The 144179-nt window shown below is 39.4% G+C and overlaps 1 protein-coding gene across 2 annotated transcripts; it reads left to right on the top strand.

The window, feature by feature from the left end:
- Positions 1-23177: 23177 nt before the first annotated feature.
- On the top strand, positions 23178-141577 carry PRDM6 (PR/SET domain 6). Of its 2 annotated transcripts, XM_070736316.1 has the most exons (9): positions 23341-23371; positions 24118-24695; positions 43732-44039; positions 94624-94751; positions 102792-102916; positions 105184-105526; positions 115033-115071; positions 130762-130938; positions 139552-141577. In XM_070736316.1, exons 2-9 carry the CDS (start codon positions 24128-24130, stop codon positions 139664-139666), a joined length of 1803 nt encoding a protein of 600 aa, XP_070592417.1. In that variant the 5' UTR covers positions 23341-23371; positions 24118-24127; the 3' UTR covers positions 139667-141577. The 2 variants fall into 2 exon arrangements, with proteins under 2 accessions (XP_070592418.1, XP_070592417.1); XM_070736317.1 differs by lacking the exon at positions 115033-115071 and having other exon boundaries at positions 23178-23371.
- The last annotated feature ends 2602 nt before the right edge of the window (positions 141578-144179 follow it).

Below are 144179 nucleotides of genomic sequence, written 5' to 3'. Positions count from 1 at the left end.
CCCAAGACCCTGTGCACATGGGGATTCAAGATAGGGTTATTCATGACATTTTCCCCTTCTGAGTCCGAGGACCCTCTAGCTGGGGTCTAGTTGGTGGGCTGACTGCACCCATTCCCCTGTCTGTCTCTTCCTCCTCACTGCTTTCCTCTGTCTGTGATTCAGTTTCACTGTCTGAGGCAGTTGGCAACCAAACTGGTCTTCTATAAACAGAGGACTCCCAGATCCACATCAAAATCCCCAACTACAGGAGCTGGCCTAGAGCCAACCACAACATGTTTGGATCCATATATTCTTTGATGACTGTGAGTTTGACTTGTGTGAGTTCAACCTCTTAGACTATTGGACTATTTCTTCATTTCTCGTGCTTTCTCTGGGTCTATTTGATAGAATAGTCAGTCAGTTATAATTTTTTTTGGCTTAGCATCAGCAAGACATATATTTCTCAATGCATTTTTCACTGGACTAACACTGCTTGTTTTGTCCCTTAGCAATTGGTGTATGGGTTTTCAAGGTTTATTCTTGTCTACCATGCTATTATGTATCTATATTTTATTCCTGTTCATATAGAACCACTTACCCATTGTGGGAGAGATAAACAAAGTGGGGAGAAAAAAGAATGTTTCAAATTATTCAGGTCATAATTAGAAAGAATCCACAGAGATTTCCATGTTTGTCAAGCAAATATTTTATGGTGGCTTTTTGTGTATTCTCTGCCTTCTTTTGTAAAGACATGCTATAAGTCTTCTTCTTAAACTGATATTAGCATTTTAAAAGAGAGATGGTCTCCATTGTCTGTCATGCCCCATTTTTAAGTTAACATTAGATTTTAGTCAACCATATCCTGATGTGGTTCAGCTCCATTTTACCCAGAACCCAAAGACCAAAACCGCAAAACTTCATGCATAAATTAACTAGCAAGAGAAACCCACCAATTTAACCATTTTACATGTTGATAAATTTATATGACATTCTAGACACAATAGAGCCAACTGAGAGAATGAAATGTTCTAGCAGTTTCAGAAGAATAGAGCAGAGTTCAGAAACTAGGCTTATTTTCACACACATATTTTTATTAATGGTATACATTTTCATACATGTTACAAAAATGTTGCACACATCAAATTGTGATTGTTGTGAAAGGAGACATATCTATATGTCTATACTACTACAACTCTTGTGTTTTTTATTTTATTTATTTATTTATCATATAAATATAGTATTGTAGTATGTTTAACATAATATAAGTATAAAATAGAGATACTTTGTGTTTTGTCTGGGTCACTCCGGAAGCTATGACCAACCCAAAAAGATAAGCCAGGCACACCAGTTGAATCCAAACACAGTTTTATAATGGCAAAAAGCAAAGAAACCAACAGAAAATGTCCTTACAAGTCAGGAAAACAGTGGAACTCCAAATAGATACACGAAGGCAATTGTTCATACAGAAACACAGGATCCTTAATGCCAAACGAGGATGTTGATAACAGACACCAACCTCCCACGGGTCTTCAAGACTGCTGGGCCATGAGCCAGGAACAAAAACGCTGAGAGAAAATGCAGATAACCCCAACTTCACTTTGATAACACTCCACACTGTCGGAATGGTTCTCATGCCTTATAAACCCTTCCCTGCTAATGAGGACCACACCCAACCCCCTGGTGTTCCTCATTCAATGCTGATAATATCTACGCAGCTGATTTCTCCTTTGAGCTAGGCGTCTCTGTCGCATACTAATGATAGCTTGTGCATCATCATCCAGGGACTCCAATGAATCACAGCTACTTGCTGGAGATAGCCCTTCCCCAGGGCTCCCAGGCCTTGCATCACCTTCACTTTCGTGACTTCTGTCTGCACTGTCTGACTGCAAAGAACTCTCCTCTCCGCTCTCAGCTTCCCCTGGGCATGGAGCCAGCAGAGACGCAGCTGGTCTTTGATCTGACTCAGGCTGAACCACAACACTTTGTGGCTTTCCGTTGGTCCAGCAATGCATCATATGCAGTGATGGGTTTCTCTTACCTTCCCTACTGGTTTGAAAATGCACACGTTTTGTTGGAAGTGTGCTTTGCGAGCATACGTTACCTCCAGGTCCTGAACCCCTGTGCATGAGCAGAAGCCTTTGTGCATGCGTAGATGGTTTGTTGCCAGCCGCTTTCAAGCAGCAGTGACTGGGGAATTGGTTTTTGGGTGTGGTAAGCCAGCCATTACTACCAGTTCAGCAAAGGGGACCAAATTTCCACCACTGGCTTCATGAACCGGTCCAAACTGGTAGCAAACCACCACTGATCATATGACAACAAAGGTGCCTCAAATGTGCTAACTTACAGAATTCTAAGATCCTTTACTTCCAAGGAAATGAAATTTGCCAGGCTGCTACTGCTTCAGCACAACTGTTATGCAGCCATGATCAGCTATGGTCATATGATCTTCATTTTTGATATTCCCTCCTAGTCCATAGGAGCACCAGTCCGTCTGTACTTACAATGATGCTGGGCACTCACACACTCCCTCACTTCTCCAGTGGCATCACTTCATTTACCTGCCTGTTGGGAAGTGAGAGGAGGAGTGGGAACAACAGGAAGGAAGGAAGGAAGGAAGGAAGGAAGGAAGGAAGGAAGGAAGGTTTTCATCAGTCACTGCCAGCTTTCCACAAAGAAATTGATGGAGATGCAGACAGGAAGTCTGAAGTTGCTCCCACTCCCATTAATTGTTTGCCTACTCATGGTGTTCTACTTCTCTTTTCAGGTTAAAAAAAATCTCTGAAATGATGACGCAATGAATCATAAAGTATCTGGTAGGAGACAAAAGTAAGAAGAGGATAAAATGAACAATTTCTAGAATGGCTGGACTTAGAATGGGGGAAGAAGAATTCAGAAAAAGTTTTGTACATTTATAATAGGTTCAGAGAAGAGAAAAGAAGATGTAAAAAAGGATTAAAACATAAGCTAATTTGTGTATCTGAATGGCTCTTCTTGCTTCTTCCCAGCTTCAATTCTTGCAAAAATAAGGGTTTTTACCTCAGAAGAATTTGCTCCTTCAGAAATCAATATTCTAGGTATAGACCATTTTTGTTAAATGAGGGAGGGGCTGGAGGTGGGAACATACCATTTTTTTTACCTACTAACAAGATTCAACAGATTTTTTTCTTTAAAGATGCAGTTGTTTAGAAAAATATCATCCTTTTATTTGTTGTATATTCTGCACCATAAGTAGCAAAATAACCAATTTAGAGAAAGTTTGCCGAAGCCTTGCTATGACACTGGAGAGTGTTCATAAAATATGATGAGAAAAAAAAAAGATCAATGGTGCTACTGAAGCTCCACTTTTAAAATGCAGGATGCACATAAAGAACAGGTGGCACTTTAGTCATACATTTGTGCCTGCCATTCTCACCTTTTGGCAATAACACGAGGACACCCATATTGAAGTAACTTAGTCAACAAAAATTATGATAACTATGCCAACATCGTCCACACAATAATGCACATAATAGTTCATAGCCAATTGGCAATAACAAATGTATAAACTAGAGCATTACTGATAGAACTGTATTGTTTGTGAAGATTAGGTCTTAACAGTTCTGTCTGATGTATATAAATGTTAAAGCTTGCTATCCAACTCAGAGATGGGTTTCATAACATCTTCCATTAAAACAATGATTCTTCACTGAATACTGATTAACATATTGCATTTAAAAGGTAGGAAAAGGCCAACTGTAAAGAGCAGGACTGAACATTTGAAAGTTAATAATACTTTAAGTGAGCAGTCTTTCAATGTATAAAACATAAGACAATTTGAAAAGCAACTGTCAACATCTTACCTTAATCTTGTTGTAGCTACCAGGTTACATGTTTCAATTCTTGTAATGCATAAATGTTTTTTGTCTCTTAATTTTCAAGGGGTTTTTTTTCTTATTGGGATCCATATTATTAAATTTATTGTAATGAGAAAAACCAATATCTGAATCTGATAAGGGATAGCCAAGGGAATTGGTAATAAGTTACGTGACCTTTCACCTCTAAGGTCACTGGAACATATCCGTATTAGGTCAATAGTGGCAGAAAGTCATTATTTGTCTGGCATCTGTTTGGTTGCCTTTGTAAAATCAGGTGACACATTTAGACTGGCACCAAGGGGAGGTGCTCTTCGCATAACATTTCCATTTTCGCTTTAGAAATTCCCTGAAAACTAAGGAACATTAACATTTCTTGTTAATAAAGGATTACCCTTTTTCAGTAACTTAGTAAATATTCTCCCTGTTAATTCTCTATGGCAGTGATGGTGAGGGTTTGTGTGTGTGTGTGTGTGTGTGTGTGTGGGCTAGCATGTGCACACATGCCCCACCCATTATCTCCCCACCCATGCATGTGCGCCACCATGCGCTGCCATGTTCATGCGCACAATCCCCCCCATCCAGGGGTGGGCAGCAGGCAGAACAGAAATTTATGTATTTATTTGATTTGTATGCCACCCTTCTCCGAGGACTCGGGGTGGCTCACAACATAAATGAAGCTGTGTGCCCACCTCCAGCTGACTATCCTCCCCATCCTCCTCTTCCTCGGAAAGCGGCAGGGAGACCAGCACTGGCAGGAGTTGTGGGGGGGCCATTTCCTCCCCCTCTCTTTTTAACAGCTGATTGGCAGCCATCCGCCTAGCTACCCAGCCTGAGGCAGGGGGTGACCCAGGACGGAGAATGTGGGAAATGCAAAGCAAATTGTCACCCCAGAGAGCGACACTGGTAAGGTTTTGTAAGTCAAGGACTTAACAGTTCACTTGAACAATGATCTTTCAAGCCACTCCCACCAGGTCACATGGACAGCAAGCCACTCCTACTCAGTTATGTGACCATCAAGCCATACCCACAAAATAAGCCACACCCACAGTGTGGCAGTAAAAGTTTTGGCTGCCCATTACTTTCCCCATCCCTGCGCATGTGCACAGACATCACTGAAACCTGGGAAGGTGAAAAATCGACTAAATGGGCAAACCAGAAGCTCAGGAAAACAGACTTCTGGTTTGCCGTTGTGCTGTTTTTCATACTCCACAACCTTCAGGGAAGCTTCCTGAAACCCTAGAGTGTGAAAAACAGCCCAAACTTTGCAGCATATGATCTTGCCTGTTGTGCTGTTTTTCGCACTCCACAGCCTTCAGGGAAGCCATACTCAAATCGTGTTTTAGGCGCCGTAGTTCTAGGCTTTCTAGGCCCAGGATTTTTAGTCTATTTTCGTAGGAGATTCTGTTTCAAGTGGAGGAGTGAAGGGCCCTTCTGGTGAAATATCTTTGGACATTTTCAAGGGTGTTGATGTCTGAGATGTGATATGGGTTCCAGACAGAATACTCAAATATTCTTCCATCTATTACAATAAAATGAATGCAATTTCACACAAAAATGTGCATCATCAGTAAGAGTCCCAACTGCATTTTTCTTCCTGGTAGCCAATTTGATAATTGCAAGGTCTCCTTTGCGTAACTTTGATAAGTCTTCTTTTGTAAGATCCCCTACTGGTATCTTAATGTGGTACAGCAGAGACACTGATTTACTTTTTAATCTGCTATTTGAGGCAGCTCGTTTTAAACATGAGATAGCACTCTTTGTCCCATTGAAGAAATTTTCTTTTACCATGCTGGTGATCAGGGCCGCCGATAGACCGGTACCACTGGGAGTGGTGTCACGGGCCCGGTGAAATTGAACAATTAGGGGGGCCCGCAGTCGCATGACCCCCCTCGTCTCAGTGGGAAGGGGCTGGCTGGGTGGAAAAGCAGTGAGCCATTCCCTCCCGACATTTCCTTCCCTCACTCACTCGCCTTTATTTTGCCGACTTGGCTGCCTTTTCATTCTACTATTCCCACGAGCAACTCCGCGGGCGCCCGCCCCCTTCACCCACACTTCCCTCCCGGTGCCTCTTGGGAGTTGTAGTCTTTTCAAGGAGGCGGGCTCAGCCGCTCTGCCTAGTAAAAATCACAATTTCTTTTGTTGCTTTTTCTTTCTTTCTCTATTTCTCTCTTGCTCTTTCATTCTTTTTTCTTTATCTTGCTTTCTTTCTTTCTCTTGCTTTCTCTCCTTCCTTCCCTCTTTCCATTTCTTTCATTCCCCCTCTCTTTTTATTTCTCTTTCATTCTCTTTCTTTCCTCTTTCTTTCTTTTGTTTCTTTTTCTTTCTTTCTCTCTTTCTCTCTTGCTCTTTCATTCTTTTTGCTTTCTCTTGCTTTCTTTCTTCCTCTTTCTTTCTCTCCTTCCTTCCCTCCTTCCATTTCTTTCATTCCCCCTCTCTCTTTTTATTTCTCTTTCATTCTCTTTCTTTCTTTCTTTCTTTCTCTTTCTTGCTCTTTTTTTCTCTCTTTTACCTTCCCTTCCTCTATTTCTTCTTTTCTTTCTCCTTCCTACCTTCTTCCCTCCCTCCCTCCCTTCAGTCCTTCCTCTCTTACTCTCCCCTTTCATAAGTTTCCTTCCTTCCTTCCTCTGTTCCTGTCCCTTCCCCCTTTCTTTCTTTCTTTCTTTCTTTCTTTCTTTCTTTCCTTCCTTCCCTCCCTCCATTTCTTGCTTTCCTTCTCCTTCCTCCCTTCTTTCCTCCCTCACTCCCTTATTTCACTCCTTCCTCTCTTACTCTCCCCTTTCACACCTTTCCTTCCTTCCTTCCCACCCTTCCTCTGTTCCTGTCCCTTCCCTCTTTCCTTCCTTCCCACCCTCCGTCCATTCATTCACCCATTCCTCTCTTGATCGCCCCTTTTACCATTCCTTCCTTCCTTCCTTCCTTCCTTCCACCCTCCCTCCTTCCTTCATAGCTCGCCCTCACCTTTCTTCCCTTCCTTCCAGATGGGAGTGCCCCCTCAAGACACCCGCCCGACTGCTGGTACCCTGCTTTTTCTCTCCCCTCGTCCTTTCCAGCTCCTCGCCGGTGGCTGCCGGGTGTGGGATCCCCCTCCCCCCTCCCCTCACTAGAAAGCACATGGTTTTGTCAACAAGAAGGGAGAAGTGCCAAGGAGCCGTAAATAAGCCTCGCTCTGCCTGACCGATGCCATGAGGATCTTTCTTTCCCTTGTCACTCCCGCTTCTTTCTTTCTCCTGGACGAGTCCACACAATCGGCTTAACCCAGTTCCTGAAATAGCCTATGGCAGTGCTTCCCAACCTTGACAACTTGAAGATATCTGGACTTCAACTCCCAGAATTCCCCAGCCAGCATTCGCTGGCTGGGGAATTCTGGGAGTTAAAGTCCAGATATCTTCAAGTTGCCAAGGTTGGGAAACACTGGCCTATGGGACCGCCTCGCTTGGCGTGAAGCAGGAAATGATCCCCAGGGGATGGAGTGGCTTGGCGACTTAAAATAGTTTTAAAATGGCGGGGGGGGGCAGACACTTAGGCTGTATGGGGCCCCAAAATTCCTGATGGTGGCCCTGCTGGTGATACTGAGACTTTCCATTCAATCCTTCATGTCCAATGCTCGACAATTGGATAGACAAACTCTCTCCACATTTTCCAATCTTGTATGGCTTCTTTCAGTTGTTGTATGCTTTGATGGTCTCTAGTCACCCCTTCTTTTGTTTTTATGGCCTCCTATTGAAGTCCTGCTTACCAAGTATAATTGCCTTTCCAATGAATTTGATCACAAGATATGGATGAAATAAGTAAGGCAGAGTTTTGTGATTTTGCCTTCCACATATCTCTGATTTTTTTTTTAGTGCCTCCTACTTTGTCACCTTTGCTGTCACCTGCTCAGCTTAATTTTGCATCCAAACCTGAATTCTGTCAATTATAATGGCAATGGGAGTTTTAATAAAAGCTGCATTATCTCAAATCCTTAATTTCAAAGGCAAGGAGACCTACATTAGATTCTAAAATGCTCAGGCTGAAGTAGTACAGTGATCCCCCGAGTTTCGCGATCTCGATCTTTGCAAAACGCTATATCGCGACTTTTCCACCCGATGACGTCACTCCCTTCCTTTCTCATCTTTCTTTCTCTCTCTCTTTCTCTATCTTGCTTCTTCCTCTCTCACACTCTCTTCCTCCCTCTCTCATCTCTTTCTTTCCTTCTCTCTCTTTCTCTATCTCTCCACCTCTTGCTCTCGAGCGGCGGGCGGCACCCAGGGAAGGTTCCTTTGGCCGCCCACCAGCTGATCTGCTCGGCAGCGCAGTAGCAGCAAGGAGCCGAAGATGAGGTTTCCCCTTTGCGTGGGCAACAGGGAAACCCCATCTTCGGCTCCTCGCTGCTACTGCGCTGCCGAGCAGATCAGCTGGTGGGCGGCCGAAGGAACCTTCCCATGGTCTTCAACTCCCAGAGCGGCGGACAAGCGGCGGCCGGACAAGCGGCGGACAAGCGGCGGCCAGACAAGAAAAGCGGCGGCCGGACAAGCGGAAAAGCGGCGGACAAGCGGCGGGCGGACAAGCGGCGGGTGGAAAAGCGGCGGGCGGAAAAGCGGCGGCCGGACAAGCGGACAAGCAGCGGACAAGCGGAAAAGCGGCGGACAAGCGGCGGACAAGCGGCGGCCGGAAAAGCGGACAAGCGGCGGACAAGCTGAAAAGCGGCGGACAAGCGGGCAGGCAGGCAGCTCCTCAACTGCTGGGTCTTCCCAGGTGCGGAAGTAAAAACACCATCTGCGCATGCGTGGCCATGGAAAAAGGGGCGCGCATGCGCAGATGGTGTTTTTACTTCCGCACCACTACATCCCGAAAAATCGATTATCGCGAGGGGTCTTGGAACAGAACCCTCGTGATAATCGGGGGATCACTGTAATCCCTAAAGGAGCAGTCAGTCGAAGTACAAATCAAGTACAATGTTCAAATCATGCACAAATAGCAAAAACAGACAAACAATATGGAAACATTCTTCTAGATCAGAAGCCTTTCAGAAGAGCAATTCTAGAAGATTAATTCCATTCCTTTTGTTCTTTCACCTCCTCTCTTTCTACTATCTAAATATGTAAGGCATAATCTATTCCAAGTATATTTCCCTTTTTCAAGTCAAATATTACTATATGCCTGACCTAGAAATACAGTATTGAATCCATAATGTGTCTGGAAATGCATTTTCCAGATCATTTAACATACTTCTCAGCTAGCAAACTAACCAGATATTCATTAGCACAATGAGCACAGTGGAATTTTTAAAAGAAAAACAAATCTCCCTATCCTTATAATATATGTGCAAAGGGGTAACTCTGATCTGTATTGGCAGCCCTGAACATCAAGCCAAAAAGCCCTACTGATATTTTCCAAACTGTATTTTATAAGCATTCACCAAGACAAATTCCTTGTGTGTCCAATCACACTCGGTCAATAAAATTCTGTTCTGTTCTGTTCTGTTCTATTCTATTCTATTCTATTCTATTCTATTCTATTCAAGCTTGGAAGCATACTTTAAAGAAATTCAAAGAAAACCCCTTTCCTAAAACCATGAAGTCTTATTTCTACTCACAACTAAATCCCGGTAATTTCAAGTAAGTACTTAGTTTGAGATTTGTTCCTGATGTTTCTGCCCATGTCATTTCTACTATATTCTAGGCATTAGCTCATTGATGGAGAACCTTTTGGACACTGAGTGCATGCATGCCCAAACTGAAAGATGCACGTGCATGCATGGACATGCCCAAATGTGCATGTGTGCAGACATACATATGCACATGTCCTGACATGTGTGTGCATGCACGAACTTGCATGTATGCACAGCAGAGATGTGAAGACCAGCTGACTGGTGGGAGACAGGGCATCAAATGGTAGATCTTTTTCTTTCATGAGCTTCTGTTTCGTCGTTTGCAGGAAAACAGAAGGTCACAAAATAAAGATCTGACCTGGGTCAACAGTGCATGTGCCAGCTGACAGGGTTTTGCATGCCACCTCTGGCACCTGTGGTTCACCATCCCAGCATTAGCTTTTCCAAAGCATAAATGGAAGAAGAATTTGTATCCAAGAAGAAAAGGGAGACTTTTCCCAAGACAATTGTAGCTCAATTTGGCCAGTGAACATGCTGATGTCTGTCTGGTAGACCAGACTGGACCAGAAACTGGCCATATTTGCTAAAAAAAAAATGCATGTGTTGTGCAGAAAACCATTGAATCTAGGTAACAAAATGCTCATGGAAGATATTAAGGGACCAATAAGACTAAGAGCTTTTCCAAGAACTGAGCTTGACTGTCTTCTTCAAAAATATGTGATGAGGAGAGAAAAGAATTCAGTTTTCCTCTGCCTGAATGGGCATGAGCGCTTCAGATGTACTCCTCTTTAGAAACGCCACCTGGTTTCAAGACACAGAACCGATTTGCCACTCTGGATTGCAAAACTCTGCATGGCCACTAGGTGGAAGCAAAGGGTGGGGTTTGCGATATCGCTTTGACACTAACTCCCAATTGCTTGTAATTATTTGAATTTCTGTTCATGCAATCTGGTAACCCTCGTATAACAATGCTGTCAGCATCTGAGAAAAAATCAGATTCCAATCTAATTCTTTCATCCAAGGTTCGATTTACTAGCAGAGCCATGTTGGTCACGCCATTGCTATCCCAATACTAACTTCCTTCCAGTTCCCCAAGTTTCATTCCACATCCCCACACCCACAAGTTCATCAAGAGCACCAGTCCGAGTGCAGTGATTTCACCGACCTCCTCTTTACTTCAGTTGATGCAGAACAAAAGATGACCTTGGACTCTAAGAAAGGAATTTGTTGTGGCTAGTAACTTTCCATCTCATGCAACTACCTCTCCCAGTTCCCCTAATGCTATTCTATTGTGGCAGGCCAAAGTTTCTAATTCCACATGATGGCTTTGACCTGACAAATGTATTAAATGCCAGTTTGTGGTGCAAGTTCTGATGTATGTGAGTGATGTTTATGCCAGGTCACTTTTACGTAACACTCTTAAAAGCCGTGGTGGCACACTGGCTAGAATATAGTATTTCAGGCTAATTCTGCTGACTGCCAGCGGTTCAATTCTCAATGTCTCAAGTCAAGGTTGACTTAGCCTTCCATCCTTCAGAGGTTGGTAAATGAGGATCCAGATTGTTGGGAGCAATATGCTGACTGTGTAAACCACTCAGAGGGGCTATAAAGCACTTTGAAGCAATATATAAGTCTAAGTCAGGGGTCCCCAAACTTGGCAACTTTAAGACTTGTGGACTTCAACTCCCAGAATTCTCCAGCCAGAGCTCTAGCTGGAGAATTCTGGGAGTTGAAGTCCACAAGTCATAAAGTTGCCAAGTTTGAACACCTCTGGTCTGAGTGCTATTGCTATTAAACTGTTATGTAAGAGCTTCAGTCAAAAGGCATTGAACACAGCTAACCCCTTTTTTCCAAATGGGATTTCTAGTGTTTCTGACAAGAGCCTTCTTCTTTCTCATAGCTTTTATCATGTTTCATTGCTAACAGAATTACCACCAACCACCACATGGTTCCTTCCTGCCATATGCTGGGTTTGTAATGCCTGTGATATCCAATCCATACAAGCCATGGTTAGTATTCAGATACATAGTGGTTTTACCTCTTCCTTCTCAGTTTTCCCTCTTTGTAGCCTCAAACACAGCAATTGCTGTAAACTTTAGTGCAAATATGTCTGCACAACAAATCAAGGTAAGCAAAACAATTTTTAAAAAAACTATCTAGGAATCTTTTTAAAAACCCCAAAACTTGGCTAAGAAGAAGAGAATGGCAAAATATCTCTGTATCGTGACCATCAGTTTTAGGACCAGATTACTTACGGGACCATCTCTTGCCTCATGTATCCCAGCGGCCAGTCAGGTTCCACAGAGTTGGCCTTCTCCAAGTCCTATCAGCTAAGAAATGCCATCACCTAAAACACAATTTGAGTATTGCCCACAAGATCATATGCTGCAACGTCCTAATAGTCAATGACTACTTCAGCTTCAACCGCAACAACAGAAGAGCACGCAACAGATTCAAACTTAATACGAACCGCTCCAAACTTGACTGTAAAAAATATGATTTTAACAATCGAGTTATCGAAGCGTGGAACTCATTGCCGGACTCAATTGTGTCAACCCCTAACCCCCAACATTTCTCCCTTAGACTCTCCACGATTGACCTCTCCAGGTTCCTAAGAGGCCAGTAAGGGGTGTACATAAATGCACTGGTGTGCCTTTCGTCCCCTGTCCAATTGTCTTTCCTTTCTCTCACTTATCATATATATTTTCTTTCTTTCATATATCCTCTCCTCTAAGTTCACTTTACCCTTATATATATATTACCACATGTCTATTTTTCTTCCTATGTATTTGTGTATTGGACAAATGAATAAATAAATAAATAAATAAAATAAAATAAATCTGGGAGGAGCGTAGGCAAAGAACCTTCTCTGTATCAGCCTTGGTTGTTTGTAATCAACTCCCTCGATTTTGTACCACATGTCTATTTTTCTTCCTATGTATTTGTGTATTGGACAAATGAATAAATAAATAAATAAATAAATAAATAAATAAATAAAATAAATCTGGGAGGAGCGTAGGCAAAGAACCTTCTCTGTATCAGCCTTGGTTGTTTGTAATCAACTCCCTCGATTTTGTACCACCGCCGCCCTCCCAGCCTTTCGTAAGGTTTTAAAAACTCACCTTTGACGGTAAACCTGGAGCCGTTGAGCACTGGCATCTCACTCTGGCCAAAGGTATGATTGTATGATTGTGATAAATGAATGTGGGTGAACTATTGGGGTTTTAGATTAGATTATAAGTTTGGGTTTCTAACGTTTTCTATTTGTATTTATTTCTATTTGTAAACCTCCCTGAGTCTATGGAGAAGGGTGGCCTAGAAATCCAAATAATAAAATAATAAAATAAAATAAAAATAAATCAAACGTACAATGGTCGACTTACGATCACAATGGAGCCCAAAATTTATGTTGTTAAGTGAGACATTTGTTAAGTGAGCTTTGGCCCATTTTATGATCTTTCTTGTCACCGTTGTTAAGTGAATCACTGCAGTTGCTGAGTCAGTTGAAGGGTTGTTAAGCGAATTGAATTTGCTTGTCAGAAGGTTACAAGATCAAGATCACATGATTCTCGGACACTGCAACCATTATAAATATGACCCACTTGCCAAGCATCCAAATGTTTATCATTGATGCTGCAATGGTCATAAGTGTAAAAAACAGTCACATTTCCCTTTTTTTTTCAGTGCAGTGGTAACTTTGCACAGTCACTAAAACTAACTGCTGTAAGTCAAGGGCTACCGATACAAATGAATAACTCCCTTGGAATTATAGTGCTTCTCTTCTGTGGAATTCTTCTTAATTCTTAGCATTTTATAAAGACATGTTTTGTAAGGCGTATGGGATGCATTAATTGCAATTAATTTTTGACGGGATTAAGAAATTTTAGAAAAACTGTGAAAAAAAGAATTAATATGTTCTGTTGGGCTCTCTGGTAGACTCCTCCCAAAAATTCACAGGTACAAATTTCAGACACACACACATTTGAAAATTCCAAACAATGTTCTTTATAATGAAAATTCACTTAAACTAAGCCCTCTTTTGATATAGCAAAGAGCACTCATCTCCAAACAAACTGGTAATTTGTACAAGTCCCTTATCAGTTCTGTGATACTTAGCTTGCCGCTGTGAGGCAATTCACAGTCCTTCTTCTTTCACAAAATGAAACACACTTTGCTCTGGTTTAGTTTCAAGGCGGGGAAAAATCAGCACACAAAAAGTCAAAGTCAGTAAAGCAGTCACGAAACACAAGGATCAGATAATCCTCCACAATGGCCAAACCCACAGGCTGCTATTTATAGCAGCCTCACTAATTACCACAGCCCCACCCAACCACAGGTGGCCTCATTTTCTTTGATAATAATCTCTCAGTTGTTGTTGCCTATGCATCGTTCTCCGCATGCGTGGCTGTATCATTAACTCTTGTTCTGAATCCAAGGAAGAGCTAGATAATTGATCTCCTTCTGAGCGGTCTGCCACACTCTCCTCCTCCCTGTCACTCATGTCTTCTTGGTCAGAGGAGCCTTCATCAGCAGATTCCACCGGGGGCAAAACAGGCCTGCAGCATGTGGATGTCTCCCCCACATCCACAGTCCTTGGGGCAGGAGCCGGGGCAGAGCTAACCACAACATAATATTAGAAAAAATATTTTGGATTATAAGCAGAGGGCCAAAAATGTGTGGCTGGGGAGAATCCCACGAAGCCCACCTACATCCCCTTTGGAGCCCCTCAGAGAAGATCAGTAAAATTTAGGGTTTGAAAGAGCAAAATGGGTGGCTTCATGCACTCGTTAAACTCCTTGACATGTTCCAGCTGCCCTAAAAGGATAGTTGCACCTTCAGCAGGATGTGCAAAACCAGAAAGAGCTCTCAGAGATTGTGCTGGAGGGGTATCAGTTGTTTTGGGCCCATCTCTCCCTTCTTCAAGTCTGAGTTGTTATAGACAACTGCCTACCTTCCAAATGTTTGGGTTGAAACCAGTAAGGGGCTGCTTCCCCCATGGGGGTGAGGGTGGGGAACGCAGTGGGGATAGTAAGTTTATGCACTATTTATTGAATACTTAATAGTTTTTTTATTGTCCTTCCTTCTCTAGTACCTTAGTATGATCCTTAATTACTTTAAAAATAGGAAATAATTAAATAGTATGTTTTTACCCATATATGCTTTAATCATTTTAATCATTATCTAGAACTGAACTTTTATAGCAATTAAAGAAAGTTGAACTACTTGCCTAATCTGTTATCATACTGAACCTTGTGAGTTCAGCACAAAACCTTAAAATGTTACTGTGCTCCTCAACAAATAATGCTGTCTATCATTTGTCCTTTTTGTGGCTATTCAAATAATGTGACTCAATCCACTGAAAAGGAGTCCAAGCACCTATTTGAAAACTTATTTTGGTCAGCAAGCCACTCCTACATGACCTTTAAGCCATCCCGGGTCACATGATTGTCAAGCCACTCTCACCTGGTCACATGGCCAGCAAGCCACTCCTACTTGGTCACATGATATCAAGCCATACCCACAAAATAAGCCACACCCACAGCGTGGCAGTAAAACTTTTGACAGCCCATCACTGGCTGAAACCCTCAGAATCACGTTCACCAACTCTGCTTCCTTGTTCTATGCGAGTTGAATTGCAAAAGAGCTAAACAGCACTGAGTTGTTCACAAGCCTAGAGAAATTATTTTTTTCCAAAAGACAGGCTGCGTGAGGGTTACCTACTCATTGTACATGCATTTACAATGACAAAGGTAGAGGCAGAGGTCAGATTCTATTTCGCATTATCTGAGCTTGTGGTCTTTAGGCAAATCCAGAATTGTGACTTAAAAAGTGAAGAGGAAGACAACGGTAATGCACAATGTGTTCAAATTGCTACAGAGCTGTTCACAGCAACCTGTATATTTGTTGTGGGAAAAGGAGAAAAGAAGAAAGGACCAGTGTAAGTAACCTCAACCACCCAGGATTAAAGCCCAAGATAGCTGGTTTCAAGACGTGAACTTCTGTAATGACTGTAACTAACTCAATAGATTACCCTCCCAAAAAACAAACATGAATGTACTTTATAGCCCCCTTAAGTGGTTTACAGAGTAAATAATAATAATAATGATAATGATAATGATAATAATAATAATAATAATAATAATAATAATAATAATAATAATAATAATTGTTATTATCATTATCATTATCATTATCATCATCATCATTATTGTTATTATTATATTTGTATGCCGCCCCTCTCCGAAGACTCGGAGCAGCTCGGATTGTTGCCCCCAACAATCTGGGTCCTCATGTATATACTGCTCAAAAACTAAAGGGAACAGTCATCCTAGATCTGCATGAATGAAATATTTTCATTGAATACTTTGTTCTGTACAAAGTTGAATGTGCGCAACAGCATGTGAAATTGATTGTCAATCAGTGTTGCTTCCCAAGTGGACAGTTCGATTTCACAGAAGTTTGATTTACTTGGAGTTATATTGTGTTGTTTAAGTGTTCCCTTTATTTTTTTTGAGCAGTATGTGTATATGTATACAAAAATATAAACCATGTGCCGAAGCTTAAATGATTGTCTCCTGCATAGTTCCATGCAATAAACATTGGTCAATCATGCCGAATGGTGTACCTGAGCAGCCTCTGGTTTAAGAAAAAGGATTGGTGGGGAAAATTCATATAAAGGAAGGAAGAGGTCTGCTCGCTAAAGACCTCATCTGAAGATACTGCTCATGTCTCCTCTTGTGTTTAATTTAAAAAAGGGGTGTGATTAGCTTGGGATAGAGGGAAAGGTTGATACAAACAAAGAACTGTTGACAGTGGTCAGACAGTAGTTCCCAGTAGAATTCCTCTCTTGTCCATAGCTCTGAAAGGAATTATGAGCAGAGAGGAGCAACCAGGATGATTAGGGCAGTGTTTTTCAACCAGTGTGCCGGGGCACACTAGTGTGCCGCGAGACATGGTCAGGTGTGCCGCGAAGCTCAGAGAGAAAGAAAGCAAGAGAGAGAGAAAGCAAGAGAGAGAAAGAGAAAGCGAGAGAGAAAGAGAACAAGAGAGAGAAAGAGAGAGAGCAAGAGAGAGAAAGAAAGCAAGAGAGAGAGAGAGAAAGAGAGGGAAGGAAAGAGAGAGAAAGACATAGAGGGAGGGAGAGAGAAAGAGAGCAAAAAAGAGAGGAAGGAAGGAAGAGAAAGAAAGAGGGATGGAGAGAGAGAGAGAGAAAGAGGAAGGAAGGGAGAGAAAGAGGGAGGGAGAAAGAAATAGAGCAAAAGGGAAGAAGAGAGAGAGAGATTATTTTTTTGTCCAAACTTTTTTTAGCCCCCCCCCCCAATGTGCCCCAGGGTTTTGTAAATGTAAAAAATGTGCCGCAGCTCAAAAAACGTTGAAAATCAGTGGATTAGGGCAGTGGTCCCCAACGTTTTTTCCACCAGGGACCAGTTTCAGCAAGACAATTTTTCTATGGCCCAGTGGGGGCGGAAAGGGGTGTGGTTGGGGGCGGGATTAAGCATGGGGGTGCTGGTCCTCCCCGCCCCTCTTTCCCGCCATCGCCCTGTGGCCGGCAGAACCTGCCTCCCAAGCCCTCTTGCCCAGCGGGGGCTAAGCGCTGGAGACAGGGGGTCAGGCTGGCCCTACTGCCTCCCCCCAGCCAAAAACGCAAAAGCGCCCCGCGGCAGAAGCCAAAAGAGGCTTGAGCCTCTCGGTCCTTCCCGCCCCTCTGTCCATCGTCCTGTGGCCGGCAGAACCTGCCTCCTGAGGCCTCTTGCCCGGCGGGAGGCGAAGCGCTGGAGGGAGGGGGTGGCGGCATGAGGGCCGGCAGCTGCTGACTCCACGGACCGGTGCAACATGCCCCGCGGCCCGGTACTGGTCCGCGGCCCAGTGGTTGGGGACCCCTGGATTAGGGGACTGGAGACTAAAACATATGAAGAACAGTTGCAGGAATTGGGCATGGCTAGTCTAGTGAAGAGAAGGACCAGGGAAGACATGATAGCAGTGTTCCAATATTTGAAGGACTGCCACAGCGAGGAAGGGGTCAAGCTATTTTCCAAAGCACCCGAAGGCCAGACAAGGAATAATGGATGGAAACTGATCAAGGAGAGATTCAGCCTAGAAATAAGGAGGAACTTTCTGACCGTGAGAACAATCAACCAATGAAACAGCTTGCCTTAGGAAATTGTGGAAGCTTCACCACTGGAGGCTTTGAAGAAGAGATTGGAGTGCATTTGTCAGAAGTTGTGTAGGGTCCTCTGCTTGGGCAGGTGGGGGTTACACTAGAGAAGCTACAAATTCCCTTCCAACTCTGTTAATCTATTAAAGAGTAAAACAATGACTAGTTTTTGACTTTAGTTAGGCCCTTTGAAAATTCCCTCTCCTTGACTGAGTTTCAATGACTCCTCCCTGGTGAACCGATCCAAAACTTGGTTAAGAAGACAATTTTCCAGATTAGCTAGAAGAATTCTAGTTAAGGCTCTTTCCCTACCAGTTGGTTGGATGCTGAAACCAATTTACCCGCCATTTTAACTGCCAGACCTACCTTCTAACCTCAAGCATGGCCAGATCTCCAACCCATTCCATCATAATACACCAAGGTTACAACAAAAGGATGAACCCAAGAGAAGGAGGGAGGCATTTCAAGCAAACCTCTTATGAGATGTTTAAGAGCTCCTGACTACGGTGCCATTCCTGATTATTTTGTTCCAGGGCGTTTGTTTTTGTCTTTGGTTCAAAACTTTTCCCTCCATACACACACACACAAAGACCAGGTTACCAGGCTTTATTCACCCTCTTTGTCTAGTCCTTCCAAAATCCCTCGATCTCCAAAAGGCCCTGCAGGAGTGAGGCGGGAATGGCTTCTGGAAAAATGTCTCTATTAATGAATTATTGAGTTCGCTTTCTTGACCTTAAAACTAGGATGAAGAGGCGCCCAGGGCTGGATAGGAAACTGCTGAAGCCTTTATCCTTCTCCTGTCAGAAGCGCTCGACCATTTGTCTTCCCCATCAGATTGGGAGAATTAATTAATATGAGAAGAAACTTTTTTTTTAATTGCGTGTCAAACGAAATCAGATAGGGCCTCCCGCATTCGGCGTCTATTTTTATTTTTTTTACGATCTTCGTTTCGCCCGGCTTACGTTTCCTTGTTTTTCCCAAGAAGAAAACATTAAAAAAGTGGTGGGTGGGGGGAAGGGGGCAGAAGATATACAATATTCCCAAGGAAAAAAAATGATGGATTTGGGCAGTTAATTTATCGATCCTGGCTCCTCTTCCCGCTTGTTTTATTTTAGAGGTCATTAATCAATGAAGAAAAACACCACCGCGTTTCACCTCTTTTTGCATGTAATACACTTCGCCTTTCCTTATTTATTTCTCTGGGAATGGATTCCTAAACAAATATTCGCCAATCGATTTTGGTGGTGGGCGGTGGATTTTTTTTAGTATTGTCTTTTTTTTTAATCGAAAGCGCGGGAGAAGGGTCGATGTGATTTGCTTCTCTCTTCGCCCTATAAATAATAACGAAGAAGAAGAAGGAAGAAGAAGAAGGAAGAAGGAAGGAGGAGGAGGAGGAGGAGAAGAAGGAGAAGAAGGAGAAGAAGAAGAAGAAGGAGAAGAAGAAGAAGAAGAAGAAGAAGAAGAAGAAGAAGAAGAAGAAGAAGAAGAAGAAGAAGAAGAAGAAGAAGAAGAAGAGAACGCGAGGGGAAGGGAGAGGAGGGCAAGGTGCCTGGGGCGGAATACTAAATCTACGGCCCCGGGTAGGGATGGGGTGGGGTGGGGAAGGAAGAGGGACGTAGAGGGGTCTTGCTAACGACTTCTGTAAGCCCAGAATCTGCTTTCTGAAAAACCAGGAAAAACAGAGAGAGAGGCAAACCCCCCAAAGCTTAGAGTGATGCTTATGAAAAGCAAAAAGCAAAGAAAAGAAAAGCGCGACTTAACTGAGAGTGGCCTTGACGTGGAGCAAAGAAAGGCCCACTCATCGCGCTGGTTTTATTCCGGAGGTACAAGCGACCTACCCACGCTGTCGCCCTCTACCAGAGCAGTTGCTCCATTTACTTCTAGCGAGACACCTTGAGGCGCCTTTAACCCCCCTTTCTCGGTTCTTAGCGAACGCTGCTTTGTTGGAAGGCGAGACCCAAGGCGGCTTTGAAGGGGAAAGTATAGAAGGGGGGGGGAGGAAGGACAATCCTGGCCATTCCCTCTGTCCGAAGTCGCTCGCCCGAGACATAGAGGGCTGCAGTTCTTCCCTTCATCCCCCGCCAGCATGCCTAAGGCTCAAAGTTATGGAGGTGTGGAAAAACTTGCTAGGTCAGAGGCGGCCGTGTGTGTGTGTGTACAGTATATGTGGATAAATAGATGGATGGATGGACGGAGGGACCGACGCACCGACAGATAGACGAACATAGATAAAGATCTCCATATAGACCTCTCTCTCTAAAAAAAAAATTAAGGGAATACTTAAAGAACACAATATAATTCCAAGTAAATCAAACTGTTGTGAAATCAAACTGTCCACTTAGGAAGCAACACTGATTGACAGTCAATTTCACATGCTGTTGTGAACATTCAACTTTGTACAGAACAAAGTATTCAATGAGAATATTTCATTCATTCAGATCTAGGATGTGTTATTTGAGTGTTCCCTTTATTTTTTTGAGCAGTGTATGTATGCATGTATGCATGTGCGTGTGTGTATATAAGGCTAGCTGATGATGAGCTGATGGGAGCGAAATAGCTTGAAATAGATCTATAGTAGTCTCCCTTCCTTTTCATTATCAACAAAATATGTTATACATACACACACTCGGAGTGTGTATGTCACATGTTATATGTATGTATGTATGTATGTATGTATGTATGTATGTATGTATGTATCACTTTTTTTGCTGAATATTATATATATATATGAGAGGGAGTATGTGTATACACACACGCACACACATTCTCTCTTTCCCTCCCCACCCTCCTCTCTCTGCAGGCCGGCGCTTGGTGATATTGAGTGTAGTTGGGACTTGGGAGTAGGGTTGGGGGGGGGGGGGACACCGACAAATCTATCATTTATCCTTCAACATTCAGGTTGGATCGCGGATTTTCTTTCAGCGCCTCCCCCAAACGGTTCGGTGAGGCTTCGCTTGTGCGAAGAGCCTCGTTCCGATTCCGCCGGCTTCGCTTCTCTTCGAGTTCTCCAGTTTAACCGGGAAGCCAAATGGAAGAGCTATTGCCCTTCCCTTCCCTTCCTTCGCCTGACCCTCTTCCCAACCCCAAGTTCGGTGGGTTTCCTCGGGCGTTTTTTTAAAAATTGTGGTTCTATCGGAAGGGATAGACATAAATCTAACAAGAGGTTTGTAATGGGGGCGGTAGAGGCGGCCTGTCCTGAGCTCTTGCTTTCGAGTGGATTGGAGTTCAAGCCTCAATTTACTCGGGAGTAATTTTTAATCCCCATGACCGTGCGCTCTGAGACGTCGAGAAAAAGAACCCAATGCGGTTCTTTGCTCGGTGTTTCATTGGAGCCCCCGTTCTGCTTCGCTCTCTCGCTTGTCCCCTTTCACATTGGTCTACAAACTTCTTAGAAGGTCTACTCTCCAGCAATACTCTACGTTGGCATCTTTAAAGGGCGACGGGCCGGAGAAGCAATAGGAAGAAATCGTTGATCAGAACACTTCGAATGAATCCAAGGCAATGAGAAGGCTATAGCGATCCATTCGATCCCTCCGAATTGAGTTGGCATCGGGGAACGGACCTGGTGGGTCCTTTCCCTTCGCTCGCCTCCTTGGTTGACGTTTGCCTTTCACTTGGGTGGTTATCAATCTGGCTTGGGGGGGAAAAAAGAAAGGAAGAAAGATGGATGACCTTGTCACAAGGTCTCCAGTCAAAACATTTCTTTTCGCTTTTAGCCCTAGCTGCTCGGTTCAGATTGGTGTGAACATGCCCTTCCTTTAGACACAGACAAAAACTAAACAACGTCAGAATTCCCAGGCTCCCTCTCAAAGAGCCAAGTCGACAAATGGGCAGAGAATCAGCTGTGCAATACATGGATACACACACACACACACACACACCTCAAAAAAAAAATAAAGGGAACACTTAAACAACACAATATAACTCCAAGTAAATCAAACTGCTGTGAAATCAAACTGTCCACTTAGGAAGCAACACTGATTGACGATCAATGTCACATGCTGTTGTGCACATTCAACTTTGTACAGAACAAAGTATTCAATAAGAATATTTCATTCATTCAGATCTAGGATGTGTTATTTGAGTGGTCCCTTTATTATTATTATTTTTATTTTGATCAGTATTATGAAGAGGATTCTAGCGTGAGAAGGGCTCTGGGAATGGCATTTTGTGCAGAGGAGAAAGATTAATTTACTTTCTGGTTGATCACTACGTATAGTTAACCCGATTAATTGTCTGCAAGTAGTTTGTGGATGCCTCCCGACCATTTCTAGAACAGGAATTCAGTTCCCGTAACGTAGGGCTGAAATAATAAGTCTGAATAATTAATTGACTCCAAATGATCAGCTGTTGCCTCCTACCTTCCCTTTAACCAACCTGACTGAAACGGTAAGGCGTGAAGCTATTTATAATCCAATTGCCCCTCTTCTTCCACGCGCAATTAGACACGAACGTTGGGTTCCCAATTTTATTCGTGGGCAATATAGCGAAAGGCTTCTCCAGAAGAGCTTTCCAACCATCGCTTTCTTATTAGAGTATTGCAGGAAAATATTGCAGGGGGCGACGGCCATAGAGACGGCACTGTGAGGCAGGCAATGGTTACTTCTGGTTAATTAATTTACTACCCGTAGTTAACCCGATTAACCCACCTACCCCCGTCTGGGTAAAGGAAACTCAGGCTTGTTTGGAGCCCAACATAGGCGCCCGTGCGCAAAGCTTTAGTCTGGCGTCGGCAACCATTCCACTTGAAGGATCGGCCCTGGTGCGGGCTCTCGTTGGCAAGCCTAGAAGAAAAGAAGTCGCTAATTGTTTGGAAAACAAAAAACTTGACTTTAGCTTTAAGGTCTGAAATTAGGGGGGGGGGGGTTGTCGAGGGGGGGGGGGGGCTCAAAGTGGAGGGTGGGGGGAGAGGAGGGAAGTCAAAGGCCAAGGGCGCAACAGCATCTCCTCCAGAGCGGAGAAACGGCGCGTTCGCACACCGCCCAACGGATCCACTTTGGATCTAGGGGCAATTCTCATTCTACCTTAGTTCCACTTTGGGGCGGATCGTGGCTCTCGCAAAGACGGTCAACCCCCCGGGACATTCTTACTCTTGCAAGGACGGATCTCCCCCCCCTCCACCCGGGATATTTTTGCTCTCTCTCTCTTCCCTGGAACCAAGAAAGTCCCTGGCGGCGAGCTCTCTCCAGAATCCCGCGTGCCGTCCGCGTGTCCGTGTCCCCCGGCTTCCAACCTCGGGAACCTGAGAAGGAAAACGGCCCCGGCAGCCTCCACGCCCCCCTTCGGCTTCTCACGCTCTCAACTTCAGCCTCTCCATCCCCCCATAACCCGTAGCGGGATGGGTGGGCGCGCGCGCGCGTCTTTGGGGTGGGTGGGTGAGTAGGTGGCGGTGGGAGAGAGGGAAGGGGGAGCTTCTGGGTCGCAGATCCGGCACTTTCTCCCGCTTTCTCCCCCCTCTCCCCCGCCTCCCATCCACCCACCCCTCCTCCTCCTCCTCCCCCAGCACTCGTGTTTGGTGCTGTCGTCAAACCCACGTGTCTCGCCCAAAGGCGGCCGGCGCGCTTGAACGGCGCGGAAGCCCGACCGCCTCCTCCTCCTCCTCCTCTTCCCGAGCAGCCACCAGCAAAAGAGCCAGTCCAAGAGGCCGGCCGGGACTCTTCCCTTGCCGGGTTAAACGAGCCACCCCCTCTTGGCTTCCGTGGCACCTCGCCTTCCCCTCCTGGCCCAGGTTGGGGGGGATCGACCCTCTACCCTCCTGTTGGGAGAGTTTTCTTCCTCCTCCGCGCAGCTCAGGTACGTAAGGAGAAGGCCCGGCAGCCGGCATCCCCCCCCCCGCGTCCGTGGAAGGGCGTGGGGAGTTTGTCCCCCACGACCGCTGGGCTCCCGACCGCGATCGGGTGAAGTTGGCTATCCCGCGAGCCAAACTTTCTCGCCGGGATGAGGGGCTCGCTCGCTTGTTTAGACATTCCTTCCTTCCTTCCTTCCTTCCTTCCTTCCTTCCTTCCTTCCTTCCTTCCTTCCTTCCTTCCTTCCTTCCCCCCCCCTTCCCCTTTCCGATGGGAGGCGGGTAAGGAACTCAGAGGGCTTTTCCATGGAGGGAGCGAGAGTTGCTCCCTCCCCAGAAAGTGGAAAGAGGTCGGGTCGGGGTGTGTGCGTGCGGTAGGATGCGCAGAAGGGCGGTGGGGGAAAGGCGGCGGGAATAAACGCGGAGCACTGCAACCCAGAGGAATGGGAAGTCTTGGGTAGGGAGGGTGGGGGGAGAGGAGAGAGGTCAAAGCTCTACGGGCTCCTCCCCCTTTTCCCCCACCCCCGCGACAGATTTTTTTTTGGGGGGTTGTTGGTTGTCTATCCTGTCAAGCTCTGCACCTGAACTTGGACGGACTTTCCAGTTCTCAAAAAAAAAAAATCGCGCGTGGGGCGCTCAGTAAAGAGACCCAGGCTTCTTCTCTGTCCGGTGGACGGAGACCCACCTGGGTGACCTAAATCCTGGCAGAACTTCTCAGCTCTTCCCCCTTCTTCTTCTTCTTCTTCTTCCTCAGGCTCGCAGAGATGCTGAAGCCCGGCGACCCCGGCGGCTCGGCTTTCCTCAAGGTGGACCCGGCTTACCTCCAACACTGGCAGCAGCTTTTCCCCCCGGGCAGTCAACTGAAAGCCGGCGTGGGCTTGCTGGGCCATCACCCCCTGCAGGCGCCCGAAAGAGTCGCGGACCCGACTTGTGACAACCTCCGGCAGCTCCCGGCCTCTCTCGCTTCGTCTGCCTCCTCGTCGTCCTCCTCTTCGTCGTCCTCCTCTTCGTCGTCCTCCTCTTCCACCCCTTCGTCCGCTCCGTCTTCGTGCGCCGTCGCCTCCCTGGCCGGCTTGACTTCGCTGCCGATGGCGCAGATCCCTGTCTTTGGGCCGATCCAAAGCTCCGAACCCTCGACAGGAGCTCCGGTCTCGCTCTTGCAGACCAAGGACTTGGGAGGGGGCTGCGGAGGGGGCGGCAGCCTGGCCAAGTGCAGCGAGAGAGGGGCGTCCAGGTTTCGCTGCACCGCCGAAGAACTGGACTATTACCTCTACGGGCAACAGCGCATGGAGATCATTCCCCTCAACCAGCACACCGGGGACCCCAACAATCGTACGTACCCAACGAGTTTTCTATGGGGGAGTGGGTGGGTTGTGTTCATTTGTTTTTCTCAAGGGCTTTTGAGGCCCTCCCGTCGGAACTGGTTCCTCCGCGCAACCGAGTTTTTGTGGCCAACTTTTTGCAGAAAGTTTTATTCCGGAATAAATTGGCCGATTTTATGGAAATCGGCTGGTAGGGAATTGCAGGCAAGCAAGGTCGCAATCAAAATCAGTAGCATTGTAGGGCCACCCCAAATCCAGTCTTAAATGAGAGGCGTGGGACTAAATCTCCTAGGTAGCTTTCAAATATAGTTTACTTTAAATTAAGGGGGTCCAGCAGAAGCTTCAAAGGCCTTTCCAACCTTGGCATTTTACAAGGCTTCCTTTTCAACTCGGCTGCGGGGTTCCCTTCTCCAAAGTTTCATGAATTCAAGAAGGAAGCTTAGATTAAATTTTGGTCGGTTTTTTTTGCCACGAGCAATTCTCCACCAGTAGGTTGTTTATCAAAGCTTTACCTTACTGTAACTTTCTTGAAAATGAGTGGTTTTTGTAATAGCTTCATTTGAATATACAACACTTTTATTTCATTTTATTTACTTTCAGGGTTTTCTTCTTAATGGTGTGGCAAGAGAGTTGGAAAGCCTGAAATAGAGTGAAGGAAGGAAGAAATGTAACTTTTTTCCATCCTCTTGTTTGGCAGTATAGTATTACCGTATACCTTGCACTCTGCTTCACTTCATTTAACATCTAGGGTTTCCTGGGTTTTCTTCACTAGTGTCCAAGCCGTTTTTGTAGAAAGTTAGTTTTCAAAAGTATGAATGCCAAAAGTATAATTGAAACCAAAAACTTAAAGGGAATTCCAGAATGAAATTTTAAATTAAAAGAGTAATCTTTATTTTAACAGAAAAACAAAGATGAATTCTTTTTGGATAGTTTTTCTGCCCCTCCCAAAATACAGATTTTCCCCCAGAACTGCAATTTGCACTCCCCCTGCCTCCAGAATTGTAGTTTGTGCTACATTTGCTTGCACTATGGATGATGTCTGAAATTGTTTAACAATTTTAGTGACCTTAAATGACAACATAATGAAAGCCTATGCATATAGCGTGTGTATGTGTGTGTACAGTATATATAGATGAATGAAAGTACAATATAGTTATAGGTTTCCTTTCTTCTTATTTGTAGCATTTTGAGTTAATTGTTCTTCAGCCCAGGGAAACGTACTACTTCAAACTGTATGGCTTATACCTTCTCTTATATTTCCATGGAAACAAATGCAATCAAGTTAGGAAAGTCATTAATTTTATTTGGGGTTTGAATGGGTATAGATCGGCAGAAGAATCCATGTGAAGTCTGAATAAGAATACGTTACAATTCTAAACATTAACATCATCAGTTTAATTCTAAAAAATACGGTGTAAATGGGCAGGGACGGAAAAGTAGCATTCGCTCAAACAGATATTTTTACTTGAAACTAAAACTTCTTTTCCAGAGTTACAGAAATTTCCCATACATCTTATTGTAATAACAAGGTTGCACTACTAGCATTGGATGGACATAAAAGTACAGTACTGTAAATGTCTTTAGAGGTCAGAGAATTGAAACAGCCTACTTGGAAGTGAGCCCCGGGGTTGCATAGGGCTCCGCGGTACGGAACGAGCCAAATCCGAGTCATGGTTTACTCTAAATTTAGGACGAGAAGAAAAGAACGGTACTAGATCTTTTCCTTCGCCCGCAATCAATGGCAATATTGTAATCTCAGCCGTTCTCTTTTTTAACCGTCCTCTGAACGCGAGGCGTCAGTTCGGACCCATTTCCAGCGTTTTCCAGAAACTCCTCTCCAGATCCTGCCTTGTTGCGCATCACCTGATCGGGCAGCGGGCGGTTCAGGGAGAGAAGCGGTCCCATAAATTATTGGCGTCATAAATTAAGAGACTCCGAGAGGCGGCTTTTATAACTGCCGGCATAGATCCCGTAAACTCTACATCTCGCAGACCGAAGTCGGTAACTCGAGAGATCTAAAAAAGAAGCTGATGAACTGAAAAGGAAGGAAGGAAATAAGGAAGGAAAGAAAGAAAGAAGGAAAGAAAGAAAGAAAGAAAGAAGGAAAGAAAGAAAGAAAGGAAGGAAGAGGAAGGAAGGAAGGAAGAAAGGAAGGGAAGAAGGAGGAAGGAAGGAAGGAAAAAAATAAAGAAAGAAAGAGGAAGGAAGGGCAGAAGGCGGAGGAGGAAGGAAGGAAGAAAATAAGAAAGAAAGAAAGAAAGAAAGAAAGAGGAAGGAAGGAAAGAAAGAAGAGGAAGGAAGGAAAGAGGAAAGACAGAAAAGAAAAGAAAGAAACGCGGCTTCCAGGGGTCAAACTGGCTCCCTTCTCTCTCTCCTCTTTTTCTCCGAAATTAAGTCCCCCCCCCCCCTTCTTCCTCCTTCCCAGAAAGGCTTGCAAGAGCCACCAGGTGGCCTTCGGAGGCTCCAAAGGGTGGCTCGATCCTATTCTAGGCAGCGGAGCACGCAGCTCCCACGCGTGGGGCGGCTTTAAGGCTCCACCGAGGCAGCGGAGCTCGCGCCAAACCCACTCCGGCCTTTCCCCCATCCCGAACCTCGGCTTCGACCCGGTCCGCTTCCCTTCTCCTCTTTCCCCTCCTTGGAAAAAAAAAAAAAGCCCGGTCGTCGCTGCGAAAGGACTTTACTTCCGATTATTGGGCGGCAGGCCAAAGTCTAAGGCTGCCGGTGGATCGGACCGTCTATCCTCGGACCTCGAGTTCACCACGCCTTTTGGATTCCCCCGCGGCCGAGTGGGTCCGTTCTGGGTCGTCGGAGAGGGTCCCGAATCCTTTCTCGGGTGACGGCTAGGAACCGTCCCAAAAAAACCTGGGTGTGTGTCCCATCAAAAGATCGGGGCGAACAGGGACCGTCAAAAAAAACCTGGAGCAAGACTGGGCGGGGTGATCTGTCTACTGGGGAGGAAAATGCGATCTACTTTCAAAGGAGTTGGCGCTTGGTCTTGGCAGGGATTTAACTGGGGTCCCAACCTTGCGAGCTAGCCGGAAACCAGAGTCCTCCCCTCGCCTTCTTCTGCTTCCTCCACCCACCGGCCCTTCTGGGGCCCAGATGAATGAAGCTCCTTTTTTTCCGTTTCGCTTGTTAGTTTCCCTCCCATTTCTTGTGCTGTCTGGTCCGTCGAATGGGCCCGTTGCTCGGAACAAGAACGCTTCCAGACACTCGGTCCATTTAGTAGCAAACGTAACACGCCAGTTCTATTGCAATTGGAGGGGATGGTACTACTCAAATCAACCAGGTTTTTAGCTGGGACTGGAGACGGTATCTAAATATAATAATAATAATAATAATAATAATAATAATAATAATAATAATAATAATAATAATAATAATAATAATAATGACAACGACAACGACGACAACAACGACAACCACCACCACCACCACCAACAATAATAATAGTAACAGCAGCAGCAGCAGCAGTAGTTTGGTATTTAGAAGTCCTGGGTCAGAAAGTCAGAAGTTTTGGGAAATGCGAGGCTAGTCTAGTCTTAGTGCTTAGTTAATAATGCCTTCACTTGCTTGCCTTATTCCCCACCATTAATCTTCCTCTGACTGGTGCAAAGCGCATATTTTTGTCACCCTTAGCCCATTTAAAGCAAATTATTGGATTGTCGTTTAGCACTCTTACCCAAAACACATTTACTAATTTTAGTGGCTCTTTATTTCGTGGATGGAGTCTAAGCCCTAATGGGTTGAGTTGAGTTCCGATATTTGGCTTAATTAGGATACAAATCCAGCTGTCAGTAACCCTATTCATCCTAAATGCTTTCCAGGCAAAATACAAAAGTGGAATGCTAAAATTTAATTAAGCCAGTAGTTGGAAGCCGAAGAAAAAGTTGCAGTGCTTCATCGTAGGTTAATATTAATTAACATACCCATTATATCACCAATATCCTTACTATCCATTATAGTATCATGCTATTTATTATTATAGACATTAATACACGAAATTGACAGTGGCATGATGCCGTGTAATTTCATAGAGGTTTCCGTTGAGGCATCTATTTTGCTGCGTGGTAATGATTCCATAACATGAATGGTAGCTAATTTACAAATTTCATACTTTAAAAAAAAACATAAACCGTCATTACTTCACTTACACATCGACTTCTAGATAAACAGACATTGACTGCTGGTCTTCGGCACTGAGGAATTTCCAGTTCTTGACATAAATTAATTTGAGGTTAACAGTGGAGAAGATATTGCCCGGACAGATTGATTGATTTTTTTGGAGAGGGACAAACATCGAAAGTTTGAAATATTCTAGGAAGGAGATCACAGCACGCGGAGAGAATTGGGAGTGGAATGGATTCGGTGAAATGAGCAATCTGGTTCTGACGTTGTAAAAGATTTAACGCACCCCAAAGTTTCTAAGTAAGAGCGTTTTTTACTGGGAATGAACAGAATTCCGGTTCTGTCCACGCCAGAAACCAAGTTCGAGGCTTTTAGGAAGTGGACGGTTTCCTATCTAAAGATTTTGCAAAATAAGCAATAACCGAGACAAAACACTTTTTTTTTTTGCTCAGCACAATTATTTCTACCCCACCTTTAAGTTTGCTGACTGATTACTATAAGTCCAAGAGAGCCGCCACTTTACGTTTCCGTTCTTAAAGTTTAAGAGCGCTTTATGGAGTTGAAAAGTCCTTCATTAAGGCGCAGCCAAAAAGAGGAGGACGCCCCGCGCCTTTACAACAGCCTCGCAATTCCTGCTTGGATGCTCTGGAAGTCACAGTTTGCAAACGCACCTCCGCTCCCTCGCTGCCCTTTCTACCCCACCCACCGCCGAAGGTTGAAAAAAAAACCCAAAGAAGGGACGTTTCTGCCCCCTCGCCGCGCTCTGCAGCGTGTGGAAACGAACCCGGCAGGTTCAACAGTCCGCCCCGTTGCCCCATTTAGCCGTCTGTCAGGCGAGCATCTTTTGCCACACTGCTACCTAGCCTGGCTGGCAAGCGAGGTGGCGAAGAGGATCCTCTTGGGGTTAAACCTTGACGTATATATATCTGCAAGACACATGTATATATTTCCCTCAATTGCCCACCGTATCTTCAACGCGCTGTAGCTATTCCCCCACCACCAACCACCCTTCTAGTTTTCTGGAGCGGCATCTTTGGCGAGGCGGGCTCGCGGCCCATATATTAGATTGAGGTTAGAAGAGGTGGTGACTGTTTATTTAAGGTGATAAAATGGTCCATCAGCAGTAATCTCCATCGATATGTGCCACCAGGAGATGAAGGATGAGGGGACAAGGCACAATTAATTGCCCTATAGTTTTGTAGGAGAGAGTTGAGGCAAGACGGCCCTCGCTTCGATCCCCTCTCCCAACGCCCATTCATCATCTCCACATTGTGTATGGGGCTCCCCCAGGGGCAAGGGGTGGCAAGGTTTATCTACACACAATATTCTCCTAACCTTCTGATACTTGACACTGAAATTTAATTCCTTCGTACACGCGATCGAAGGAATATATATATATATATTCCGCTTACACTCATCGAGGGGGCATTACATGCAAAAGCCGGTAGCAGTTTAAACTTCTCCCAGGTTGAGTAATCTTGTCTTTTCACTTATCTCACTCCCAAATCTCGGCATGAGGAATCCCTGGGTTTTTTAAAAATCCCTTTGCTTTGCAAAACAAAAGAAGGGGTGAGGTGAGAAAGGGAGGGGGAGAGAGAATGGGGGAAGACAGAGAGAGAGGGGAGAAGAGAGATGAGAGAGAGAAAAAGAGAGGGAGAGAAAGAAAGAGAAAATCAGAGAGAGAGAGAGAGAGAGAGAGAATCAAAATAAGAGAGAGAGAATCAGAGAGAGAATGAAAGAAAAATATAGGGGGAGAGTGATGAGATAGAGGGGGGAGAGAGAGCTGACAGAGAGAAAGAGAGGGGGAGAAAGAAAGAGAGAGAATCAGAATGAGAGACAGAGAAAAAGAGAAAGAGAAGGGAGAGATATATGAAATGGGGGGAGAGACAGAGAGACAGACAGAGAGAATTTTCGTTCTACTCTTAATCTGACCAAATCCAGACATTCAGTTACATCTAAGGTGCAACCAACCCCAAGCTAATGCAGCCTCTCTCTTTTTTTTGCAGAAGTCCTACTGAGTTTATTGGGGTGGAGGGGTGGGGGGTGAGGGGTCTTTTGCAGTGGAAGAAATCTGGGATTTTGGGGGCAAAATGTTCACCAAACGGCTTCCAGATCCTATTGGACAGTCGATCGCTTACGCCTGATTCTCTGAGCTTTGCGCCTTCTAATATCTGAGTGTTTCCTTACTCAGAGAGGCAGATTCGCATGGCTGCTCTCCTCCCTCCCCTCAGTTGGGTGGCAATCAATGAGGCTGGCTGGCGACTGGGCTCAGGAGGTGACCTTTAATGTGTCTATCCATAGCTCATCCATCAGGCGCTGGGAGATGGGCTAAGGATGGGGGGGCACAGTCACCTGCCACCAGGTGGGAAAGCCAAGCGTGGAGGGAGGCAAGGCAAGCAAAGAGAAGAGAGGAACAGGATGGCTCCTTCCTGCTTGCTCCTCCTCTCTGGGATGAAGGCTGCTGGGGTAGGAGAAGCAGGTGAACCAATGGCTTGCTTTCCCCTTGGTCTTACAGTTTGAAGACTTGGCCTTCACTTGGAGAAAAAGTGGCAGGTTCAAGGGCATCAGGGGTTGCCATTAGGTGGGCTGCAAGGAGGCCTTTCTGGGAGTGAGGTTGGGTTCACCTTTTATTCCTGTTTTGGGTTGGGTAGCAGAGATGTCTTTTGCTGTTTTTTGCCTCTAGAAAAAAGAAGCCATAACTTCCTTTGAAACAGTAATACTGCAGGCATTGGCATCCTTCAGTCTCGAAATATGTGGTATCATGTTCTGGATTCTGCAGAGCATGAAGCCTGGGTAGATAATAGTGATGATGAAAACATGCCATCAATATATTGTTGACTCTTACCTATAGATTTTCTCCATGATTAACGTGGGCTTTCAGTATTCCAATGGTGTGCCCATCCCTACTGTAACTTGTGTCCATCTTGTTGCTGCTTGTCCTCTTCTCTTTCCTTCCACCATTCCCAACTTCAAAGCCTTCTCCAGAGAACTAGGTCTTCCCATAATATATCTGAAGTAGGATCTAATAAATAATAATAATAATAATAATAATAATAATAATAATAATAATAATAAACTTAATATTAACCGCTCCAAACTTGACTGTAAAAAATATGACTTCAGTAACCGAGTTGCCGAAGCGTGAAACTCATTACCGGACTCCATAGTGTCATCCCCAAACCCCCAACACTTTATCCTTAGATTATCTATGGTTGACCTATCCAGATTCCTAAGAGGTCAGTAAGGGGTGAGTACAAGTGCACTAGAGTGCCTTCCGTCCCCTGTCCTATTGCTCTCCTATACTGTATCTCCTATACTTTTATTCTATTCCTATATCTCTTCTTCTATTCTTTCATTGATATGTTCTATTACTATACCTTCTTTTCTATTATTTCTTAGATATATTTTACTATGAGTATTTGCTCTATAACCTTCATCATGTATTTTACTATGTGTATATAGATATATACCCACTAAAACCCTCATTATGTATTGGACAAAATAAATAAATAAAATAAATAAATAAATATCTTCAGCCTGATTACTTGTGCTTCAAGTGAAAACTCAAGGTTGATTTGGGACTTAGAATTACTGCTTTTTTGTTGATAACTACCATTTCTGTTATTATTTCAATGTGTTGATTATATTTTCAAACTGCCCTAAAGCTGTTTTGTCACCAATATTATGCTGTGATACATTTTTATATGGCCACAACAAAGGCTGGTTTTTGTTATAAAATTTTGTAAATCGTTGAAAGAAAGGCCTATAGAACCCCCAAACACAAAGTCAGTTTGAATTATGTAATAATTTATATAACTTATGTAGCTTACATAAAAATATAGGTTTTAGGCCTAAAATTTAATAATTAAGATTTATTTATAACATGATTAGTAGCAACTATAGTATTAATATTTAGGAAAAGGATTCAAATAACTAACTCATGTGCAGGAAAACCTAATTGCATCTTACAAGATATTTGTAAAACTTTCTCTGAGTAATTTCCTCCAAGGACCAAAATCTCTTTGCTAGCATACAAGTATATTTTGGGGGCATGTCTAACTTCGCATTCAAACCAAGATACTGTACAAATATTCAAGGTACAAATATATGCTGGTACAAATTAGATTAATGCAATTGTGTAAGTATAATGCAACCATTTCTGAGGAGCTAGTTTGTAAAGAAAAGTGTGAAAATGCTAAAACTGATGGAGCTTTGAGTGTAGCATCTGACATGACATTCTTTAGTGTCCCCTTCAATTAACTTTATTAAAATGGAACAGGAGGCAACTTTATTCACCTTATCAAAATGACTTTGAAAAACTGTCTGGAATATGTATTTTGTATTACCAGTATAAGGAACTGGCAAAAGAGAAAGCTAACAGGTGTATACTGTATAATGACTATGGGCTGGCTTATTTTTTCTTATTTCTTTGGACAAATCATGGCAAATGTTAGCATTCCTTTATATCTATATCGTTCTTAGGATCATAATATTAAAAAAAATAGTTTGGAAACTCCCCCCACCCTCTAATTTCATAAATAAATGACCATGTGCAACAGCTGAAACTATGAATAAACAGATAGGTTCAGCGGAAAGAAATGAAAATATCTGCTTGGCCAAACTGAAAATGTGTGACTGCCTTTTACGATCTTCTTTACATCTTTCAAAAATATTTTATGATATTTTAGAATGGATAAAAGGGTGAGATCAGCCTTGAGACTGGAACAACACTACTGATGGGGATTAACATTGCCTGGAAGATGAGATGCTACACTACAGCTAAGTACTTTTGGCCAAGGTGTAGTTTTAGCAATTAAATTGCTGCATCTATGCAATCTGTCCTGTCCTTCCTTCCTTCATTCTCCTTCTTCTCTTTTTTCTTCTTTCCTTTCCTTCCCATTCTTAAACCCAGTTAAACTTCCCTAATACCATCCATTATATGTGGAGTAAGACATGGTTAAGAACTTCTCAAGCAACTCAAACAACTGAAGAGTTCCAGGGTGCGTGAGCTGATCTCGAGAACAGATCCACAACAAATTGATTTTCTGGGCTGGTCCACATATTGCTTTGTATAATGCAATATGTGAGCCATACATTAGTCATAAAAACTATGTTTTTGGTTGTAATGTTGCTCTACCTAAAATAGTGGGAATTTCAAAAGGGATTCTAAATGGCAGCTCCTCAGTTTTAATAGCATTTCCCCCCACTGATTAAAAAAAATATCTAAGTGAATATTTGAAAGACACATTATAATTTATATGAAGTGCTTTGAACAATGTGAGATTGTTTCATTAGTATCTTTTTGTGTAAGTAAGATATATCTAACCTCGAGCTACATATATTTCCTACTATTAAATACATATCTTTTGTAAACATCCTGTTAGATACTTTAAAGTTGCCTATTATGTGTCATTTTGAAAGATTGGGTGAGATAGAAATTAATCTAAGTAACTAAAAATGTTGCTTCATTCCTGGGTAACTTTTATTTATGACGATGTTAAATCTCTCTACCTCATTAAATGTATTCAAAATGAAATAAATATGTTGGATGTTAAATTTTGGATCAGGACTATATTAGTTTAATGTGATGGACGTAACATTTACGCTAACTACAATATATGTTAGATTTTAAAATGTAATAATTTAAAACTTATTAGCTTGTGATTTCTATTTAGTGTTAGCAAGATTTTAACAGCAATTACGGTATAACATGGGAGAATGTCTGACTTGGTTTTTAGTGTCACATGTGAAATCAGTGTATGGTTGACACTGGAGTTCAGCTATAAGATAGAAGGTTGTATGTCAAACTATTTCAGTTTTACTGAGCTGTGGGCACCTGGCACAGCAACAACATAGATCTTTCTTTTAGAAGGTTGTTGGGGTGTAATATATCTACTGTTAAAGACTGAGAGATTAAGACTTCTAGAGAGTTTTTCCACTTTTAATCTTTTTGGCACCAATATAGTTAGATTTATAGGAGGGTAAGGTTGAATGTTCAAACAACACCAATTACCATATTTGAGACAAATATTAAAATAACAAATAAAAAATAACACCAATTACCATATTTGAGACCTCTATTAAAATCAAATCTAAGTAAGTGAGAATTTAGAGTGTCGTGTGTAGGTTTTCCATTATTGAGGGAACATTCTTATCTCAAAACTGTTGTTGTGAGCTCTGTTATAGGAAAGAATAATGTTTTGTTATAGGAAAGAATAACGCATGTGTAAAGCTATGGGGAAAGTTACTAGAAACAGTTTTAACTAAGTTCAATAAAAAGTCCAGCTATGTATTCTTAGGACTGCAGAAATAAAAATCTAAATATTTGTATATACACTTTTTGTTGCATTCCTTATTACTTTTGAAGTAATAGCGGTATAACGATATGTAGTTTTAAAAATGGTTGTCCTTCACCAACAGCAACTCAATTGAGAAAGCCAATGGCTTGGTATACCCAGGAATTTAATTGATTAATGGGGAGAGGTGGAGAACCAACCATAACATTTGACCCACAAAATCTTCTACTTCACTAATATCTCCAATCCACTGCATTGTGCTTTTTATTTTTTCCTTTATAAGTAGATCGCTATAAAATGTTATTAATAATTTTTCTATAGTCAGAAAGATAAAATTTCATCTGACGGAAAAGAGTTGAAGTAAAGTAATATGAATAATTTTAAAATATTTTCAGATATTCCTTTCCAATAACAAAATCTCAAATGGTTAGAAAGTTTACATTAGAGTTAGCCAATTCACATATAAGAATTTTTACATGCACTATCATTGCTTGAGGTTTGTAATTTGTGGGAAGAAACTTTTGTATGTTTTACACACCTTTATTAAGCAATTTGAATTGTGTTTTATTTTTGCTTTACTTGCATAAATATTTTTGTTAGTTTATGAATATCTGCTTCCTGTGATGATTTTTTTCAGACCGATGGTGTTGATTAAATTGTTTTTTAGCAACTGATGCATAGAGGTCTGAATGAATGCTCCCTTGAAATTAGATGGACTTGAAATAAAAGTAGTTTCACAATAAATTCTGAGAGGAAGATGATATTTCTTCCATATGCACCAGAATAAAGCTCAATATAAATATTTTCAGGATTTTGGGGTTGGTCTCTTATTTTTCCTCTTGAAAAATATGACTACTTAAATTGCAAACTATATTTCTTTTTCCTCCTGATGTTTCTTATATTCAGTAAGATGTAAATAGCTTCGCTGTTTGTGTCTTTAAAATATTTTTTCTTTATTTCTTAAAAAAATTACGATTATTTTCCTTTGCTGTGGAAAAAATAATTTTTGTATTGGCAGAACATGTGTTAATTAATATGTGAACACTTTAATTCTGGTAAATGGATCTGAAAGCTGATAATGCTTTATATGTTTGCAATGTTAACAAAAAGGTGTGGAGGGGGGAACTACAGCCATGCACATTATTTATCTTGCAATGGAATAAATATCCACATTAGAAAAACAAGTTGTTGAATTCGTGGTTTTATCAGGTACACTGACTTTACACTTACTTCAATGTAATAGTCTTGTGCCTAAGGTAATCATATTCCTGTGGAATATGTTGGAAAGCTTATTGCTTCTAAGCATACAATTTATAGACTTTTCATCTACTTATCCTGTGGTTCAAGTTCTGTTGACGCCAAAGGAATCCAGTGCCTCTGATTTGAATGTAAATTGATTTGAGTGTATCTTAAATCTTGACTCCTAATCTTTTCAGTAGAAATATAATCCATTTATCTGAATGAGGTTTAGCTGTAAACAATGATTAAATGTAAACTGTGTTACTTAGAGTATTGTTAAAATAAATGGGACAAGTTGCTAACATGCAGCTTATTGATTTTATCAGATCTATTATAAGTATGAATTTAATCCAATAATGTTAGAATTGCGCCTAAACTTTAAAAGGTGAAAAAGTAATTTGTGCATTATGTTCATTTACGTGTCCCGAAAAAAGATGTAAAACATGAAACAGTTCTGAAGTGTGAACAGATCTATTCTTAAATCAAGTTAGAAATATACCCAGATAATAATTGAGTTAGTTGATTTCAGAAACTTTTTGGAATATAATACATATAGCAAGCAATCAAGCTGCACTTGTATAAATTTTATGCAAGAGCAGTAGCAGTAGATAGAATTCAATGTATATGATCAAATCATTTGTAATAATTTATAATAGAATATTAAATATGGCCACAATAATAATGTCTTTCTGTTTATGATACCTTATTATGAATAGTGGAAAACATAACTAAATAATGGTACTGAGTAGTTAGGCAGATAATTTTTGATATAAAACAGAACAGTTCAGTTTCATAATTGTCCAGGTAGAATCTATTCCTAGGAATGGAAAATAATCCTTGGCATGTAGTCTACAATTTGTTCTCCCTAATTTGTAATGCTGATCTTTACATTTTGGGCAGCACTTCAGAAAAAAGTTCCCAGAATTGTGTTTAGAACAAGTATGTATAACCATCTCAAACTGTATGTTTATATGATGTTTTGAAGACCACATGTGCATAAATGTGAGCGATACTATATGTTAAATATAAGAGTTTGATCCTGAAACTGTATGGTTAGAGTAAAAAACAAAAAGATGCTTTGGCTTAGTTTAATTGAAGCTGCTTGGTAGACATGGTGTCTCCAAGAGAGCCATTAATAATCAGGAAGCTGGGAGGAGGTTACACATCTAAAAGATTGTCAGCAGGGAACAAATTATTCTAGAATCAAGGGTCTGCACTGAAATGTTACTGAAATCTTGACCATACATATCCTATATCTTGAGACATACCAAGTTTTTAATCCTGTTTTTGGTCATTTTAACATTGTTTAATTGTATAAAATACTCTAATTCAATCCAAGTCACACATCTTACATAAAATTATTACAAAACGCATGGGGTAGGTCATAGCTGAATTAACAGTTCAATGAAAATAATGAGAATAATTAAAATAATAATTAGCTAACTGAATTAGCTAACTGAATTATCTGAATTATTACTGAATAATGAGAATAAAGCCTGATGGTTGTCTGTTCTTTTTAAAAAAATAAATAAAAAAAAATATTTTAAAAATAAAATCTGCAATTCTGCTTCTGAATAGATGTGTAGATTCTGTTGCATTTGGAAACATTTATTTGCATATACTACAGTTATTATCTTGGTCAATTATGTTTATCTTAGTAGATAGTGAAATTATTTAACACCAACTTAGAATACATTTATAAAACTATATAACTTCTATAATCGAGACTCCTACTTAATATAAATTGTAACTAATGTTAGATACAAAAACATCTATAATTACAAGTGGAAATATCTAAAGTATAATTAAATTATAATTGCAAAGATTGCTTGCAGGAAGATTGTACCGCCAGGGTCTTGATGGATCTTACATGCTGTTGCACAAAACCTGGTTACATGCACTGTAATAAAAGGTAGTTTGTCTATGAGCAGCCTCTGGACATAAGCTGAATCTGGGTAATCAGGATATCTACTGACCAGTCCAGAGATAGTATGAATCTGATTGAAATGTCTCTGAAAAAGGAACAATAAATAAAACAAGTTCTGTTGTCTCTTCCTTTCCGGAATCACAAGTGCAAAGCCAAGAGTTTGTTGTCAGTTGCGAAGTTGTGTCTGACCCATTGCGACAATGTTCCTCCAGGCTTTCATGTTCTCTATCATCTTCTGGAGTCCATTTAAGCTTCAGTGACTCCATCCAGCCACCTCATTCTTTGTCCCATTCTTTTGCCCTCAATCTTTCTCAGCATTAAGCTCTTCTCCAGTGAGTCCTTCCTTTTCATTTGGTGGCCAAAGTATTTGAGTTTCATCTCATCACAGTCTAGGTTGATCTCCTCTACGACTGACCGGTTTGATCGGCTTGCGGTCCAAGGGATTCGCAGGAGTCTTTTCCAACTTTTCCAGTTCAAAGGCTTAAATTCTTTGGGGCTCCATCTTTCTTATTTGTCATCAAATACTGTGAGAGAAGAGGACATAGCATCAGGCAAAAGAAAAAGCTTTACGATAGCTAAATGTTCCTAGCTATGTAAGTTAGTAGGCAGCAATGACAACATAGCTGTTGTATCCTAGTGAAAAGAAGACTGAGGCCCCCCATATATCTGTGTGCTGTTCAGTGTATAATTTGCTTCAGGATTTAGTTTGCCTGTTCATATTCCATTCAGAGACAATAGTCTAAATTTAAACGATTGAACATCTTTGATCGATGTGGATTGAAAATTGTCCTAAGGAATCAATGGTACGAACCCTTGAGGATAAACATATATTTTCTTGGTCTGGAATTTACATAGATTTAAAGTTTTCATCAAAGCCAACAATTAAACCAACTTCAAGTAGTTCAACATTTAAAGAGAGTTATACATGAAACCTATTTGTGAGGAGGAATTATAATTATAAGGTATAGCAAAGTTAAATGCTTGTATAAATTTTCCTATGTTACATATAAATGTAATTAATTCGGTTGGAATGGGAACAATGTACAACCTTGACCATTCAATCTTTCCCTGTTCCTCCCATCCTCCAGTTGGCTCCAGGATGTGTAGGATGTCAGACCCACCAAGCTGTAATTTCAATGCTTAACAAGGCTTTTTTTGTGAAGCTATGGGCCCCAGTTATGGAAATTTATGGAAGTCCATCACTTCATATTATTTTGAAGAATTCTATTAAGCAAGAAAGGACAGAATGGCCAAGAAAATATATTTTGAGTTCTAGAATTAAGAATTCCTCTTTTGTAAGCAGCCTGGTTTACGGGTCTTTCCTCATGACCAAGCTATGTATGGTATGTTGAGTTGTTCTTTAAAAGGGTTTCTTAATTGATCTGCTTTTAAACATTGGATTTGTAGATTGTATTGTTTGTTGGGAGCCGCTCCGAGTCCTCGGAGAGGGGCGGCATACAAATCTATTAAATAAACAAACAAACAAATAAACAAACAAACAAATAAATAAATAAATAAATAAATATACTGCTATTTACTTATCCTTGAGTCAGCAGAAAACAATAGCAAAATGAAGTAGTTGTCTCCACTGCGGAATCCTGTCCTCTCCCTATTGTCTCTGTAGTATCTACCTGAATTCCTTCCAAAGACTAAGAAGTTTTACACACTTTGAGTTTGCCCTTGACTATGTCAAATAAAGGAGGAAAACATTTTTTCAATTCTGGCAGGTGAGGATGAATCAAAGCTGTGTCCTTCCTGGAATGGAACATGATGATAGCATTGATGAGGACATGATGGAAAAAAATGTTGCAAGGGTGTGTTTGCACGATGGGCAGATATAAATGGTTTCAGAGTTTGGGGGTTAAGAATGTTGCACTTGAAATTGATCTGACTCAGTACTTGGATCATAAATACACTGATTGAAAAACATGAACCTATTCAAATGAATTTTCTGTTAGGATACATAGCATTCCAGACCTGTTTTTGTGTATCTACGAAGGTTCTGCATTCATACTTTTCGACTTGAGGCCACCAGGGATTTTAAGGACAAGAAACTAAAATGACATTAAAAACCCAATAACTTATTACTGTTTTCAAACAACCTATTTTTGTTGGATTATTCAAATTGCAATACATAGTGTCAGTGTTCCCTCTAATTTTTTGGGGGGTGGGCAGAAAAGTATAGTGTCTGAGCGGCAGTCCCTTTGGGACTGGGCGGCACAGAAATAATAAATAAACAAACAAACAAACAAACAAACAAACAAAAAACCCAACCTGTTTTGCCTCAGAGAATTTCAAAATAAAATACTGTACTGTGTGTCTATAACAGTGAGCTCATAATAGGGCAACTCTATCAATATCAAAATGCCACTTAAATAGTTGAGCTAGTTTCAAACTACATTTTGATTGTCTTTCTCTCTTCCTTACTCCCATTCTTTTTCTTTCTCTTTTCCTTCCTCTCTTTTTTCTGTTTCTCTCTCTCCCTCTCTCTCTCCTTCCCTCTCACTCTTTCCCTCTCGGCTTCTGGGCAGGTTTGGAAAACTCTGAGTTGATGATGATTTTTAAGTGAGCGATTGCTCACTGCTCAGCTTAGAGGGAACTATGCATAGTGTGTATGTTTTGTAGCTCTATAATATGATACTTAACCTTGCACTTTGCAAATGTGCAAGTTTATTACCAACCACCCCAGTTGCTTAAAGTTGGCTGGGGATGATGAAATTGTAATAAGACATATTTGAAGATGCAAGGTTGCAGATAGCTGATATAGATGAGTGTAAAGAAAATGAAATTTATATTCACCTTTTGAACAATTTATCGGAAAATGATTTGAAACTAAATAGCAGCTGCTAGTTTAGCAACAACAGAATAGAGGGTAGATTTTAGTTATATAATTGATAACCGAGTTGGATAGAAAGGATTTTTGTGCTCTCTGAAACATTAAACTTGACTAAAATTTATTTGACACAGGAGGAAAGAAAACTGTGTCAATTCTACTAGGTTTATTACTTGTGGTTCTAGGATGCATACTTATTCCAAATTTATGGTTTAGACCACCAAATCCCCAACCAACTGGTGAATATTTTTGTTTTATTTTTAGCTGCAAGATGTATATGATGCAAAATTATTGGAGTGAAAGGAATTGCTGTCTAAATAATAAAGAACAAGCATTACTTTTTGAATATATTTCTGGAACAGCATTTGAAACCTTCCATTGTGTTTTAATGTCCTAAATATGCTAGGGACTGTAGTTAATTCAAAGAAGTTCATTTTTGTTTTATTTGCAAAATATATTTCTGTGAATAAGCAATGTTCTTGGAAGTCCAGAACTTAAAATATATAATGAATGTGGGAAATATATAAAGTGGAAACTATTTACTTTAAATAGAAAAAAAAACCTTATGAAGTTCTCTTTAAGATTATCAGTTAAAAATTTAATGTAGCATAAAGATGTTGACCATTTGTTTCAGAAGTTTTTTGTATTAATAAAATTATTAATTTGTTGCTTTCTAAGACGTCCAATAACCATAGCTCTTTGTGTAGCTTGCAAATTAATAGAAATCTATTCTAGAAAAGCCAATACAAAATCAATAATAGGAATAATAATGACAGCACATACAGTAAAATCATGACATAATAAATTAGCAGTTTTGGAGGATATAGTACCTGAGAGAATTATAAAAATGTTTCATATGGTTTTTAAAAATCCTTTAACATTAGCCTTTTGGGGGACAGTCATTTCAAAGACCACCCCAATATTAAAAAGTCCTTGTTTTTTGGCATAATATCTATGCTTCATTAGATATTAACTGTAATCCAGCATAATTGAAATAGTAATGGGAATGTAATTTCATACCTTTGGGTACATGCAAATGTAATGCAACATTTTAGAATCAATACAAAAATTGTTAAAGCAACCAGGATTTGAAAAGCTTAAATGAAGACGATTCTTTGTCCCAAATAAATCATAGTTTATGTATTGTGATGGACCCAATAAATCTTGATTTACATGTGCGAACCAGGCCTTGATGTTGAATGCTTCATTAAAATAAACCTTTTCAGTTTTAATCCACAAATCAGTTGGAAGATCGTAAGATGTAGTGATGTCCAGCGTATGCTTCCTAGAAAATAAATCTCATTCCAGTCAATAGAACTACCTTTCATATAAATTGGTTTAGATGCAAAGCTAGTCCAATATTTTTACTCTTTGAATAAAGGAGGGGCAATTGGCCCCTCGGTCACTGCAAGTGACAGCCATATTTTGTATCATATCTGTTGTGGTTAGCTCTGGCCCAGCTCCTGCTCCAAGGACTGTGGATGTGGGGGAGACATCCACATGCTGCAGGCCTGTTTCCACCTCCCGCGCCCCGTGGAATCTGATGATGAAGGCTCCTCTGATCAAGAAGACATGAGTGACAGGGAGGAGGAGAGTGTGGCAGACAGCTCAGAAGGAGATCAATTATCTAGCTCCTCCTTGGATTCAGAACAAGAGTTAATATAGCCACGCATGCAGAGAGCGATGCATAGGCAACAACAACTGAGAGATTATTATCAAAGAAAATGAGGCCACCTGTGGTTGGGTGGGGCTGTGGTAATTAGTGAGGCTGCTATAAATAGCAGCCTGTGGGTTTGGCCATTGTGGAGGATTATCTGATCATTGTGTTTCATGACTGCTTTACTGACTTTGACCTTTTGTGTGCTGATTTTCCCCCGCCTTGAAACTAAACCAGAGCAAAGTATGTTTCACTTTGTGAAAGAAGAAGGACTGTGAATTGCATCACAGCTGCAAGCTAAGTTTCATAGAACTGATAAGGGACTTGTACAAATTACAGTGGTCTCTGTCACATTTTGGGATAAAGTGTTTGGGCAACTTCTTTTAATGTGCTTTATTTATCAGTTCTCCAGGCAAGAGAGCCCAACACATCTATTCCTTTATATTCCCTATGACAGCGATGGTGAACCTATGGCACGGGTGCCACAGATGGCACACAGAGCCATATCTGATGACACATGAACCGTTGCCCTAGCTCAGCTCCAACATGCATGTGTGTGCTGGCCAGCTGATTTTTGGCTCACACAGAGGTTCTTGGAGGGCGTTTTTGGCTTCCAGAGAGCCTCTGACTGGTTGGGCGTTTTTACCCTCCCCCACTCCAGGGAAGCCTTTGGAGCCTGGGGAGGGTGAAACATGAGCCTACTGGGCCCACCAGAAGTTGGGAAACAGGCCATTTCCAGCCTCCAGAGGGCCTCTGGGAGAGCAGGGGAAGCTGTTTTCGCCCTCCCCAAACATTGAATTATGGGTGTGGGCACTCGCACATGCGTGATAGTGCACACACATGCTTTTTTGGCATCTGAGGAAAAAAAGGTTCACCATCACCGATAATATTTGCCTCGAAAATGTAGCGGATGAATTTTTATTTGCCAGCCTAGAATAGCATTTGTCATTCTCTTTTTCTCCACAGGGTGTGACATGTGTGCCGATAATCGAAATGGGGAATGTCCCATGCACGGACCTCTGCATTCTTTGCGCCGCCTGGTGGGAACTAGTAGTGCAGCAGCGGCAGCTCCTCCCCCTGAGATTCCGGAGTGGCTTCGGGATCTGCCACGAGAAGTATGTCTGTGCACCAGCACTGTTCCTGGCTTGGCCTATGGCATCTGTGCAGCCCAGAGGATTCAACAGGGCACTTGGATTGGGCCTTTCCAGGGAGTTCTCCTTCTGCCCGAAAAGATACAAACAGGAGGAACCAGAAATACTCAGCACCTCTGGGAAGTAAGTCACAGTTTAAAATCCAAATGGGAGCTTGGGTTTCGTTTCATGTTGGTTTCATTTGTCTTCATTGTCCATCCTCGGTAGATTTCAGTATCTCCACTAGCCATATTAGCATGGAATATCTGAACCTTTTCAGCCTCAATGTGGCGTTTCCATCCAATCTTCCGTATTGTTAGCAGTCACATGGAACCAATGGAAATGTAAAATTAATATGATTCTGAAACTAGTGAGCTTCTGACTATTGTCATAATTTTGAAAAACAACACTTTATACAAAGCGTTTATCACAAATATTTTGAGTGGGGGTGGGGGGACAATGACAGGACTTTTTATTATCTTTTCTAAAAGTGAAAAATATCTGAAAACAAGTCCTGCAAAATTTGGGCAACTACTAGATGGCAACAGAAAGGTAACAGAAAACACTGCTCCGTTGCCAATCATCTGGTTTTTGAGCCAAATCTGGTCTCCTATAGAAGCTACATTTATTTAAGCAAATTTTCTGTTTGCTGTTAGGCATACTGCTAAGTACAATGTTTTACTGGATGATAAAAGCATGTTGATTTGGTTTATATGCACTGTGATTTTTAAAAGCTTTTTTTTTTACCGCAGATGATAGTTTCAAATTCTTAAACTGTGTTTTAGAAAGCTGGAAACACTTCCTCTTGCCTTGATGTAGCATTTTGATGTAGCATTCTGACATTTTAGTGTGGGGATTCTAAATCACAGTTTTGCACCTATTCTATGTTAAGCCATGTTTTGATTCTGATTAGTGAACCAACATTAAATCCTCCTGCTAGACAAAATGTCTAAAGAAGCTGGGCAGCCACAAATGTTATATGAAGTAAGGTTTCAAAAGGTGCAAGGGAATTTGTGGCTCTGTTCATTCATTGGAATTAGATCATAGTTTTGCTTTAGATTGTGACTAAATTTCATGCAGCCCTGGGAGCGTAATCACAACACTGCTTCTAGTGTAGTGAAAATAAGATCTCTGTAATCCTAGCTGACCATTTTAGCTTTTCCGTATGATGATAATATAACTGTGAAGGCGGGCTAAATGATAAAAGTATATCAAAACTACAAATCACTGAAAACAAAGGAAAATGCCAATCTATTTTCTAGGCATATTCTCCAAAAAGCCCTGTAGGAATTTCAATTAGAGGTGGTTTTTTTCAGAGTATCATTAATGCTAATTAATTGAATAGAAGGAAACATAGAAACATAGAAGACTGACAGCAGAAAAAGACCTCATGGTCCATCTAGTCTGCCCTTATACTATTTTCTGTATTTTATCTTAGGATGGATATATGTTTATCCCAGGTATGTTTAAATTCAGCTACTGTGGATTTATCTATCATGTCTGCTGGAAGTTTGTTCCAAGGATCTACTACTCTTTCCGTAAAATAATATTTTCTCATGTTGCTTTTGATCTTTCCCCCAACTAACTTCAGATTGTGTCCACTTGTTCTTGTGTTCACTTTCCTCCTGAACCTTATTTAACCCTTTAACATATTTAAATGTTTCAATCATGTCCCCCATTTTCCTTCTGTCCTCCAGACTATACAGATTCAGTTCATTAAGTCTTTCCTGATCCGTTTTATGCTTAAGACCTTCCACCATTCTTGTAGCCTGTCTTTGGACCCGTTCAATTTTGTCAATATCTTTTTGTAGGTGAGGTCTCCAGAACTGAACACAGTATTCCAAATGTGGTCTCACCAGCACTCTTTATAAGGGGACCACAATCTCCCTCTTCCTGCTTGTTATACCTCTAGCTATGCAGCCAAGCATCCTACTTTCTTTCCCTACCGCCTGACTGCACTGTTTTGAGACTGTTTTGAGACTGGGTGAACACAAAAGCTTAAGGGTTAGGAATTCTGCTTTGCATTTATTGGCATACACATTACATTATATGCAATAAAAATTTGGGTTACAAGAGGAAAAAGCCAGTTCAAGTACTAAAGATGAGTATCTTTTGAAGTTAATAAAAACGAAAGACATGAGGTGTGACAATCAAAGAGAGAGAACATGGTAACTATATAGGAGATGGTCAATGGGTGAATTTGAAATGTGTGGAGAGAATGACAACAAGAACTGCATCTTTGCTACACTCTGTAGAAAGAAATCCATATCTTAAATATAGATTTACCATAAATAAACTAAAGAGAGGGGGGAAATGGGTACATTTAAGGCTGTACACACAGTCAGTAGGATACAATATGATGCAGTAATTGAATATAAAGGCTTAGGAGAAAATGTAAAAGGTTTAGTCTTGGTTGTCTTAATTTGTTATGACAATATAACATTCAGCAAAAGAATGGGTGAAACAATCAGGCAATGTAGTATTGGATGGAGGAAAAGAAGCTTGGATTTGAGACTATGCACTATGAAAGATGATTGGTGAAGTTGACAGATCTTGCTGAAATGGATAAATTGACTTCTTACTTAGAGAAAATACATTTATTGGTGGCCGGTAGCCTCTGATGAATTTTTTTGGAATAAACATTAAAAAATGAACTTGTGACTTATGGTTTTGAGGGTGATTTAAATTTAAAGAGATTAAAATATATTTATACTCATAATTGTTGTGATGAATATTTGAAGCTGCGTGGTATATATATATATTTTCTTTTATCTCTTTCAACTTTATCCTTTTCTTGCAATTTTTGCTTTTTTCTTAATTTATTTCTTTTGGTTTTTTTCTTCCTTTATATTTAGTATTCTTGTTTAAAAGGATGTGTGTGTGTGTGTGTGTGTGTGAAGTTTGGATTGATAAAGCTAGATAACAGCAGTATTGAAGTAATATTGAACCAGGATATTTGCCATTTTAACATATTTACAAAGAAAATAATATGGGACCAAAAATGCTCAAGTCTACACTTCGTGAATTGCAGACCCTGAACATTGACTTGTAATGGGTCTAAATATGATTTGGAGAACAGACAGGTAAATAATGGGAATGTGAAAGTAGTCTGCAGCCATACAGTATATAAGAAATAGGTGACACTATAGTTACAATTTATTGCAATTAATAAAGCTAGACCCCAACCTATTACTGTTTGCTCAATAATTGTTCAAATTAATGATGAACTCAGTTATGACCCAAACTTACAACCCCATTGCCCTACCCCAATTCAGGCACTTGGCATCTGGCTCACACTTATGACAGATTGCATTGTCTTGTAGTCATGCGATTGCCATTCCAGACTTTTACAGCAGAGTCTAGCAGAAGAACCTGGATTGGCACATTCATCTATGAGACTTGATTTACAACTGCATGACTCAACTTACAGCCATTATTAAAATGGTCAATTATATTTAAGCCATATCCATTAAATTTACAGTAGTATCTTCTTAAAAACCAGCAAAATGTTTTACATTTTACATTCTGCCCCGAGTCTGCGGAGACGGGCGGCATACAAATCTAATAAATAAATAAATGAAGAATCCAGTTTCTTACTCTTCCTTTTTTTCGCTTGTCCTGAAACTTCTGATTTTTAATGGTCTTCAAATAATTTTTAGTATGATTAGAAAACCAATGAAGGATTAGTGCAGAGGCAATTAAGCCCAAGTGCAGATGTAGTGCTCTTTTATTTGTTTTACTTTGGCAAATATCACAATTATTGCATTTGATGTACAGTTGGAGATTGTAGACACATTTTTTGGCTTGTCTATGCAAGAGTTCCTGCCACACATTTGGTGTTTGGTTTGTGTGTAATCCATACAATTCAATATATAGCAGCTTGAAGTAAATTAAACACCATTCCATTACCTCACAAGATGACTGACACCTATGGGTGTTCACTGGGAAATTGTACCGTCTTTTATCAATCAGCCAAGTTATTTCTTTTTTTATAGCACATGGAAAAGACAATTTCTGTAGGAAGCCAAGAATATGATTCATTTCTGTTGTGATTTTTTAAATTTTCCATTGGCCCATTTTTAGCTGTGAAAAAGAATTGATACGTTTTATGCAAAGAGAATAAGCTCTAATTTATTTATTTAACAGAAAACATAGCACGCAAGGAAATTTTCATTCCTTTGAAAGTCAGTTATTATTTCTAATGTGTTTGTTTTAAGTTAATGGAACCAGTTCTTTCTTAGTATTCTTATAAATAAACTTTCCCAAAAAATTAGATGTTATAGATGAGGATGAGATATTTTTCTTAGTGTTTCTAGTAAAAAAAAGGGATCTGCACTAACTTCCATCATATATGAAAACATTATCTCAGTTATTAATGTTTTTTTTGTTCCCCAGAGTTAAATTAATCTAGTTGCACAAGGTTTCTACTTTCTGTTTAACATCAAATTGTAATAAGACCAGACTCAAGGAATGCATAGAAGGCGCACTTTAAATTCCATGGGAATATAATAGACATTTAAAAGATTTGCAAAATCTCATTACTGAAGTTTTTCAAACTTTAAAAACTGAAGACCTATGAATGGCAAATTATGCCCCTATCCGCCTTCTCTCCCTTCTTCATGTAGTGGAAACTGTATAACTATATAGGACGTAGAACTGAAATAAATGCTACTTCTCTTTAACTGATCTATCAAAGGATTAATTCTTACATGTTCTATCTGCAAATTCTTCTCAGATTTTCTTCTCTATAACTATGACTTTACTGATTTAGCAAGGATTATTCTATTGGACTGAAATATTTCCAATATTTAGACTGTTTTTGAAGTTTTGTTTAGTAATAAGAAATATAAGGCATGCTTATGTTGTTTAGGAATGATGAAAACATGACTGAAAAAATAAATTATTCTTTAGAAATAGATTTAATTTGCAATCTTATTCATACTTAACTGGGAAAGAGATTCATTAACATCAATAGGGTTTATTTCTGTATAAATATATGTATAATTTGCATATCCAACAAGATCATTTTATTGCAATGATATAACATTTGTCTTTTAGATTTAATAGCAGTTAAATTTTTAGGATGTAAGTTTAACACCACATCTTTGAAAGGATATTCTCAGTTCTTAGGAAGTTAGTTGTGCTTAAATCCTGTTAAGATCAATGTACTTGTCTACTAGAACTATGCTAAATTCCTTTGATGTCAAGGGAAACTAAAATGCAACAAAGGTAAGTTGAAGATAAAGAGAACATTTTAAGTATGCTGGAAGGAAATAGTCCAGACGCTAATTTGCTAATCTGAAAATAAATGTGTCTTTACATTTCTTCCACCCCACTTAAAACCATTATCTGAATTGGGTCTTGCATCAAATTATAGTCTTTAATATGACAAATGGGAGAAGTTATTTAGCTATATTTAATTTAGTTGAATGCAAAATTAGTTTTATCCTGATCTTAGTTGTCCGGGCTGTGCACAGGCTTTGAATTGTCTTGTACTAATAGAAGAGATTATTTTTAAATCTTATGAAATCTGCAATCAGCATATTTCAGGAATTCCAAAATAGTTATACTTAACACAGTTAAGTTACAAGTAGTTTTAAAATTGTGAAAACCATCTAAAGATAGATTGCCAATCCTCCTCTTCCCTGCGGTATAGACTAAGTTACAAATGTAGAGATAGATACACCTGAACTGCTTTTTAGTCTATGTTTTAGATGCAGTAAAGGATGGCATAAATTAATTTCAAACTATATTAAGATGAATATTATATTATTCAAAAATCCTTCTGTATTTCTTGATTGCTTGTCAACTCTGTTTCAAATATATCATGGTTGATGAAATCTGGATAATTTTGCCTTGGAAATTGTTCTGCCTGCATGTTTCAACTTCCCGTAAATATAGGGTAATTAGTCCAGGAAGACACACACCACACGATAAAAGGAAAACCCAAAAGTTTTTATAAACAGAAAAACAGAAACAGCTCCCTTTTTAAATGTAAAAGGGATTTTCTGGTACACACAAGGCACAGGTTAAATGCAATCCAATTGCTCACCCAATAACTGGGAAATTGAATCCAATTCTAAAGTCCAGAGAGTCCCCACACAATCTTGAACAGCACAAAAACCACGATCTTGACGAAACAATGAATCAGATAAACTGCCATGAGGCTAAAACACCAAACTGCACTTTTATCTGTAGCACTAATTACAGCAGCCCCACCCAACCACAGGTGGCCTCATTTTCTCTTGTAATGATCCTTCAGTTGTTGTCTCCTATGCATCACTCTACGCATGTGTGGATGTGTCATTAATTCTTGTTCAGAATCCAGCGATGATACAGATGATTGATCTCCTCCTGGGCTGTCTGCCAAACTCCCCTCTTCCCTGTCACTCACACTTCCTTGGTCAGAGGAGGCTTCATCGGCAGATCCATCGGGAGCAAAACAGGCCTGCGGCATGTGGATGTTTCCCCCGCATCCACCTGCACATTCCTTGGGGCAGGAGTTGGGCCAGAGCTAACCACAACAGAAATAATGTTGGATCTCAGGCTGCAATATCAAGTGAAAATGAGCTTGTAGGACGGGCTGAAGAAAGCCCTAGTGATTTATTGTGGATCAGAAAATCTCAATTGTTTTGCAGTTGTGTTAATATGATCTACCATACCTAGGATATTATGAAAACTAGAGGGTAACCAGAAGTGGAATAATTTGTGCAAAATTCTGGTACTGAATGCAAGTTCAGAATGTGCCAGAAGAATGTGCCTTTTAAAAAAATTCCTTAGATATCTTTTTAGTAGCTGTTAGGGAGTTTAGGAAAAGTAGTTCTGATAGGCTGGTTATAAATTATGCTAAATTAAATCAGATTATTTGGACCTTTAGATAATTTTGCTAAAAGAGATATATGGTTCAATTTTTCATTTGCATGGATAGAATGGGAAAAAATAAGGAATTCTAAAACAATTGGTGTTACTATATGAAATTAGCAGTAAATCAGAATTATATAGAGTTATCTGCTTCTCAACTAGTTTAGGGATTGGATTAGGATATTAAACCCCTATCTCAACATCTTAATTCTCTTGCTTATGTGAAATGTAATGGAACACATCTGACTTACAAAGCATATTTACTTAGAAAAGTCTTCTTGGCAAGAATCCTAAGTTATTCCTCCATTGTTTTGGTTGGCAATTGTTTTCACTAAGGTTTGTTCCAAATAAATGTCAGCAAAACTGCAGCTATAATTCTTGTGCACGTGTGTGTGTGTGTGTGTGTGTGTGTGTACAAATAGATATTAGATATTTAGAAAGTGCCAGTCCAGATGCAGTACATGCATTCAGTAATTAAGCCCGTATTTTAAAAATATTTTTATTCCACTTTTATTTTATTTTTTTATATAACTCAAGCAACAACCCTGTTGACTTTCATACCCAAGGAAGGACTAGAATTCACAGTCTATCCTGATTTCTATCTTTTAATCCTAGATTAAACAAACTATCAGTTTGTTGTTTTAATGCTTAACACTGTCAGATTCACTGACATTCATTACTAGTTTTGGAAGAGTTGGGGATACTTTAGACCAATGATAGGGAACCTTTTTTGGTTTGTGTGCACAAACTCCCCCCCCCCCCATGGCCTTTCTGAAATCTGATAGATGAAAAAAATGCCAAAACATACAAACTGGAAGTTTAGGGAAATATACTTCCGGTTTGCCATTGTCCTGTTTCTTGCACTCCGGAATGCAAAAAACGGCACAATGGGTAAACTCTATCTATCTATCTATCTATCTATCTATCTATCTATCTATCTATCTATCTATCTATCTATCTATCTATTATGCTGGGCTTCACGTTACGAGTGCCAATTAAATCTGAAGTGTAAATTCACTGTTGTAAATTCACTGTTGTAAAGTAAACAAAGAGTCGGTTTATCAAAACAGAAAGTATTGTACACACGCACTTTAATCAGCCAAAGTGCTCTCCCACAAACCACAAGCCTGGAATGCTGTGAAAAGCAAAAACAAAAGCAGAGCAGATAAAGGCAGCTATGAAGATGTCACAGCCACCCCCCTTCAAGAGTCCACACTATACTTAACTGTGAAATATTCAAACAAAAAGTCTTTTAAATCCTGAAGCAGTCCAAAATCAAGCAACACTCATCTCTCTCCAAACAGATATTCTCCCACGCACGCTCTGGCAATTTATCAGCAGCCCCATTAGCCTAATTGCCCCAGACACAGGTGTTTCCCCTTATATTCTATAATACTTGTGCAATTGTTCCTTTCTTGTCATAAACCTGTGCCTGCGAGCATCTATGAATCCCTCTTCCTCTGAGTCTAATGATGATGACTCACTAATGGGGTAATTCGTTAAAGGGCTGCCTGTAACTACCTCATCATCCGATCCTGCTTCACTCCCAGTGTCTGCCCTTGACACAGAATCTTCACTGTCTGAAGCTGTTGGCAGTAAAACCAGTCTCTGAGAACGTGAGGATTCTCCCAAACCAACATCCACAGTCCTCGGAGCAGGAGCTGGCCCAGAGCTAACCACAACACTATCTATCTATCTATCTATCTATCTATCTATCTATCTATCTATCTATCTATCTATCTATCTATCTATCTATCTATCTATCTATCTCTTCTATTCTATCCTATCTTGTTCTATTCTGTCCTGCCATGCCCTATCCTGTCCCATTCAATCCAATCCAACCCAATCCAGATTATCTCCGGGACCGCCTTCTGCCGCACGAATCCCAGTGGCCAGTTAGGTCCCACAGAGTGGGTCTTCTCTGGGTCCTGTCAACTAAACAATGCCGCTTGGCGGGACCCAGGAGAAGAGCCTTCTCTGTGGCGGCCCCGGCCCTCTGGAACCAACTCCCCCCAGAGATTAGAATTGCCCCCACCCTCCTTGCCTTTCGTAAGCTACTTAAAACCCACCTCTGCCGCCAGGCATGGGGGGATTAAGACTTTTTTCTCCCCCTAGGCCGTTACAACTGTATACATGGTATGTTTGTATGTATGTTTGGTTTTTATATATTAAGGGGTTTTAATTTGCTTTTAGTATTGGATTTTATTGTATATTTTCATGATTGTTGTTAGCCGCCCCGAGTTTTCGGAGAGGGGCGGCATATAAATCCAATAAAACAAACAAACAAACAAACAAACCCAATCCAACCCAATCCAATCCAGTAGTTTTTAAATATGCAAAGACAACAGCTCTCTAGTTTATTTCTACTCCTCCACTTCACAACTGTAATTTGTAAACTGTTTTGTCTGAAACAGCCAGACTTGATTTAGAAGCAGATCTTATTAAAGCCACAGGACTTTTTTCTACACCAAACACCATATAGTTACATTCTGTGCTATTCGTATTAATGTAGCCAAAGCTCACAATATATCTGATGTTGGTATGATGACGATAGTATGAGCAGTTATAAAAATCCCATTCCTGTGCTGAATTGTCGTATAGAATCTGTGTGCTAGAAATACTGCAATATTGCCATGCAAATCCACTGGTAATTCTCACTCAGTGTTGTTTTGGGTCCTGAGGATTTTTTTCTTTTTTGAATTTAAATATGGCTGCTTTGGAACAACTATTACCCCACTCTCCCTCTCTTGCAAAGAAGCATGGAATTACAGTCAGCATTTGCTCCGTTTCTAAGACATGGCCATCTTTCTCCTTCCCCCTCCCCAATAACTTGGAGAATTCCATTATCCAAATTGTTACACATGTGTGACAGAGGTTGACCTTTAGTCATGTCAATCCTTTTTGTGTAGGCCTCAGGCTCCAGCTTAATAGCTCAAAGCCTGATTTACTCACTGTAATAAGGGCAGAAGGTCGAGCAATTGTCAGCTGCCTGCTCGCACCCTTCTCGGAGCCTGGCTGAAGGCTGTTAACACAAAGCTTTTCAAAGTGAATTTACAGCCACCATCACTGACAGAGGCCAATCAGTAAACCATAAATGTCAGGTTAGTGAGATTGAGCAGTAAGTAAAACACTGACAGCCCAACATTGACTCAAATCAATTGCTTAAGATTTAACGAAGAATAGCAATCTGTGTATGTCTAAATATGTAGATGATCAGTAAGAGAAAGGGGTACCAGTTGTAATTTAATTTGAGGGGTTCCCTTTATTTGAAGGAAAACTCTCTACACTATTGGGCAAATATTTTGCCATATGCAATATCCGAAGCAGAGGTGGGTTCCTCCCAGTTTGCCCAAACTAATAGCAACCTGCTGGTGATGTCACAATGATATCACAGAACCGGTTCGGTCAGTGCCAGTCCGTGGGTGCCGCCATCTTTTTTGGGGAAATTTTTTTGAGTTGGGGGGGGGGGATTTTCTCTTCTTCTGAATATGTGCTGAATCTGAGTTTCCAGCATTGTGCATGCATTGCCATCTTGTTTTTGGCTTTTTTGAAGGGGGATTTTTCCCCTATTTTTCAGCATTGTGCACGCATGCGCCCACACAGCATGGCCACATGGTATGGGAGAAAGTGTCTTTTAAAATTTTATTTTATTATCTGTAAAGCAACATTTGATTTATGGTAACAATATACAGTGGTACCGCTACCTAAGAATGCCTCTCCTTAAGAACTATTCTAGATAAGAACCGGGTGTTCAAGATTTTTTTGCCTATTCTCAAGAGCCATATTCCACTTACAAACCCAACCCTCCGAAGCTGTAACTGGAAAAGGCAGGGAAAAGCCTCCGTGGGGACTCTCTAGGAATCTCCTGGGAGGAAACAGGGCTGGAAAAGGCGGGGAGAAGCCTCTGTGGGGCCTCTCTAGGAATCTCCTGGGAGGAAACAGGCCCTCCATCCTCCCTGTGTTTCTCCAATCGCACACGTTATTTGCTTTTACATTGATTTCTATGGGAAAAATTGCTTCTTCTTACAAACTTTTCTACTTAAGAACCTGATCACGGAACGAATTAAATTCATAAGTAGAGGTACCACTGTAATCTGTTAGGCTAATAGTGGAGAAAAGATACCATTCATACTTTCATTCAATTTGAGGCTTAGGAAGAAAGAAAGAAAAAAATATTTTAGCAATGTCATCATCTGACTTTTTATTCCACTTCAATAAAGTTTAATACTTTCCAATCATCAATGCTGTTGGTCTAGTTTTATCAAAGCTATGTTTGGAAGGAAACATACTCTTTTGTCACACTGCAGTTCTGTAATGGAAGGCTATCCTGTAATTCACTAATGAGTGATTATGTTTTGAGAGTTTGAATATCCATGAGATACAGTAACTTACAAGACTGAATGTTTCTATCATTTTGTGCCATGACAGTTTGGACAACTATTCATTTAGCTTTGAAGGCATCAGCATGAAAATGTAAGAATCCATTAAAATGCTGCATGTGAGGATTTATAAATTAGGCAATTTCCTTGATTATTGCAACCATTTACAAAATTGATTGTCCAAGTGTGGCATAGGCAGATTCTAACAATGATAATTGACAAGAGGCATGCACTTGAATATCTATATTCTCTGTTCACTAAAATAAGATGCTTCTCTCCATTCAAGGTCAATCATGCGCCAACGTAAGAGATGGCTTATATTTAAAGAAGATTCATATGCTAATTATAGACCAGAAGCCACGATAACCAGAAGGTCTTTTTTTTTCTTAGACATTTACTGTGCTCTATACAACATATTCTCTTTGTGATATTCCATTGAGAGATAAATAATTTTTTTACAATGCATTGAGGCAGTACAGTGATCCCTCGAGTATCGCGAGGGTTACGTTCCAAGACCCCTCGCGATACTTGATTTTTCGCAATATAGTGGTGTGGAAGTAAAAACACCATCTGCGCATGCGCACCCTTTTTTCCATGGCCGCGCATGCGCAGATGGTGTTTTTACTTCCGCACCTGGGAAGACCCAGGGAAGGTTCCTTCCGCCGCCCAGCAGCTGATCTGCTCGGCAGCGCCGCAGCAGCGAGGAGCCGAAGATCTGGGTTTCCCCACCGCCCACGTAAAGGGGAAACCCCGATCTTCGGCTCCTCGCTGCTGCCGCGCCCGCCGCTTGTCCGCCCGCCGCTTGTCCACCCGCCGCTTGTCCGCCGCTTGTCCACCCGCCGCTTGCCTGCCCGCCGCTTGTCCGCCTGCCGCTTGTCCGCTGCTTGCCTGCCCGCCGCTTGCCGCCCACCGCTTGTCCGCCGCTTGCCTGCCCGCCGCTTGTCTGCCGCCTGCCTGCCTGCAGCAGCAGCGAGCAGACGAAGATCCGGGTTTCCCAGCCACCCACGCAAAGGGGAAAGCCCGATTTGGCTCCTCGCTGCTGCCACCGAGCAGATCAGCTGCTGGGCCGCTGCGGCAACAGCGAGCAGACGAAGATCTGGGTTTCCCCACCGCCCACGCAAAGGGGAAACCCCGGCTCCTTGCTGATGCCCCCGCCCGCCCGCCGCCTGCCAGCAAGAGGGGGAGAGATAGAGAAAGAGAGAGAAGGAAAGAAAGAGATGAGAGATGGAGGAAGAGAGTGTGAGAGAGGAAGAAGCAAGATAGAGAGAAAGAAAGATGAGAAAGGAAGGAAGAGAGTGACGTCATCGGGTGGAAAAATCGCGATATAGCGTTTCGCGAAGATCGAGATCGCGAAACTCAAAGGATCACTGTAAACATTTACCTGATTGAAAATATGAAAGTCAATAAACATTTGTTTCTTGCAAAGTTCTTATAACTGAAGAGCTTTACTTGATCACACAATTTGTCCTCAAATCATTTTTTTTGCACATAAGTTATAATAAAGATGCCAAATCCACATTTGGGAAATGTTTTTGTTAAGCAACTCAAAAGGTTATACAGTGGTACCTCTACTTAAGAACACCTCTACTTAAGAACTTTTCTAGATAAGAACCAGGTGTTCAAGATTTTTGCCTCTTCTAAGAACCATTTTCTACTTAAGAATGCAAGCCTGGAAAGATTTCCTAGGAAATTTGAGAACCGCACGAAGGCCCAGCCAGTTTCCTGCCATTCCCCCTTTAATCCTGGCCATCTTGGGCTTTTCTGGGCTGCCAGAGGAGCTTTTCTGTGGCACTTAAGGAGGTTTTGGCAGTCTAGAGCAAACAAAGCATTTTCCTTTCTCTGGGCGCTTGGAGAGGGAATAAACCTCTGCCAGTGCCCAGAAAAAAGAAATGCTCCTTTCGCTCTGGGCAGCGACTGTCCTCCTCTTCCTCCTCCTCTTCTCACCCAAATTCTGAGCTTTTATTTCTTTCCTAATGGATTTGCACACATTATTTACTTTTACATTGATTCCTGTGGGAAAAATTGCTTCTACTTAAGAACGTTTCTACTTAAGAACCTGGTCATGGAACAAATTCTTAAGTAGAGGTACCACTATATAACAAACTGTCTTAAAAATGCCAGTTTCAGGTATAGTTATGGATTAAGAAATGATAGACATCATGATTTTTTTTAGTATACTATGCTTTCATCAATCCCTGCTGACATCATCAGAATGTGAGTGTGTGTGTATCCGTCATTTGTGTTGGGAATACAACCTTTAGGATTCCCAGTCAATACTGATAGACCTGGAGGTTGCACATCTAGAGGTGGCCATGTTAGGAAAAAGAACCAGTTAGGTGTAGCGGTAAGGTATCAGGCTAGAAACATAGACATGATGAGTTCTAGTCCTGCCTTAGACATAAACTCAACTGGTTGACCTTGTTTCAGATAATCCTTCTCGGCCCTAATGAAGCAAACTAGGTTGATGAATTTTATCGAGAAAACTGTAGATCTATCCAAGCAGTGACCAGGAATTAATACTGACTGGAGAGAAAGAAAGAAATAATTAAAGGAAGGATGGAAGGAAGGAAGGAAGGAAGGAAGGAAGGAAGAGGAAGGGAAGGGAAAGAAGGGAGGCAGGCAGACAGGCTAGGGAAGATTAGCAGCCTTCATCTGCCATCGTCTTAGCATGGCAAAAGTATTTTTCATATAACATGCTAGACTCCTACAATTGTTTCAGATTTCCTTAAACATTCTCCTTGTTGCAGCATGAAAAGTATATCATATGAAAATTTTATCCTCTGAAAAATTCAAAATATAAAATAATATCTTAAGTTTTTCATTTCCAAAGCAATAAAACAAGAGCCAGGGTGGTACAGCAGGTAGAGTGCTGTACTGCAGACCACTGAAGCTGACTTGTAGATCTGAAGGTCAGCGGTTCAAATCTCATCACCGGCTCAAGGTTGACTCAGCCTTCCATTCTTCCAAGGTGGGTAAAATGAGGACCCGGATTGTGGGGGTAATAGGCTGGCTCGGTTAAAAAGTGCTATTGCTAACATGTTGTAAACTGCCCTGAGTCTAAGGAGAAGGGCGGCATAAAAATCAAATAAATAAATAAATTACCCAGGTACCTCTATCTATATATTATCAACAAATATAAAAATAAATCCATTTTATGGAATTCTTGATTTAAAAAAAAAAGAATATATTAGACATAACAAATGTTTTTATTGCAAAATGTAAGCCAAGTTACATATTGTTTATAATGATTATATGGACCATTGCTGTAATTGTGGTTTTGACAAAGTTTATGTATCCTTCATTTGGCAGTCCCATTATCTGGTGGGTAGGCTAATATTATAAACTATAAGAAACTGGTTATATAACCAGCGGTTGCTAACAATTATTTGAACTGTTGGGGTTTTTTAACACTAGGACTGATATAATATTTTGAAAAATATATAATTAAACATGCGTAGTATGTGATTATTTTTCATTGAAATGCATCAGTTAGTTTTGCCCACTTAGGTTCTGTGGGTGGTCTTCTATGGAAGAGGATCGAAGAATGATTTGTAGGCAAAGCTAACACTGTAGCTTTAAATAAGAAATTAAGACTTCTTATGATGTGCATTTTTGAATGCTGTATTTATAGGAATAGTTACACATATATACATGACCAGGTTCTTAAGTAGAAACGTTCTTAAGTAGAAGCAATTTTTCCCACAGGAATCAATGTAAAAGCAAATAATGTGTGCAAATCCATTAGGAAAGAAATAAAAGCTTGGAATTTGGGTGAGAGGAGGAGGAAGAAGAGGAGGACAGTCGCTGCCCAGAGCAAAGGGAGCATTTCTTTTCTCTGGGCGCTGGCAGAGGTTTATTCCCTCTCCAAGCGCCCAGATAAAGGAAAATGCTTTGTTTGCTCTAGATTGCCAAAACCTCCTTAATCGCCACCGAAAGGCTCCTCTGGCAGCCCAGAAAAGCCCAAGATGACCAGGATTAAAGGGGGAATGGCAGGAAACTGGCTGGGCCTTCGTGACACTCTCAAATACTGTATATCAAAACTTTTGAAAAGTCAGAGTCACTTGCTTCTGAATGCTTATGGTTTTTCTTCTAGGAAGCCCACTTGCCTTTTCATGACTTTTCATGACTTTCATGACTTTCCTTATTTTTCTACCTGAAAATAACAAATTGTTCTAGGTTATTGAGCTAGGGCACATTAGGGCAGGACATTAGACGTGCAATTTTGCAGTGTATAAACTCAGTTCTTGGAACTGGAGAGCACATCTTAAAAATTTGAGGGAAGGATGACATTGAAATACACCATAGATTTTTCCCCACCCACACACTGTTGAGGTAGAATGTTCTCCAGCCACCCTTGAATCACTGAAACTAAAGTTCTCTCCCAATTATTCCCTGCCCCTCGTCTGCCTTTCTTGTCTGTACTGAAACCCATCACTTGATTTCTTTTCAAAGCAATAGCTGACAAAGCCTAACAATTTTTGTATATATTGAGGCTGTGCTTGGTTGGCGTTAGAATAAGGGGGGAAACGCTAAGGACAACTTGCGTCTGTTTCACTCTTGGGCTTGGAACAAGATGAAGGCAACATCCTGGGGACACAGCTGAAAAATGATGTTGTCAGGGCATGTTTGTACTATGGTTAGATGCAATTAGGAAAAGGCCTAAGATACAAACCTTTTCTTTCTATGAATGCATAAGCTCACAAAAGTCAGACATTAAACAGCAACCTATGAAGTCAGCAATAACAGGTTTATAGTGTGCAGTGTTCAGAAAGGGGTTGAACCATGTCATCACCAGCTTCTCATGCTGAGGAAGTATTCTAAATAAATGGAATTGCTTATTCCGATCCATGCAAGCTGATATAATCCAAATACTTATTTGAACTGAAACCCAAAAGTGCCCAAATTTAGTTAATTGATTGCAACATCTCTCTTCAGCCACATCAGGAAGATAGGCAAGTACCATAATCTGATTGAGATGGGCTTGGACTGGGTCCTTCCTGTGACTGCATGTATCTCTTAACAGTCAGCTGAAGGGCTGTCTATTTATTTATCAAGTGTATTTCAAAGGAAGTGGTGTCATTGGGATCTTTAGTCTCTGCAGAATCTTCTGTGGGTTGGCTAATTGCTAGTTACTTTGGAGGATTAAAAAAATTAGAACAAAGTGCCAAGCTTTTGGTTTGTTTTTAACGGCTTATCTTTCTTCTGCATGAGAGATGGGAGAGGGGTTTTGTGCTTAGACCAGTAAGAGAGTCAACATGGTGACAATTTTATCAACCAGCAGTAGCCTTCTTTAAAAGGCAGCTCTGCGTGTGTGATTGGTCAACATATTTTGATGAACTTTGTCTTTGCCAACATGATGAACAAAGCACCATAAAATGTAAAAGTTAGAATTCACCTTGGAGAGCCTTTGCATAGTGCAGAAAACTGTTACTACAGGATACATAAAAATAGTTAACCACCAATTTCCAAGGCAGTCTTTTCCATTGTTGAACAGCTCTTATAATAAGAAATGTTTCCTATGTTCACTAAAATTTAAATCCATTATTTCTGGTGAACAATTATTTCCTGTATTCTATTGATCACTCTTTGGCTATTTGAAGATAACTGTTTCCATAATTTTGTCGGCTCTCAGCTAAACATATTCAACAATGTTTTTAATTGTTTCAACTTCTTCCCTCAAGACAACACTATAGGGCAGTGATGGCGAACCTATGGCACGGTTGCCACAGGTGGCATGCAGAGCCATATCTGCTAGCACAGGAGCCGTAGCCCTAGCTCAGCTCAAATGTTCACGTGTGTACCAAACAGCTGATTTTTGGCTCACACAGAGGCACAGAAAGCCTCCAGGAGGATGGGGGAGGGTGTTTTTACACTCCCCCGGTTCCAGGGAAGCCTTTGGAGCCTGGGGAGGGTGAAATGAGAACCTACTGGACCCACCAGAAGTTGGGAAACAGGCAGTTTCTGGCCTCCAGAGGGCTTCCAGGAGGTGGGGAAGCTGTTTTTGCCCTCTCAAAGCATTGAATTATGGGTGTGGACACTCGCACATGTGAAATAGCGCACGTGCACGCTCTTTCGGCACCCGAGGAAAAAAAGGTTTGCCATCACTGCTATATGTCAAAATAACTAAACATGAAGACAGTACCCCCCGCCCCGCATGCCATCACTATGCTAAGCAGCTAATTCCCACAACAGTGCCAAACTACCTAGAAGGTCTGTATTACTATTATCCTAATCTTTTCTATTATTCAATCCATATTTTCTTATGACTATAACTTTGTGGCTTGTATCTTGACATTTGTATTAATTGTTTTATTTAGTACTCTAGTATGATTTATGACGATTGCTTATTTAGTATCCTGTGACTATCACTGAGTGTTGTATCTTATGATTTACAATGAATATATTTTATGATTATAATCATGAATTTATTTGTTGCTTGCATATACACTGAGAACTTATGCACCTAAGACAGATTCCGTGTGCATGTCCAATCACATTTGGCCTCTATTCTCTTCTATTCTGTTCTGTTTGAACTATGACTCCTCTTTCCACAACCTGCTTCCTCTGTTGACTAGGTATGGAGGTGGTATCTTGAAGTTGATAAGTTTGGGAAAGCCATCTTTAAAGATCAGAAGTTAGTGATGGCAGGGTCTCCAAACTTGGCAAGTTTATGTCTTGTAGATTTCAACTCACAGATTTTCCTCAGAATTTCCTCAGAAATTAGCAATTTAATCCACCAATCTTCAAAGTTACCAAGTTTGGAGATTCCTGAGTTGTGGGAAGAGCTCTGGTTGACACTTTGGAGAGCCATTATAATGGAATCTATGATAGGTCTTGGAAGACTAGACAAAAAGGAATGGTCCGATAGGATATAGCATCCTATCCAACAATAGTCCATAGTTGGATAATAGGAGGGGGAAGATGGTCCAAAGAGACCCTTCCTAATTTCTTGGGAAGTAAAGGAGAGAGGAGAGAGAATTATACTTTCAATCTTGCAAGAATCTTTCAATGTAGCATTACAATAAAATGGAATCAGCTCATCTGGATGTGGTTCCTATCTGGCTTACCTCATGAGGCCAACATCAATCTTGCAAGTTCTTACTTACCAAAGGAAGGAATTTCAGGAATGGACTCCAATGTTCAAGGAATTTTGCTACTGTTGGGTGTTTAGCAACAGCATTGTTGGAACACCCACAGTAAATGAATGTGGAATGCATAACAACTGGGACAGGATTTACCCCAACCTGCAGAAGCACAACAACCTGCAGCTCAGTCAATACTCTTGTGTTCCCACAGGACTTTTCTGGACAATTTCAGAGGGACCAGGAACAATTCTAGACATTTACCTCTCAATGTGTAATGTTCATAGCATGTAGACTGGTGGAGTTTCCCACTGATCACACAAAAGTGAATTTTGTGCTGAGTTTGCTGAAAGAAGAAACAATGACTATCATATGCATATACTATCATTGAAGGAAATAATCTGATGCTGGACAAGTATCAGGACTTCATGCATATAATTAGAGAATAGTTTGGGGATCCCATTTAGAGAATCTCTGCTAGTTGTGAGGTCCAAAAACAAGACGAGTAAGATCAATTATTTGTGATATTTTATGGTGATGTAGGGTAGAATGACTTAGTCTGGATTGACCAGTTCAGAGAAGGGTTCCCTGAGCACCTAAGAGACAAGCTGATCAAGGCAAGGCACCTCAGATATTCTGCATTATATTGGAGGTACGCAAAATATACCCAATTGGAGGAGTTAAGGCAGGGAAGAAACTATAAGGGGAAAGAACCTACATATCACATACTTCCACATACTACCTATAATATCACCCATAATAATGGCATCTTAGATGGCAGTGCAGGAGAACTCATACAAATCAGAGCAACCAAGAAATCCCTATCATCGGGAAAGAAACAATGAAGAAGGAATTAGAGCAGCATTTTTACTGCAAGGCCCATGGACACATGGCCAGATCATGCCTAGTAAAAGCACCAGCATCTGACACATTGAGATGCAGAACTTGTAAATCAACAGAGCATGTATCCAGCAAGTGCCCAGTTTACTTCAAAGAAGAACAGCAGGGAAACTTTGCTGGCCCAGCTCCCAGGAGCTCTGAAGGGGGCACACCACCATTTAAGGAAAGTTCAGACAACCAACCTTAGGAAAGCATATTTAATACTTTTGTTATAGTTACTTTAGATTCCAAGCAGAATATAAAACTTTCTATTTTTGTATGCTCAGGGCAATCACTAATTTCATACATTGAAAGCAATACGAGAAACTGAAGTTGCCTATTCAAACTCTAGGACACCCTTTGATAGTCCAGATGAGTGATGGACAGGCAGTAAGAGCAGGACCAATTTTGCACTGCTTGGCGCCTTTTCAGGTAACCAAAGTCACACAGTGTTTGTAATTCTCAATGTAATTACTTCTTTGCAAATACCCATCATCTTGTGAATAGGGTGGCTTCAGCTGCTTGATCCAGATGTAAGTTGAGCATTCCCATTCCCTTCTGCTAAATGGCAGCAGCATCACTTACTCAAACTCAACCCTGACAAGACGAAGTGGCTGTGGGTTCTGCCTCACAAGGACCATTCCATCTGTCCATCCATTACCCTGGGGGGGGGAAATAATTGACCACCTCAGAGAGGGTCCACAACTTGGGCGTCCTACTTGATCCACAGCTAACATTAGAGCACCATCTTTCAGCTGTGGCGAGGAGGGCGTTTGGCCAGGTTTGCCTGGGGCACCAGTTGCGGCCCTATTTGGACAAGAAGTCACTGCTCACAGTCACTCACACCCTCATCACCTCGAGGTTCAACTACTGCAATGCTCACTACATGGGGCTACCTTTGAAAAGTGTTCAGGAACTTCAGATCATGCAGAATGCGGCTGTGAGAGCAATCATGGGCTTCCCTAGATATGCCCATGTCTCATCAACACTCCGTGGTCTGCACTGGCTGCCAATCAATTTCTGGTCACAATTCAAAGTGTTGGTTGTGACCTATAAAGCCCTACATGGCATCAGACCAGAATACCTGTGGGATCGCCTTCTGCCGCACGAATCCCATTGACCGATTAGGTCCCACAGAGTTGGCCTTCTCCGTTGACTAAGCAATGCCGTCTGGCGGTCCCCAGGGGAAGAGCCTTCTCTGTGGCAGCCCCGGCCCTCTGAAATCAACTCCTCCCAGAGATCAGGACTGCCCCCACCCTTCTTGCCTTTTGTAAAAACCCACCTATGTCGCCAGGCATGGGGAAATTGATATACCCCTCAGCTATTATGGTTTATATATCGTTTGTTTGGGTTATATGATTGCTTTTTATTATAAGGGTTTTTTAAAACTGCTTTTTAAACATTGGGTTTGTACACTGTATATTGTTTTTCGTGAGCCGCTCTGAGTCTTCGGAGAGGGCGGCAAACAAATCTAATAAATTATTATTATTATTATTATTATTATTATTATTATTATTATTATTACTACTACTACTACTACTGCTACTACTACTACTACAGGACAAGTTCATCCTGCTGCAATATGTATTCATAAACAGTACCCTTCCCCAAAAGATGGGAGGAAAATTATGAGGTGGAAGCAGGTTGAGTACTTAATTATCATACATCATCATCATCATCATTAATAATATTATTATTAATATTATTATTATTATGTAAAACTTGTATGAGATAACAGATTTGATACTGGATGAGGAGGCCGACCTGGCATGTGTAACTGAAATCTGGCTGGGCCCAGAGGGAGGAGTTCCTCTCTCTGAAATTTGCCCAGCCGGGTTTCAGATATGGCATCAGCCTCAACCTCAGGGAAGGGGGGGAGGAGTGGCTATTATAGCCAGGGAGAGCCTTTGCCTGCGTAGACTCATTGCTCCAGAGATTGCAGGTTGTGAGTCCCTCCTGGTGAAGTTGGACTTAGGGGTTCAGGTCTGCTTGTTGCTCACGTACCTGCCTTCCAGCTGCGTGTCAACAGCTCTGCCTGTGCTGCTCGAGGAGGTAGCCAGGTTGGCGGTAAGATTCCCCAGACTTATTGTTGATCATAACACCATTATATAAAACACAAACTTAGTTTTTGCTAGTCTTGCTAATTTATGATTGGTAAAAATGAATCTAGCTTACACATATTTAAAAATAAAAGAATTGGCAGCATTATACTGAACTCTTAGAAATGATGCTAAACTGCCTGCATTATTTTTATAGTCCCAATTCATCATATTTTATAATGTTGTGATGTAGTGCACAATAGCAAAAAAACTTATTCTCAACTTACATAATACGAATAACTTAAATAATAGCTACTGTATAAGTACGATTTATCTGAGTTATGACTTAAGATGTATAATATTTTTAAACAGTTCAATTGCAGTGTATGTAATTCTGTTTTTTTTATTGCATGTGTGTTTGTATATGTATAATAATCATAATTACACACTCACACACACACACTTTCAGTTCAGTAAACTTGCTTGGAATAAATCACTTCAGTCCTTCCAATTTTACAACCAGGCTAAGAAAATATGATTCTAGAAAACAAAACTGTACTAGTAATTTGAAGAACTTAAGATAAATGTTACTAAAAGTTGTATATGTACTGTAGCCAGGGGTGGGATACTGCCCAGATGGGGGAAGGGGGGAATGCAGCGGGGTAGCGAAAATGGAGCTCCACCCTAGAGCACCCAATTTGCACTGAAAGATGTTGAATGAAAATGCAGGGTGTCCTGCATAAGCCATGCCCACAGTGTGGTAGTAAACATTTTGGTAGCCCTTCACTGACTGTAGCATTTAGTGAGCGCATACCTCTAACATTAAGAACCACTTTTCAACAACATGTGAAACTGGCCTACAAATATTTAACTCAAATTCTGTTCCCTATCGTCTTTAAGGACTATTGCTATGAAAGCCTTAGTTTTTCTTTGGTATATTGATGCTACATCAAAATAGAGCTAACTAGCTGAAGTTGGAAACCTAAGGCTTGTGGTTAACACTTGTATGAAAATTCATGAGAAAAACTGGCCAAAGAAAGAAGTTTATTTTTGAATATGCAAAAAACTCTTTCCATCCTTTTTACTCACAGCTTATTACTGTGAAAGAAAGCTGAATTGCAAAACAAATAAGGACAAAAGAGAGGATGAGGTGAAAGCTAAAAAAATACCCACATTGAAACAAGAACCATTTGTAATGCTAGACAGCAGTGGAGAAGTATAGTGAATAGAGATGATAGAAATGAGTTAACTGTATTTATTTATTGGGTTGGATTTGTATGCCGCCCCTCTCCAGAGACTCGGGGCGGCTAACAGCGACAATAAAACAGTGTACAATAGTAATTTGGTATTGATGATTAAAAAATCAATTAATATAAAAACCAAACATACATACATACATACCATGCATAGAATTGTAAAGGCCTAGGGGGAAAGAGGATCTCAATTCCCCCATGCCTGGTGGCAGAGGTGGGTTTTAAGTTGTTTACGAAAGGCAAGGAGGGTGGGGGCAGTTCTAATCTCTGGGGGGAGTTGGTTCCAGAGGGCTGGGGCCGCCACAGAGAAGGCTCTTCCCCTGGGTCCCGCCAGGCGACATTGCTTAGTTGACGGGACCCGGAGAAAATCCACTCTGTGGGACCTAACTGGTCGCTGGGATTCATGCAGCAGAAGGCGGTCCCTGAGGTAATATGGTCCGGTGCCATGAAGGGCTTTATAGGTCATAACCAACACTTTGAATTGTGACCGGAAACTGATCGGCAACCAATGCAGACTACGGAGTGTTGGTGTAACATGGGCATATTTGGGAAAGCCCATGATTGCTCTCGCAGCTGCATTCTGCACGATCTGAAGTTTCCGTACATTTTTCAAAGGTAGCCCCATGTAGAGAGCATTACAGTAGTCAAGCCTCGAGGTGATGAGGGCATGAGTGACTGTGAGCAGTGACTCCCGGTCCAAGTAGGGTCGCAACTGGTGCACAAGGCGAACCTGGGCAAACGTCCCCCTCGCCACAGCTGAAAGATGTTTCTCTAATGTCAGCTGTGGATCGAGGAGGACGCCCAAGTTGCGAACCTTCTCTGAGGGGGCCAGTGATTCTCCCCCCAGGGTAATGGATGGACAGATGGAGTTGTCCTTGGGAGGTAAGATCCACAGCCACTCCGTCTTTTCTGGGTTGAGTTTGAGCTTGTTGACACTCATCCAGGCCCTAACATCCTCCAGGCACCGGCCCATCACTTCCACTGCTTCGTTGGCTGGACATGGGGTGGAGATGTATAACTGGGTATCATCGGCGTATTGATGATACCTCACCCCATGCCCTTGGATGATCTCACCTAGCGGTTTCATGTAGATATTAAATAGCAGGGGGGAGAGGACCGACCCCTGAGGCACCCCACAAGGGAGAGACCTAGAGGTCGACCTCTGATCCCCTACTAACACCGACTGCGACCGACCAGAGAGGTATGAGGAGAACCACTGAAGAACAGTGTTGCTTTTATGTTAGATTTTTAATTTCATTGCCTTGGTAAATAATAATAATAATAATAATAATAATAATAATAATAATAATAATAATAATAATAATAATAACCAATGTCGTATGGACAGTTGGCGGAACAAACCATTGCATGGACAGTTTTTGGAGAAGATTGAAGGCAAAGTGGATAAAGAAAAGACCTGGTCATGGCTTATAAGTGGAACACTCAAAAAGGAGATAGAAGGACTAATACTGGTGGCACAAGAACAGGCCATTAGAACAAATGCTGTCAAAGCCAGAATTGAAAAATCAACAGACGATCCAAAGTGCAGACTCTGTAAAGAAACAGATGAAACAATCGATCACATACTCAGCTGCTGCAAAAAGATCGCACAGACTGACTACAAGCATAGACATGATACTGTGGCACAGATGATCCACTGGAACTTGTGCTGGAACTACCATTTACAAGTGGCAAAGAACTGGTGGGATCATAAGCCCGGAAAAGTGGTCGGAAATGAGCAAGCAAAACTACTGTGGGACTTCCAACTTCAGACTGACCGAATTCTGAAGCATAACACACCAGACATTGTGATCGTGGAGAAAAAGAAAGTATGGATCATCGACATCGCAATTCCAGGGGACAGCAGAATTGAGGAGAAGCAGCTAGAGAAATTAGTGAAATATGAAGATCTAAAAATCGAGCTGCAACGACTCTGGCATAAGTCAGTGAAAGTGGTCCAGTGGTACTTGGCACGCTGGGCGCAGTACCAAAGGATCTCAGCTGACATTTGAAAACCCTCGGAATTGACAAAATCTCCATCTGTCAATTGCAAAAGGCCGCTTTACTGGGATCGGCAAACATAATTCGCCGCTACATCACGCAGTCCTAGGTGCTTGGGAAGCGCCTGACTGGTGATGAAATACAAAATCCAGCATAGTGATCTTGTTTGCTGTGTTGTATTGACATAATAATAATAATAATAATAATAATAATAATAATAACAACAACAACAACAACAAACAATAAAACAACCAGAATAACAACAACAACAGAGTTTGAAGGGACCTTGGAGGTCTTCTAGTCCAATCCCCTGCTTAGGCAGGAAACACTACACTACTTCAGACAGATGGTTATCCAACATCTGCTTCACAACTTCCAGTGTTGGAGCATTCACAACCTCTGGAGGCAAGCTGTTCCACCGATTAACTGTTCTGACTATCAGGAAATTTCTCTTTAGTTCTAAATTACTTCTCTCCTTGTTTAACTTCCACCCATTGCTTCTTGTTCTACCCTCCGGTGCTTTACAGAATAGATTGACTCCTTCTTTGTGGCAACCCCTGAGATATTGGGACACTGCTATCATGTCTTCCCTGGTCCTTCTTTTAATTAAACTAGCCATGCCCAATTCCTGCAACTATTCTTCATAGGTTTTAGCCTCCAGTTCCCTAATCCTCTTTGTCACTCCTGTATGCACTTTTTCTAGAGTCTCAATATCCTTTTTACATCCGGGCAACCAAAACTGAAAGCAGTATTCCAAGTGTGGCCTTACCAAGGCCTTTTAAAGTGGTATTAACACTTCACGTGATCTTGATTCTATCCCTCTGTTAATGCAGAGGGATATACTAAGGATAATTATGGATAATTATTTGGGTATATATGGATAATTCTGATGTTGATAAAAAGTTTCCAAAACAGAACGATCCTTTTGTATCTTGGCCACATCTTACTGCATCTGTAACAAAGAATAGTGAAAATTTAATTTAGCAGACCTTGGTATTACTTGTTTTGGATGCAAATTTCTATTGTTGTGGAAATAACTTGTGTAAAAGTTGCAAAGGTTGAAAAAACATTGAAATGCAGTGGAGCAGATCTTGACAACACATGATCTACCAAGAAGGCTTGTGAATCCCACTGATTTTCTTTTTTAAAAAAGTCAATAAATTAACTTCAACGCCTTCTAAAGACATGTTGCCACCCCTCCCCACTTGGTTGCGGGCATCAGCACAGCCACTGCTCTACAAGAACCAAATAGCTGATTGACATGCCATTCATTTGAGCCCTGCAATGGTTTTACATTTACCTACATAGCTCTTTTCCATTCCGTATAAAGGATGCAGTATAACATCAGACCAGGGTGAATCACATTGGCTGCATGCAGGACAGATGTATTAACATCACTAGGAATTTTAGCATAGAGTTATCAATTATCCTAGCCCCAGGAAAACCAGATTTAGCCATTGCACAGTTTTGTACATTTCCTAATGAGAATGATCCTTGTACATAGACATAAATCAAGGCTGGGTTCCACTTACCTTCCCTATGGGTTTGCATTGTGATGGAAGTGCACATTTTGCACACTGCTAACACAAATGTCTGTGAAGATTCTCAGTCATTCAGGTCATAGGTGCTTTTCCAAAAGGTAACTGGGCTACTTTTTCTCTTGAGGAGGAAGAAGAAAAGGTTTGGTTTCTCATTGTTTCTCATTCATCAGAACTGATGAATTCATCAGAACTGATGAAGCTACTTGGATGAGAAATGGAACATTTCCTTCTTCTTCTGCAAGAAAAAAATAGTCTGTTTGGCTTTTCAAAAAGCATCTTTGAGATAGGCACAAATTCAGGCAATACAAGATTGCTCTTTTAATATTTTAATTCAGTAGGATTAATAAAAGATGAAAATTGGATAAACTGATTGGGTGTCCAGTAACTGGTATCTAAAATTTTATTAACTAGTCTATTTTAAAATAATTAGCGACAGTATCAACTTATGATCAATAGGACTCTGTTCTCTCACTGTATGTGTGATAGAAACTAAATAGAAGGAATCACTGCCTTTTTCCTTGTGCTGCATCTTTAGCTTTTTAATTCTTTTAACTTAATGTGAGATTAGTACCATAGTAGCTTATATGAATTGTAACTCAAAATGTCATGCTTCACAATATTTTATAGTACCATTGGGAGAAAATGGATTAAAACAAAATACTCTGCTAACATGCTTTCTGTGGATTGCATTTTTGTAGTGTACTTTCCTATGAATGATATCACAGGATTTATTTCTGAGTAGGCGTATAAAGTATTTCATTCTCTATGATGTTCTTAATATATTGCTATATTCGCACACAGCTTTCTCCAACCATAGACTCCAAACATTACATGATTACATTTGGTAGAATTCCATAAGCAACAAGGTTAAAATGGTTACAGCTCTGAGGGATTTAATCCCATAGATCTTTAGAGACTGCTCGTTATTAAATTAAAAAAATTAAAGCTGTTTAATATATTTTCAACTGATAGCATACTCAGATGTAGATGGATATATGATTTCTCTATATTCCATTTTCTTCTGGTAATCTAGCATAGTGTCTGATACAGAGAAAATATATTCGTTATACAGATGCAATTTATTTTAAAATATGAAAAAAATCATTGTAATGTAGTCTGATCCGAGTAAGATCTCATTTTTGTTAAATCTGAAATATATTTCCGGCTTTAATTTTTGTTTTGATTTACTTATCGAATCCTTACTGAATTTTGTGAAAAATAGAGATGAACTTGAACTAGAAAGTTCTTGGTTAGAAACAATTTGGTTGCTTTCACGAAAAGTGTTGATGACCTATTTTCCTTTGGGTTTTTAAAGAATTAGGTAACATATTATAATTGGCACTTTTAATAAATGAATGCAATATTATAAATACATTTATATTAAAATGAGAAGTGTCAACTTAATATATGTGTAGTGGGATGTAACCAAGACTGAAATATTTGCAGCAACATTAACATAAATCTCATAGCTTAAATATATGCTTAACGTTTCTATTAGAATTATTTATTAATTTTTCCTATCAACACAATTTGGTCATGATAGATGGCCCCCAGGCTTGCTGGCACAGCAAGGTCTTCACTGCCTTTTGGGAGACCAGTAGGGTGGGAGTAGTACAAACATCAGGGGAGTTGGTTCCATAGAATTTATTTATTTACAGTGGTACCTCGGTACTCGACCACAATTCATTCCAGAAGTGTGGTCGAGAACCGATTTGGTCGAGTACCGAATTTATTTATCCCATAGTAAATAATGGAAATGGATTTAATTGGTTCCCAGCCCCTGTTAACTCGCTGGGAACCAATTAAATCTATTTTCTTTATTTCCAATGGGATAAATAAATTCGCTACTCCAAGCTGCAGGAAAGGTGGGGGCTGCTGCAATCCCGGCAGCTTTGGAGGGCTCTTTTCCTCATTGCTTCCTTTTATTACCTGTAAGCAGCTTCAAAAACTTTCTCCTTCCCTGTGGCTGCAACAGCGGCGGCTTCCCTTCCAGTAGCAAGAGCGCCGGGAAGTCACGTAATGAAGGGAAGCTGCTGGAGCGGCAGCAACTGCTGAGATGGCTCCGGCGGCTTCCCTTCATCACGTGACGTACCCCCAGAAGCTGCCAAGATTGCAGTAGCCCCCACCCTTCCTGCAGCTTGGAGCTCTTAGAGAGCTCCTCAGCCCCCTGAAGCTGCCGGGATTACATTTCGGATAATGAACAAAATTTTCTCTGGCTGTTCGGTATCTGAATTTTTGTTCAGATACCGAAGCAAGTTTTTGCCAAAAATTTTGTTCGTTATCCGAAATGTACGAGAAAGGAAGCGTTCGAGTACCGAGGTACCACTGTATTTATTTATTTATTTATTTATTCATTCATTCATTCATTCATTCATTCATTCATTCATTCATTCATTTATACCATTAACATCATAACATTTTTTTCACAAATCCACATCCAAATTTCATACTTTGCAATACACATATCTATTTACAATATATCATATCTTTCCAATGTCCTTATTCTTAGTCTTTTCCACACTGCCACGCTGTTTTAACTGAGGTTCTTTCTATTATAATGGTAGTAGTGAAATAACAGCAACTAAAAGGCAGAACCTTGAATGTTTACACAGGGGCAATTTAAATAATTTAGAAATAAGGAAGAAATGGTTCAGTTTCAATGACATACTTTTTTCTCATATAGTCTTACCTAACTAAAATTCTCTTTGCTTTCCTCAGCTGTTCTTTGCAGTTTTTACTTGCATCTTAGATAAAGCTCTCGGGTGCCTTAATTTTTTGGTGCAATAATGGTATCCAACAAATCCTGGTCCATATTTTGTGAAGGCATTACATTCAAGGGAATGGTAATGGGTTACAGATTGAAATAAGTAAATGCAGGGATCATGTAGTTTTACTTGTACAAACATAGTAAAATTTTGAAATCTTTCTCACTGTACCTATTTCTTATTGCAGTAAGTACGCCAAAGTTTAATTTTTTATATAAATGTTTATATTATTTTCTGAAACTTTTGGATAGTTACCTATTTCTTTTAGATAGTTAAAGCTTTTAAAAAATGGGATAATGCACAAATGACAACAAAATTGTAAATATGAACTTTGTTTTTTGTATCTGTGTCATACTTTCAGTAGCCTAAACTACAGGAAAGATAAGATAGGGCTGTCATTATCAGCTAAGAAGATTGTCCTTTAGTTGCAATAGAAAAAGTCCTATAGAGTGGTCAGTTCCTATAGAGGAATAGACATTTTGCACCATGATTAAGATATATTATTCTAAAATAATAATTTTACACAATAATTAAACAAAAAAATTTTTTTCTAAATAAAATAGATTCTGGAGTTCTAAACTAAGTTCTAAACTAAAGTAATATTGATATTTATTGCAAGCACGATGCTGAGTAATTAGTTGTCTCAGTCATCTGTTTTTGCAATCTAAAAGTGGATCAGAGAGTTCTGAAAAGTTAGAGTGGATCTTGATAGTTATCTCAGATTTGTTTATTTTAGATTAACTTCATTTCAGTCAAGCTTAGGTCAGGTGGTAATGATGGAATGAAAAAATTAAACTATTGGAGTTCAATAGCTCCACATAGGAGTTAAACTTTATTTATGTGGTGTATATATATATATATATTATATAGGCTTGTGATTGTTGATCTTTGGCACCCGAACCTGAATTGTGGAGCAACCGTTAATTGTATCTTTCAATAGATAATTATATTGAAATAACTGTGAATAAATTCTGCAGATATTATTCAGTGGCTGTAAAAGCTGTCACTTTAGTGAACCACTTGATAAATTGGATCCTAATATTTACAAAATCTATTAAAATATGACCCATCAAATGTTTATTTACATGTTGACAAGATGATGTACATACTGCAGGTCAAGGTTGAGGTGAATTGTTATGGTATGCTTGTCAAGGCATCCATGCATATATGTGTGTGTCAGAGAATCCTGGTGATGTTTCGACGAGGTCCCACTCATCATCTTCAGGCTGGTGCTTTTGCCCGAGCAGAAGCCGAAAGCACCAGCCTGAAGATGACGAGTAAGACCTCATCAAAACTTCGCCAGGATTCTCTGAACCTTACGAGCCTTATGAAAATCTACGAAAACAAATAGATACTGTAATTAGGTAGATAGATAGATAGATAGATAGATAGATAGATAGATAGGTAGGTAGGTAGTATTTAAATTAGTTTTAAATACTAGAAAAAACAGCATAACAGCAGCAATGTTTTGGTTTATAAACAAATACCTTTATGGAATTGATTCACTTAAAGTGGAAAAGAAGAAGAAAAAAGACGAAGTGATAGTCATCAATCTAAAAACTTTTGTAATATGCTTGACAATAGACAGTTCTGAGAGTGAAAGTAAACCGCAAAATTAAACAGAAGGCAATTGATTTAACTACTTGGGTGGTTTCCTCAGCATCACAGAGAACTTTCCATTCTGTCTTGTCACTTGCATACCTTCTCTTTATCAGCTGAGTTTAAATAGCTCTAGACAAAGCTAAAGATTAGTCTGAAATAGCACAGTCTAACTCAAAGGCATTTTAACAGCTTATCAAATGTATTTCTATCAGTATATCCCCACATTTATTTTCATTAGTTGCCTTTACAAACTAAGAAACATTTTCAAAAGCATGTATTATATGCATGCATTAAGGAGCAGCTCAATAAGGGTTTAACTGGTATTTGAATTTTTTTTTAATGAACATGCACACAAAACAACCAGTGATCGATACATCTTTTCTCTGGCTATGCAAAATGAACAAGGGTGAGGTTCTCATGCAAAGTTTTCACTTGCAGCCCCATATTAATTCCTGTTTAGAGATTAAGGAGACAACCTCCTTGTTGGCCTTCAAGAAACTGTTAAAAAGAAAAATATTCTTGAGGAACTCTGAGAAGTGAATGATCATCGTTGTCCCATTGCACTATGGTAGGTTTATGCTTTTATTGGTTTTTATTATGTTTTTTTAAATGATGTAAACCACCAGGAATCATTTTCTGACTCTGGTGGTATGTACACTAAATCATTTAACTCAAGTTCATAGTTTCTTCTTTTTCTATTGATATAAGGTTACCCAGGGCTAAAAGAGAAGCTCAGAACAGTATTTTTACTACCATGTAATTATTAAAAAGGAATGTATTTAAAATCTATGTATATGGAAATTATCTATAAAACAGAAAACTAAGTTGTGGAAGAAATCTAAGTCTTGAGCCAAGAAAATCTTATAATAGAGATTACATATTAAACTTTAATATAAATTATATTCACATACATCCAAATTTTCCCATACTTTGTCTTTTTTGGAGACATAGTATCTTAGTTAGAAATAATGATACTGTAATATAGTGTTGTGACCAAGACTATGAGTATATTTTTTTGGCAAGGGCTATGCAACATTCAGAACACTACATGACTCTGAAATAAAATGGTACATCTAATTTAATTTAGTTTTAATTTAATGATACATGTAATTTAATGATACATGTAATATAATTTAAATGAAAAAAATCAAGTTTTACTGTAATCAATGAAAGGGCATTTGTTTATGTTCTATGTTATATTTTAAAATTCTTTCTCAGTGTACAACTTTTACAGCTGTACATCTGTTTCACTATAGAAAACAAATTAAGGCAAATATATGTGTCCCAGGATAATGTTGTAGGATCCAATGGGGGTTGGTCACTAGGACGAGAGATTCTCTCTGTAGAGAGAAGTTCCATGAGGATGGATTCCAGCATGAGTTCAAAAGGCGAGAAGGCAAAACCCTAGTGACCAAGCCAGATTAAATCCTGCAGTTCATAGTATCATTCACCATCCAAAATCACCTGGCTATTAAATTAAATAAATAAAATTAAATAAATAAAAATATCCAGGTGATTCCCCTGACATGAGTCTCATCAATATGATGATTAAATACTATATTTTAACCTTAAAAAGAAAATAAATTGTGTTTTCATTTAGTGTATTGTGTGGAATAAACTCATCTGGATTCCCTTTTGCAATATTTGATAATAACTGTGATGGTGAAGTCTGCTTTTTAGTAAGAGGATCATTATGGAATGTGTGCGGTATGGTCCATCACCTTTGATGTATCCTAGATTTTGGGTAGGTTGGAGTTAAACATCATGCGCTGTATCCTGTCACCTAATGAAGCAAATATCTGTTAAAACAATGATCATGACCCCTTATAAACCCTGAAGGAATCCATAGAACCCATAGTTCTATGATAAAGCACATAAATGACCTGCATAAATCTTCAGGTTTAGTCCTTTAATTGTAGTATGTCACAACAGGATGAAGTTTTGATGTCTGAGTGAAAGCTGTCAACACATACATTGTTAGACTAAACAAGCCATGGTCTGAATTTACTACTAACATATATTGATCTACTTGCATTTATCAATTTTTCTCTACTATTGCACATTTTCAGGTTCATGTTACCCTTTTGCCTCTGTGGGTACAGTTGCTAAATAGAAGAACAAAGAGCAGTTTTTAGATTAATATATTTTTGTCTTTTATAAAAATCATCAGTTAATGTAATACTCTTGTACCTGCCAGTTCTAGTGTTTACTCAGATCTAGAACCAAATTATGGTTTATTAAACATATTTTTATTAGTTATAGTACTAGTCTCAAAGTAAACGCCATTCAGCTTTTATTTCATATTTGGGTAAATCCAGAATAAAATATAAAATTATAAAGCAACAATTAGCATTAATTTGATAGCAGTATATGCAGGGGTGGGCTACTGCCCGGAGATGGGGGGTGGTGGTGCAGTAGGGTAGCGAAAATGGAGCTCTACCCCAGAACACCCAATTTGCACTGAAAGATGTTGAAAGAAAATGTTTAAGCCACTCCCACAGTGTTGTAGTAAAAATTTTGGTAGCTCTTCACTGAGTATATGCAAGAATAGTGTTCTGTCCTAGTGTTGAGCCTCCTGAAATAAGATGCACACCATTAGTTTTAGTATTAGTATTAAAGATTTTACTGCTAATTAAAGTCTTAGGGGCTACCTTTGAAAAGTGTTCAGAAACTTCAGATCGTGCAGAATGCAGCTGCGAGAGCAATCATGGGCTTCCCAAGGTATGCCCATGTTACACCAACACTCCGCAGTCTGCATTGGTTGCCGATCAATTTCCGGTCACAATTCAAAGTGTTGGTTATGACCTATAAAGCCCTTCATGGCATCGGATCAGAATATCTCCGGGACTGCCTTCTGCCGCACGAATCCCAGCGCTGGTTAGTTCCCACAGAGTTGGCCTTCTCCAGGTCCTGTCAACTAAGTAATGTCATTTGGTGGGACCCAGGAGAAGAGCCTTCTCTCTGGCGGCCCCGACCCTCTGGAACCAGCTGCCCCCGGAGATCAGAACTGCCCCCACCCTCCTTGCCTTTTGTAAAGTTCTTAAGACCCATCTCTGCCATCAGGCATGAGGGAACTGAGACATCTCCCCCAGGCCTATACTTTATTTATTTTATTTATTTATTTATTGGCTTTGTTTGCCGCCCCTCTCCGGAGACTCGGGGTGGCTATACATGGTATGTTTGTGTGTATGCTTGCTTTTAATAATGGGTTTTTTTAGTGTTTTTTAAATTATTAGATTTGTTCTTACATTGTCTTTGTTATTGTTGTGAGCCGCCCCGAGTCTGCGAAGAGGGGCGGCATACAAATCTAATAAATAATAATAATAATAATAATAATAATAATAATAATAATAATAATAATAATAATAATATAGCTGGCCATAGTCCTAAGAATAAGTAAACCCAGCAATAATTACTAGATTGGAGTAATAGTCCTTAACGTAGACTTACAGAAGTTGGCTGGAAGCCCGGAGCTCATTAAGAAAGCCAAGAATGTGGTTCTTTTAAATCACAAGCCAAAAGACAAAAGCTGAAACTAGATTTCTAGGATGAACTGCATTGTTCTCTTCAGCAAGGCATCATGTGACTCCATCTTAAATAGCCTGAGGACGTGGCCCAGTAGTCAGCAGTGCTACTCATGAGTAAACTTCCACTGAGTAGCCACTCATGCCTCCAAGAGGCCCTGTGAATCCTAGCATAAAGAAGAGACTCCTCCTCTTCTCCTGAGTCACTCATCTCAGGAGATGCAGCAGGCCCTGGTTGCTCTTCAGCCTCTGACACCACGCCCTGTTCCCTGTCAGTCTTGGGTGCCAGGAACACAGGGAGCCTGTACTGGGCCTCCACTGTCTCTGAGTCCTCTGGGTCCATTACTAATTGCGCAGGATGCGAACGGGCCACAACAGGTAGTATATGTCCCAATATTTACCTTTGTTGATATATACAAAATATTCACTAAATTTGTTTACTTCAAATGCTTGCAAATTTAAAGACAAATGTTTTTCTTACACAACATTTGTTCTTAACATTTTTTTATTCAAAATGATCAGAAAAAGTTTAAAACAACTGGCAAATATCTATCTGCCTGGGAAAGTGATCTAGCAATATAGTAAAAAACAGTCTGTAGCAATTTAATATCAATAATATTCTTTAGTATCCATAGTACACTGAACTACAAATTCAGTGTTTACAGTTTAACATTTTACCACTCTTTTAACATCTAGAGTAATAAATAGTCTGTGCATATTTCTTAAAAAATGATTTGGATGAAACGCTTTTGAAGCTCACACTGAGCAGAGTACCTCTGCATTATTTATTTTTAAAAATCCCATTTTTTCCCCTGCTTTCTATACAAGCTTGAATAATGATGCAGCTGGTTTAAGGAATTGCCTCATTAAAGGTAATACGCATCTTGTTTTCAGGCTGACTTAGAAGCCTGAGAACAAATTCATCCTTATTTAATGGATAGAAAGGAAGTGCTAAACTGAGGTCATGGGAGCACTTATTTTAAAATGTACATTACTGTAATAAATAGATTTTTAAAGTGATGGTAATAATAATATAGCTGCTTGTGGAAAAGATGATGGATCATTTCTTGACCTGTTCAATGATATATAATTCTTGAATTTAGTCCTGGACAGAGATTTGAATTTGTTTTGGAAAAGGTGGTTTGGACAAAGTTCTACATTATCTATTTTTTTCCTTCTTTCTCAATATGTAACTTTTGCAGCTGTACACATTGCTTTGTCCTAATATTTTCAAGTTGTTAGGTCTCCTAATTTTATTCCGCAGGTACATTTTTCCAATTCTTCAGTTTTAAATGTGTTGCATAGGGTACTAGACACGAGTTAATGGAAAGCCTTTTTCATTTCATCTCTCTCTGAGCTACTGTGGTTCTCTATTTGCAGTAGCTCCTTGTTCTTGCAAGTATTTCTCAGAATAATCAGGTCTTCTTTCTGTTATCTTACCACATTCCACATTCTGGCATTATCTTTACAATCTAAGATGTTGTTCTAATCAATGAAGCAAACCCAAATTACTTATTATATTCTATTATTCTGTGCATTGTCCACCTAAAATCAGTCATTCAATTTTGGATGCTTCTGCCTATTTGTTAGTCATTCCTCCTTCCACCTCCTTAGCTTTTTTCTTTTTTAAGATCTTATGCAAGACATGCATATATGCAAGACTGAATGAAATTATTCAATTGTTATTTTTTTTGCATCTCCTGACTCTACTGTAGGTTTGTTCAACAATATTTTCCAGTCTCTCCGCCACATATTGTTTCACATTTGTTGACACAGAGCTGTTATCACTTTTACTGCTTGTTCCGATGAAGCTTTAAACAGTTCAGTAGATATTTAATCTGTGTCTGGTGCTTCCAATTTGACAGTTGATTTATTGTCTGTTGAATCTCAGTTTCTAATGGAGTCAGTTCCTGAACATAATCCCTTTCTCCAAACATTTCTGTATTCTGTAATACCATCTGTAAAGAGTTTGGGTATAATATTGCCATCTTTCCTTATCCTCATTTGCATCTATGAAATATCTTCCATGATTACTAGAATATGGAGCATTTCTAGCTTAACTATATATTTTTTTGTTTTCTCTGTAGTTTTTTAAAAAATTGACAATGTGAATTTATTGTATTCAGTGTATACACATAGAGAGACACCTACTACATTTGTGCTTGTTTGTGTGTGTGTGTGTAGCATTATAGCGAAACACTATACCTGTTTGTTCACATTAAAAAAATGTCAATATTGCAACACTTCGTTCTTGCGAACTTGTGAATGTCAAGTTTTTATGCTTCTATGTTCTAATTGTAAATATTCTTGTGAATGGAATATATTCTCTTTCAAAACTGTACCATTAGTGATCAGACTTCTTATTCACTAGTCATATTTCTGACAGCATTACCATTGCTTTACTAAACCTACTATATTGCACACATAGTCAAGAGGCTAATCCACTAGGTTTATGGAAGCCTGTCACTCGTCTTTATATGTTAACATTGGTAACATTATCTTAACAGGAACAGGTTACAGTACTATTATTGTCTTTTGCTTGTGCATTTCATAGTTTGACTTCCAGAAGTTGACTGACATTGAAAACCAGTTGGAATACTGATAAATCAAGCTAATAGCTTTTGTGCTTAGGTCCTGGTTAAATCTTTAAATGAACATTTGGTTACATGTTATGGTATCCGTGGTAGAAAAAATGCATTTCAAAGAAATCTACTCAATTATATTTAAAATGTTAATTTATATTATACGTAAATGTTTATGAAGTTCAAACTGATTTTAAATCTATCTCTTGCCTCAAGAGGAATTAAATTATTTTGATATGCTTCATAAAACTTGGACAAGTAATTTTATGATCATTTATTTACAGTAATATCTTAAATTCATCGGAAGTAATTCCCATTCAATTCTATGAAGCTGACTTATAAAACATAGTTAATGTTTATAGTTAATAGTTAATAGTTAAAGCCCCAGTGGTCTTTTTATGAGTAAATATGAATAAAATCAACAGTGACAATTTCAGATTGTTTGATAGGTAGTTATTGTTAATACTTAGGATTTTGTTTCGAAGTGGGTAATTACACTAATAAGAACAAATATATACAGAATATTTAATTTGTATAATAAAAGGAAATGAATTATATTCCATTTATTTAGCTGAGCTTTTGCAGCTTGAGTTATTTTAATTGTCTTTATTTTTAATATTTTACTGCTTTATGTTTTTTAACGCTCCTTAAATGGGCAGAGAGGTAGAAAATAAATGCTACAGATATGCAGCTGAATGAAATAAAAATTAGGCAAACTAATTTGGATTTAGCATTTCATTCAGCCAGTGGTAGAATTCCCTAAACAAATACCATTCAGAATGTTCCTATTGGAAAAAGCAGACAAGCCAAATCTGACTGATTATCTTTTCTTCTGTAGCTACCCATCAGAAGATTTTGGTTACTATAGCAAGACACCCGTTAATAGAAATTACATTGTCTGTACTCCATGCTATCAGAGAAATTAAATTGAAAATTATTTCTGTAGCTTGTAAAATTCATTGTCCGCAAGAAACTATCGCAGAAACCAAGTTTATCGATTCTAATATTCATTTCAAGAAGAGATTAAAATATGTCTAGCTAACTGTTACTGTGGGCTATTTGTTTATTCTAGATAAACAATTGGCTATCTAAATAGCATTGAATACTATATGTCTTCTTTTACAAATTTCTTAACTATTTTATAATTCAATTTTAAAAAATTCGATTCCTTGCTTGTCTTGCTCTCCAGTGACATTCACCATAGCTTCCTTCTATGCATACACAATCATTCTTAAGAGAACTTTAACTGTCCTCTTGCTACCTTTTATTGAAGAACATCAGATTATTTATTATTGTGTTGATTTTTATGCCATTCACGTGCTATCCAAAGAGATACAGTACATGGAGAAAGGCATTTATTTTTGCTTCCTTATTGAGAATTACAATCATATAATTCTTCTGGATTGTTTTCCCCAGAGTAGATAATTTTTCTATATAATTGTGTGCTAATAGTATAATACTTTATGGGATTTAGAAAAATGAATACTAAAATGAGAAATTATTAATAATAATTATTAAAATAAATAAAATATTTCAAAATTTCTTGATGCAGTTGATGTCTTGTTCAAGCAACGATAAACCTTTCAAGAAAAGGAAACAAATGTGCTCCACTTGACAATCGTTTTGAAAAGAACTAATCTTTAGACCATATAGGGAAAAACCAGGGCATCTTGATCTCTCTGTTTTTCTACTAGCATGTAAGTCTCTTAGGCTGTCGTTAAACAAATCTTAGCTGTCTAAAATGATAAGTCTAGAAATGATGGTCACAATGGTTTTTGTATCACAGCAGTATCTTATCTAATCTGGCTGTGACTCTTGTAATAATCAGAGATTCCCTGGGGCTGTTGTGTCTTCACAGTATCTTCTGGCCCTGACAGATATCTTTAAACTCAATTTACTTTTACTGGATTGAATATGTTGGGGGAAATATTAGGATATTGTAAACAAACAAACAAACCATGCTACAAGTGTTACCAGAATGACTCAAATATATTGGAAATGTGATTGCCTAGTGCCCTTAATACGTATTAAGCAAACAGAATGTCATAGAATTAGGGAAACACCATAATGTTAACCTTGCAACAAGAAAATAAAGCTGTTAGTAGTACAGAGGAGAACCTTGGAAATTATTGTGGTTAACATTTTTAGTAAAAAAAACCAAAAGCCAAAAAACTACTTTCTTATTTTTAAAAAATAGTGGAGGAAAATTCTCTGGAGCATTTCATTTTGAAAGTTATTTAATATTACTTAAGGACCAAATGCGTCTTCTACAGTACTACAGAGTGAGGCATGGGGAGTTGTTCGGTGATTGTGTGCAAACTAGGAATTGAGTCCTGCAGCATGAAAGCACAACAGACTCTCCAGAAGAAAACACAAAGCCTTCATTGCTGGTTTCTCAGTTGACTTTGATTGCGAGAAGCTGGCAGAGAAGGTTGCAAATGGTGGTCATGTGATTTTCGCATGCTGCAACTATCATAAATATAAGCCAGTTGCCAAGTGCCCAGATAACAATCATGTGACTGTGGAGGGTGTTGTGATGGCTAGAAATTCGAGAACTACATACTATACTAATTCACTGGTCACGACCTTAAACAGTTGCTGAAGAGTGATCTTTTACCAAGGACTACTATAATTATTATTGTCCTACTGAAATTACATCAGTGGTGAGTTCCTACAGGTGCAGTCTGGAGCACTACTCTGGTAGGCGGCCTGCTGATTGCACAATTCTGGCGTGATGTGGCTGATCTGTTTAGGCTGGTCTGTGCATGCTTCCATCTTTTTTTTTTTTTTAGAATTTTCCATAATTTTTGGCTCTCTGAGCATGTGCAGAAGGAAATTTATTCCTCTGTGTATGCGCAGAAGCAAAATTGCACTTAGGATGCACACACACGAGCACAAGGTTGCAATGTGCAAGCAGCGCACCAGTAGGAAAAGGTAAGCATCGACCCTGGTATCCTTCTGCACTGGCTGGAAGGGTTGGGAGTGGGAGGCACTGTTCTTCAGTGGTTTTCCTCCTACCTCTCCAGTCGGTCGCAGTTGGTGTTAGTGGGGGGGGTCAGAGGTCGACCTCTAGGTCTCTCCCTTGTGGGGTGCCTCAGGGGTCTGTCCTCTCTCCCCTGCTATTTAATATCTACATTAAACCACTGGGTGAGATCATCCAAGGGCATGGGGTGAGGTATGCCGGTGCCTGGAAGCTGTTGGGGTCTGGATGGGTGTCAACAAGCTCAAACTCAACCTGACAGGATGGAGTGGCTGTGGCTTTTGCCTCCAAGGACAATCCCATCTGTCCGTCCACTACCCTGGGGAGTGGGAATTATTGACCCCCTCAGAGAGGGTCCGCAACTTGGGCATCCTCCTCGATCCACAGCTAACATTGGAACATCATTAAATATTAGATTTGTTACTGTATATTGTTTTTATTATTGCTGTGAGCTGCCCCAAGTCTGCGGAGAGGGGCAGCATACAAATCTAATAAATAAATAAATAAATAAAATAAAATAAATCACCTTTTGGCTGTGGCGAGAAGGGCGTTTGCACAGGTTTGCCTAGTGCACCAGTTGTGGCCCGATTTGGACAGGGAGTCATTGCTCACAGTCGCTCATGCCCTCATCACCTCGAGGTTCGACTACTGCAACGCCTCTACCTTTGAAAAGTTTTTGAAAACTTCAGATCATGCAGAATGCGGCCACGAGAGCTATCATGGGGTTACCTAGGTTCACCCATGTCTCTCCAACACTCCGTGGCCTGCACTGGCTGCCGATTAGTTTCCGGATGCAATTCAAAGTGTTGGTAATGACCTATAAAGCCCTACATGGCATCAGACCAGAATACCTCCAGAACTGTCTTCTGCCGCACATATCCCAGTGGCTGATAAGGTCCCACAGAGTTGGCCTTCTCAGGGTCCCGTCGACTAAACAATGTTGCCTGGCGGGCCCCAGGGGAAGAGCTTTCTCTGTGACGGCCCTGGCCCTCTGGAATCAACTCCCCCAGAAATTAGAACTGCCCCAGCCCCCCACCCTCTTTGTCTTTCGTAAATTGCTTAAGACCCATCTGTATCACCAGGCATAGGGGAATTGAAATATCTCCCCCAGGCTTATATAGTTTTATGTATAGTATGCTTGTGTTGTACGGTTTTAATGATGGGTTTTTCAGATGTTTTTAAAATATTAGATTTGGTACATTGTTATATTGTTACTATTGCTGTTGTGAACTTCCCCGAGTCTGCGGAGAGGGGCGGCATACAAATCTAATAAATTATTATCATTATTATTAATTATTAAGCAATCCACACCTGAATTACATATGTGAAAGTATCAGCATGAGGAGGAGGGTATTCCTGTTTTTTTCTTTTTAGTTCTGTTAAGAATCAACTTTGGTTTTGAAATGGATAAAATGTTAATTTAATTTGAATAATAGAAATAAATTAATGCTTTCTTTTGGACTCAGATATGCTTTTTATTAATGCGCTGAGTACAAATCATTTATTCTGTAAAATAAATAGTAGGCTGGAAGTTCCGGAGCCTATGAATGTGCCAGTGTCTTGTTAAATGTGAGTTTTATTCATATGAATAAACCTAAAACTGAAAAGGGAGTAAGTAAAAGTCAATTTAGTACCTATTGTGTCTCATTTCACCTTAGTAGACGGGGAAGTATTGCAATGATGTAGTCTATACTTAATTTACAGTATACACAATTTGTGACAGTTTTTATAACTCCAAAAATTGCACTTAATAAATATGAGAAGATACAGATTTTTTTGATTACTTAAATCTAAATGTTTATTCAAGCTTTCATGAGAAGTTTGTCTTAATTTAAACAGAACGAGGTCCTGCTGTACGCGAGCCACTTTTTTGATGTGGGCTCAAGTGCACATGAGAACAGCCTTAACAACATCCAAACACATTTCATTTGTAAACGAAACCTCTACAAGGTTCACTTCATGGTTTGGTTATTGTAATCAGAACTAAACTAAAATTTCATTTTTCTTAGGTTAAAAATATTTTAAATCTTGATATTTCATATGAAATATATAATACTCAAAACAATTTCTGATTCAGATAGTTCTTAGAAAACCAAACATGTACATTCATATAAGAGAAATATGTATAAATATTTGTAATAAAGTTCACAGAGATATAAAGTAATACTTCTATTTCCCCATTTGGTATTGATGTTATATAGCCATGTTGAGCATATTTGCGGCTATGATTGCTGAGAAAAGGGGGGGGGGAGGTTTGAAACACAGCCTGAAATGTGGCACTTTGCCAGGACACTGAAGAATGGCAAATATGCCACATTTTAACAGCTGGATGCAGAAATATTTCTCTTTAATTTGGAAGGATTTTTTTTTTCACAGTAGGGCAGTCTCAATAGACTGTGAGATCAAAGAGGGTGGGTCTGTTCGATTAAACCTCATATGGCTCCAGGGTGGAGCAAAATGAATGAACTGTCATGCCTTTTTTCTAGTATATAAAGCTTTGCCAAGTGAGAAGTAAAGAAGGTTCTATGGTTTATATAGACCAAACTCTGATAATGGATAGCTCATTCCCCAAAGTTTTCCTCTGATTCAGCTGACAAGACATGCCTGAAGAAGACCCCAGATTGATTGATGGTCCACTTTGTAATGTGGCCTCTGCTACTCTTAGAGATAAGTAGGACAGAGAAAATGTCGAGTAGGCCAGAAGGGCTCTTGGGCAAGGAACATGTTCTGATGTAAACATTCTAATCTCTACAAAAACAGTATGGCACAATACCGAACCAAATCCACACTGAGGGGAGGGCCATTGGTTTCACTACCCAATGTGAAGAAAGAGGGGTGGTTTTATTTTTGCTAATTTCTAAAATGGCAGCTGAATGCAACTTTAAGAATTAGTTGTGTAAGGAAACGTGCTGGTTTTCTAGCTCCCATCTAATGAATGTGAAGAATGGCAGGATGATGGGCTTTTATCAGCATTAAAATATGACTCCAGCTTTTACAACCATTGCTCATTTATTTTATGGGGGAATTTCAGACATAGTTTAGTATATATTTTATTACTTGGACTTTAAACATCATCCTGGAAACTTCACAGCTCATCTGTTGAAAAATATACAAAATTTTTTACAGTGTTTTCATTTTAGAATCTTTGCAAAAGAACTTAAAAATAATAACTATTATATGTAGGTCTTTTTGAAAAAATAAGTCTTCCAAATTTATTTTAGTTTGAAATATAAATCTAGGAAAGAAAGACCCCAACTCCATGATGATAGAGAAGAGTCCTTTTACTACATAAGAACTGAGAGTGACAAAATGAAAGCAAGATCTGAGGCAAAAGGCATATAAATTGCATGTAGAAATAATCCCAAATCCCTCCCCACATAATACCCATGGAAAATGATCCAATCCTGGCACCTGAAGATGTCATATGGGCCTCTACATCTGGTCAGTTGAAGCCATTGACCTTGAGTGATCTGTAAACATGTCCATGCAGCCTGGCAGTATATGATGAGAACTTTTTTCCTTAACTCCTAACCAGACATATGAAGAGACATCTCCAGTACAGCTTCCCCCCTCCCAAATACCTAACCTTCCCTCCTCCCCCTGTTTTTATGGCAGCTGAGGCAAGCAGGCAGCATGGATGGTGACATATACACTTTCAGCAAAGTAGATCTACTAGATCAGTTCTGCAAAAATCTACATTATTAGTAGGTGCAGCAAAGTGCTAGATGTGTCATCATCGGAATATGTGAAAGTCAGATCGGGTACCCTATAGAGAAAATGGTATTTATTTATTTATTTATTTATTTATTTATTTATTTATTTATTTATTTATTTATTTATTTATTTATTTATTTATTTATTTATTTATTTATTTATTTATTTATTTATTTATTTATTTATTTATTTATTTATTTATTTATTTATTATTTATTGAACTTTTATGCCGCCCCTCTCTGAAGACTCGGGACAGCTCACAATATATAATAAAACAATTTATAACATTCTAAATGCAATAAATTAAATATAAAATCTAAAAAATCTAAAAAAAAACCAAAACCATTAAAAAAATCTTTCCCATTTTATGAACTTTCTCTCACACATTCATTGGCCAGGGGGCAAGGATCTAATGACCCCAAGCCTGGTGGCATAAATGAGTTGGAAGGCAAGGAGGGTGGGGGCAATACGAATCTCCAGGTGGAGCTGTGGGTCTCCCACAGAGAAGGCTCTTCCCCTAGGCCCCGCCAATTGACATTGTCTAGTTGACAGGACCTGAAGAAGGCCAACTCTGTGGGACCTGATAGGTTGCTGGGATTCGTGCGGCACAAGGCGGTCCCGTAGAAATTCTGGCCCGATGCCATGTAGGGCTTTATAGGTCATAACCAACACTTGGAATTGCATCCGGAAACCAATTGGTAACCAATGCAGTCCACAGAGTGTTGGAGAAATATGTGCATGTCTGGACAAACCCATGACAGCTCACACAGATGCATTCTGCACAATTTGCAGTTTCTGAATGCTCTTCAAAGGTAGCTCCATGAAGAGAGCTTTGTAGTAGTCAAACCTCGAGGTGAGAAGGGCATGAGTGACTGTGAATAAAGACTCCCTCTCCAAATAGGACCGCAACTGGTGCACCTGGGCAAATGGGGCCCCCTTGCCACAGCCCAAAGATGGTGTTCTAAAGTCAGCTGTGGGTCTAGGAGGACACCCAAGTTGTGGACCCTCTCTGAGGGGGTCAAAAGTTCTCCCCCAGGGTAATGGACAGACAGATGGAAGTGTCCTTGGGAGGCAGCATCCACAGCCACTCCATCTTGTCGGGATTGAGTTTGAGCCTGTTAGCCTATTGAGCCTTTTAGCTGCTCTCTGTCCCCAAAGTGAAACAAGGAGATGAGGTGCATGGGCCAGATAAAAGATTTCTCTATAATGACCAATTTTTCTGTAGTGAAATTTACAATTGTAATTAAATTAGAAATAATACTTCATATAAGTGTTTTTACAGTTTCATATATAGCTCCATAGCTGGTGCCAGTGTACACAACAAAATCTTGAGTTGCAGTTACAGTGTTTCCTTGACTTTCACGGGGGATGCATTCCAAGACCGCCCGCAAAAGTCAATTTCCGTGAAGTAGAGATACGGAAGTAATTACACTATTTTTGGCTATGAACAGTATTGCAAGACATCCCCAAACACTTTAAACCTCTAAATTACAATTTCCCATTCCCTTAACAACCTTTAGATTATTACTCACCGTTATTACTGGTACTTACCATTGAAGAAGATATTTAATGATCCTGATATTTATGAACATAATTATGTTAATTATAATTTGGCGATTATGTATGATGGCACGGGTGGGAAAAACGTGTAGAAAAAAACCCCTGAAGTATTTTTTAATTAATTTTTTTTGAAAAAGCGTGGTATAGTCTTTTCGCGAATGTCGGACCCGCAAAAGTCAAAGGAACACTGTATAATGAATATAAAGGATGAGAAACAGAAGGGGCGCCGCACTAGCGACCTGCATACTGGATGTGTTGTGTGCAGGCCACACTCAGCCCAGCTTCTCTGTTGAAATTTTTAGTCAGTTTTTAGCAGGGACTTCCAATACAGTGGTACCTCGACATACGAGTTTAATTCATGCCAGAGCCGACCTCTTATGTCGATCAATTCGTATCTCGAACCAATGCACTGAGATAACTGGAAAAAATGGAATTATTGCGCCACCTAGTGGACGCTCGGCTCCTATCCCGAATTTGAGCTCGGGTGTCGAACAGAAATTTTGCTCGCATCTCTGCTCGTAACTTGGAATACTCGCATGTGGAGCAGCTCGTATCTAGAGGTACTACTGTATTTCACAATTTTTAGTGAGTTTTCGGCAGGGAGCCAGATGCCGTCTGTGCACACACCTGCACCGGCCTCCAGGACTGATCCGGTGGGAAAAGATAAGTGCGGCCCTTTACTGGTGATACCCAAACCCTTTCACCAGCCCTAATTCTGGCACCGCTTTATCTTTTCTTAGTCTCCCCATTCCATGTAGATAATGCTGCTGCTTTGATGTTAATTCTGAGTGGGTTTGAGAATTTAGAAAAGGCATTTTATCCTAAATTTTGTGAAATTCTATACCTCATGTAAGCCAAAGATACTTCACCAGTGTGGCAATTTAGTTAGGAAGACTAAGTGAGGATCCTTAAACAAAGACTCTATTCCAGTTCAGAATTAGCTTCAAATTAATTGATACGAGATCATTTGATGAATTCAGCAACTGACTGAAATTTCTAGGGAAGAGGATTTTATCAGTAACCTGGAATTCAATTCATGCAAAGGAGGATTTCATTTTGCAATTGTTGTGTCCAGAGGACAGTTAGGCCTTGTACCCACCCCATATTCCTTGGGCGGGAAAATACTGCAAGATGATTGGTTGGCTCAGCCTGGCAGCCCGGGATATATATAGCTGCCAGGCACGGCCATGTTGTTGTTGTCTTGTTTCCATTCTGTGAACCGTTACCTTCTGCTCTAATAAAAAGAACCGTTACTTACTCAGAGAGTCTGCAGTTGATTCTTGTAAGGATCTAACAGCAATGATAAAGCTATTCTGTTTCATTGGAGAAATTGCTTGCCCCTTGTCAAGCTTTTAAACTTTAGCCATCTTAATGGGTCTTTAAGAGGAATGGTTCCTATGCACCACTATCTGCTACCAATAGTCTTTGAGGTTTGAGAGGGAGGTGGGTTGATGCTTATTACTAGCAAGAATGAAATTGTCAAGGAGAAGGAGAGGAGGATCTCTTCAGACCGGCTCAGAGCTTTTGCTAACTTTTCTCTCTTTTGTGTAAAGGCTGGGTAAAAGGAAAGAGATTAGTTTATTGCTATGGAGTGAAAATATTATGGACTATAGGAACCTTGCAGTGACTACCAGTCTATCCACCCTAAAATGATTGAACATTATTTAGAACATGTTGCATCTCTCTTCTAGGTCAGATACTGCTAGGGACTTTAACCATGATTAGATGCTTTAGGAAGAGTGTCTGCTTGCAAAATTGATGATATGATAGCTTCATCTCTTTCAGGCTTTGTTGCAGTATTGGGGTGTTTTTTTTTTAGTACAGAAGGAATTATGGCTTAATAGCTGGCAAGTTTATTTATTTATTAAACTTATATGCTGCCCAACTCCTGAGGGACCTTGGGTGGCTTATAACAAAAATTGAACCTCAAAATTGATTAAAAACAATTTAAAACCCACTTATATAAAAAACATACATTCCTTTTTGTGGCCGTTGATCCCATTATAAGTGCTTGGGGTTGGGATTTTTTTAATTTGGTTTCTGCAGGTGACCATACAAAGGTATTTAGTGCAAATTGAGACTATGGAGTGAGGTATATCCATTATCTCAATTCTCTTTTTATAGTTATAGTTTTATAGTTATAGTTCTTCAGGATTGGTTAATAGTTTAGATCAGTGATGGCAAACTTTTTTTTCCTCAGGTGCTGAAAGAGCATGCGCACGTGGTATCATACATGCGTGAATGCCCACACCCATAATTCAATGCCTCGGGAGGGCAAAAACCACTTCCATCTCCCCCCCCCCCGAGGCCCTCTGGAGGATGGAAACAGCCGGGGTGGCACAGCAGGGTAGAGTGCTGTACTGCAGGCCGCTGAAGCTGACTGTAGATCTGTAGGTCAGCGGTTCAAATCTCATCACCGGCTCAAGGTTGACTCAGCCTTCCATCCTTCCGAGGTGGGTAAAATGAGGACCCGGATTGTGGGGGCAATATGCTTGCTCTGTTAACAAAAGTGCTATTGCTAATATGTTGTAAGCCGCCCTGAGTCTAAGGAGAAGGGTGGCATAAAAATCAAATTAAATAAATAAATGAATGAATGAATGAATGAATGAATAAATAAATAAATAAATAAATAAATAAATAAATAAATAAATAAATAAATAAATAAATAACTTCTGGTGGGCCCAGTAGGCTTGTATTTTGCCTTCCCAGGCTCCAAAGGCTTCCCTGGAGTCAGGGGAGGGTAAAAATGCCCTCTCACATACCCCTGGAGGATCTCTGGAAACCATAAACACCCTCTCAGAGCCTCTGTGTGAGCCAAAACTCAGCTGGCCAGCACATATATGCACATTGGAGCTGAGCTTGGGCAACAGCTTATGTGCCAACAGATATGGCACTGCATGCCACCTGTGGCACCCATGCCATAGGTTCGCCATCACTGGTTTATGTTGTGGTTAGCTCTGGCCCAGCTCCTGCCCCAAGTAATGTGCAGGTGGATGTGGGGGAGACATCCACATGCCGCAGGCCTGTTTTGCGTCCGATGGAATCTGCCGATGAAGCCTCCTCTGACCAAGGAAGCGTGAGTGACAGGGAAGAGGGGACTTTGGCAGACAGCCCAGGAGGAGATCAGTCATCTGTATCATCCTTGGATTCTGAACAAGAATTAATGACACATCCACACATGCGTAGAGTGATGCATAGGAGACAACAACTGAAGGATTATTACAAGACAAAATGAGGCCACTTGTGGTTGGGTGGGGCTGCTGTAATTAGGGCTGCTGCTATAAATAGCAGCATGTGGGTTTGGCCATTGTGAAAGTGTATCTGATCACAGTTCTTTAGGAATCGTGTGTTGCTGTTTTCTGGACTTTGTTTGTTGATTTTCCATGTCTTTGAAACCAAAGCAGAGCAACCTGTGTGCGTGTCTCACTTCGTTTGAAGAAGAAGGGGTATGAAGTTTCTTCACAGCTGCTAGCTAAGTACTTAATGACTGCTTAAGGGAAATTGTACAGACTACCCTGTTGTTTTGGGACGAGTGCTCTTTGCAATACAAAAAGAGTACTTAGTTTATTTTGAATTTCGTGATAAAGAAAATTGTTTTGAATTTTCAAACATGTGTGTGTGTGAAATTTGTACCGTTGAATTTTCGGGAGGCTCCTACCAGAGAGCCCGGCAGAACAGTTTAGATAGAGGATTGATTCAACTTCTTTTCAGGTGACTTTTGATAAACTGATTGGTTCATTAAGCTCTGGGATTTTTCTTGACATTCTTGTTTGCTAATGCATCTAGCATACCATTTTTGCTTGGTTTGGAAATACTGGGAATGAAAATGGCATTGTCCAGACTTATACCTCTCAGCTTCTCCTTGTCTTCAAAATTAAATAAGGAGTTGGAATGGGTAAGTAAGAGAAAATAAAATACACTCAAGACAAGTTAGTTCATCATTTTTGTGATACTTTGGGGAAAAATTAGTCACACCAAAGCTGTAGTTGATGGATAGCTGTTGTTACACACCACTGTCTGCAACCAGAAGTACTTTTTTGGCAACAAGAATGAGGAACAAATATATTAAACAATTCTTTAGCTATTAAGTGTTCAGTTTTACTAAGAAACACAAGGAAGATTAGCTACCGGGTAGTAGAGAAATCTAATCACATAAAAAGTGTGAATGTTTGCAGTTACGGTGGTGATGAAAAAAATACCACATTATTTAAAGCAAAAGAAAGCTGAAATTAGATCACAAGATCATTACACTTAATGATTATTTTATTTACAATAATGGCCGAGTTGTCAGTCCCAATTGTAGTCACTAAATGAGGAATTTAGTGGCCACAATCGTAAACTTTCTGATAGCTGCAATGTAAGTACAGTAAGTACAGTATAGAAGGTTTTAACTAGAGAAGTTAAATTTGTTGAAAGGAAGGATTTCTCAGCAGACTGAGTTCTCAGGCAATATCTTCATATGAAGCATACCACCTGGAATGAAAGGGTGCAAAACAGAGACCAAAGCTACACATTTATCTAGTATGGGTGGAATACATACAGGGAGAAAATTCAACATATATTAATTAAAACAAAGAGAGGTCAGCTGGACTTTGATATATGTTTGAACATTTGAAAAGAAAAATAAGTTGCTACAGAATTTCGGAATTTCTAAGCTGCTAAAATTGACATAAGTTTAAGAATATTTGTAATACTGTTAGTCTTCAGCAAGAAAAAATGTTCTTCAACATATGGGTACCAAATGATTGCCTTTTCTTTTGTTCTATTGTTTAACTGATGCCTAAAATTGGCCTTGCTTCTGATGTAGTTCATATAATTATCGTAGTTCATATAATATTGAAGATGTTTGTAACATATAAATGACGTTTCTCCTTTAAAATTAGACATTTTCTGTAAACTAGCTTATTCAATATGTGAATCTATGTAAGATAAGACTCAAGAATTTTCATCAGTCAACTTTTCATATTTCTTTCTCCCTCCCTCCTTCCCTCCCTCTCCCCTCTCTCTCCCTCCCTCCCGCCCTCCCGCCCTCCCCCATTTCTCTCTCTCTCTCTCTCACACACACACACACACATACACACACATACAGAGAGAGTGGGGAGAACCCACAAAAAAGCCGACAAAAACATACCTATATTGTATTTCATGTATACTAATATGTAACACAATTCTTCGGAGTCTTCGGAGAGGGGCGGCATACAAATCTAATAAATTATTATTATTATTATTATTATTATTATTATTATTATTATTATTAATTAAATTTTAACAACAATATAGGTAATTCTCATATTACATCCATTTGTTCAATGATTCCTTTCTGTCATTGAAATTGTAAATATTTTTGCTAAATTCATCTTCAGGAGTTATAAACATTCAGTGTAAGGCTATAGTTTTGTTTTCCAAAGTGTCCTGTTTAAATTTGAGTTCTCAATGTTCTGGTTATTGATATCATTTCTTCAGTTGGATGGTGTGAAGGAATGGTGTCATACAATTCTCCCAGGATGGCTCCTTCTTCTTCCGCCTTATTTTTAAACATTTTGTATCTTGCTTTGGGAAATATGGGAAAGATTTTGGTACAGCAGCAACAACAACAAAATGTTCAGCGAGTACTGACCCTTGTTCAGCCTTTCCCATTCAGATTCCATATGTGTATGCGTGTGTGTTTATATGACAGTTCATTATTTAAGTTTACTCTGTCAAAATAGGTTAAATATTCTTTGGGAACTATGTTGCATCTTTGATGCATTGAAAGCATTCTAAATATAGGAAAGACTAACCTGATAAGAAAAGCATAACAGACTGCTACCACGAAAAATATTTTGTCATTTGTTTCCTCGGGTTTCTGAGGGCATTAATAAGCTGTGAAATCTCACTGCAATAAATTTCTGAGAGTGGCACATAGCAACAGCAAATATGACTGTGGATGATTCATTCTAATGACTTGACATCTGACCTCTTTACAGATATATGACCAAGATGGGACGCTACAGCACTTTATTGATGGTGGGGAACCGATTAAGTCAAGTTGGATGAGATATATTCGATGTGCACGGCACTGTGGGGAACAAAATTTAACTGTAGTCCAATACAGGTAAGGTCTATTTCAGTTTATCCAGCAAATTTATTTTATAATAAATTCAATTTATTTGCAATAATATTTTGTCAAACAAATGTGTATCAGAAAGCAACAACAAGGGAAAAAAATGCCCTGCGAATAGCATATTTTGCTGCAGCAAAAAAATAAAAAAGGCTTTGTAAATTCTCTTACGGTGAGAAGCTGTGCTTACCAGGTTGCATCTAGAGCAGTGGTATGTTGCTACTGCTACGGTACAGTCCTACGGCGGTGATGGGAGGTTCTGCCCACCCACCTCAGATGTTTCTACACATGCGCAAAAGCATCACAAGTGTGCACATGAACTGGTAGCGATGGGATTTAGAACCCATCACTGATCTAGAGGTAAGTATTTTTCTTAAATGAGTGTGAGTAAAAAATTGCACTACAATTTTGTGGTGATTTTCTGTTACCTGCATAATATCAGCCAGCATAAGGAACTTCAGAAAGTATTAAATGTTGTCGTAGCATTCAAGCTTGCAATCAAACTGGGTCCTGTAAAAAAAACCTGTTAGCTCTTTTGTCATTATTTAAAAAACAAGACCAGTGCTAAAATATGATATGATCCAAATAATTGAACTGTCCTGCTTTCCTTTTGGCAGAGGAGTTCAGATTTAAGGCTCCAATCTTAAAAACATTATGTGAACCATATTAGATTAGACTGAAGCTTCATTTATTTACAATATGCATTACTGTATGCATAGTAATTGAAACTAACCTCTATTAGATTCAGGTGCATTTATTCCACATCACCTACTCTTTGTCCCTAAATTCAACAGCTCTGAATTTAGCTTATAGTCCAGAAAATGTATTGCATTTTCCAGAATGATTGTAGAAAACAGCTAGAAAAATGTATGTGTTAATTATGAGAAATATAAGTCTACAATGCATTTATATCTGAGTTTTCTTATCTACAAGGGACACCATACTTGGGTCACAGGATAAATAAAACAATCCCTTGAAGTTTCCTAGTGGCTTCCCTTTGCACCCAACAAAGCTAAAATAAAGCAAATGGAAGAGGGGGGGGGGATGCGGCCAGCCTCACTCAAACTCTACCTCCAGCAGTCCCCAGGTAAATTGAGTTTGAGACCCCTGTGCTATAGTGTATGTAAAATTAGGCAAATTTTAACTGTTTACTGTTAATCCACCACCAATCGCAATATATTATTCTGTCTTTTATTTTTATATTTTACTATTATTATTATTATTATTATTACTTTAATGCTTTTATTTGCTGGTTTGTGACCATAATAAAGATTGATTGATCTCTCTCTTAAATTCAGAAACAAAGATTTGGCACGACTAGGCATTAGGGCAATACTACACAGCTAATATGGCAATTGTTTTGTTTTTTAAAAAATGCATACACTTTTGAGTTGATGAAAATCATTTTTACAGTTGAATAAGAGAATAGGATGAAGAAAAGTAACTTCACAATCCAGAAAATTTTCATGAATGCAATGGTCATCATGCCTTTGTTTTTTTACAACTCAAACATAAAAATAAATTATAGATAATTAAAGGAAAACAACTTGCAAGTTTGGGCCAGTTGTTTCTGTAAGAAGAAATGTTTCAGTATAATATTAGTAAAAGCAGGTTATGGGCCCCTTCACAAAGAGTTAATCCTGCATGTTGATAGAAACATGGACTTGTCTGTGAGTAGTTCCTTCCGTAGGGAAGTGAGGTCAAACAGGTTTGTTCTGTTGGCTGGGCTGTTTTAGTTCTTGGGGGCTATTTCTCTGTGGTTTTAATACCAGCTCTTCTGTTAATGTGGTTTGTTCTTCTTTTATTCACTGTGTTCAGACCTGCTTTGATATATTACAAAACTAAAATGGAAATATAAATACTAAAATGTAAATTAATACATTTTTCATTTAAAAAATAATACATTTTTCATAGCAAAAGTAAAATGTAAATTAATATATTGTTGCCATAAAGAGTAGCATTTACAATGATTGAAGCACAATGGAGAGGTTGTGGGACATAACAGTGCACCGTGTGCCACCTCAGATATGGTGCTAGTGTGATGCAACGCCACCCTCCATGTCTGTCACTCAAGTTCACTAAACAAGAATGTGGATGGTATATTTGTAATTGAGGTATTTTCTGATCTACTAAGACAGTTGTAAACATATGTTGTCCTTATGCAGAGTGTTCTGTCACATCTGATATGCTCTTAGGGGGGAGAGAAAAAAGAGAGAGATGAATGATGTCATACTTCTGCTTTCTCTTTTCAAGAAAAGTGTAGAAGGCTCCTTCTAGTCAGCAGACAGATCTGTTCACATAGGAACACTGTTCCTCCAAAATTCACTGGCTTAAACTGAGCATATTTGCAAGCAAAAATACAAATTTTCAATCAAAATCCAGCCATGGGAAACTATCAAACATCTGTCAATATTAAACAGATCTTATAACTCCCTATTCATTCTGTAATTGTTGCTTAGAGTTTTCACTCTTGATCTGTTTTCCATTGCTTTTTTAAAAAAACAGTCAAAAAAAACAACAACCTGGCATCTATCACCAGGGACTACATCCAAGTGTAAAGAAATAAAAAAACCCAAAACAAAACGTTGGACCCTGAAAATCCGTCTAATTTTTATTGTACATGGATGTCCTCCTCACTGAAAGTCAGATGGTTTAAATTCGTTCTGTTATGATTTGTAATATCTAAATGGAATTTTCTTCAAAGAGCTCTTGATTGATTGACCCTTAGCTGAACATTTTGTTTTTATTTTGAAGCTGACAATAATGTTTGTTGGCATGTGCTCTGCTTCAACTGCGTTGGGACGCCACGAAGCTATCTTTATGAGTCATCCAACCACAATACTAAATACATGTCAGCAAAGGAAATATTATCCGAAAGAGGAAAAATCCCTTTGATGTACTTCAACATGCAGAGATTTCTGCAAGTTTTGGAAGCTCTGTGAGCTTGTAAGGAATGGTGTATGCTTACACTTTCCCCACCCCCTCTTTTTTTGGCTTACTCCTCAGAGACCACCCATTGCTCGAAAACAGTTCAGTTCTTTCAGCACCAAAGTGTGTCATTGGGTTTTAGCACATTCATTTGCTGGGCTGCTGTGTTTATGTTAGGTGAAACCAAACAGAGAGACGAAAAGTTACAAGGGTGAAGTACAAAGTAGACTGTATTTTTTTTTCTCCCAAAGTCAGGAGATGCGGGTGATTTATAACTCTGCCCCAATTTGATTTTTATGTAATGGTGGAAAGAATTAATAAAATGTGCAGCTTGGGTGAATATAGTGGGAGGGGTGGAGCATGAGGGCAGGAAAGAGAGAAAAACTTGAGTTTTTGTCAGATATTCATAGAAGGTTGGGGAAAACGCATTCTGCTTAGCCAGCAGTGCCCTCCTGAGACAGGGTGGCAGTAAGCGAGGAAAATAACAAGATAAATGAAATTTTTGCAGCTGCTCGTAAAATATTGAGAATCTGCACTTTTTTATTGATCTTTATGATCCTGTTGCCAAGAGCCACTTTGCGGTGACAAAATATGTTGACAAGTGCATATCTCACTGCCATGAAAAATGTGGTTAAAGATTCTCCTTATGTCGGCAGTGTTACACAAGAAACAAATTGCACCACTCTGGCCAATTTTTTACAAAGGGACTAAATTTAAGGCTTACCATCCCTGCAAGCTTTTATCTCAGACTTCAGACTTTTAGCAATTCTTCACTGCAGGAACCAGTTCAGAGTCAACTTTTTCAAAACTCCATTTATATCCATGCTTCACATGAGGTGGTGTTATAAATGGCTTTTCCTTACTTCTATGGCTATATCATTCTACAGAGTGCTATTCCAGGTAGAAAGGAATGCTCATCTTGTATTTATTGAATTGCGATCTATCACATATAAGGATATTTATTTGTTACTGTAGCTGGTTTAAGTGACAAACTACAGTGTCAAGATAATAATTTCTCTTTTGGCTCTTAAATGATTACTTTCAGGTTAGTTTTACTACTGTTTGTAGCCCCCTGTTATTGTTTCAGAATACATGCTTTCTTCTAAGAAAATATTATATTAACTATATTATAAAATGATACATAAAGGGAAGTAATAACACAAGAGCACGCAACAGATTCAAACTTAATACGAACCGCGCCAAACTTGACTGTAAAAAATATGATTTCAACAATCGAGTTATCGAAGCTTGGAACTCATTACCGGACTCAATTGTGTCAACCCCTAACCACCAACACTTCTCCCTTAGACTCTCCATGATTGACCTCTCCAGGTTCCTAAGAGGCCAGTAAGGGGCGTACATAAGTGCACTGGTGTGCCTTTCGTCCCCTGTCCAATTGTCTTTCCTTTCTTTCACCTATCTTATATAGTCTCTTCCTTTCATATATCCTCTCCTCTAAGTTCACTTTCACCCTCTTTTATATTATCACATGTCTATTTTCTTCCTATGTATTTATGTATTGGACAAATGAATAAATAAATAAATAAAAATAAATAAGTATGAGTGAATAAAGAAATGGATTACCATGAGAGGCCTGCTTTGTTTAGCTCTTTGTATGGCCATTCCTCCATCCGACTTGTGCAGATTTCAGACTGTGCTAAACACAACGAAGTGGTAGCATGCCTTGATGCAAGCAGATGTATTTGCTTTGAGTAGATATGTATGTGTGGTATGAATGTATGCACACACACGGAGCAAGGGAAAATTGAAACCAAACCAAATAATTTCAACCTATAATACATACATCCTTGCTACTGTTTGAAACAGTTCAACTTTGTTCAGGCTACGAAGAAGACAAAGAAAAGTTGAGTTAAAGAATTCCAGTAAATTAATTATATTAAAATTAAATCTATTAAAAATAATTATATTTTCAAAATGTTCAAAAATATTTAGTTTGCCAGTGTGTTACTGTTATTGGTTCTGTTAGTTTTGTGAAAATACACTTGGAACACTTTGACATGCCAGACAAATGAGTTTGCTGAGAAATTATGGATCTATTATTCAGTTTTGACTATATTAGTGACTTTTTAAAACCTGCAATATTATTCTGGATTTTTCATCAAAAAAGACATGTAACTACCATATTTTTTCAGTATAAGGCGCACCCCCCCCCCCAAAAGAGGGTGAAAATCTAGGTGCATTTATACTCTGAATGTAGCCCTGTCCTCCCGCTCCATACACTGCATTTTTGGGTGGTTTCAGGTGGCGGGAATCCTTATTCCCACATGGACCCTGATTCCCAAAGCATCCCAGGAAAGTACGTTGAAAACTGGGCTTTCTCACAGCAAGGCCTGATAGAGAGGCAGCATGTCTGTCTTCATGGACCTGCTATTTCAGAAACATTATGCCGGGCTTCTCAGCAAGTCCCTGCACCTTTTCTGCCTTGGTTGGAGCCTGTTTGCAAAAGCAGCCCAGGGAACTGCATTGAAATCTTTTTAAATGAAAGTGTTTTCAGGTGGCAGCACCACGACCCCCCTCCTTGATTCCAAAAACAGCTTGTGTGGAGACCAGAAAAGGGCATCACATTTCTAGTTCCATTTTCAGTGCCTGAAAACACTTCCCTCCCCTGTTCCCTGATGCACATCACAGAGCCGCGCACCCTCCTCCTTGTCTGCAGACTCACTTTCTCTTTTCTCCTGGCCAGATCTGCCAGGCAGTGGAGATCGCAGCAACAATATTTTTGGGTGGCAGCCCCTTGCCTTATGCCCCCTGCGCAGCACCTGATTCACCAACTGAGGCCTGACCTCTGCGCTTACCCAGGTTGCTTGCAGAATCAGGGTCCGACAGAAGCTGGCACTGTGTATATTGGGCCTTGCTGCAGGGCAGCCAGGCTTTCAATGCCTATGGCATATGGGGTGTTTTGGGAGTGGAGCCTTTGGTGGCAAGTCTGCCTTCTGCCACCATGAAAATCATACCCCACTCACCCACTCCAGTTAAATGCGTGTAGGGTGATAGGATTTATTTTAAACATATAAAAAGATCTGTGCTGCATGTTATCAAAATCTAAGTGGAAGTGAAGATGTTGGTGATCCTGATGCTGGTAGGCAGAGGCAGATTTCTTTTTTTCCTCCCCCCAAATTTAGGTGCGTCTTATTTATTTATTTATTGGATTTGTATGCCGCCCCTCTCCGCAGACTTGGGGCGGCTAACAACAATGATAAAAAACAACATGTAACAATCCAATTTAATAAAACAACTAAAAACCCTTATTATAAAAACCAAACATACCATACATAACTTGTAATGGCCTAGGGGAAGGAATATCCTAACTCCCCCATGCATGGCGACAAAGGTGGGTCTTGAGTAATTTGCGAAAGACAAGGAGGGTGGGGGCCGTTCTAATCTCTGGGGGGAGTTGATTCCAGAGGGCCGGGGCCACCATAGAGAAGGCTCTTCCCCTGGGGCCCGCCAAGCGACATTGTTTGGTTGATGAGACCCGGAGAAGGCCAACTCTGTGGGACCTTATCGGCCGCTGGGATTCGTGCTGTCTTATACTCAGAAAAATACAGTATTTATTATCTATGTATCCATTTTAAGTCATTGAATGCTAAGAAACAAAATATGTGCCTTTTTATGCCCAGAATATCTCATTTTGAAATGTCATATCAACTATCACCAGCTGGTAGTAGCTCTTTATCTGCCAAGCTATCAGCAGGCAAGCTGGGAGTTTCCATGATGGTATTTTGCTCCATTAGACATTTTCAGGGGGTTAGGGTTATATTCAAAAACTGTATAAGTATGCTAGCTATGGGCTAGGCATGATCTATTTAAAATATATTTGTAAGAAAAACGCTGCAAGCTGGAAAAATATTTGAAACGTATGGTTTTTAAAAATATTTTAAATTGTCTTAAAAATGTGTTGGGTATTATTTAGTATCAGGCATCTTTAACTAATCTTATATTTTACATGACTTTTTGCTTTATTTTTATGCTGTTGAGGGATACTAGCTAGAATTTAGTTCTTTATTTATAACTCAATTTCTATAAATTAAAACAAGGGGAAAATACTGAATTTTAAATAATGCATGACATGCTTTAACACTGTAGGGTAGAAAATATGATGCTTCTTCACACTGAATTTGATTTCTGGTGACTATACGGACACATCCCTACAGTTTCCTTGTTAACAAAACCAAACTACAGTATTTTGCTGTTGCTGCCTTCTGGGATTTTGCTTCCCTCTTTAGCCTACAGACTTTGATGTCCCAATGATATTCCATTGTAATATTAGCCAGATCAGAACCTGACTTGTTTTTTCACACAAGTGGTTAGGAACATGCAGCCACTTGCTGAGACCTATGCATGGTATTGAACTTCAAAGTGCCTTTTATGGTAGCTGCTTTATTACAGTTCAATAGCTGTTACCCATCATCTATTAGCTTTCTCCCATCATTTCTGTATTTATTTTCATCTTAAGATAGTAACGTATATATCCCGAAACTGCTGTTTCAATGAAGAAGAATCAGGTCAGCTAGACGTGTGATACATGGAATTTATTTATTTATTTATTTATTGGATTTGTATGCCGCCCCTCTCCGTAGACTTGGGGCGGCTAACAACAATGATAAAAACAGCATGTAACAATCCAATCCAATACTAAAATAACAAAAAAAACACCCTTATTATAAATACCAAACATACATACAGACATACCATGCGTAAATTGTAAAGGCCTAGGGGGAAAGAATATCTCAGTTCCCCCATGCCTGACGGCAGAGGTGGGTTTTAAGAAGTTTACGAAAGGCGAGGAGGGTGGGGGCAATTCTAATCTCTGGGGGGAGTTGGTTCCAAAGTGCCGGGGCCGCCCAAAGAGAAGGCTCTTCCCCTGGGTCCCACCAAATGACATTGTTTAGTTGACGGGACCTGGAGAAGGCCCACTCTGTGGGACCTAACTGGTTGCTGGGATTCGTGGAGCAGATTTCCAGAATACGTAGCTTTTGATAGGCAAAGTTTTCACTCAGGGATGATCAGGCGGATGCACTTTAATAAAACTATCCTGGACTTCTCATTAATTAATTTATTCTTTGTCTTTTGTCCTATGACCAGATCAAATATATTCTACCGAGCTTGCATGGATATTCCTAGAGGCACTGAGTTGTTGGTGTGGTATAATGACAGCTATACATCTTTCTTTGGAATCCCTTTGCAGTGCATTGCACAGGATGAGAACTGTAAGTGGCGCATTATCAAAAAATAGTATTTCATATGCATCCATGTTTTGTACTTGTACTATGTATGAGCCACGCTGGCACAGTGGTTAGAGTGCAGTACTGCAGTCAACTTCTGCTGACTGTCAGCTTTCAGTAATTTGGCAATTCAAATCTCACCAGGTTCAAGGTTGGCTCAGCTTTCTATCCTTCTGATCTGGGTAAAATAAGGACCCAGATTGTTGGAGGCAATAGGCTGGCTCTGTAAACTGCTTAGAGAGGGCTATAAAGCACTGTAAAGAGTTATATAAGTCTAATTGTTATTGCTATTTAGATTAAAATAGATCCCTATTCCATGAATAGAATCATGTCAACAAACATACATGAATTTTCCACCTTAGATATGAAAAAGTGTTTTAAAGATACTAACTATGGAAAGTAGTTTTTGGGGAGGAAAACAAAGAAAAAAGGCCTCTGCCTCCCAGAAATTTGCCAAACAACAAACAGCAGAGATGATACACACTGTTTACTGTATATTTCTGTGCATTTATGCCGGACCCATAGAAATGGCAAAGAATTGGAGAAATGTACATTATGGCAGTATATTAATCCCAGAAATTTTCTTAAATGTAATCACACTAACTCCTCCCAATTATTTAAATAGATAATACTGTAAACATGACTAAGTGAGGGTTTAACTCAGCTGCCTTATCTTAATACTAAAACAGGACACTGTTAAATTTGAGATTATACAAGGGTCTCCCAGAAAGTAATGCACCACATTTTTTTCTTCAACAATTATTTATTGAACACAATGAAACTTACACACAAGAAAGAATGATGTTTCTTCTACACTCCCTATTTTTCCACGAAATCTCCATCCCTTCTATGGCCTCATACATTTACAAATTGATGTGGCTTTCTGGAAGTATTCTCTGCTATTTAAAAGAAGATACAATAGCACTGGGCCTCTTCAGATCAAGTATTTATTTTAAAAAGCTTCTTCATTTTGTTGTTAATAATAAAGCTTTTAAAATAAGTCTAATAATTTGAACATTTCTATAGGTGTTTATAGTTATTGACTTTCTGTGTAAAGTATGATTGGTATCAATGACACATTGTAAACAAAAACCCCATGATTCTTTTTAAAAAAATGTAGTAATTAGACTATGATAGTTTCAAATTTTGATTTTCTGAGGTGTATAGATATTACAGCAAAGCACAAATGTATTTAAATGGGGATAGAATGGATTTCCATCTCTGTTCCAAATGAGGAAGTGCATGAAATGAAATGTGAGGAGTCATTGATATTATTGATTGCTGGATAAATAATTAATTTTATGGTTTCTGAAATATGCCAATTACATGCACACATGTCAGAATTGCAAACTGTAATTATTTTATATATCTGTTACATTTGAAAAATTGAATTTCATTTACTCACGTTCTCTGTACAATTTTGTATACTGCTCTTATTCTTGCTTACTCAGATATAAATTTTATCTCAGAAACAATTATTCTGGGTGCCATACAATTAAAAAGTATAAAAAACAAATTAAAAATTAAGATTAATTTAAGTGATGGAGTGTGGATTATACCCATCCTACCTATTTTGATAAGTGCTTACTTGAAGAAAATATATAAAAAAATCCTAATTTATTCATCTGCATTGAATTGCCTGCCTAATAAATAGTTTTTCTTTGTGTATATTTCTGTAAATTGTTTGTTTGATACTAATTTTATATACATTTTTCATAATGAGTTTTAAAATTTGCAAAAGAGAAATACTGAAAAAAACCCATGTATAAATGTTAGCTAGGTATATCCAAGACTATTTCACATTTTTATAGTGATATAACTAACTTTGTTCCCATTGTTATAAAAATTGTGATAAAATTCTGAAAATAATTGGTTATTATGGCTTATAAATAAGATTTTCCACTTTTCTTCTGCCTCTGAAAAAGAAAACAACCACAATGGTTAAAATAGTCTTTTTTGCAGTGCTGTTCATCCACTTAACATGATGTTTGTGGCATGAGGAAACACCCAGAAATGAAAACTCAAATGTGTATTGGAGTTCTTTTTTACCATTTCCTGACCATCAAATACAAGACTGCTTATGTAGACCAGAAAAAATTCATATCAATGCTTATCTTCACGATTAGAATTCAGCAATGAAAATACAATGAAAGATATGTAGATTGTGGTGTGCGTTTACGCTAATGGTTTTTTCATATTTCTGAAGGCTGTGTTATAATAAGACGAATTTTTTGTTCCCTCCTCCCCCTCAGTGAACGTTCCTTCAACTGTTATGGAAGCCATGTCAAGACAAGACACTCTCCAACCATTTAACAAAACTAGCAAACCACCCTCTGCCCCTCCACAGCGATCCATAGTCTTTCCACAGACACCATGCAACAGGAATTTCTCTCTTCTGGATAAATCGGGTTCTCTCGAGTCAGGATTCAACCAGATCAATGTAAAGAACCAACGAGTCCTCGCAAGTCCGACATCAACAAGTCAATTAAATTCTGAATTTAGTGACTGGCATCTTTGGAAATGTGGGCAATGCTTTAAGACTTTCACCCAGCGGATCCTCTTGCAAATGCATGTTTGTACCCAGAACCCTGACAGGTAAAAACATGAGCACTCTTTACTTCTCTATCTGCTGATATAGACAACATTGCTTTTGCTTTATCAGGCTGACACTCTTTTCAGCAACAGAACGTTATTAGGAGGAACCTGAGCAGGGCAATTCATCTGCAGCTGTATGAAACATACAGATAATGGCTGTAGGTTAGTGTTATTATTTGTGAAAATATTGGACACCTAAAGACACAGATAAGAGAAAATGGCTAAAAATATAATCTTACTTTGGTACATCTCTTGAAAAGTGGAGGAGGGGGACAAAATAGAAGGGAAATATATGGATATACTAGATGTAGAAAAACAGGTCAAGATAATTAAAAGTCATTTTATCTTTGAGAGATAATATAACTTGTGGCTCAGCAGCTGTCATAGCCATTTCAGGGTTCACCTATGGTGTGCAATGTGTATGAACTTAATTAAGTACTAAGGGGTAATGAATTGGAATTTTTTGCTTAGCACTATTTTTCTTCAGAGCATGCAAAGCCATAAATCGTGGAAAGCTGTCAAAAGGAAATACCTACTCCACTAGTGATGTGGAGGAAAACAGATGCCATTTATTCAATAAACTAATATCCACACCGAAGAAAAATGTTGACTAGATACCTCAGAGTCAAAGTTGGTTGAAAGTTTGTCAATACAGAATTTTATGGCCATGAACTAAGGATGAAATTTAGCTGAACAAGTGAATTAAAATTTCAGGTATCCTGACCGGTGGCCCGGTAGAGATAATGGAACTATTATTTATGAATCAAATCTGGTTTATTTGACAATTGTGATAGCTAGCAGCACAAAAGGCAAAAATCAAATTAACCCAATAAAAATATTGTTTGGGATTTTGTTGTTCCTTAAGTGACAAAGAGGTGCTTTAACAGAAATGATTGAATGTTCTGAACAATCATTTGAGAAACAATCTGCAAATATTGTTCTTGTGATACTTCAAGTGATGAAAAGGAGCCTTAGCAGATTAGGGAGAAGATTTGAAAGTTTTGAAAGCCAATGTGCCATTTTAGTAAACATTTAATATGTTTTCATTGCTGAATATAAATTGTTTATTATTTTATAGGAATCTCATCAAAATACATTAATCATGTTTACTACTATAGAACTGCAGGGTTTTTTTTCAAATAAATATTCTATGTGGGTTTTGCATTAGAACAAGTTACATAGAAACATAGAAGACTGACGGCAGAAAAAGACCTCATGATCCATCTACTCTGCCCTTATACTATTTTTTGTATTTTATCTTAGGATGGATATATGTTTATCCCAGGCATGTTTAAACATGTTTAAAGTTAATAAATGTATTGAATTAGTAAATGTTCATTTCGAAGAAGGGGGAAAAGACCTTTTCAATATTGCTTGAAATTTTCCAAAGCAATTTAAGCTATTCCACCAGGGATCCCAATATATTTGAATGGATGCATAGATCTCTCAACTTTTTTGTTCATTTCAATTACATGAATAGATTGTATGGTGAGATATATGTATTTAATGGTAATTTCTTCACTGAAGTAAATTAGCTAATTTTATAAAGTATTTATGCATGTACTGTAATGTACATCAAATATTCTTTGCCTGTAAGAAATCAGATCTTTGGATTAAAGTCAAATTCATGTTACTATCCTCACTGCATCAAAATGTGCAAAACATTGAGCCATAATTAAAGCATCTACAATAACAATTTTGAGGATTAAAAAAGTAAGATAGCATGCCATTTTTTTCAAATTCAAATGTCCATTGACTTCCACAATTGATTTATTTGCACACTTAATCATGCTAAATTGTAATAATGTTCCTAAGCATGGCCCAACCTATCACTGATTCTTAACTGTAACCTTGTATTAATGCTGAAGCTCACAGTCTTCAAATAGCAGCCATTTACATTGTTTGGCTATAAGATTGGGCATAGTCTGAAGTGAGAGGAAGGAAGAGGTTTTTCATTGTGTTTTACAAAAGAACAATATTTGAATTTATCTGGAGATTCCCCACGTATTAAGGAGATAGAGAAAAACATGGAAGCTCATTTACCTCTACCTCTTAGTAGTAATGGAAATCTACATCAGTTATTTTTACTTTTAGTACTTAAGCAATCCCTGGGGCCGTTTTTAGGTATTACAATAAAAATGTAAGATATGAATAGTCGAAAGCATGCAAGGATAGTAGAAAGTACATCTTTCATTAGTACAGCTAGCTAGTGCTTGTACTTTTTTCAGTTTTCCAGTGATTATATATTAATATTAGCAAGCTAATTTATCTTCACCAAATAAGGAAGTGTGAGAACAATGTTCTTGCACTTTTTGTCAAAGTTTTTGTAGTTGAGTAAAGCAATTATATAAAGTGTAACTCTTAGTCAATATCATTGTTAATCCGAGAAGATTTAGGTTGGAATACAGATCCTGAAACTTTTCAATGCCAACAGATTCACACTGAGCTAATAACACAGTGCTCTTGAGGGTGAAGGTTTGTTTTGCCTTATCTTATGTGCTTCCAACTACAGTAGTAGGTCAACTCTAGCAGCAATTCATGGGATTAGGGTGAAAAACTCTTCTTTAAACAGTTACCCTATATAAAACAGAGCTGAATAAAATCTCATTAGAGGAGAATAGAATTTTTTATTGGCCAAGTGTGATTGGACACACTAGGAATTTGTCATTGGTGCATATGCTTTCAGTGTACATAAAACAAAATATATTTTTATCAAGAATTATAAGCAGCTTTCTGGGATGGCTTTCTCGACACAAAAGCTAAATGCAATATTAAAATTATTTTACAAGAGTAGTGTTTTTCTGTTGAGAGTAGAGACAGCTAGCGGAATAAGGACACACTGGAAATTGAGATTATCACAATTTTGTATCAAAATAATAGAGATTATCTTTAAATCTTTCTTAAAAAACAATGGCCTTTGGTCAACTATTCATCTATCTTGTAATATATGATAAGAATTTCATTTTCCATATATACACTAATTTTTTTTGGTCTGGATTAATTGAGAACTAGTTTATGGATTTGCTATAAAATTATTTGTGGTTTCAATGTAAAATATCTTGTGATAGATGAAGTGAAGAAGTTTTTCCTATCAAGGTTATAGCTGTTATGCAGTGGAGAATGTTGGAGAAAGATTTGGGGGCAATCAGGAAATTTCCCCAGTGCATATATTTACAAGTCTAGGGGAATTGCAGGTGTTTAAAATGATATGCATATTAATACTGTTGTCATGTATAATTCATAATTTAATTAGCATTTAACACTATGTAATTATTAGGCCTATACAAAGCGAACACCTTCACTTCTAGCAAAGTGATTCCCTGCGTGAAGATAAAGAGAACACCTTCTTCATCTTAATAAAGCCATTTGTACAGCCATCAACGCTGGATTAATACTGTGAGAGAAGGCTTGTTTCAGACTTCTGATCCAACACTATAGGAGTGCTTAGAGAATAAGAAGTTTTCACAATCCTTGCAACATATTTAGCCTAAAAGACCTTCAGTATATATCAGTAGGGTTTAAACCTTAGCTTGCATTGTGGATTTTCACATTGTCAAATCTAATTTATACACTATAAATTAGCTCATCAACTGAGCTCTGCAGAAAAAGTCTGAAAGAGGTTCTAGAGCAGAGTATGGTAAAGCACTACTGTCACTTTGCTCTTATAGATGCATTGACTTTGATTTGCAAAACAGTAGGAGCTCAAGTTTTGTTCCAAGTTGCACTGAAGCAAAATACTTCATAGAAACCATTGTTCAAATCATTCAAAGGATAGTCACTGTTGGAATTATTACTAAAGAGTGGAATATCTACATGAAACTGCTGGGTGAGATCATCCAGGGGCATGGGGTGAGGTATCATCAGTATGCAGATGATACCCAGTTATACATCTCCACCCCATGTCCAGTCAACAAAGCAGTGGAAGTGATGTGCCGGTGCCTGGAGGCTGTTGGGGTCTGGATGGGTGTCAACAGACTCAAACTCAACCCGGATAAGACGGAGTGGCTGTGGGTTCTGCCTCCCAAGGACAATTCCATCTGTCCGTCCATAACCCTGGGGGTGGGAATTATTGACCCCCTCAGAGAGGGTCCGCAACTTGGGCATCCTCCTCGATCCACAGTTCATATTAGAGAAACATCTTTCAGCTGTGGCGAGGGGGACGTTTGCCCAGGTTCGCCTGGTGCACCAGTTGCAGCCCTATCTGGACCGGGACTCACTGCTCACAGTCCCTCATGCCCTCATCACCTCAAGGTTCAACTACTGTAGTGCTCTCTATATGGGGCTAACTTTTAAAAGTGTTTGGAAACTTCAGATCGTGCAGAATGCAGCTGTGAGAGCAATCATGGGCTTCCCAAGGTATGCCCATGTTACACCAACGCTAATATGAACCTTATGGAGCAGTTCTTAAATTGCCAATCAAAGGACTTTCCAGTCATGCTCCCTAGGCCAGGGGTCAGCAAGCCATGGCTCTGGAGCACATGCAGCTCTTTGGACTCCCTGTTGTGGCTCCCTGTCCCATCACTGACTGGCATCACCTTCCCCTCCCTCACCTGGCCTGAGAAGGTAAGAGCAACAGCATGAATGGAGAAGCAGCCATGGCTGATTCTCTGCTGCTAGTGGGGGAACATAACCACCCCCGTCTGGGGCTTCCTTTTGGGTGACCCTCCTCCCCCTCTCATGCCTCTCTGGCTAGCTGTAACAGGGCCAGGAGGGTGCCTGCATGGGGTGACCCTCAAGCGAGTGCCAAGCGCAGCAAAGTTGCACTCAGAGGGCAGGTGGCTTCCTGCTGCTTCAGGCTGGAGATCATGCTGCGGGGGGTGGGGGGCAGGGGGGAGAGATATAGGATGGCACAGGACATGGCAAGGCAATGGCTGGATCCTTAGGGCAGGATAGTGTCCAAAGACCCTCCTTAAGCGAGCAGCCACCCGTCACCTGCCCTCCACATGCACTTTTGTAAGCCATGTTCCCATGTATGCCGCATACAACCAGGGAGTCACAAGAAGGAAGTAGCATTGTCCGAAGAGAAGGCAAGGTGATCGTTCCTCAACGCACACAGAGAAAAGAGGAGAGAAGGAGAAAGAGAGAGACGGGAAGAATAGAGAGTTGAGGAAGGGAGGGAGAGGGAGAGAGAGTTGGGTGGGGAGAGAGAGAGAAAGACAGAGACAGAGAAATGGGGAGAGGGAAAGAGAGAAAAAGATGAGAGGGGAAAAAAGAGATGGAGGGAGAGAAAGAGAGGGAAAATAGAAAGACAAATGCTCCTTTCTCATAGAAAACAAACCCACAAAACCTGGTTAGGCTAGCTGCGGGAATCATGTGACTTGGTGGGAATTATGTTGAGTTGACCATACCCAACCAGGTTTTGTGACTCCAGATGTTTTGTTTACTTTGGAAAATGGGTCCCAATGTCTCTTTGACTTTTTCAGGTTGCTGACCCCTGCCCTAGGTAGAATGTCTGAACAGGAATATGAATATGATAGACTTTCCCTTGCTTCTCAATGGTAGCAGAGAAAGGTTTGTAGGTCCAAAGTCAGTTCTCCCCTAAATTATTTATTTATTTATTTATTTATTTGTCAATCATGTATAGGATAGTAATAGTCTGTTAAAAAAAGTAACGATAAAAGAGAACAATAAGACAATAGGACAGGGATGGTAGGCACAGTGGTGCACTTATGCATGCCCCTTGCATGTCGACTGTAGACAATCTAAGGTTAAGGTTCGGGGGGTTGGGGAAGAAACCACAGAGTCAGGTAGTGCATCCCAGGCACTGATTACTCTTGCTGAAGTTGTATTTTCTGCAGTCGAGTTTGGAGTGGTTTACATTTAGTTTGAATCTATTACGTGCTCATGTACTGTTGCAGTTGAAGGTGAAATAGTTATTAAAAGGAAAGACATTTTGGTTTATGAACTACATTTAGATCAGATCTTAGGTGACATAGTTGTAAATTGTCTAATCCCAGTTTTTCAAGTCTGGTGGAATTAGGTATTTTGTTGTGACTGGTGAAGGACTCTTCTTGTGAAATATTTCTGGACTCTCTTGATTGTATTAATGTATGATATGCAATGCGAGTTCCCGACAGGGGACCTGTATTCCAGAATTGGTCTAACAAATGTTTTGTCAGCTCTGGTTAGCAATGTAATATTGCCAGAGAAGAAGCTGCATAAGATTAGATTAACAACTCTTACTGCTTTTTGGCAATGTTGTTACAATGCATTCTAGCACTTAGGTCATTGGAGATGAGTATTCCAAGGGCTTCAACACCATGAGGAAAGTTTGTTTCCTCGAAGTTTGTATTTTGTATTCTGATTCTTTTGACAATATGTATGTTTCTATGTTTCTATGTAAGACAGAGCATTTGTTAGTTGAGATTAGAAGTTGGAAATCATGCCTGGCTACTTTTTACTTGTGTAATTCACTAACTTGAACTGGTTTATGGATATTATGGCTGGTTGCTCAAGTAGATTTGACAGTAAAATGACTGAATGATTGTAGGCAAGAATAGAGACATTCAGTGTCTGTATCATGATTATAGTGGCAGAGTGCAAGTGCTTTTGTGGCATTTCAAAGGGTTGTTTTGCAAGTACCTTTTTCCCAGTGTTTTTCCTGTTTTCAGTAGTAACAGTAGTAGTACAGTATAGTACTGTATATACTCGAGTATAAGCCGACCCGATTATAAGCCGCGGCACCTACTTTTGCCACAAAACCTGGAAAAACTTATTGATTCGAGTATAAGCCTAGGGTGGAAAATGCAGTGGCTACTGGTAACTTATAAAAATGGAAACCAATAAAATTACATTAATTGAGGCATTAATTTGTCACATCTAGCCATTTGAAGGGCATGTAAGCGAATTCCAATTCGTGTTATACAGTAACCGTTTTGACGACACTCCATAACCCATTTCTGCAATTCAGTCTCTAGAGCCCCATATGAAATTGATAAACCATGTCGAGGTTTGTTTGTTTGTTTGTTTGTTTGCCTTTGGAATCTTTTCCAAGTCAGCTTTCATTTTCCTTCACTCTCTCACTTGTTTTTCGTCAACACAGATTCCCTACTTGCAACACTGTTATTGCTTTCTTCTGCTCTTGACAAAACATGAATTTTAAACCTAGCTTCGTATGACCTCCGTTTTTGTGTTTGTCCAGGATTAGAAGTACTAAGATCCATTTCTAAGAAGATTTAAAAAAAATTGAAAAAGTAAACCCCCTCCTAGTAGGCAGGTATAGATAGTTTAATGTCCCCCATAGGCTGTTTAATAAACCCATAGGCTGGTATAGGCAGATGATGATGATGATGATGATGACGATGACTATTATTATTATTATTATTATTATTATTATTATTATTATTATTATGTCAATACAACACAGCAAATGAGATCACTATGCTGGATTTCGTATTTCATCACCAGTTGGGCGCTTCCCAAGCACCTAGGACTGCGTGATGTAGCGGCGAATTAGGTTTGCCGATCCCAGTAAAGCAGACTTTTGCAATTGACAGATGGAGATTTTGTCAATTGTGATAGTTTTCAAATGTCTGCTAAGATCCTTTGGCACTGCGCCCAGCATGCCAAGTACCACTGGGACCACTTTCACTGGCTTATGCCAGATTCGTTGCAGCTCGATTTTTAGATCTTCGTATTTCACTAATTTCTCTAGCTACTTCTCCTCAATTCTGCTGTCCCCTGAGATTGCGATGATGATGATGATGATGATGATGATGATGATGATGATTATTATTATTATTATTATTATTATTATTATTATTAATTAGATTTGTATGCTGCCCCTCTCTACAGACTCGGGGTGGCTAATTGTCTCCCAATATGCAGGTATAGGCAATTATAGGCAGGTAATTGTCCCCAATATGCAGGTATAGGCAATTATAGGCAGGTAATTGTCCCCAATATGCAGGTATAGGCATTTATAGGCAGGTAATTGTTCCCCAAGGCAGGTATAGGCAAAAAAATGTAAGTACTTACCTCAATCCCCTGCTGCTCCGCCTCCCCGCTGCTCCCTGCCACTTTGTCTTCTTACTGACACAGAGCGTGTGATGTCATCATGCTGCCTGTGCCAGATACTCCGGACAGCCACAGGTCTGTGGCTGTCCAGAGTCCACTGTGGAGCAGGGAGCGCTCGCTCTCTGCTCTGCAGTGGTAGCTCTTTACACATATAACTGAAGTATCCCTGCCGGCACTCAGGCCATCGCAGTGCCCGAGCGCCGTCAGTGACTCAAGTATAAGCCAAGGTCAGATTTTTCAGCACATTTTTTGTGCTGAAACCCTCGGCTTGTAGTCGAGTATATATGGTATATATCTATGATGGCTAACCTATGGCACACATGCCAGAGGTGGCACTCTTTGTGGGCACACCTGCCGTCGCCAGCTGCTCTTCTGGGTTCAGTTGTGCACATGCACACCGGACTGCTGGTCTTTGAGACCAGCTGGCTGGTGCGCATGCATGTGCTGGACCCCGGAAGAGCAGCTGGTCTCCATGTGAATGTGCATGGCCAGCTGCTGTCTTTTGAGTTCTGGTGCTCTGGTGCATTTGCACACCTGCTCACATGAACTCCAGTTTCAGTACTCGGTGCCAAAAAGATTAACCATCACTGGGATATATAGTACAGCATTTGTATAATTGCATCATTTAATATATATATATTGCATGAATATTTTCATTTGGAATTTCTATTCCCATTCTAGACTATAAGTATCTATTTTAATTTAAACCTAATATCATCTGAGGTGGATTACTATGACTGATTATTTCTAGTTACTCCTAGGAGATAATTACACATCTGATGCTCTTTCTAATAGCTTTTCTGTAGGATACTACAACAGCCTTCCTTAAATTCTGAAGATAATAATAATGCAATAAAAGGGTCTTATGTTCTTTATGATATAGTTGTGGAAAATGTATCATAAGCAAAAAATTAATGGTATCATTTTTCAGAGTAATGATATGAGAATAATGTATAATGATTATTTATATTAATTAATTGATTAAATATAAGATATAATATATGTTATGTTATATTATTTTAAAAGTAGTAGTCTCAGCCTTTAAAAAATGTATGGTAGACAGTAATATCCCCAGGGCATAAATTAAGTATGTTCAAGTTTTGTATGTAGGCAATGTCAAGTTTTATAGTAATTGGATTTCTGGAAATAGTTTTCGCCACTTTCGTTACATAATCTGTTACCAGGTGTGGAAGAGGAAGAATTTAAAAAAAAGAACAAAAGAGGTTCTGTCTCAAATAAAAATGGGATAGAACTTAGAAAGCTATTCAGACTGCCTCCTTCATTTTTACGCCCCCTTGCTAATTAATATAATGCTTCTCCTGAAATCATCTTAAAGCTAAAATTTAGAAGCACCTCTAGAAGGAATTGGCCAAGTGGTTCCAAGATTTGGTTTGCTTGTTTGTTTGTTTCACCTGGTTCTCGACAATCTTACTAATCATTCCATGAACCAGGATTAGAAATCCCTTTTCTCTTCTGTTTTTCTGCTGCAGAAATTCCCAACAATCCCATTTGGGGGGCTCCAGAAAGGGGTAAGCAGAAGCCTTCAATCAAAGTGATTTTTTTTTAAAAAAATAACTTTTTCATAATGCATTTTAATTAAAAAGCAGTTCTTACAATACACATCATTACTTTTTTAATGTCGCACAGAGTCTACCATGCATTTTCAATGATAAATTATATGTGTGTGTGTGTTTGTTTTAATATATATATATATATTGACAATTTCTTATATAATTAAAAAAATAACATTTGTAGCACATTCTAATTTGATAAATTAAATGTTGCATGTATAATATATTGATGGAGGAATAAATAAAATATGTTCAAGCTTATATCATGAGATACGAGCTAACACAGGTAGCTCTTGATTACAATTCATTGAATGATCATTTGAAGTTACAACGGCATTGAAAAAAGTGACCGATGACCATTTTCACACTTCTGGTGGTTGCAGCGTCCTCTTAATCATGTGATCCAAATCTGGCTGCTTGGCAACCATGATCCTTTTTTGCGATCTTCTCACAAGCAACATCAATGGAGAAGTAAGTCAAGGACCATCTGAATGTGCAGCACTTCCTCTCATCTACTGAGGAGCACATCAGATCAAATACGTTTCATCACACATCTAATGAGATGTGTATCCTGTAAGGACACCACAAGTTGTTGGGCCTTGGAAGGAAAAATGGAGGCAGCTGGCCCTTGGTGATGTCGCAGAGGCTGGGTTCCAGATGTGCAGTACTTCCTATCCTCAAGAAGCCTTCCCTGGACCCAGCCATTCTTAACAACTATTGGCCAGTCTCCAACCTTCCCTTTATGGGGAAGGTTGTTGACAAGGTGGTGGCGCTCCAACTCCAGCGGTCCTGGAAAGAAGCCGATTATCTAGGCCCTCAACAGTCAGGATTCAGGCCCGGCTACAGCACAGGAACTGCTTTGGTCGTGTTGATGGATGATCTCTGGCGGGCCCGGGACAGGGGTTTATCCTTTGTCCTGGTGCTTCTCGACCTCTCAGCGGCTTTCGATACCATCGACCATGGTATCCTTCTGCGCCGGCTGGAGGGGTTGGGAGTGGGAGGCATGGTTCTTCAGTGGTTCTCCTCCTACCTCTCCAGTTGGTCGCAGTCGGTGTTAGTGGGGGGTCAGAGGTCAACTTCCAGGTTACTCCCTTGTGGGGTGCCTCAGGGGTCGGTCTTCTCCCCCCTGCTATTCAATATCTACATGAAACTGCTGGGTGAGATCATCCAAGGACATGGGGTGAGGTATTATCAGTATGCTGATGATACCCAGCTGTACATCTCCACCCCATGTCCAGTCAACGAAGCAGTGGAAGTGATGTGCCGGTGCCTGGAGGATGTTAGGGTCTGGATGGGTGTCAACAGACTCAAACTCAACCCTGATAAGACGGAGTGGCTGTGGGTTCTGCCTCCCAGGAACAATTCCAGCTGTCCTTCCATAACCCTGGGGGGGAATTATTGACCCCCTCAGAGAGGGTCCGCAACTTTTGCGTCCTCCTCGATCCACAGCTCATATTAGATAACCATCTTTCAGTTGTGGCAAGGGGGGCGTTTGCCCAGGTTCGCCTGGTGCACCAGTTGCAGCCCTATCTGGACCAGGATCCACTGCTCACAGTCACTCATGCCCTCATCACTTTGAGGTTCGACTACTGTAATGCTCTCTACATGGGGCTACCTTTGAAAAGTGTTCGGAAACTTCAGATCATGCAGAATGCAGCTGTGAGAGCAATCATGGGCTTCCCTAGGTATGCTCATGTTACACCAACACTCCACAGTCTGCATTGGTTGCCGATCAGTTTCCGGTCACAATTCAAAGTGTTGGCTATGACCTATAAAGCCCTTCATGGCATCAGACCAGAATACCTCCAGGACCGCCTTCTGCCACACGAATCCCAGCGACCGGTTAGGTCCCACAGAGTTGGCCTTCTCCTGGTCCTGTCGACTAAACAATGTCATTTGGTGGGACCCAGGGGAAGAGCCTTCTCTGAGGCGGCCCCAACCCTCTGGAACCAGCTCCCCCCGGAGATTAGAACTGCCCCCACCCTCCTTGCTTTCGTAAACTACTTAAAACCCACCCCTGCCATCAGGCATGGGGGAATTGAGACATCTCCCCCGGGCCTATACAGTTTATGCATGGTATGTTTGTGTGTATGTTTGCTTTTAATAAGGTTTTTTTAGTGTTTTTTAAATTATTAGATTTGTTGTACATTGTTTTATTGTTGCTGTGAGCCATCCCGAATCTGCCGAGAGGGGCGGCAAACAAATCTAATTAATAATAATAATAATAATAATAATAATAATAATAATAATAATAATAATAATTTGGATCTTTTACTTCACACAAATGGGCCATAGTGCGGAGATTGAAAAACAGTATCTTATAGACTTGTGTGTTTTTAGTGTGAGGGTAGTGGAATTTTCCTGAATTATATTCTTTGGAGTATCTTGTTTGATTTTAAGAACAATGCAATCTTGTCCATCATTTCTGTTTGATAGTAACTATGAGCCATGTTGGTGCAGCGAGTAGAGTGCAGTATTGCAGGCTACTTATACTGACTGCCAGCTGCCTGAAATTTGGCAGTTCAAATCTCATCAAGTTCAAGGTTGACTCAGCCTTCCATCCTTCCGGGGTGGGTAAAATGAGGATCCAGATTGTTTTTGGGGTCAATATGCTTATTCTGTAAACCACTTAGAGAGAGCTGTAAAGCACTGTGAACAGAGGTGGGTTCTTCCCAGTTCGGACCAGTTTGCCTGAACTAGTAGCGACCTACTGGTGATGTTATGATGATGTCACAGAAATAGTCCATGGGCACTGCCATATGTCTTTTTGTTTTTTTTAATTCTTTTTTTAAAAAAAATTAATTCATTTTTTTCTTCTGAGCATGCGCAGAAGTTGACTTTCCGGCACTGTGCATGCGGTTGCTATCTTGTTTTTGGTTTAAAAAAAATTAGATTTTTTTTTCATTACTGTGCATGTGCCCATGCAACGTAGGAGAAAGCGAACTGACAGCAAGGTAAGTTAGAACCCACCCTTGACTATGAAGGGGTATATAAGTGCTATTGCTATTCAGAAATCTACCTACATTTCACAAGTAGCACATAAGAATAATAGCATCCTCCTATTCATATTTCCCATTATATCTGGATGTTTAGAAAGATATGTCTAAAATGTTGCAAGTTATCACCAGAAGCATTATTATCCTGTCTCAATTCTGCATTAACCGTGACAGTAGCTTTAGTCAGGTTATCTTCTTTGTTGCCATCACATATTTTCAACAGAATGTAAAACAATGATGGACACTTTATCAAGATTTGTTCCTCTGAGCATACCTTGACTATGAATGAACTGACAATAAATCAAATTGAAGATTCAATTCTTCTTGCATAATCACTTCTAAAAAACTTGTAGAGTTATTTGTTTGTAGTTTAATATTCTAGATATGTGAGATATTACTGTCTAATATCACTATAATAGAGCTGAATATTAGCTGCTTATGCCAATCATATTTTTAAAAAATTTACATGAAAGCTTAGATTTACAAATATGAGCTCATATTTGTAAATCTAAGCTTTGTTTGAAAAAAAACCCTCCTCCCTGCCTTCATTTCATGAAGTGACATCATCATAATAGAGCCTATATTACAGAAAATTATTACTCTTTATTAAGTAAATCACTGAGCAATCACTATACATTTCTTTTATGAAAAATAATATTATTGAAAGTATAGTATCTGCAGTTTTTCTGACAAATGTTAAGGGCTTAGTATATTTCTTATTCAATTGCAATTGTTTCAGAGAGACTATTGTTTATAAACAAAGAATGATTTGATTTTGCAGAAAAAAATTAATCACCTTGAGATAAAGAATTAATTGATTTTATTTAGTGACTTATTTGTTTATTTTGGTACCAGTTTAAAAAATAGATAACCAGGGGCTAATAAATGTTAATGATCCCACTCATTCTCAGAAAATCAATTCATGATGATTACAGCACATCTTGGTTTATTATTTTGCTAAAAGAATCTAATACTAAAAATATCTTAATACAGCACATTATTATTAAGTGCTCCAGGAAAATAGAATACACTATAGTGAAATATGAAATCCTTAGTAAATTTTTGTACATTTGACTTATCAGCTTCACTTTCTATATAAAAATGAATAGTTCCTTTGAACAAAAAACTGAAATTGCTTTCCAGTCATAACAGTAAGCATTAGAATATAACGTTTAATCTGTAGTATTAATGCAATGTAAAATATCTGATTTTTTTGGGAAGCCTGAAAACTATGTACATTGAACTTTGTATGAAAAGCAGCTATGTCCAAAATTTCATAGGTTTGCCATCACAACCATAGGATTTTCAGAGCTCAGAAATAATCTGTCCTAATAAAGTGCCCTCAGACCAAAAGTCTTCCACTTCAAAAGGCAATCGTACCCTGTAAATAGATACTAGAAAAAGGAATTGAGAAATCATATCTCTCTATATCATCTCTCCATCTCTCTCCGTTTCCCTTTCCCTATCTCATTCTCTGTCTCTGCCTATCTGTCTATATATATCATCAGTCACAGAGGTGAAATTAAGCAGGTTCTCACAGGTTCTGGACAACCAGTAGTGGAAATTTTAAATAGTTCGGAGAACTGGCAAATACCTCTTCTGGTTGCCCCCACTGTGGGGTGGGAGTGGAGGTTTTGCAATATCCTTCCCTCAGCAGTGGGATGAGAACGAACATTTTGCAATATTCTTCCCCTGCTACACCCACCAAACCATGCCCACAGAACCAGGGGAAAAAAAATTGAATTTAATCTCTGATCTATCAATCATCTATCTACCTATCATCTCTCTCTGTCTCTGCCCCCCCCCCCCCCGTCATATGTATCTATCGAAATCATCTATCTATAATCTTTCTATCTATCTATCTATCTATCTATCTATCTATCTATCTATCTATCTATCTATCCATCCATCCATCCATCCATCCATCCATCCATCCATCCATCTATGTATCTATCTATCTACCCAGGGATGGGCTACCAAAATTTTTACTACCACACCATGCGCGTGGCTTATGCATTTTGTTTCAACATCTTTCAGTGCAGATTGGGTGCTCTGAGTGGAGCTGCAAATTTTGCTACCAGAACTGCGATCCTGACCGTTCCCGTAGGAGTCCATCATTGTATCTATCATCTATATATCTGTATGAAAATGATCCAATAATAAACCAAATTTAATACCAGAGTGCTAAATAAATTTAGTACAATAACGATACAGTATCAACTTGGAAGATACTGCATCATCCTTCTCAGTATATAGTTCTGGCTTCTGCATGACAATTATTTTTCATTTATTGGCATGAGTCTGTCTGTTTATTATCTATCTATCTATCTATCTATCTATCTATCTATCTATCTATCTGTCTGTTTATGTCTATCTAATCTATGCATGCATAAATCCTTTTATTAGTAGCATTACCAGTAGGGTTTACTAAAAGTGCTTTATGGTAGTTCATCATAAAAGAAAAGAATTCTTTTTCTCCCTTCCTACAAGCATTTACATAAGAAATAATCAAATAATGTTTGGAAATCTGATTATTATTAATAATTTCAGTTCAACTGGTATCTTACAGTTTATAGAACTTTACATTTGAAACTTGTTGTGGAACACTCATCACAGATTTTATAATGTAATTAAAATAATATAGTATTGAACTATTGACCAAAGCTAGGTCATTAATCAAGCAGAAAAATTCTGTGATCAGTGCTCTGAAGCACTGTAAAATAATAGTATTGGTGATCAGTGATGCAAGTAGTCACAATTAAGCAGTCCAGCTGATGAATGAGGGATTACATTTTATTATACACTTAATTGAATTGTTCTGTATGTCTGGTCACCATTGTCTCATTCCTTTGCTCTTTTGTTTTAGCTCTTCAGCAATACATATTTGTTCAGAAAAAATCTCTGGTTAGACATCAGTGTACATCAGACATTACAGGTTTTGCAAATTGTAGCTTAAGCTGCTTATCCCTCAAGACTAAAATTACTGAGGCACCTAAAGCTATATCCTTATTTTAAAAATAAAATAGCTAAATATAAATAAATATTTAGAGCTAAATATAAATAAAGCTAAATATAAATAGAGCTAAATATAAATAAATAAAACAGCCAGTTGAATAAATATGCTTAAAGCTTTGAAGTTTCCATTGGCATAGTAAAGCATTTTCAACAAAAGAAAGCTACAATTTGGAGTTGTCTAGCTAAAGGCAAAATGAATTCTTTTTTCTAATTTTGGAAAGCAAAATTTAAAAAAAAATTAACTATGAAATAGGTGTGTTCAGGATGACACAGTCCAAGTTTTTCTGCAGCTATAAAGTATAAAGTATAAAGTATAAAGCTATAAAGTAGAATTTATTCTAGCTTGAAATAATATATATAATTTTCAAAATATTCAGCTTAAACATGTGACATATATATATATATATATATATATATATATATATATATATATATATATATGTAGATTGTTCTGAGTTCGGGTTTTGCCCTGTGTAATGTTTTGCATGTCTATGCGACGTTTCGGCGAAATCACATTCACCATCTTCAGGCTGAAGTTCCAATCTTTGTGTTGTTGTAAATGGAAAATATATATATATATATGAGCCTTCTTTGAGGCGAAACAGATTATTTGCATTGAAGAGGTATGCAGAATTTGTATAATCACTTTAAATTAACTTTCTAAACCAATCCCACATGTCCTATTGGCTCAATTTCTCATTGGTCATCTGCATCAGGGAAGAACTTATCTTTTACTAAAAGTTTGATTATTTTGCTGTATAGTTCTTATCGCTGAAAAAAAGGTTTGTAATTTTCATTGGAAAACCAATAACTTAAATTATTTATACATGACTTCAGGTCTAGGGTAACAGTTTTATATGATAGTAAGTGATGGGCAAACCCAACGGAGTTCAGGTTCGGTGGATTCGGGCGAACGTTGCAAAAAATTCGGGTGATGTCACCGAACACCGAACCCGAACTCGAACCAAATTCCAAACTTTTTAAAAATAGAGCCGCGGAAGGCAGACCTGTGGTTTCCCCCAAATTAAATTTGCAGGAGGGTGAACAGGGAGGCAGAGTAGGTGGGGGGAGGCAACAGCAGCCACCCACCAGATTTTGCACAGCAATCCTGTGTGATTGGAGGGCATGTGCTATGTGGCGTGCTGGGTCATTGGCCGCTGTGGGCAGTAGTAACAGCAGACTGGAAACTGAGGGTAGTGTTGGCAAATTGCAACTGGTGGAGAAAGAACACAAACCGTATTTATCAAACCCAAACCAGACCATTACATCCCATTACTATAAGTCTGCATATCTCAGATTTACAAATGGTGACAGTTCTGGGAGGGGACATAGTTTATACTTTATTAGAGTTGTATGCCGCCCCTCTCCGAAGACTCCCAGCATTTAGGCTCCCTGCAACCATTTTTGCTAAAGAAATTTTTTCTTCCTGGCCAGGTGCACAGTACAGCCATTGACTGGATTCGAACTCAGGACACACTAAAAGTTTTCCCAGGAAAATACATATGGATATCAAAGATTTTCAATAGGTGACACAACTTGGAAGGAACATCCATTTAGGCTCTCAGAACAAATCTGTGCAAAAAATAGGTTTATTGAACACAAACTTTAGTCAAACACAAACTATACCCAAACTTTCACCATAAAAATATAACTGACTATATACATACATAACATGATGAATTTTACAACTGTGAGGGTGGTGTTGGTGGTGGTGGTAGCGAACGCTCTAACCACTCACTCAGGTGGTGGCACAGCAACATCCTCTGTGATCCACGCCTGGTTCATTTTTAGAAATGTCAGTATGCCAATGTTGACTGTGTATAGGCGGATCCTTCTATCAGTGATAACCCCTCCTGCGGTGCTGAACACACACTTTGACAGGATGCTTGCCGCAGGGCAGGCCAGCACTTCCAGGGCATAGAGGGCAAGCTCTGGCCATGTGTTCAATTTCCCTACCAAAAAATTGAACTTGGTGGAGGCATCGCTAAGAACCATCATGTGCGTGGACATGTATTCGTCCACCATGCAGGTCACGTGATGCCTTCTGCTATGGGATATCACATCCAAGGGTGGTGGATCTGTGTGGAGGTCGAATATGACTTCATGCATATTTGCGATGTCTTCCAATGACCACCCCCCTGCGGTGCTGCCAGTGTCCCCGCTGCGTTGCCAACTGCATCCTATTCCTACTCCACGTGCCACCACTGGGCACTCCAATTGCTGTGGGAACTCTTCCAATAGTGGGTCCACGAGCACATGCTTGTAGTCACGTATTCTGTGCTCTCGCTCAGGCACTGGTATGAAGGAGGTGATGCGGTCCTTATAACGGAGATCCAGCAGGGTGGCCACCTAGTAACTGGCCGAGTCAAGGATGCGGGCTACCCTGGGGTCATTCCTCAGGCACTGGAGCATGTAGTGGCTCATGTGAGCCAGGCTGCACAGAGTCAAGGCAATGTTCTCTCCTCCTCCTCCTGCTCCCCCATCCAGTCACGCTCCATTGGTGCCTATGAGCTGCACTGGGGGCCACCCTGCTGCAAGTCTTCCTCCTCCTCCTCCTGCCCCAAAACTCTACGCTGGCTGGACAGCGGAGTACCTGGCTGCTGTTGGCACAGCCCCACACCCTGCAAGACATAGATTTGCTGGGAAAATGGGCCTTCCTCCGCCTGCCCCTCCTGTTCTGCCTGCCGCTCTGTTTCCTTCTGTCGCACAACCTGCATGGCCTGAAGGGTTTTTTCCAGTAGGCAAACCATGGGGATGGTAGCACTGCAACGGAATTGTCAGCGCTGACCATATTGGTGACATACTGGAAGCCATTCAGGATGGAGCAAATGTCCCTCATGGAGGCCACTCACTGGGGGTAAAATGCTGTGGGTCTGCACTTCTGCTTGACTGTGGGTTATGAAACTGGTAATCCACTATTGTCTGCTGTTGCTCACACACCCTTTTAAGTATATGCAGCGTGGAATTCCACCTGGTTGGCAAATCGCAGATGAGACGGTAGGTGGGAAGGCCAAAGTTCCTCTGCAGGGAAGATAGGTGAGCAGCAGCATGGTGGGAACGTCGAAAGTGCGCGCACACCGCACGCACTTTGGCCAGGAACTTCTGCACCACCAGATTGACCACATGCACCATGCAAGGGATGTGTGTCAATCCCGCTCAGCCCAAGGCTTCCACAAGGTTCCACCCATTGTCGCACACCACCTTCCCTGGCTTCAGGTTCAGCGGCAACAACCACTCATCTGTCTGCCCCTGGATGCCGGTCCATAGCTCCTGGGTGGTGTGTGGTCTCTCGCCCAAGCAGATGAGTTTCAGCACCCACGGCCGTTCTGAAGTAGGAGGTGGCCGAGCTGAGCTTACTGGATGTGGAGGAAGAAGACGGGGAAGCAGAATAGGAGCAGGAGGCAACAGCAGGCACCGACTGATGTCCAGTAATCCTGGGTGGTGGAAGGATATGCGCTGAACTGCTTCCCGCCTCATTCCTAGCCGCCACTACATTCACCCAGTGGGCAGTGAGAGAGATGTACTGGCCCTGGCAATGTTTGCTGGTCCATGTGACAGTGGTGAGGTGGATGGATGCAGCAACTGACAGAATTTTGCGGTGCACACCGAATTTTCTCCACTACATGTTGGTGCATGGCAGGGACGGCCTTGATTGAAAACTAATAGCAGCTGGGAACAGAGTATTGTGGGACAGCCAATTTAAGAAATTTCCTGAAACTTGGTGTCACAACCAGGCGGTAGGGTAGGATTTCAAATGCAAGCAGCTGTGAAATGCTGGCATTTAGGGCCAGGGCTCGTGGGTGGGATGGCCCGAACCTCTGCTTTCTATCAAAACTTTGAGGGATGGACAGCTGATGAATGCTTCCCTGGGATGGTGTAGACATGTTTGGCAATTGTGGTGGTGGTGGTGGTGCTGCTGCTGGTGCTGCTGGTGGTGGTGATGCCAGTGGTGATCCATCAATGTCCCTTTAGGGACAGACAGGTGACCTTGTTGTTGGGGGGGCATTGGCAGTGGCCGAGGCAGCTACAGCAGAAGGGGAAGATCCAGGCGTTTGAATACTTTTAAGGTATTGTCCCCACCGAAGGTCATGTTTTGAAATCAGGTGCCTGGTCATGCAGCTGGTGCTGAGATTATTAAGATCTCTCCCTCGCTTCAGGGACTGGTGGCAGAGATTGCAAACGACCTTTTTTTTGTCTTCTGCTGACTGCTTGAAAAAATGCCACGCTGGTGAGATTCTTTGTGACACATGAGGCGTGCTCGGCCCCTGGACACGGTGGGCAGTAGTACCAGCAGACTCAGCAATGAGGGTTTGCAGACATCTCTCTCCGCTTCTGCTGGCTGCCTGGGGCTGTGGGACTACCACAGCCTCTTCTTCCTCTGAACTCTGTTGGCCTTCGGTCCATGTGGGATCTAGCACCTCGTCATCTTCTTCCACCGACTCCTCCCCGCTAGCCTCCTTCTCAGACTCTACATTGCAGTAAGCTGCAAGTGTGGGGATCTGGGTCTCATCATCATCGATCATGGTCTTCCCCGATGATGCCATGGACACCTCCTCTTTCTCCGGCAGAAGTTCCTGGCTATCCGGAAGCCCAAGGTCTGCAACTGCGGATTGGGCAGGTGGACACCCCATGGCATTCCTGTTGCAAGTTTCAGAGAACAGCATTAAAGACTCCGCTGCTTCTGGGTGAGACGGCCTTGCTGCTTTGGGGGGGGTGATGACACAGGCAGTGAACACGCAGATGTGGTGGAGTGTGTAGAAGGCAATACCAAGGAATAGGTAGCGCTGCATGCCATGTCATCTCCAACTTCTTGCACCAAACCCCGGCTCCTGCTTGCACCAGAGGAAGGGGTAGGAGACGCAGATGTTACACGCCCTCTACCTGCCCCTGCAGCACCAGCTCCATCACCAGCAACAGCAGCAGCAGCAGCAGCAGCAGCAGCATGGCCATGTCCCTTTTTTGCAGCTTTCTTCATGTTTGAAGGCCTGCAGTGACACTGGTCCAAGGAACAGATGAAGGTGCGGCGTTCAGGTGGAACTAGAATTAGAGAAAAAAATGCCTTGTAAAACTTAAATGCCCACGCAGCAGTAGAGCCTTTGTATTAGACAAAGAAAATATCAAAATCATGAAGTCGTCCCATGCTTGACCCAAAATTAAATTTCAGAGAGCGCTAGAGGCTTCAGATTAGATAGAAGAAAGAGATGCAGAAATAGGAATTGGCCCTTGTTTTACCCAAAAATAAATTGACAGAGCTCTAGTGGCTTTTGTTATATATAGAACAAAAAGAAATGCACAGAAAGAAATTGAAAGAAAGTGGTCCAGAGGTGGACCCAAAAGTACGAGTTTCAGTGGTCAGTAGCGAGACAAAACTGTCAGTCCACCCCTTTTAATGTATTTATTTATTTATTTGACTATTATTCCACGATTTTTAAAAGAATCAGGGCGGCCTTCAACATGTGAGCCATTGCACTTTGCAATTACTGAAATGGCTCGATTTATCACTCCTACATGAACTTTTTCACCCAACCAATCTGCATGTTGGACAAGTCCCCCTCCCTCTGGATACAGGAAGTAGCTTTCGCCCTGGAAGCAGGTGTTGCTTTCCAAGACTAGAAGGACCCCAGACCGCACTGGAGACCTTTTCTTCAGACAGGAACAGCAGGCTTGTTCAGACTAAGCAACCTTTTTTGGGGGGGGGGCTTACTGAGTGGCAGTCTTGCCGCACACAAAATTAAATTGAATGAATGGGGGGAAATGGTTTAAATATTTGAAATTGGAAATATAGGAATAGGATAGAGAAATAAATAACTGCAAAAATACCCCCAAAGTAATATTGTTGTTCCCTAAAATGCATTTGTACACAAAATGAATGAATGGGAAAAAATGGTTTAAGAATTTGAAAGTGGAAGTATAGGATAGAGAAATAAATAACCCCAACTCCCCCCCCCAAATTAATATTGTTGTGCCCCTCCATCCATTTGTACACAAAATGAATGAAAGGAAAAAAGTTTTAAAAATGTAAAAGTGGAAGTGTAGTAGGGAGCAACTGGCCATCTGCCTCCCCCCGTTTTTTTCTTCTTCACTTCAGCCTGCCCTTCCCTGCCTGGATGCATTACTCACCAAAGTTTTCTTGTCTCTTCAACTTGTATGAAAAAGAGTCTTTGAGGTCTCTCTTTCTTTGCAGCAGAAACAAAATGAAAACTAATCTATCTCTCCCTCTCAGTATAAGTAATACAGAGTTCCCCTCGCTAGCTGGTATCTCTTACAATGGAGAGCAAGGTGCTGCCTTTTATAGAGGCAGGTCAGGTGTCCTTGGGGACCAATGCAAGCCATGCATACTGCTGGCCAATGAGTGGTCAGCAGGGCACATGGCCAATCCCAGCATTTTATTTACCTTGATGTCCAGAGACCACATGGCTTCAGGTAAGAAGAAGGCTGTCCATTGGTCCGCCGCTTCGCTGCTCCGCCACTTCACCATGTTGCCCAAACCCAAAATTCGGCACGGATTTTTAAAAAAATTCAGGTTTATGTCCGGGATACTGAACACCGTAAAATTCGGTACGTACCCAAATTGTGCAGGTTCGGTTCACCCATCACTAATGATAGTACTTCAGATACTTAAAATGTTCTGTCATGCATCATCTTCTCCAATGAACTTTCTTATAATTCATATTATCTCCTGAAAGGTCTAAATCAGTGATGGTGAACCTATGGCACGGGTGCCACAGGTGGCACGCAGAACCATATCTGCTGGCACGCGAGCCATTGCCCTAGCTCAGCTCCAATGTGCATGTGTGTGCTGGCCAGCTGATTTTTGGCTCACACAGAGACTCAGAGGGCGTTTTTGGCTTCCAAAGAGGATGTTTTTACCCTCCCCTGGCTCCAGGGAAGCCTTTGGAGCCTGGGGAGGGCAAAACAGGAGCCTACCGGGCCCACCATAAGTTGGGAAACAGGCTGTTTCTGGCCTTCAGAAGGCCTCCAGGGGACAGAGGGAGCTGTTTTTGCCCTCCCCATGCATTGAATTATGGGTGTGGGCAGTTGGGCATGTGCGATAGCAGGCGCCCATACTCTTTCAGTACCTGAGGGGAAAAAGGTTCGCCATCACTGGTCTAAATGATATTGGATGTTTAATATGATCTAGATTTCTACAACACTATCTATGTACATGTACGGTTCATTCTGAAATGTGGCATGGGAAAGTCAGTGCAAAAAATAGAATATGTACGTACAGTATTTCAGTTACATGATCTGATATTTAAGATAGGTAACAAGTAAATACTGGGGTGTTCTAGCATTTAAGGTGGACATAATGGTGGAGAACTGGGGATGGCAGCAGATGATAGTGAGGAGCTGTTATGGATATCAAGATTTACCTGAATGCTGTTGCAGGTATACTGCAGCGCCAGGATAAAGTTTAATTCTGAGTTAGCATCCCAAATGTTCTCTAGGAAGAGCACATCAGAGTTTAATGTATTGTATATTACGGGATGCCAACCATGTCCAAATCTTTTAATTTTCTTTAAATACCTTGCTTTAAGTTCTTTACCATTGTTAACCAGGATTGTGCTTCACAGAGGTAAAGAGCGAACTCTCAAATATATGAGATAATTTGAGGCAGTAAAGAGAGAGGGAGAAAGAGAGAGAGAGAGTGAGAGAGAAAACAAGAGAGAGAAAGCAAGAGGGGGGCAGAAAAAGAGAGACAGGGTGAGAGAGAGAGAGAGAGAGAGAAAAGCAAGAGAGAGAGAGAGAACAAGTGACACAGAGAGCAAGAGACAGAGCAAGAGACAGAGAGCAAGAGAGAGAGTGTGAGAGAGGGGGGGAGAAGAAAGAGAGGGGGAGAAAAAGAGAGAGAGAGTGAGAGAGAGAGAGCAAGAGAGAGAGTGTGTAACAGGAGTGAGAGAGAAAGAGAGATATAGCAAGAGAGAGAGCAAGAGAGAGAGAGAAAGAGAGAGAGAGAGACAGAGAGAGAGAGAGAGACAGAGAGAGAGAGAAAAAGGAAGCAAGAGATTTTTTTTGTTATTTTTTGGGGGCTAAACTTTTTTTTACCACCTCCTCCCCACCCCCACCCCACTCAATGGTGTCCCTCTTTTCCAATCTTAAAATCTGGTCATTTTATCCAAGAGTCGAATACTTTTCATAATAGGAACTCTTTTCATGTTTTCTTCCTGAACCTGAAGTTCCTTTAAAACAAAGATTTTTTAAAGTGTAGATTGAAAAATAAATCTTAGCGCCACTAATTGATTTCATTCTGATAGCAAACTCTGAAAGAATGGGCACATTGAACCGCCTGTGAAAGAGATTTCTAGAACCAAGGTGTCATGTTTTTCTCTTGCTGCCAAGCAAATCTTTTTTTTTAAATAGTCACATGATTACAGATGACAGGAACATATTAGAAATGTTGGTTTCAATTCATGGAGGTCTTAATAAATATTAATTATTACCTTGAACTGAATTCTGCCTTTAAGACTACAGTCTGCAGAATACTTAAGTAAAAATATTTGTATTTTCATTGCATTGCTTTTTTGGATATTAATAGCATTTTAAATAAACACGATGCTTCTATATATCTCCCCTCTCTTCAGTTGGCATAATCACATGCAAAACAAACCTATATATGCTTCAACCTTTATATTGTTGAGATGTCTCTCTATCCAGAAAGGTCTCTACACCATCAATACATTTTTAATGTGTAATATTTGAAGTAACAGACTTATTCCATTCATTTTTGTCCTTGTTCTAATGGTATTTTTACCTACTGAGTAGAGGGCTGTGGCGGGGAGGGGGACTGCTTGTATACATTCATTGGTATTATTGATGACACATCCAAGCCATATACATGAGTCTTTGTGTGACAGTACTTGGCACTATTGAATTAGGAACATACATTTAGCACAATAAAGTCAAACAATGAATAGACTAGCTTTCACTGTATTAAATAACTCCAAGCTTTTCCAAGAGTTTTTACAATCAATAAGTAAAACTTGAATTTAGATTCCATAGGCATTGATAATGCTTAGTACAGAAGGGTCATTATATTCAGTACTATAAGCTTTCAAATGAAATATTGAATTCCAGGCTCTAACCATCCTCCAAGTCCCTGATTTATGAAACATGACCTGCCTTAGAGATTTCAGAAAAATGATTGGCACAATCTTGTTGGATTCTTTGAGTGTATGAAACAAGACAATTATATTACATATTCTCAGAAGAATCAAAGAAACTATTGTTTGTAGCTGGTAATACACTCAAATATTTTGTTGTGAGAAAAGGAGAGAAAATGTTTTTTCATGAGGACCTTATATGAAACTGACGTTCCCTACTATTTAAATTAAAAAAAAACTGTAGAGACAACAGATCCCTAATTTGATGTCCCCCAAATGTATTGGAACATGCAGTATCTAGCAAGCATAGCAATGCTTGCTAGAGCTTCTAGGATATCATATTTATCACATGTGGAGGACATCAGTAGGGAAGATGAGAAGGAGAACATTTCAAATTTTAAACAAGTTCACTATTAAATTCCCTTTTGAAGTAAGCAATCAAAGCTTGGCGGCACCACCCAAATGATTTTTCATGTGCTGCAGTTAAAAAAACAAAACAAGTAGTGATCACATTGGGTGTTTCTTATTTTCTGCAGGCCCTATCAGTGTGGACACTGCTCCCAATCCTTCTCCCAACCTTCAGAGCTCCGGAACCACGTAGTCACTCACTCCAGTGACAGACCTTTCAAGTGTGGCTATTGCGGTCGTGCCTTTGCTGGTGCTACGACACTCAACAATCATATCCGGACACATACAGGGGAGAAACCATTTAAGTAAGTAATCAAAGACTCAGCTGAGCAGGAAGGGAACACTAGGATAATCCAGATTTAAATTTCACCCTTTCTGAGATGTCCTTTTTGAATTTAGTTCTGAATACTAAACACATGTGTGAACCTGCCCGTATTCCTTCTTCATTTCAGTGGCACTTATTTAGGAAAAAAAAAAATATGTGGGCAGGAGTCATTATGATAGTATTCATATATTTACATATTTTTATTTCAACTCTAGCTTTATTTTACCTCTTCATCCTTTGTCTCTCTCTTTCTCTATTACATAATCTTGTAATTTCACCAGAAAATGGTGGTTGGTTTTTTTTAAAAAAATCCATTAAAAAATCTCCAGTAATAGTATCTAAGAATGCCAAAATAAATAATTTTTCAGTCATATGCATGTACGATATATTGAGGAACATCAAATAGAGAACAAACAGTGAGCATCAAAGCAACAGTGATTCCATACTTTTAAGACACAGGTATTTTAAATAGGAAAAAAAATCTCTACACAAGTGTATGATTATATTTTATATTGTTGTAATACAATATGTAGCAATTTTAAGCAGAAGTAATATTTTAGACTGTAATTTGGGAATGGAAAACATGGGTTTGCATACTGAACAAATTATGTTTGTTTTGGCCTCCAGGGATGCTCACCAGGACAGATAAGAGTTGTAATCCAACAATATTCACAGACCAATCCATTTAGTGTTCCACTTATGAACCTTTAGCATGTTAATTCGCAACACTAGTCAAAACAGAACTGTTATGAATATGAAAAAATTAAAAGCAGCAGAAAGGGGTTAGAGGGTCTCTCTTCCTCTACTTTATCATTACTATAGCTGAATTGAATTCCATTTTGAGATTTGATTGCTTTGCAAGATGTGGTTGAGAGAGACATCTTAGGTTTGGGGTGCTATTGATTGTAGGAAAACAAGGTTTGCTATTGATTGTTTATGTTTTAAGAAGTTCAGATAAATCAATTAAGTTTGAAAGAACAAATTTTTAAAATTATCAATAAGCTTGCAATTGATCCTGCTATCCCTTGTGGGATAGCTAGTTGATGTAGTAGTTAAAGGATCAGGCTAGAAACCAGGAAACCATGAGTTCTAGTTCTAATTAGGCACAGAAGTGGATCTTGAGCTAGTCACTGCTTTCTCTCAACTCTAGGAAGGAGAAAATGGCAAACAACTGAAATGTCTTGTCAAGGAAACTACCCAACGGGGTAGTTGTCAGAAATAATAATAATTTGAAAAACTGACCCACAGTTGTGCACACAGACAAACACACTAATTGAAGAAGCCAGTAGCCACTAGCCACATATTTATATTGATAGTAGCCAGTAGCCACATATTTATATTGATAGTAACAGCAAAGTATAGCTTGAGAAACCATATCTCATATAGAGATACCGTTTCAGATTCTGTTTGTAGAATAGTTTTGTTGCACAACTTTTGACAGCCATTGTCATATTCAGATGAAATACTCCATTAGTCTCTTTTTTTAAACTTACAGCCCAAATAATGCTAAACTCATGTCATCGCTGATATTACATTAACCTCTTTCTTTGGTTGCTCTGGCTTGTAAACCATATAATAATACAATGTTCCCTCGATTTTCGCGGGTTCGAACTTCGCGAATAGCCTATACCACGGTTTTTAAAAAAATATTAATTAAAAAATACTTCACGGGTTTTTTTCTGTACCACGGATTTTCCTGCCCGATGACATCATACGTCATCGCCAAACAAATAATTTTTGCAAATAGATAACAAAAAAATAATTATTATTAATAAATAATTATGTTTATAAATATCAGGATCATTAAGTGTCTTATTCAATGGTGAGTACCAGTAATAATGATGAGTAAATGGTTGTTAAGGGAATGAGAAATGGTAATTTAGGGGTTTAAAGTGTTAAGGGATGGCTTGTGATACTGTCCATAGCCAAAAATGGTGCATTTACGTCTGCATCTCTACTTCGCGGAAATTCGACTTTCGCTGGCGTTCTCGGAACGCATCCCCCGCGGAAATCGAGGGAACACTGTATAATCATTTAAATACTGAGTTACTTAAGCTTCATAAAAATCATGATTGGCCATCTCATTGGGATGCCCAGAGATAGGAAGAGAAGAAGGTGAGTGCCATGTTTGCCAAAATCCAACTTAATCACTGTTCAGCTTCAGTCTAGAATGACACAAGAGTGCCATGTCAACAAATGGCGGCTACTGAACCATTACATTGGATTAATGCAGCCAATGGAAAAGGAAGCCAAAAACTAGCAGTTCAGATTGATTTTATGTAGTTGCTGTGTAAATAGATTTTAGTAATTAATTGTACAGGCTTCCGGGTCAAAATGGAAAATAGATTTCTTTTAATGTTAAGATGTTACTTATATGTAACCTTGTTGACTCCATTTAATTTCCACACCCATAACATTCTGTTTTTGTCATGTTTCCAATAAATCTACTATTTGCACCACTAAGAGCCAGTGCTACAGTTTTTTTCCTTTATTTTTTTTCTCTTTCTTTATTTCCTAAAATATTTGAATTAATATGGAGTCGTTTCAGTTTAGTTCCATCCATGGAATAAACTGTTTAGGAACCTATTCCATTAGATACAGGTGAATCACATTAATTTTATATGTTCTATGACTGTATTTAAATGTAAGATTTTTACGTAAAGAATTTGCCAATAATTGATATGTGTATTTCAGTTAACATTAAAACATTTATGTAATGAAAAAGCATCTGCAAAATCCATTTTTTATGGATATTGAAATGATAATAATGTTTTATGTAAGACCAATATCTTTACTCAACAGATATATTGCATTAAAATTTATGGAATAGCATATGTAAGAGTTTATAACATACAAAATAATGCACTAGAAAAATTTTGTTCAATAGCGTATTACTGTACCATCCCACAAATTCTTTATTTTCAGTATATGTGTTTACATATCTAAGTATAAATATAAATTATATATTCTATCATAAAATATACAAATAAAAACATACATTTGGACATAAGGAAAAATTATTCAACTGTTGGCTATACTGTACTATACTATACTATACTATACTATACTATACTATACTATACTATACTATACTATACTATACTATACTATACTTATTTATTTTTGGAATTTGTCAAACAAAAAACTAGAACAAGAGAATAAAAATGTAATGACAATAACAATAGGCATGTTAGTTCAATTATGCATACCTTCTGTACAGGTATAGAATGGTCACTATGAATATTAGTTGTATTGAATATTTATTTATTTGTTGCATCATGAATAATCCTATATCTCCAAGTGTTAACTTATCTTGCTTCAGCAAATAAACTTAGACTAATGCTTTTTAAATTTTGAAGTTTTATGAATGCCTCACAGAAATTACTTGAAATATGTTTGGTTTTGTAACACAAATGTAGGAGCAAGGTTCACTTTGTGATCTAGGAGAATGACGGTGAACCGTTTTTTCCTCAGGTGATGAAGGAGCGTGCATATGTGCTATCACACATGTGCGAATGCCCGCACCCATAATTCAATGCCTGGGGAGGATGAAGACGGCTCCCCCCCGTAGGCCCTCTGGAAGCCAGAAACAGCCTGTTTCCCAACTTCTGGTGGGCCCAGTATGCTCATGTTTCACCCTTCCCAGGCTCCAAAGGCTTCCCTGGAGCTGGGGAAGGGTGAAAATGCTCTCCCCCATCCCCCTGGAGGCTCTCTGGAAGCCAAAATTGCCCTCCCAGAACTTTGTACAAGCCAAAAATCAGCTGGCTGGCACACACATGCATGTTGGACCTGAGCTAGGGCAACAGATCATGTGCCAGCAGATAGGGTTCCGTGTGCCACCTCTGGCACCCATGCCATAGGTTCGCCATCACTGTTCTAGGAGAACTTGTTTCATAAGTTTTCAGTTTTCACTTGTGCCTTTGATTTGTAATATAATAATAATAACAACAACAGAGTTGGAAAGGACCTTGGAGGTCTTCTAGTCCAACCCCCTGCTTAGGCAGGAAATCCTACACTACTTCAGACAGATGGTTATCCAACATTTCTTAAAACCTTCCAGTGTTGGAGCATTCACAACTTCTAGAGGCAAGCTTTTCCACTGATTAATTGTTCTAACTGTCAGGAAATTTCTCCTTAGTTCTAAGTTACTTGTCTCTTTGTCTAGTTTCCACCCATTGCTTCTTGTTCTGTCCTCAGGTGCTTTGAAGAATAGGTTGACTCCCTCTTCTGTGTAGCAACCACTGAGATATTGGAACACTGACATCATGTCTCCCCTAATCCTTCTTTTCATTAAAGTGGACACAACTAGTTCCTGCAACTGTTCTTCATGTTTTAGCCTCCAGTTCCCTAATCATATTTGTTGCTCTTCTCTATACTTTTTCTAGTCTCAACTTCCTTTTTACATCTTGATGACCAAAACTGAATACAATATTCCAAATATGGCCTGACCAAGGCCTTATAAAGTGCTATTAACACTTCACATGATCTTGATTCTATTCCTCTGTTAATGCAGCTTAAAACTGTGTTAGCTTTTTTGGCACCTGCTGCACACTGCTGGCTCATATTTAAATGGTTGTCCATTAGGACTCCAAGATCCCTCTCACGGTTACTACTGTTGAGCAATGTGCCACATATACTGTATCTGTGCATTTTGTTTTTCTTGCCTAAATGTAGAACCTTATTTTTTTTCACCATTGAATTTCATTTTGTTAGATAGCACCAATTGTTCACGTTTGTCAAGATCCTTCTGTATTTTGCACCTATCTTCTAGAGTGTTGGCTATTCCTGACAGTTTGGTGTCATCTACAAATTTGATACGCTCCCCATCTATCCCCTCATCCAAGTCATTGATGAAGATGTTGAAGAGTACTGGGCCTAAAACAGAGCCTTGGGATACTCCACTGCATACATCCCTCCATGTAGATACAGTTCTATTGAGCATTACATGTTGAGTGTGGTTGGTTAGCCGGTTTTGAACCCATCTGGTGGTATTGCTGTCCATCCCACATTTTCTACTTTACTTAGTTGTAGGTTATGGTCTACTTTGTCAAAAGCCTTACTGTAGTCCAAGTAAATCACATTGACAGCATTCCCCTGGTCCAATAATTTTGTCACTTTGTCAAAGAATGCTATACTTAATCTGTCATGATATGTTTTTGACAAATCCATATTGGCTTTTGGTTATTACTTTGCTTGTTTCTAGTTGATTCACTGCTTGATTATCTTTTCCAAAATCTTCCCTGCTATTGAGGTTAGACTGATAGGTCTTTAGTTTCCTTGATCTGTTTTTTTCCTTTCTGGAAGATGGGAACTACGTCAGCTCTTTTCCAGTCCTCTGGCAGTCAGTGTTCCCTCTAATTTTTTTTTTGGGGGGGGGGGGGGCGGAAAAGTATAGTGTCTGAGCGGCAGTCCCTTCGGGACTGGGCAGCACAGAAATAATAAACAAACAAACAAATAAAAACCCACCCTGTTTTGCCTCAGAGAATTTCAAAATAAAATATTGTACTGTGTGTCTATAACAGTGAGCTCATAATAGGGCAACTCTATCAATATCAAAATGCCACTTAAATAGTTGAGCTAGTTTAAAACTAGATTTTGATTTTCCTTCTCTCTTCCTTACTCCCATTCTTTTTCTTTCTCTTTTCCTTCCTCTCTTTTTTCTATCTGTTTCTCTCTCTTCCTCTCTTCCTCTCTCTCTCCTTCCCTCTCACTCTTTCCCTCTCGGCTTCTGGGCAGGTTTGGAAAACTCTGAGTTGATGATGATTTTTAAGTGAGCGATTGCTCACTGCTCAGCTTAGAGGGAACTATGCTGGCAGTTCCCTGGTGCTCCAGGATCTTTAAAAGATGCAGTTCAGTGGTTCTGAGATCTCGTCTGCCAGTTCCTTCAGAATCTTGGGGTGTAATTCATCTGGTCCTGGTGATTTGAATTTGTCTAGGGTGGACAGGTGTTTCTTTAACCATTTTCTTCCCTATTTTAACTTGTGTTCTTAATATGTTATTTATGATGCTGTTTTTGATAGGTTGGACTGTTTTTTTCTCTTTGTGTAAAGACAGATGCAATAAACATGTTGAGTAGCTCTGCTTTCTCCTTGTTACTTGTCACCTTCTTGTCACTTTCTCCCTGCAATGGACCAATTGTTTCCTTGATGTTTTTCTTGTTTTTAATATGTTGGAAGAAGTTTTTTCTTGTTACTTTTTATTCTTATTGCAAGCTTTTGTTCATTGTGAGCTTTAGCTTTCCTCACTTCATCTTTACAGGCTCAGGGTATTTGCTGGTATTCTATCTTAATTATTTCCTCTTCTTTCCACTTTTTCTCCTTGTTCTTTTTGTCTTTCAATTTGTCAGAGTTCTTTATGCAGCCATGCTGGTTTCTTTTGTGTTCTATTATTTTTCTTCTTCATTGGTATTGAATATGCTTGTTATTAATTCAATAGTGAGAAGGTGAGAACCAGATTGGTATAATAGTTAAGGTATTGAAATCTGATGAAACCAGCTCGATAACCTTAAGCAAGTCAGTCTGTCTGCCCTTAGAAGAAGGCAATAGCAAACTCTGGTTGAATAACCTTGTTAAGAAAGCTGCAGAGATTTGTCCAGGCAATAACTAGAATCAACACTGACTTGGAGGGTAGATATATGAGACAGAGAGACAAACAGACATTATACATATACAAATGAAATATATGTCATATTTGTAGCTTTTTTTGTATAGAAAAGATAAAGAAAAAAATCAAATCTAAGTAGAGATCGCTGTATTGTGCTATAGAAACTAAGCCTACAATGAATTGATTTGAAGGTGTTCATAATGAAAAACAAATTCATAATTTGCAAGTTTATCAAGCAATGAAAGGTGGTACATTTTGACACACTAATCCAGTAACTAATCAGTTTTCTAATAAACAATCAGCAACACACTAATGTGTCATCAGCATTTCAGGAACTCTGGAGAGAGGAAGATCTGCACATAGACATTAATGAATACACCAGAAATCATTAGGTGATCAATACTTCTGAGTTATTTTCATTGAGCTGATAGGTCTGATACATTAGAGCTGACATTTTACATTTGTCAAGATCACAGTGCAGTTTTTAACAGTAGAACAGGCTGCTAAAATATTCTAAGAGAAACAATCAAAGGAGCATAACTTAAAGATCTTGACATGTTAGACTGGAAGTAGAGATAAGATGAATGAATTTGTAACCTTCAGGCCATGGGTTTCTCAAGCCATAATTTTCTTTTTTTTTAAATGACACATACTTTATCTCATTCTGAAATTATATATATTTATAAATGGCTTTTGATATACCCATAATGAACCAATTCATTCTATATATAATGTTTACAATAGAAAGATGCACATGAACAGAGTCTACTTACATTTCATTTGGATAGTTTTTACTTAAGAATATCTTGGATTATGAACAGGCTTCTTAAATCACTGTTAATTAATTATTATGTATGATTCCATCAACATTATGCAAGTATTATGCAAATAATTTGCAAGTGTCTCGTTTGCCCACTCAATTTAAATTAATGCATTCAAGAAGTTCTTATGCCAGCTTTATTCATTTCAATACAGTCTACCTATGACAGCTTTACTAGCTTAAATTTTATGCCTAATTCCACAGACAGCATGTAGTTCAACATATTTGGAGATCATCTAATTGGACTAAGTGATCTAGAACAGATTTCTTGCTAGATTTTTTTTGGGGGGGTGTATAAACTGGGGGGGGTAAAATTGTAAGAGTTGAATTATTGAGAAGGCATTAGGTAGCAGGATATTTGCTCAGAAGTTATTGAAAATAATATTTACATCTCATAGATCTCAAGTGTTAAACACTCTATGCTGAATATTAAGTCAAATTATTGAAGGGCCAAAGTTTGGAAAATCAATTGTTGTCTAAAAGAGATGAAATTGTTTCTATTTGAATTATGCACATCCCATGGATGTTCACACATAAAGCCTGTATCTCATATGTATTCATTATTTTGGCACATCATTTAAATCTATGAGGAGATGGCAATGGTCATTTCAGCAATATACTGATTCTATAATAATATTTTTAACAATCTCTTTTTAATCACGATAACACTCCTTTGTGTCATGCTGGCTCCACAGTAATTTCAGAGAAATACAGAAAGTGATTATTGCTTCCCAGTTTCATGATTGTTTCAATAGGTAAGATTCCTGGTTTTAAATTAGCAGGAGGTGAAATTCTATTTGTCATTAATTTCTCCGAGGGATTACAGAGCAGAAAACTGCAGGCAAGCTGCTTCTTTGATGGCTCACTCCTAAAAATCTCTTTTTGTTCTTTATCTATTTGAACTGACAGTGATCAGAGCTACAGTAGGACAGGCCTCTCTAGAGAAATCACCTTCCCCTGTCTATTGACAGATTCCCTTGTTCTGAATCAGACAGGCCTTGTCCCATCATAGGCATCAAGGCCTTGGAAGTAGCCACCAATTAAACCTCTTGAGCCAGTAAAATCTGAAGCCACTTTTGAGTGTCTGTTCTGATTAGGCATGATAAGACGAAGCCCCGTGCCCCCCAGGAGCAGCTTCCCATTCTCAATTTTCTCTCTTGCCTTTTCCAGGTGCGAGAGGTGTGAACGGAGCTTCACCCAAGCCACCCAGCTGAGTCGACACCAGAGGATGCCCAATGAGTGCAAGCCAATAACAGAGAGCACAGAATCAATTGAAGTGGATTAACTGATTGACTGGTTGGAATTAAACTGCAAGGAAAGTCATGATTAAATGTCACGGACACTTAAGCAAAACCAAAGATTTCCTCTGAGCAACTTTCAATCAGTCCTAGAAAACCAAGAGCAGTAATAAAATAAGTAAGATGTTAAGAGATATTGATCCTGGCATGGAAGCGAAACCAGGAAAGAGATTATTTATTTATGACTAAGAATGAGACTGATTTCAATGGACCAGAAATCTAAGCCTTGTAGGATTTCCAGCCCCTTCCTCATCATGTATTGCTTTATTTCTAAAAGCTTTTATAATTGCTATTTAATACCAAAGCAACAAATGTCAAGGGCTTTTCTGCCCTTAACTATGACTGCAAATGCACAGGGACTTGTTTATTGTTGCACCTTTTTCTTCAGCACGACTCAATGGACCCAAATATGTGTTCCTGATAAGATTCAGTTGGATTGCCATTCTTTTGACTTGACATTAATTTAAAAGGACCAGAGGACAAGAGAGAGATGGTGATCCAGGACTATCGTTGCCCTCCTATGACTAATGCATATTTCATTTCCATGGATTCAAAATTCACATTTTGTGCACTTTTTTGTATAAATGTTTTCATTAGCCAGTGTTGCATTGGCCAAGGAGATCCCAGAAATGTTAAATAAATCTGTAGATATATATGTTGTAAAATATCCATAAGGAAAGCATTTGAAATATGTAGAGTTTTTGAAAACTGTCCCCTTTCATGAATGAGACATATTATTCATAACTGATGAATAATTTCAAGTGAAGTAGTGACATTCTTTTATCTAAAGTTATTATGCTTGAAATCATAAACATTAAAAATGGTATAGCAAAAGGCATTCTTTAATTACAAAGAAGAAAAATCAGTACAATTTGTCCATGTTTAAATTTTTTATAACCATTCACTCAAGGCAAAATTAGGTTCATATATACAGTAGCTAACACACCGGATAAATTCAATTCCAGTTTTCTATTGTACAACACAGAAAAATAGAGGCAATCTAGATGTCAATTACTACATGGACAGAGAGCTAAAGTCATTCCTGAACCCACTCATTTGATATGATTGTAATATCTCCTGATGTACAAAAAGCTTAAGGCTTATCTGAGTTTATTGCATTCTATGTGTGTATAATATTCTCAAGTCCTTTTCCCATTTCTTGGAATGGTGAGCATAACCTCTGAGCATAAAATGATGGAATAAGGATGCACAGTCAATAAGTATGTATTTTTTACATGAAAGAAAGTCCTACCATATCATGTGGTTATATGGGGCAAATGTGCATTAGATCATCAATTTTAAATTTATGTTGAAGGATTTTATATTTTTTAATCTCAGCTGACCATGCTGGCAGGACTTTATATTAAATTAAATTCACAGTTATTCCCATCACTTCGGAGTAATATTTATTCCTTGAAAGTCGTCTTGGGCCACTTCCAATTTTTAAGTCCTTTAAAGCTAAAACACATGGAAATTGTTGCATTGCGTGAGATGGGAGGCAATATAAATGTGATAATTAATTAATCATGAAAGGCACTATAAATGAATAAGTTGAATGCTGTAGCAAATGTAGCAAAAATTAATCTAACACCAGGTAAAGTGACCTTTCTACCCTGTTCATGATTGGCTCCACTTTCTTCTTTTGTTTTGTTTTGGGGTTTAGCCCAATGTTAAAGCTTAAGTTTACAATACTAAATTTAAAACCTAGTAACAAAAACGAAACAAACTACAGTATTTATAAGGTCCATTTTTGGTGTTGATGATATAGATGCACATATATTTAATCAAATCAAATTAATGAAATTATATACAAGATGTATTGCTGGTGTGTGGATAAAAATGTCCTTTATTCTAATTCTCAGGATGGTCTGTGTTATAAAAGATTATCATGAACATCATCTGGTCATTGATTCCTTTGTACAAACCAATTTGACCAATTCTGAAAGTCATCACTGGCATGGTCTCAACCTCAGTTCTATTTATCAGGCATAACCTATAATTGCCATTTTTGCTTTTAGAACCCTACCTCATTACGTCATGACTGAAGCATCACTATATAGTTCATAAAACTCTTGGGTTTGGCTCATTTGGAAAAGGCACCTCTGTCTCATTAAACATGTAGTATGAAAGAGTTGAAATTTGTGTATTTTATACCTTTTAAATCACATTTTTCTATTACAAGAGTAGCAGACAAAATATATAAATATGAAAAAGCATCATAAAATTGAAAAAAACAAAGTAACAATAATAAAGAACCTATAAGAAACTCTTACCTGGCCCTGCATATATCTAGGAAATGGTTGGTGCTTTGACAACTTTGAAGGTCTTAAGGAAATGGCACTGTTGATACCCAAGAACATCAATGGATTTTCTGTTCTGGAAGATGAGTTGGAAATTTAACAGTAGTAGTACTGCATGCTAGAGTATTTAGCAGTGCTTTTTTTAACAATGAGAGGCCTGAGGGATTGATCGTGAATGTCCTCAGTGCACTAGATAATCTTTACTTCTTATTTTGTACTTTGCTGGCAACTGAATAAGATCATTCCAAATGAATTAGTGTGTTTGTCTTGTGGAATGCATAATTATTAGAGGTATTAAGACATCTCTCTATGTGCTTTTTAGAATCTGCAATTTTTTTAGATCAACAAATCTTTTCTGAACTTTAAATACTTGGGTTTAACTGAACTCCATAATCAAAAATATCAGGGTTTGAACTTCCCTTTAAAAATTGTTTATCTTTGACATATTTTAATAAATATGACTTGCGTTTCAACTTGGGAAAGTAAGTGAGTTATACTTGTTTCTCATTTTCAGTATATACAGTACACTCTTTGTTTGTTTGTTTGTTTGTTTATTTATTTATTTATTTATTTATCTATCTATCTATCTATCTATCTATCTATTTATTTATTTATTTATTTATTAGATTTGTATGCCGCCCCTCTCCGTAGATTCTTTCCAAGTGCAACATTAAAAATTAGATCCTATTAGTAATCTGTTGCAGAAAAAAAGGCATTAGAGCACTTGTTCATAGCCATAACAATAGCATATATTTATTGGATATAATTTATTGTTGAAAAAAACTTCCTCTTTCAGATTAACAAAGTTGCCTAAACTTTATGGTATAAAAGGATTGTTATTTTACACCAAATGGGATGTTATAACACATATGTATACCACATTTCCATTGTTTTAATTAATACAAAGAAGATTAAAGTTCAGAAATCAGAGGGTTTGCATAACAATTCTATACATTTCAATTCAAAAGTAAGCTTTGAGTTAATTGAAAACTAAATCTACAAGCACACAACTAGGAAGTCACCTACATCAAGGCTGTCAAACGCCCGATCCGTGACCAGATACATCCCATGGTGGCCACTCCCATACCTGGGTTAGAAAAGGGAGGGGGAAAGCCCCAATATATTATGTGACAAGGTGAGTTTGACACCCCTGACCTACAGGCACACAACAAGGATCCCACCAAACATTTCAGCTCCTTGAGGACTTTACAGCTTGATAAAAGCCTTTATGAATTTGTACAAATATAAAAACTTATTTTATGCCTTGTATAAATATAAAAACTTATTTTCTCCTGCAGTCAGAAAGATGGGATTTAGATTTGGATTTAGGTCAAGGTATTGATTAATATAGAATAATAACATTGATTTTAAAAGTCTATACTTTTGATACTTTCATGCCAAATATATACTCTGGAAATAAACTTCATTGATTTCAAAATCATCTAAACTATACTGTACCACAAAAACCTCACATTTTTCTCTCAGCTGTAATTTGCATCAGATTACATTTTCAATGAAAAAGCCAGATCCACTTCTAGGAAGTTGGTTGAGAATGGGTGACAGCAGCATAACCAACAACATTGCTTCTGAATAATGAGTTTCCTGGCATGTTTTTGTGCTAAGATAAGGCAGTCACCTCTAACAGGCTTTAGAGGACCCATCCATTCAAAATAGCTCATAATGACTCATACTTAAAAGGAATTCAGAGCACTTGGTAGGCAAGAAATTTGATTTCACTGATTTCTAGGACAAATAATAATTTAAATTTCTCGTGGTTGTGCCTCATTGGTGGGCATCAATAAACACCATTAGAATATACAGCAGATGCAACTATCTTCAGTTTTGATTGTATTAGAATCAAAAGGCTATAGATAAGCAACAAATTCCACTGTTAACTTGTTTTTGTGGTAAAACTATATGGCTGTAAAATATGCAGGGGGGTTAACACTTTCTCTAATTCAATGGTTCTAATGCAATGGTATGCACAATAACACTATTCTGAAATGTTTTAGGATTTAAAGGAAATTAAATTTACTTCTGAATTTCCCTACAAATTAAAACTGTATTTCTCAGAGCTGTATTTCAGTCAGCACAGACATTTCCAACATGGAATTTGGGGTGAGACGAGTTTAATTCCAAACCATTTATAAGCTCTGCAAAGGGGTTTTCTATAAGGAGGATGAGTGATAAAAATAACATG

The sequence above is a fragment of the Erythrolamprus reginae genome, chromosome 2 (assembly GCF_031021105.1).
Source record: "Erythrolamprus reginae isolate rEryReg1 chromosome 2, rEryReg1.hap1, whole genome shotgun sequence".
In the NCBI taxonomy this organism is placed as follows: Eukaryota; Metazoa; Chordata; class Lepidosauria; order Squamata; family Dipsadidae; genus Erythrolamprus; species Erythrolamprus reginae.
Note: the sequence above shows the minus strand (reverse complement) of the source record. Positions and strands in the feature narration are given on the sequence as shown.

Excerpts from the sequence above, each read along its gene's own strand:
- PRDM6 (XM_070736316.1), top strand. The coding sequence starts at position 24,128 with ATGCTGAAGCCCGGCGACCCCGGCGGCTCGGCTTTCCTCAAGGTGGAC. Across the intron at positions 102,917-105,183 it reads CATTGCACAGGATGAGAACT|TGAACGTTCCTTCAACTGTT; the intron begins GTAAGTGGCGCA and ends CCTCCCCCTCAG. Across the intron at positions 105,527-115,032 it reads TGTACCCAGAACCCTGACAG|AAATTCCCAACAATCCCATT; the intron begins GTAAAAACATGA and ends TTTCTGCTGCAG.